General features: G+C 40.4%; 2 protein-coding genes across 5 annotated transcripts; one reads left to right on the forward strand and one right to left on the reverse strand.

The window, feature by feature from the left end:
- Window positions 1–6,615: 6,615 nt before the first annotated feature.
- LOC139756241 (zinc finger protein 706-like) lies at window positions 6,616–18,711 on the reverse strand. The gene is made up of 3 exons (XM_071675416.1): window positions 18,529–18,711; window positions 14,613–14,755; window positions 6,616–8,320 (listed from the first exon to the last, which is right to left on the reverse strand). Exons 2-3 carry the CDS (start codon window positions 14,751–14,753, stop codon window positions 8,231–8,233), a joined length of 231 nt encoding a protein of 76 aa, XP_071531517.1. The 5' UTR covers window positions 14,754–14,755; window positions 18,529–18,711; the 3' UTR covers window positions 6,616–8,230.
- Window positions 18,712–26,981: 8,270 nt separating this feature from the next.
- LOC139756242 (TIP41-like protein) lies at window positions 26,982–89,834 on the forward strand. 4 transcript variants are annotated; one of them, XM_071675422.1, is made up of 7 exons: window positions 26,986–27,097; window positions 31,411–31,562; window positions 47,369–47,536; window positions 50,923–51,102; window positions 67,541–67,763; window positions 74,457–74,645; window positions 81,894–89,834. In XM_071675422.1, the coding sequence occupies exons 3-6, from the start codon at window positions 47,370–47,372 to the stop codon at window positions 74,637–74,639; spliced, it is 753 nt and encodes a 250-aa protein (XP_071531523.1). In that variant the 5' UTR covers window positions 26,986–27,097; window positions 31,411–31,562; window position 47,369; the 3' UTR covers window positions 74,640–74,645; window positions 81,894–89,834. The 4 variants fall into 4 exon arrangements, with proteins under 4 accessions (XP_071531522.1, XP_071531518.1, XP_071531523.1 ...); XM_071675418.1 differs by having other exon boundaries at window positions 26,996–27,097; window positions 74,457–74,615; XM_071675421.1 differs by lacking the exon at window positions 31,411–31,562 and having other exon boundaries at window positions 26,982–27,097.
- Window positions 89,835–137,895: the final 48,061 nt, after the last annotated feature.

Raw genomic sequence — 137,895 nt, forward strand, 5'->3', positions numbered from 1 at the left:
GGTTATGTTTGAAGGAATAGCGGTTCCAACAGTGTTATATGGTTGCGAGGCATGGGCTATAGATAGAATTGTGCAGAGGAGGGTGGATGTGCTGGAAATGAGATGTTTAAGGACAAAATGTGGTGTGAGGTGGTTTGATCGAGTAAGTAATGTAAGGGTAAGTGAGATGTGTGGTAATAAAAAGTGTGGTTAAGAGAGCATAAGAGGGTGTTTTGAAATGGTTTGGTCACATGGAGAGGATGAGTGAGGAAAGATTGACAGAGGATATATATGTCAGAGGTGGAGAGAACGAGAAGTGGGAGACCAAATTGGAGGTGGAAAGATGAAGTGAAAAAGATTTTGAGTGATCGGGGCCCGTGAGAAGTTTTGTGGGGCCTGGAAGTGGAAAGGGAGCTGTGGTTTTGATGCATTATACATGACAGCTAGAGACTGAGTGTGAACAAATGTGGCCTTTACTGTCTTTTCCTAGCGCTACCTTGCACACATACGGGGGGAGGGGGCTGTCATTTCATGTGTGGCGGGGTGGTGACAGGAATGAATAAGGGCAGACAGTATGAATTATGTACACGTGTATATATGTATATGTCTGAGTGTGTAAATATGTGTATATGTTGAGATGTATAGGTATGTATATGAGCGTGTGTGGATTTGTATGTATATACATGTATATGTGGGTTGGTTGGGCCATTCTTTCATCTGTTTCTTTGCGCTATCTCGCTAATGCGGTCTCGGAGACAGCAACAAAGTATGATATATAATATATATAAATGTATACCAATGTTAATGCAAATGACCGGGATATGTATAAAAGAAAGAGGCAGGAGGTCAAGAGAAAGGTGCAAGACATGAAAAAGAGGGCAAAAGAGAGTTTGGTGAGAGAGTATCATTAAATTTTAGGGAGAATAAAAAGATGTTTTAGGAGGAGGTAAATAAAGTGCGTAAGACAAGGGAACAGTGAAGGAGGCTAATGGGGAGGTGATAACAAGAAGTGGTGATGGGAGAAGGAGATGGAGTGAGTATTTTGAAGGTTTGTTGAATGTGTTTGATGACAGAGTGGCAGATATAGGGTTTTTTGGTCGAGGTGGTGTGCAAAGGGAGAGGGTTAGGGAAAATGATTTGGTAAACAGAGAAGAGTTAGTAAAAGCTTTGTGGAAGATGAAGCCAGCAAGGCAGTGGGTTTGGATGGTATTGCAGTGGAATTTATTAAAAAATGGGGTGACTGTGTTTTTGACTGGTTGGTAAGGTTATTTAATGTATGTAAGACTCATGGTGAGGTGCCTGAGGATTGGCGGAATGCTTGCAGAGTGCCATTGTACAAAGGCAAAGGGGATAAAGGTGAGTGCTAAAATTACAGAGATATAAGTTTGTTGAGTATTCCTGGGAAATTATATTTTATTTCTTTTTTTTATTTTGCTTTGTCGCTGTCTCCCGCATTAGTGAGGTAGCGCAAGGAAACAGACGAAAGAATGGCCCAACCAAACCACATACACATGTATATACATACACGTCCACACACGCAAATATACATACCTATACATCTCAACGTATACATATATATAAACACAGACATATACATATATACACATGTACACAATTCATACTGTCTGCCTCTAATCATTTTCATCGCCACCTCGCCACACATGAAATAACAACCCCCTCCCCCTCATGTGTGTGAGGCAGCACTAGGAAAAGACAACAAAGGCCCCATTCGTTCACACTCAGTCTCTAGCTGTCATGTAATAATGCACCGAAACCACAGCTCCCTTTCTACATGCAGGCCCCACACAACTTTCCATGGTTTACCTCAGACGCTTCACAGGCCCCGGTTCAATCCATTGACAACACGTCAACCCCAGTATACCGCATCGTTCCAATTCACTCTATTCCTTGCACGCCTTTCACCCTCCTGCATGTTCAGGCCCCGATCACTCAAAATCTTTTTCACTCCATCTTTCCACCTCCAATTTGGTCTCCCACTTCTCCTCGTTCCCTCCACCTCTGACACATATATCCTCTTGGTCAATCTTTCCTCACTCATTCTCTCCATGTGACCAAACCATTTCAAAACGTCCTCTTCTGCTCTCTCAACGACACGCTTTTTATTACCACGCATCTCTTACCCTATTATTATTTACTCGATCAAACCACCTCACACCACATATTGTCCTCAAACATCTCATTTCCAGCACATCCACCCTCCTCCGCACAACTCTGTCCATAGCCCACGCCTCGCAACCACACAACATTGTTGAACCACTATTCCTTCAAACATACCCACTTTTGCTTTCCAAGATAATGTTCTCGACTTCCAAACATTCTTCAAGGCTCCCAGAATTTTCGCTCCCTCCCCCACCCTATGATTCACTTCCGCTTCCATGGTTCCATCCGCTGCCAAATCCACTCCCAGATATCTAAAACACTTCACTTTCTCCAGTTTTTCTCCATTCAAACTTACCTTCCAATTGACTTGACCCTCAACCCTAATGTACCTAATAACCTTGCTCTTATTCACATTTACTCTTAGCTTTCTTCTTTCACACACTTTACCAAACTGTCACCAGCCCCTGCAGTTTCTCAAATGAATCAGCCACCAGTGCTGTATCATCAGCGAACAACAACTGAATCACTTCCCAAGCTCTCTCATCTACAACAGACTGCATACTTGCCCCTCTTTCCAAAACCCTTGCATTCACCTCCCTAACAACCCCATCCATAAACAAATTAAACAACCATGGAGACATCACACACCCGTGCCGCAATCCTACATTCACTGAGAACCAATCACTTCCCACCCGTACACATGCCTTACATCCTCGATAAAAACTTTTCACTGCTTCTAACAACTTGCCTCCCACACCATATATTCTTAATACCTTCCACAGAGCATCTCTATCAACTTTATCATATGCCTTCTCCAGATCCATAAATGCTACATACAAATCCATTTGATTTTCTAAGGATTTCTCACATACATTCTTCAAAACAAACACCTGATCCACACATCCTCTACCACTTCTAAAACCACACTGCTCTTCCCCAATCTGATGCTCTGTACATGCCTTCACCCTCTCAATCAATACCCTCCCATATAATTTACCAGGAATACTCAACAGACTTATACCTCTGTAATTTGAGCACTCACCTTTGTCCTCTTTGCCTTTGTGCAATGGCACTATGCAAGTATTCCGCCAATCCTCAGGCACCTCACCATGAATCATACATACATTAAATAACCTTACCAACCAGTCAACAATACAGTCACCCCCTTTTTTAATAAATTCCACTGCAATACCATCCAAACCCACTGCCCTGCTGGCTTTCATCTGCCGCAAAGCTTTTACTAACTCTTCTCTGTTTACCAAATCATTTTCCCTAACCCTCTCACTTTGCACACCACCTCGCCCAATATACCCTATATCTGCCACTCTATCATCAAACACATTCAACAAACCTTCAAAATACTCACTCCATCTCCTCACATCACCACTACTTGTTATCACCTTCCCTTTAGCTCCCTTCACTGAAGTTCCCATTTGTTCCCTTGTCTTACACACTTTATTTACCTCCTTCCAAAACATCTTTTTGTTCTCCCTAAAATTTAGTGTTACTCTCTCACCTCAACTCTCATTTGCCTTCTTTTTCACCTCTAGCACCTTTCTCTTGACCTCCTGCCTCTTTCTTCTATACATCTCCCACTCATTTGTGTTATTTCCCAGCAAAAATCGTCCAAATGCCTCTCTCTTCTCTCACTAATAATCTTACTTCTTCATCCCACTACTCACTACCCTTTCTAATCTGCCCACCTCCCATGCTTCTCATGCCACAAGCATCTTTTGCGCAAGCCATCACTGCTTCCCTAAATACATCCCATTCCTCCCCCACTCCCCTTACCTCCTTTGTTCTCACCTTTCTCCATTCTGTACTCAGTCTCTCCTGGTACTTCCTCACACAAGGCTCCTTCCCAAGCTCACTCTTTCTCACCACTCTCTTCACCCCAACATTCTCTCTTCTTTTCTGAAAACCTCTACAAATCTTCACCTTCGCCTCCACAAGATAATGATCAGACATCTCTCCAGTTGCACCTCTCAGCACATTAATATCCATAAGTCTCTCTTTCGCGCACCTATCAATTAATACGTAATCCAGTAACGCTCTCTGGTCATCTCTTCTTCTTACATACATATACTTTTGTATATCTCTCTTTTTTAAACCAGGTATTCCCAATCACCAGCCCTTTTTCAGCACATAAATCTACAAGCTCTTCATTTCCATTTACAACACTGAACACCCCATGTATACCAATTATTCCCTCAACTGCCACATTACTCACCTTTGCATTCAAATCACCCATCACTATAACCCGGTCTCATGCATTAAAACCACTTACACACTCATTCAGCTGCTCCCAAAACACTTGCCTCTCATGATCTTTCTTCTCATGCCCAGGTGCATATGCACCAATAATCACCCATCTCTCTCCATCCACTTTCAGTTTTACCCATATCAATCTAGAGTTTACTTTCTTACACTCTACCACATACTCCCACCACTCCTGTTTCAGGAGTAGTGCTATTCCTTCCCTTGCTCATCCTCTCACTAACCACTGACTTTACTCCCCAAGACATTCCCCAAACCACTCTTCCCCTTTACCGTTGAGCTTTGTTTAACTCAGAGCCAAAACATCCAGGTTCATTTCCTCAAACATACTGCCTATCTCTCCTTTTTTCTCAACTTGGTTACATTGGAAATTATGTGGGAGGGTATTGAATGAGAGGGTGAAGGCATGTACAGAGCATCAGATTGGAGAAGAGCAGTGTGGCTTCAGAAGTGGTAGAGGATGTGTGGATCAAGTGTTTGCTTTGAAGAATGTATGCGAGAAATACGTATAAAAACAGATGGATTTGTATGGAGCATTTATGGATCTGGAGAAGGCATATGATAGAGTTGATAGAGATGCTCTGTGGAAGGTATTAAGAATATATGGTTTGGGAAGCAATTTGTTGGCAGTGAAAAGTTTTTATCGAGGAGGTAAGGCATGTGTACGAGTAGGAAGAGAGGAAAGTGATTGGTTTTCAGTGAATGTCGGTTTGCAGCAGGGGTGTGTGATGTCTCCATGGTTGTTTAATTTGTTTATGGATGGGGTTGTTAGGGAGGTGAATGAAAGAGTTTTGGAAAGAGGGGTAAGTATGCAGTCTGTTGTGGATGAGAGCTTGGGAAGTGAGTCAGTTGTTCACTGATGATACAGCGCTGGTGGCTGATTCTTGTGAGAAACTGCAGAAGCTGGTGACTGAGTTTGGTAAAGTGTATGAAAGAAGAAAGCTAAGAGTAAATGTGAATAAGAGCAAGGTTATTAGGTACAGTAGGGTTGAGGGACAAGTCAGCTGGGAGGTAAGTTTGAATGGAGAAAAACTGGAGGAAGTGAAGTGTTTTAGATATCTGGGAGTGGATTTGGCAGCGGATGGAACCATGGAAGCTGAAGTGAGTTGTAGGGTGGGGGAGGGGGTGAAAGTTCTGGGAGTGTTGAAAAATGTGTGGAAGGCGAGAACATTATCTCAGAAAGCAAAAATGGGTATGTTTGAAGGAATAGTAGTTCCAACAATGTTATGTGGTTGCATGGCGTGGGCTATAGATAGAGTTGTGCACAGGAGGGTGGATGTGCTGGAAATGAGATGTTTGAGGACAATATGTGGTGAGGTGGTTTGACCGAGTAAGTAATGAAAGGGTAAGAGAGATGTATAGTAATAAAAAGAGTGTGGTTGAGAGAGCAGAAGAGGGTGTTTTGAAATGGTTTGGTCACATGGAGAGAATGAGTGAAGAAAGATTGACAAAGAGATATGTGTCAGAGGTGGAGGGAACAAGGAGAAGTGGGAGACCAAATTGGAGGTGGAAAGATGGAATGAAAAAGATTTTGAGTGATCGGGGCCTGAACATGCAGGAGGGTGAAAGGCGTGCAAGGAATAGTGTGAATTGGAATGATGTGGTATACCGGGGTCAACATGCTATCAGTGGATTGAACCAGGGCATGTGAAGTGTCTGGGGTAAGGCATGGAAAGTTTTGTGGGGCCTGGATGTGGAAAGGGAGTTGTGGTTTCGGTGCATCATTACATGACAGCTAGAGACCGAGTGTGAACGAATGTGGCCTTTATTGTCTTTTCCTAGTGCTAACTCGCGCACATGCGGGGGAAGGGGGTTGTCATTTCATGTGTGGCAGGGTGGCGATGGGAATGAATAAGGGCAGACTATGAATTATGTACATGTGTATATGTCTGTGTGTGTATATATATGTATATGTTGAGATGTATATGTGTGGATGTGTATGTATATACATGTGTATGTGGGTGGGTTGGGCCATTCTTTCGTCTGTTTCTTTGCACTACCTCGCAAACGCGTGAGGCAGCGACAAAGTATAATAAATAAATAAATATACCAATATTAATGATTCCTTAGATACCGTACAACAAAATACCACACACACAGTAGCCTTCTCCACGTTCCGAAGGGATTTCTAAAAACACAAAGTACTAAACCACAAAAACGCATATATTTTCAACAATTTTACCAACACTTCTTCAAAGCACACATGTACACAGCTTACAATAAAATAAAAAGCAGATGGGTAATGGTAAGACTTTTATTTCCCCATGGTTTACATGGTATGTATATAAAATATAATAAAACCTTGAGCTAATAATGTTTTTTACCTGGTGTATGGGTTGACACTTGGTAATGGCAATGATAGGAAGATCTCCACACAATAACTGGGATTCCCTCTAAACAAATATGTGTATGCACTTAAGCTTGAGAACCCAATGAGACAGAAGTCCAAGAAAAGAGGCTCTTCAAACTTGAAGTAACTTAAAGAAAAGAGCTACATTGAGAAATTTTGAGACTCACTATAAGCCTACTATGAATGAGGCAGTGTTGGACCCTCAGGCTAAGAGATCCAGGTTGAGGGAAACTTCTGGCAAAACATCATAATACCAGCAAATATATCTCACTTTACATGTGCATCTTTTTATTTGTAAGAAGTTAACCACATCAGGAGCATGTACACCAAAACACAAGGTCCTAAAGTGATATCCTCTTGCGAAGGCTTTCAGTGTGGTAGCAAGAGCTATCCCTCCCTCAACACTGGCTCAAAAGTGGAATGGCCAACATGAATAATCTAAATGCTCTACAAAAGCTATACAGAGTATGCTCTCCTGGTTGCTGGTACTCACAAGATTCACAGGAAAACAATACCTTGTCATGTTCCCAAAACAAGCCAGAGAAGAACTAATGTATAATTCAAGAGGTAATCCAATTTTGGCCCTAAACCTGTGCAAACAAATCTTGGTATGAAAGATTAGCCTTCAATCTAGTTTCCTATTGGGTGCAATGCAGTCAGTGGTACTATCCCTTCAAGGTCATGACTGACTTTGTTTTCTTTTTAATTAGAAAATTCACACAGCTGTGAGTCATACAAACAATAAGAAATACAGATTTTACTATATATCATCATACATGAACTGAATGAACCAAGAGAACACCTAACAAAGGATGTTTCAAATTTTTCCTGAAGAAGAGCATGAGCTACAAGATTAGTCTGAGGGGTAGGAAAGGAGAGGGGATGGAGCCGGGCTGGGCGAGGCACCACAGTGGGACAGCCAAGTGACCATGTGTAATAAATATTTGCATTTTGGTTTGTTTATCACAGACTATAATAAAATCTAAACTGCTCTCTAACTTCTTGCTACTTTCCACTTCAAAGTTCTTTAGTCTTCATCAAAATGTCAATTATTAATGTCAATAACTGTTGGTTCTATCCATGTATAATCACCTTACAATTTAATATTTCCCACTGAAATCTATGGCTGAAAACAAAAACAGCAGTTCAAATCATTTTTCCCTACAGATCTACAACTTAAAAATGAGGCAAAATCATAAAAACACACCCTGAGAAAACTTGTATATATCCAACAACACAATTAAATTAGTATACATTCGAATAAATTCCCTAAAAGATTTTGCAACCTTATTCAGAATCAACTTTGTATATCTAAATAGGCCGTCACATTATCCAATATGGGTAAGAATCAGTGGAAGCCTCCCCAAATAATAACTGTAGACCTTTGAATCCACAAAGAGCTGCAATTCCTTGATTCTATACAGGATGCAGCATCTGCCTAGGTACGCAGGTGCCCCACAGTCGCACACAGCTTCAGCCTCGGCTTATAGTGTTGTTGTAGCATCAGATGTTCTTTAGCTCATCAGGCAGCTGGGCATTTGGATGTTTGTTTTCATAATGCTGCTTGTAGGTTTTTGGGTCTGGCATCATTGACTGTAAAAAATAAGTGAAATGAAATGCTTCTATACCCAGAAATAATTATCAGATTATTTTATGATAAGGGATGACAATGGTCAGGAGATCTCTAAAAAAATCAAAGGAAAAATAAACGATAAACTAGAAATACCAACATTTACTAGCAACTGCAGTATGTATGCCCCCATAATACGACTCGCCATCATGCATAGCAAGGAGGAAATGGCACCAAATTCATATTAATTAAACCCTCAAAAAACCTAAAGTCCCTCCACTGAAGTAATGATCATGGATGAAGTTCTGTTATCAGTACATTCTAAACCTTACCTACAAGATAAATCTTTCCTATTGCTATGCTGCAACCTGTGATAGGGTCATGTTCTTCAGAGATCTTTTGCAGGTAAAAACTTAAGCAACTGAAACCAGTATTATATGAATAGAGATTCCATTCTTGACTGAAATTTTTTTTCATCTGCCTCTTGAATATGGAATACAAAAATCTTGTTTAGAACAAAAAAAAAAAAAAAATCCTTACCATTCATTTGAGACAAACCTTTACATTGCTGTATTTTGGAGATATGTACTGTATGTTGGACATGTCAAACTAAATCACAACTATCCAGTGTGTGTGGGAAATTAAAAAATTGAGGGTAAAGTAAGTTTGATAACGTCTCATCTTCATCTCCTGACAGCTCTTTCTAGTCTTTAGCCGAGGGCATCACAAATAACTTATGTGGCTCTACCTTTTCCTCAAAGGAACTGTCTTTGGTTCTCATTTCTCAGCGAACTCCTGGATGACTTTAACACTCCCTCAAACCCTAATGCTTCTCTTAATAATCCTATGCCCAATCCTGAAATCTTTTTTCAAACTGTTCAAAAAGTGCTTCTCTCTCTCTGGACACATGCAAAGCTTATGGATCTGATGGTATACATCCCTGTGTACTGAAACAGTGTGCCTCCAAACTTGTACATGAGCTTGTTAGTCTAATCTGTTTGTTAAAAAAAACAGATTTTTCCCTTCAAATCTGAAGTATGCAGCTAAAAAGGGTAACCACTCTAACCCCTCTTTGACATCTACTATTTCCAAACACTATGAGCCCCTCTTCAACTCTCATATCTTCAGGCATCTTGAGTCTCACATTCTTCTTTCTTGTCACCAGCCTGGCTTCCATAAGGCAAGATCCAGTGGTAATATCCTTTCTTATCTTACTAATATCTGGTCATCATCCCAAAAGATTCTGAGGAATCATATGTAGTTGCCCTTGATATATCCAAAGCTTTGGACAAGATGAAGCAACAAGGTCTGATCTCTCCGTTCCCCTCTTTTGGCTTCCCTTCCTCACTTTGATCCCTCATGTATAGCTTCCTCTCTGGTTGAGCTATCACTGTGACTGTTCAGAGATCACCATTTCCCCCTTTCTCCATCAACAACAGTGTCCCTAAGGGTTCTGTCCTGTCTCCTACACTTTTTTCTCCTTTTATCAATAACTTCCTTTTTCCCACAAATAATTATGAAATGCACTCATATGTTGATGACTCAACAGTGCATTCCTTCACATCCTTCAATTCTGCGCCTTCTTTCACAATACCTGTATCTTGTCCCAACACAACTTTCTCAATAAACTCAGACTTGGACAGGTTTCTTGGTGGGGTAAACTGGACCTGGTTATGTTTAATGCCTCCAACACCCTAATAACAATACAGATATAGATTAAAGTAATGATGAAAATGTTAATAAAAACTTACCATACATGGTGATGAGGGCTTTTCTTCAATGCTTTGGATGGCAATCTTTTCCAAAATAAGCCAGTTTCATCCACACAACAGTTGATATGTGTAAGGTCCTTCTTCAATAATTTTTACTACAAACACTTGAAATAACAGGTAAAACTAGAGATACCAGTGGCAAGAATGAGTGTTCGATTGTAATTGTTTTTTTACTGGCAGGAGGATTGAGATCCAAATTGCACATCGCCAGTTGGTGGGATAGGAATCAAATACTTTTTGCCATATAAAAATACGTGTTGTAAGTTCTTGAATACTTCAAAATATGCTGACATGTATTAAAAGATTCTTTCAGTCATCAGAAATCTTTCTTTTCTTCCTTTCATACTACTCTGATGTTGAGGGCTGTTTCCCACACTAGCAAGGTAGAGCAAGGAACAGACAAATAAATGACCTCATTTAATCATATTCACTCTAGCTGTCATTTATGATGTAATGAAACCCTATCCACAACCAAGCCTTACATACATTTCTGTGGCTTCCTTTGACTGCTTCATATGCTCTACTTCAGCATGTTGCCCCTGAATACCACATGCCACTATCTCTGTATGCCTCATACCTTTATGCATGTTCAGGATCCAAACTCTCAAAGCATCTTTAATGTCATACTTCCACTTCCTCCTTGGTTTTCCCCTTTTCCTTGTTCCCTCCACTTTTGATATTGTATCCTCTTAGTTATCCTATCTGTATGTCCAAACTATTTCAGCCTACACTCTTTAGCTTTCCCCTCTCTTACTCTATCATTTCTTATTCAATCAATACTCCTCAAACCACATATTGTCTTCAAACATTTAATTTTCAATACATCTACTCTCCTCTATCCAGGCCCCATGCTTCACATCCATATAACACCGTTACAACTACAGCAGTACTTATAAGAATGAAATGCGAGTACTTGGAAGATGTACAGGAGAAACTGGAAGGAGATCATAAGGAAGGTGCAGGGGCTGAGAACAAGGGCAAAAGAAAGTTGGGGTGATTGATTATTAATTAACATGCTTCCAGGTTAACCAGATAATGTTTTAAAAGGAGGTTAATAATAAGAGAAAAAAAGAGAAGAATATCTGCAAAAGGGTCAAATGGGGAAATGGTAGCAGTTAGTGATGAGGCAAAGAGGAGATGGAATGATGATTTTCAAGGACTCCTGAATGAGTTTGATGATCCACAGGTGTATGGAAGGTATGTGAATTGAGTGTCATGGCAAGTGGTTTGCTGAAAAGAGAAGAGGTGAAAGCCTTTCATAAGATGAAATGTGGCAAGGCAGCTTGAGTGGATGGTGTAGCATTCAAATTTCTTACGAAAGACGGTGAAAGTGTTATTGATAGGTTGGTCAAGATTTTAAATGTATGTGTCATGGTGAGGTGCCTGAAGACCGGCAGAAAGCATGTACGAGAAAAGTGGTATTGCATAAAGGCAAGGGGAACGAAGGTGAGTGTTCGAATTACTGAGTATAAGTTTGTTCAGTGTACCTAGTAAGATGTATCAAAGACTTGCAGCATGCAAAGAGCATCAGCCTGGGGAGAGACAATGTGGTTTAAGGAGTGTTGAGGACACAGGAGCAGGTTTTTGCTTTGAAGAATGTAGGTGGATAAGAAATACTGAAAGAATAGAAATACCAGCATGAGACATTTATGGATGTGGAGAAACTTATTACAGGGTTAATAAGAGGTGCTTTGTGGAAGGTGTTGCGAATATATGGTGTGGGAGGAAAGTCATAAGATGCAGCAAGGAGTTATTATCAAGAAAGTAAAGTGTGTATGTGAGTAGGCAGAGAGGAGGGCGAGTGGTTCCACGTACTGGTAGGTCTGCAGCAGGGGTGTTTCTGGGACACTGAAGAATGTGTGGAAAGTCAGGTCACTACCTAGTAAGGTAAAAACAGGTATGTTTGAAAGTATAGTGGTTCCAACAGTGGTGGAAATGAAATGTTTGAGGATACTATGCTGTATGTGGAAGGCTGATTAAGTAATGTTAGGCTAAAAGAGAAGTGAGGTAGTAAGAAAAGTATGGCTGAGAAAGTTGATAAGGCTGTGCTGAAATGGTAAGGACAATAGTAAAGTATGAGTGGGAAGAAGTTGACAAAAAGGACACATGCATCAGAAATGGAGGGGGCAACGAGAATGGCAAGAACAAATAGGAGATGGAACAATGACAAGAATAAGATTTTAAATGCTTGGGGCCTGAGCATATATGAAATAGAGTGAACTGGGTCAGTGTGGTATACAGCAGGGGACATGCCATCAATAAACTGAACCAGGGGAACCACAGAAAGGTCTATGGGGCCTGTTTGTGAATAGGGGGCTTTGGTTTTGGTGTATTTACAGACAACAGCTAAAAAATGGACGTAAGCAAATGAGGAATTTTCTTGGTATGTTCCTAGCATTGACTCACTAATATAGGAAACAGCATGCAAGTGTGAGAGGGAAGGGTGAGCAGCTCTCAGTGAAGGTGGGTCTGTGTCAAGGATGTGCGATGTCAAAGTGGTTGTTTAATATACTTTCGCATAGGTTAGTGAAGAAAATGAATATAAGAGTCACAGAGCTAGGGGTAGGTCTATGGGAGATGAATCAGTTGCAAATTCAAATTACATGGCTGATGTGTGAGATTTAAGAGAGAAACTGCAGAAGCTGATGAGAGATTCTGGGACTGTTTAAAAGGAGAAGGCTGAAAGTAAATACGGACAAAAGTAAGGTTATGAAGTGGAGCAGGGAATTATGATGGTCTGAGAGTAAACCTGGATGGGAAGGAATAAGGCCTGGGGGTGAGCTTGGCAGTGGATGGTAACATGTAGGACGAAGCAGGAGAGGGGAGCTACGTTCCTGAGTGAGGAATGTGTGGAAGGATTGGATTGGATTATAAAATTTAAGCTTATAAGCAAAGCACTGAAGCATCTAAGGTTATTCAGTGCTCTTAATATAGTTTAGAATATTCTAACTTAGAAATACATTTCAACTCAAACAAATGCCTAATTTCAGTTTTGATAGAACAACAAGGGAAGAACAAAAAGTATAGGAGAGAAAATAGCCTACATGTGTTTGTCTGAGAGCTCAAGCTTGACCTTTGCAGCATGGTTAAACCTACCAGGGAAAGGAAAATCCCCGCTGCCATAGCTCAAGCCATCACTGCTCCACACAAACCCCACCACCACGTTAAGGTCCATGTAGATTGGGGGGATGTGTGGAAGGAGAGGTCAGTGTCTGTTAAGATGAAGAAAAAAATATCTGAAGAAACAGTCTATCTATCTATCTATCTATATCCCTGATGCCTGTTCTCTCTGGGAACTCCCTTAAGAGGATGGCCACAGCCAAAGAGTCTCCATAACTGGTGAACTCTAGTACCACTTTTTAGCCTTCAGTGTCTCACCCTTAACAGGCCACTGGCAGAGGGTAACTCATGCAGTATTTTCAGAGGTTCCTACCTAATGTTCCTACCAACTATTATTACATAATGTGTCTAACTAATGTTCCAACTTACAACATCTAACCAAGGCTCCCAGCGAATGTTCTTACTAAAAACTTCAAAACGTTTTTACCCAACGCTCTTATCTAATGTTCCTACCTACAACTCCTATCTATTGCTCCTATCATTTTTCCAAAAGGTAGGGCTAGTGCATGGCACCTATGACTGAAAAATCTAGCATTAGAAAGAATGAGCTGAAAGAGTTCAGTGTAATCAAGTGTTTTGTGCGACAAGGAGAGATTATGTGTTTTTGGAAAAAATGCCAGAATGTCCATACGTGGGTAAGGCAGAAAGAAAAGACAGCTACCTGCGTCAAAGGAATGCAACTTGACAACCACTGAAGTGCTGGCAAACTATGCAGCCACCAATGACCCTCATGGTACCCAGGCAGGTAACACCAGCAATAAACATCCCTGGTTGGTGCCTGCCTACCAACTAATATTGAGTGTGTACTGAAAATATAGTCCCAACAATGCCATAAGGATGTCTCCAGAGCTCTACACCCATAAGAATGGACAAGTAAATAAAAAGCTTGAGCACATTATGTGTTGTAAGGGGATTGTGGTTGCTTGAGGAACAACAGTGAAAAAGAAAGGTGTGGTGCATGTGTAATATGAGAGATAAATGACCGGCACACAAAGAACAACACTGTAATGCAAGGACCTTCACACACAGAACAACATTGGAATGTGAGGACCTTCACACACTTATCCTACACACAGAACAACACTGTAATGTGAGGACCTTCACACACTTACCCTACACACAGAACAACACTGTAATGTGAGGACCTTCACACACTTACCCTACACACAGAACACTGGAATGTGAGAACCTTCACATACTTACCCTACACACAGAACACTGGAATGTGAGAACCTTCACATACTTACCCTACACACAGAACACTGGAATGTGAGAACCTTCACATACTTACCCTACACACAGAACACTGGAATGTGAGAACCTTGACACACTTACCCTACACACAGAACACTGGAATGTGAGAACCTTCACATACTTACCCTACACACAGAACACTGGAATGTGAGAACCTTCACACACTTACCCTACACACAGAACACTGGAATGTGAGGGCTTTCATGGCTGCCTTCCTCTGGTCGTTGGCATTATGTCCTGCCTTCTTCATCGATGCTTGCTTTGCTTTATTTTTTTCTTGTGACTGAAGTTTTTGCTGTCCACGAGCCATTGCTGTAATATTGGAAAGAGGTTTCTATTATAACAGATTTCTTTGAGATTCCTTTTCTGTGAGAAAGAATAATCTGTATCACCTCTTTAAACTATCATCTCAATCATCATTATTATCATCACTATTATCATATTCATTATTATAATCATCAATATTATTATCATTACTAGGCATGGGTTGTCCATTAAACACATATGGTGAACAGCATGGGTGTTATTGCTAAAAGGATTGGCTATACCTGGTTTAAAAGGGGGAATACAGAAGAATGTTGAGAGTGAATGTGAGTAAAAGCAGGGTTAATACATTTGGCTGTAAAAAGAGACAAAGTTTTTTGAGAATGAGGAAGTGGATTGTTTTAGATACCTGGGGGTGTAAATGACACTGAATGGAACCATGGGAGCTGCAGTTAGCCATAGGGAGGGTGAGGTGACAAAGGTCTTGGACAAAGTGAGAAATGTATGGTAAGAGAGGCCAGGATATTTAAGGCCAAAGATGGGCATGTTTAATGTTATAGTAACCCCATCACTGCTGTAAGAATGTGAAGCATGGGCCTTACACAAAACTGTAAAGACAGTGGATGTGTTGGAAAAGAAATGTTTGAAGGCAATATGTAGTGTGAGAAGGTTAACTTTAGAAGATATGACAGTATATGACAATGGAGTGGTAGTGAAAGGAATACTTTTAAAGGAGCTGAAGAGGGCATGGTGAAATGGTCAGAACATATGGAGAGGATGAAAGGAAAGGATGACTCAGACAGTATACAGATCAGGAGAGGATGAAAAGAAGGAAACCAAGGAGGTGGTGGAAAGATGGTGTGAAAGATGCTTTGAAGATTCTGGGGCTGCACATGCAGAAAGATGCAAGGCATGCGGGGGATAAAGTAAATTTGAGTGATGCAGTATACAGGGAACAACATGCCATCAATGAGGTGAACCATTACGTATGAAGCAATCAGGAAAACAATGGAAAGGTGTGTGGGGTCTGGTTGTGGATAGAAGGCTTTACTTTCAGTGCATTACACATGACAGATAAAGAGTGGATATAAGCAAATGACCAGCAGGGAAGGATCTTCAAGGAGCCATAGGTCTGGCATAGACCAGCAAGGTTAGGACCTTCAAGGACACCTTATGGAGTCTTTGGAGGTCTTCATCCGCTGGGACTAGGCTGATGGATTGGGTTGTTAGTCAATCAAGCAGTTGCAAGCCACAGCCCTCAGGCTCACACAGCCCAGCTGGTATACTTTGTAGGTACTTGCCCAATGCGCTCTTGAATTTCTCTACTATACATCCTATGCTGTTTCTGATGGCAGAGGATAAGGTGTTGAAGATTCTTGGGATACAAATGTTTAAGGTGTTCTCTCTTTTTGTGGATATCATACCTTTGCATTTCTGAGGTAGTATTTTACAAAGTCTTCCATGCCTGTCACACCAGAAGGATGCTATTCCTGAATGTAAGTTAGGCACCATAACTCTCCCATCTGCACTCCAAAAAATATAGCCACAGTAATTTCAAAAGTTCCCATTATCTAGTTCCTTACCACATTAATGTGGGATGTGAAAGATCTCTGGACACTTTCTATATCTGCAATTTCACCAGCTCTGTAGGGTGATGTTAGAACAGAACAATTTCACCAGCTCTGTAGGGTGCCTTTTATATCACTGGTTTTTCTTCCCTTATCTTGAAGGTCTGAAGGATCCAGCATGCATTCCTCCTGCATAAGGCAATTGTTGTTTTGTTGTTTAATGGAGGTTAAGTCGTTAAACATTATCAATTCAAGGTCTTTCACATTATTCATTTGATTTATAATACCATCTATATTTGTCCAGTATTCTGTGTTGTTTGTTATTTCTTCAATTTATCCATACTGGAAGAGTTTAAATTTCATCTCCATTGAAATATCCACTGTTCTCAGTTGCCCAGTTAATGACCTCATTCATGTCATTTTGTAACCTTTCAGCATCAACAACTAATGTGATTTTCACACTTATTCTTGTATCATCCGCAAAGGATGGTATGTATCTGTGGCTCATGCTTGCATTATTGTCAGATACAAGAATGAGGAACAAGAGGGGTGCAAGTACAGTTACTTGGGAAACTGAGCTCGTTTACTATGGAGGCACTGGAGATGGCATGGTTTACGTGTTGTGATGTTATGGAGGCACTGGAGATGGCATGGTTTACGTGTTGTGATGTTATGGAGGCACTGGAGATGGCATGGTTTACGTGTTGTGATGTTATGGAGGCACTGGAGATGGCATGGTTTACGTGTTGTGATGTTAGGGAGGCACTGGAGATGGCATGGTTTACGTGTTGTGATGTTATGGAGGCACTGGAGATGGCATGGTTTATGTGTTGTGATATATAAGTTACATATTTGTTTTTATCCCTGGGGATAGGGGAGAAAGAATACTTCCCACGTATTCCCTGCGTGTCGTAGAAGGCGACTAAAAGGGGAGGGAGCGGGTGGCTGGAAATCCTCCCCTCTCGTTTTTTTTTTTTTAATTTTCCAAAAGAAGGAACAGAGAAGGGGGCCAGGTGAGGATTTTCCCTCTAAGGCCCAGTCCTCTGTTCTTAACGCTACCTCGCAAATGCGGGAAATGGCGAATCGTATGAAAAAAAAAAAAAAAAAAAAAATTTGTACATCCATCTCCCAATTTCCCTGTTCTTCCCATCTTTTGCATTTCATGTGCTATAAAGCCATGGTCATACTCATCAAATGCTTTTGCAGCAAAAAAGTCTGTATAAGTCACATCAACATTTTCTTTGTTTTCTAGGGCTTCAATAATCTCACTGTAATGGTCAAGCAACTAAAACCAACATGTCCTGGGTTATGTAGCTTTTTCACTTGCATAGTTTCACTCAGCTTGCCTCTTATGACTTGATTTTAATACCGTGCAATGTCAACGCTATTGGTCGATAGCTTTTTCACATTGCTCTGCTTCCACCTTTGTAGAGCAGGATGATGTAGGTAAGTTTCTGACTCTGGCAAAAGATGCAGAATCTAGACATTTTCACCAAAGGATATTTAGTGGACATGCTAGAGGTATTCTGCATTTCTAGATGAAAACCGAGTTCCATGCGGCCAAGTGCATAAGGATGAGTGCATAGGCATGCTCGCAATGACCCTCGCAAAATCAGGCATGGCAAGACCATCAAGGAACCACAGGTCTGGTGTAGACCAGGTAGGGCAAGACCATCAAGGAACCACAGGTCTGGTGTAGACCAGGTAGGGCAAGACCATCAAGGAACCACAGGTCTGGTGTAGACCAGGTAGGTCAAGACCATCAAGGAACCATAGGTCTGGTGTAGAGCAGGTAGGGCAAGACCAACAAGGAACCATAGGTCTGGTGTAGAGCAGGTAGGGCAAGACCAACAAGGAACCACAGGTCTGGTGTAGACCAGGTAGGTCAAGACCATCAAGGAACCACAGGTCTGGTGTAGACCAGGTAGGGCAAGACCATCAAGGAACCACAGGTCTGGTGTAGACCAGGTAGGGCAAGACCATCAAGGAACCACAGGTCTGGTGTAGACCAGGTAGGGCAAGACCTTGGTAGTATTGCATCATTGTTCACTCCAGTTAACCATATGTCTAATATTAATGGACCTGCTTACCTGGAAATGCTATGACACAATGCTTGAGAGTCCAGAATGATGATGAGGCCAGGCCAAGCTTCGGGTTTTAGACAACACTTAATATAGGTAGCGTAGAATATTATAACCCAGTAAGAGAGAAACAATATACATATATATACGTTGATGACATATTTACACCTACCTGCAGTAAAGATGAAGGGAAACAAAAGAATAAATTCAGAGAAGCCCTCTCCACTTTATTATACCGCGATAATAACAGGAAATTTCTTGTAAAAGCCAATAATATGGCGTGGTTGATGATTAGATGAGAGGGAAGCACACGTTCCTGCTGCTGCTCCAGTTGTTTTCCTCGGGACTACTACACACACCACTACCCTCCACATTTACATTATCAATTAACTAATTACTTTCTTATATCAATACAAACTTCGATCTATTAAGTAAAATAAATGTGTATTGTTTATATTGGAGTAGCAAATCAAAAGCATTATTTTCTGCTGTCAGAGACTCAAGAGAAATAGACGTGATTTTCACATGAATTTGAATGATAGATTCATCCAATTAAAATTACAAATAAAAACATAAAGATGGATTAAAATTTCACTAAATATATAGGGTTATATTTACTCTTGACAATGTAGACTTAAACTGAAAATATATATCATGTTTGCACTACTATTCTAATGGTGGAGTTCAAAACTTTCTCCAGATGGATGATTTACTATGTACATTACATGAAGTAAGGTATGATAGTGTCATGCTGAAGCACAATGGTGTGATCCTGAAGCAGGTATGATAGTGTGATCCTGAAGCACAATGGTGTGATCCTGAAGCAGGCATGATAGTGTGATCCTGAAGCACAATGGTGTGATCCTGAAGCAGGTATGATAGTGTGATCCTGAAGCACAATGGTGTGATCCTGAAGCAGGCATGATAGTGTGATCCTGAAGCACAATGGTGTGATCCTGAAGCAGATATGATAGTGTGATCCTGAAGCACAGTGGTGTGATCCTGAAGCAGATATGATAGTGTGATCCTGAAGCACAATGGTGTGATCCTGAAGCAGGCATGATAGTGTGATCCTGAAGCACATGTGTGATCCTGAAGCAGGCTTGATAGTGTGATCCTGAAGCACAATGGTGTGATCCTGAGCAGGCATGATAGTGTGATCCTGAAGCACAATGGTGTGACCTGAAGCAGGCATGATAGTGTGATCCAGAAGCACAATGGTGTGATCCTGAAGCAGGTATGATAGTGTGATCCTGAAGCACAATGGTGTGATCCTGAGCAGGCATGATAGTGTGATCCTGAAGCACAATGGTGTGTCCTGAAGCAGGCATGATAGTGTGATCCTGAAGCACAATGGTGTGATCCTGAAGCAGGTATGATAGTGTGATCCTGAAGCAGGTATGATAGTGTGATCCTGAAGCACAATGGTGTGATCCTGAAGCAGGCATGATAGTGTGATCCTGAAGCACAATGGTGTGATCCTGAAGCAGGCATGATAGTGTGATCCTGAAGCAGGTATGATAGTGTGATCCTGAAGCAGCATGATGTGTGATCCTGAAGCACAATGGTGTGATCCTGAAGCAGGCATGATAGTGTGATCCTGAAGCACAATGGTGTGATCCTGAAGCAGGCATGATAGTGTGATCCTGAAGCACAATGGTGTGATCCTGAAGCAGGCATGATAGTGTGATCCTGAAGCACAATGGTGTGATCCTGAGCAGGCATGATAGTGTGATCCTGAAGCACAATGGTGTGATCCTGAAGCAGGTATGATAGTGTGATCCTGAAGCACAATGGTGTGATCCTGAAGCAGGCATGATAGTGTGATCCTGAAGCACAATGGTGTGATCCTGAAGCAGGTATGATAGTGTGATCCTGAAGCACAATGGTGTGATCCTGAAGCAGGCATGATAGTGTGATCCTGAAGCACAATGGTGTGATCCTGAAGCAGGTATGATAGTGTGATCCTGAAGCACAATGGTGTGATCCTGAAGCAGGTATGATAGTGTGATCCTGAAGCACAATGGTGTGATCCTGAAGCAGGTATGATAGTGTGATCCTGAAGCACAATGGTGTGATCCTGAAGCAGGCATGATAGTGTGATCCTGAAGCAGGTATGATAGTGTGATCCTGAAGCACAATGGTGTGATCCTGAAGCAGGCATGATAGTGTGATCCTGAAGCACAATGGTGTGATCCTGAAGCAGGTATGATAGTGTGATCCTGAAGCACAATGGTGTGATCCTGAAGCAGGTATGATAGTGTGATCCTGAAGCACAATGGTGTGATCCTGAAGCAGGCATGATAGTGTGATCCTGAAGCACAAAATGGTGTGAGTCCTGAAGCAGGTATGATAGTGTGATCCTGAAGCACAATGGTGTGATCCTGAAGCAGGCATGATAGTGTGATCCTGAAGCACAATGGTGTGATCCTGAAGCAGGTATGATAGTGTGATCCTGAAGCACAATGGTGTGATCCTGAAGCAGGCATGATAGTGTGATCCTGAAGCAGGCATGATAGTGTGATCCTGAAGCACAATGGTGTGATCCTGAAGCAGGTATGATAGTGTGATCCTGAAGCACAATGGTGTGATCCTGAAGCAGGTATGATAGTGTGATCCTGAAGCACAATGGTGTGATCCTGAAGCAGGTATGATAGTGTGATCCAGAAGCACAATGGTGTGATCCTGAAGCAGGTATGATAGTGTGATCCTGAAGCACAATGTGTGATCCTGAAGCAGGCATGATAGTGTGGATCCTGAAGCACAATGGTGTGATCCTGAAGCAAGGTATGATAGTGTGATCCTGAAGCACAATGGTGTGATCCTGAAGCAGGCATGATAGTGTGATCCTGAAGCACAATGGTGTGATCCTGAAGCACAATGGTGTGAGTCCTTGAAGCAGGCAGGAGTTGTGATCCTGAAGCACAATGGTGTGATCCTGAAGCAGGTATGATAGTGTGATCCTGAAGCACAATGGTGTGATCCTGAAGCAGGCATGATAGGTGTGATCCTGAAGCACATGTAGTGTAACCCTGAAGCACAATGGTGTGATCCTGAAGCAGGTATGATAGTGTGATCCTGAAGCACAATGGTGTGATCCTGAAGCAGGTATGATAGTGTGATCCTGAAGCACAATGGTGTGATCCTGAAGCAGGTATGATAGTGTGATCCTGAAGCACAATGGTGTGATCCTGAAGCAGGCATGATAGTGTGATCCTGAAGCACAATGGTGTGATCCTGAAGCAGGTATGATAGTGTGATCCTGAAGCACAATGGTGTGATCCTGAAGCAGGTATGATAGTGTGATCCTGAAGCACAATGGTGTGATCCTGAAGCAGGCATGATAGTGTGATCCTGAAGCACAATGGTGTGATCCTGAAGCAGGCATGATGGTGTGATCCTGAAGCAGGCATGATAGTGTGATCCTGAAGCACAATGGTGTGATCCTGAAGCAGGTATGATAGTGTGATCCTGAAGCACAATGGTGTGATCCTGAAGCAGGCATGATAGTGTGATCCTGAAGCACAATGGTGTGATCCTGAAGCAGGTATGATAGTGTGATCCTGAAGCACAATGGTGTGATCCTGAAGCAGGTATGATAGTGTGATCCTGAAGCACAATGGTGTGATCCTGAAGCAGGTATGATAGTGTCATCCTGAAGCACAATGGTGTGATCCTGAAGCAGGCATGATAGTGTGATCCTGAAGCACAATGGTGTGATCCTGAAGCAGGTATGATAGTGTGATCCTGAAGCACAATGGTGTGATCCTGAAGCAGGTATGATAGTGTGATCCTGAAGCACAATAGTGTGATCCTGAAGCACAATGGTGTGATCCTGAAGCAGGCATGATAGTGTGATCCTGAAGCACAATGGTGTGATCCTGAAGCAGGTATGATAGTGTGATCCTGAAGCACAATGGTGTGATCCTGAAGCAGGTATGATAGTGTGATCCTGAAGCACAATGGTGTGATCCTGAAGCACAATGGTGTGATCCTGAAGCAGGCATGATAGTGTGATACTGAAGCACAATGGTGTGATCCTGAAGCAGGCATGATAGTGTGATCCTGAAGCACAATGGTGTGATCCTGAAGCAGGCATGATAGTGTGATCCTGAAGCACAATGGTGTGATCCTGAAGCAGGCATGATAGTGTGATCCTGAAGCACAATGGTGTGATCCTGAAGCAGGTATGATAGTGTGATCCTGAAGCACAATGGTGTGATCCTGAAGCAGGCATGATAGTGTGATCCTGAAGCACAATGGTGTGATCCTGAAGCAGGCATGATAGTGTGATACTGAAGCACAATGGTGTGATCCTGAAGCAGGCATGATAGTGTGATACTGAAGCACAATGGTGTGATCCTGAAGCAGGCATGATAGTGTGATCCTGAAGCACAATGGTGTGATCCTGAAGCAGGCATGATAGTGTGATCCTGAAGCACAATGGTGTGATCCTGAAGCAGGTATGATAGTGTGATCCTGAAGCACAATGGTGTGATCCTGAAGCAGGTATGATAGTGTGATACTGAAGCACAATGGTGTGATCCTGAAGCAGGCATGATAGTGTGATACTGAAGCACAGTGGTAGAGGCAGAACAATGGTAAATGTAAGAACAGAACCCCATACAAGGATGGATCAAGCCCCTGTATAACCAGAACAATTGTTCAGAAGAGAAGTTTGGACATGTGAAGATGACAGCCAGTTTCTTAATGGCAGACGTAGATATTACTGTAATGTGGAGTTGTCAAGAAAGAATGAATGTTACAATAATGCCAAATATGTTAAGTGAGTCACCAAACTGTAGAGACGAGATTTGTGTGGAGACAGCTGAGTGGAAGTGTGGTGGTAGAGACATTAAAGGTGATGATAATGATTGGTTCTGGCCCCATTGTGTTCAATGAGGAAGCTGTGAGACAATATGGAGGCAGGACAACTGAAACAGTTGAATGAATACAGTTTAATCAACATATGAATGTATTACATGATTTATGGAGAAGAAATCCTTAAAAAAAGGAAAAAAAGTCTTGGAAATAGGAGAGCCCCTTGACGGACACCGATATCAATGGTAAAATGGGGTCGACTGCTCCATCAAGAAGCCAGAGAAGACGAGACATATGAAGGAAGGGAACGCACATGAGGCCCACCTACACTTGGCACCACAAACATGATTTCCGGGATGATGATGATGATGATGATGATGATGATGATGATGACCAAATATTAGTAAGATAGGAAAGAATATCACCATTGGGTCTGGCCTTACAGAAGCCCTTACCATACCATGATTGAGACATATTGCTTACCATACCATGACTGAGACATATTACTTGCCATACCATGATTGAGACATATTACTTACCATACCATGATTGAGACATATTACTTACCATACCATGACTGAGACATATTACTTGCCATACCATGATTGAGACATATTACTTGCCATACCATGATTGAGACATATTACTTACCATACCATGATTGAGACATATTACTTACCATACCATGACTGAGACATATTACTTGCCATACCATGATTGAGACATATTACTTACCATACCATGATTGAGACATATTACTTACCATACCATGACTGAGACATATTACTTACCATACCATGACTGAGACATATTACTTGCCATACCATGATTGAGACATATTACTTACCATACCATGATTGAGACATATTACTTACCATACCATGACTGAGACATATTACTTGCCATACCATGATTGAGACATATTACTTACCATACCATGATTGAGACATATTACTTACCATACCATAACTGAGACATATTACTTATCATACCATGACTGAGACATATTACTTGCCATACCATGATTGAGACATATTACTTACCATACCATGACTGAGACATATTACTTGCCATACCATGATTGAGACATATTACTTGCCATACCATGATTGAGACATATTACTTACCATACCATGACTGAGACATATTACTTACCATACCATGATTGAGACATATTACTTGCCATACCATGATTGAGACATATTACTTGCCATACCATGATTGAGACATATTACTTGCCATACCATGATTGAGACATATTACTTGCCATACCATGATTGAGACATATTACTTGCCATACCATGATTGAGACATATTACTTACCATACCATGACTGAGACATATTACTTACCATACCATGACTGAGACATATTACTTACCATACCATGATTGAGACATATTACTTGCCATACCATGATTGAGACATATTACTTACCATACCATGACTGAGACATATTACTTACCATACCATGACTGAGACATATTACTTACCATACCATGACTGAGACATATTACTTGCCATACCATGATTGAGACATATTACTTGCCATACCATGATTGAGACATATTACTTGCCATACCTTGATTGAGACATATTACTTACCAGACCATGATTGAGACATATTACTTACCATACCATGATTGAGACATATTACTTGCCATACCATGATTGAGACATATTACTTACCATACCATGATTGAGACATATTACTTGCCATACCATGATTGAGACATATTACTTGCCATACCATGATTGAGACATATTACTTGCCATACCTTGATTGAGACATATTACTTACCATACCATGATTGAGACATATTACTTGCCATACCATGATTGAGACATATTACTTACCATACCATGATTGAGACATATTACTTGCCATACCATGATTGAGACATATTACTTGCCATACCTTGATTGAGACATATTACTTACCATACCATGATTGAGACATATTACTTGCCATACCATGATTGAGACATATTACTTACCATACCATGATTGAGACATATTACTTGCCATACCATGATTGAGACATATTACTTGCCATACCTTGATTGAGACATATTACTTACCATACCATGATTGAGACATATTACTTGCCATACCATAACTGAGACATATTACTTACCATACCATGACTGAGACATATTACTTACCATACCATGATTGAGACATATTACTTACCATACCATGACTGAGACATATTACTTACCATACCATGATTGAGACATATTACTTGCCATACCATAACTGAGACATATTACTTGCCATACCATAACTGAGACATATTACTTACCATACCATGACTGAGACATATTACTTACCATACCATGATTGAGACATATTACTTGCCATACCATGATTGAGACATATTACTTGCCATACCATGATTGAGACATATTACTTGCCATACCTTGATTGAGACATATTACTTACCATACCATGACTGAGACATATTACTTACCATACCATGATTGAGACATATTACTTACCATACCATGATTGAGACATATTACTTGCCATACCATGACTGAGACATATTACTTGCCATACCTTGATTGAGACATATTACTTACCATACCATGATTGAGACATATTACTTGCCATACCATAACTGAGACATATTACTTACCATACCATGACTGAGACATATTACTTACCATACCATGATTGAGACATATTACTTACCATACCATGACTGAGACATATTACTTACCATACCATGATTGAGACATATTACTTGCCATACCATGATTGAGACATATTACTTGCCATACCATAACTGAGACATATTACTTACCATACCATGACTGAGACATATTACTTACCATACCATGATTGAGACATATTACTTGCCATACCATGATTGAGACATATTACTTGCCATACCATGATTGAGACATATTACTTGCCATACCTTGATTGAGACATATTACTTACCATACCATGACTGAGACATATTACTTACCATACCATGATTGAGACATATTACTTACCATACCATGATTGAGACATATTACTTGCCATACCATGACTGAGACATATTACTTGCCATACCTTGATTGAGACATATTACTTACCATACCATGATTGAGACATATTACTTGCCATACCATGATTGAGACATATTACTTACCATACCATGATTGAGACATATTACTTGCCATACCATGATTGAGACATATTACTTGCCATACCATGATTGAGACATATTACTTACCATACCATGATTGAGACATATTACTTGCCATACCATGATTGAGACATATTACTTGCCATACCATGATTGAGACATATTACTTACCATACCATGATTGAGACATATTACTTGCCATACTATGATTGAGACATATTACTTACCATACCATGATTGAGACATATTACTTACCATACCATGATTGAGACATATTACTTACCATACCATGATTGAGACATATTACTTACCATACCATGATTGAGACATATTACTTACCATACCATGATTGAGACATATTACTTGCCATACCATGATTGAGACATATTACTTGCCATACCTTGATTGAGACATATTACTTACCATACCATGATTGAGACATATTACTTACCATACCATGATTGAGACATATTACTTACCATACCATGATTGAGACAATAGGTACGCTTGGTCAACTTATAAATATGCTCCCTCTCATTTTACATTATTCTCATGCTACGTAAGTCCTTTGTATTTTGTTTCGTGTTTTTTGTTTATGATTATTATGATTTCATATTGTATAATATGATTGTAATGAATAATGTCAATATGATGATGATGATATATGTGGTGGCAGGGTTGAGCCATGTTGTTGTTGTTGTGATCATCGTCACCATGTTGTAATCTTGTCTTACTTTGGCCACATTATTACTGCCTTCTTTAACATCCAACAACCTACAGGTAGATATTGTCCTTACATAACAATATGTACTACTTCTGTTGTCCTTACATAGCAATATGTACTAGTTCTGTTGTCCTTACATAGCAATATGTACTAGTTCTGTTGTCCTTACATAGCAATATGTACTACTTCTGTTGTCCTTACATAGCAATATGTACCAGTTCTGTTGTCCTTATATAGCAATATGTACCAGTTCTGTTGTCCTTATATAGCAATATGTACCAGTTCTGTTGTCCTTATATAGCAATATGTACCAGTTCTGTTGTCCTTACATAGCAATATGTACTAGTTCTGTTGTCCTTACATAGCAATATGTACCAGTTCTGTTGTCCTTATATAGCAATATGTACCAGTTCTGTTGTCCTTACATAGCAATATGTACCAGTTCTGTTGTCCTTACATAGCAATATGTACCAGTTCTGTTGTCCTTATATAGCAATATGTACCAATTCTGTTGTCCTTACATAGCAATATGTACCAGTTCTGTTGTCCTTATATAGCAATATGTACCAGTTCTGTTGTCCTTACATAGCAATATGTACCAGTTCTGTTGTCCTTATATAGCAATATGTACCAGTTCTGTTGTCCTTACATAGCAATATGTACCAGTTCTGTTGTCCTTACATAGCAATATCTACCAGTTCTGTTGTCCTTACATAGCAATATGTACCAGTTCTGTTGTCCTTATATAGCAATATGTACCAGTTCTGTTGTCCTTACATAGCAATATGTACTAGTTCTGTTGTCATTACACAGCAATATGTACTAGATCTGTTGTCCTTACATAGCAATATGTACCAGTTCTGTTGTCCTTATATAGCAATATGTACCAGTTCTGTTGTCCTTATATAGCAATATGTACCAGTTCTGTTGTCCTTATATAGCAATATGTACCAGTTCTGTTGTCCTTATATAGCAATATGTACCAGTTCTGTTGTCCTTACATAGCAATATGTACTAGTTCTGTTGTCATTACACAGCAATATGTACTAGATCTGTTGTCCTTACATAGCAATATGTACCAGTTCTGGTGTCCTTACATAGCAATATGTACCAGTTCTGTTGTCCTTACATAGCAATATGTACCAGTTCTGTTGTCCTTATATAGCAATATGTACTAGTTCTGTTGTCCTTACATAGCTATATGTACCAGTTCTGTTGTCCTTACATAGCAATATGTACCAGTTCTGTTGTCCTTACATAGCAATATGTACCAGTTCTGTTGTCCTTATATAGCAATATGTACTAGTTCTGTTGTCCTTACATAGCTATATGTACCAGTTCTGTTGTCCTTACATAGCAATATGTACCAGTTCTGTTGTCCTTACATAGCAATATGTACCAGTTCTGTTGTCCTTACATAGCAATGTGTACTAGTTCTGTTGTCCTTACATAACAATATGTACTAGTTCTGTTGTCCTTACATAGCAATAAGTACTAGTTCTGTTGTCCTTACATAGCAATATGTACTAGTTCTGTTGTCCTTACATAGCAATATGTACTAGATCTGTTGTCCTTACATAGCAATATGTACTAGTTCCATTGTCCTTACATAGTAATATGTACCAGTTCTGTTGTCCTTACATAACAATATGTACTACTTCTGTTGTCCTTACATAGCAATATGTACTAGTTCTGTTGTCCTTACATAGCAATATGTACCAGTTCTGTTGTCCTTACATAGCAATATGTACTAGTTCTGTTGTCCTTGCATAGTAATATGTTCTAGATCTGTTGTCCTTACAGAGCAACATGTACTAGTTGTCCTAACATAGCAATATGTACCAGTTCTGTTGTCCTTACATAGCAATATGTACTAGTTCTGTTGTCCTTACATAGCAATATGTACTAGTTCTGTTGTCCTTACATAGCAATATGTACTAGATCTGTTGTTCTTACATAGCAATATGTGCTAGTTCTGTTGTCCTTACATAGCAATATGTACCAGTTCTGTTGTCCTTACATAGCAATATGTACTAGTTCTGTTGTCCTTACATAGCAATATGTACTAGTTCTGTTGTCCTTACATAGCAATATGTACTAGTTCTGTTGTCCTTACATAGCAATATGTACTAGATCTGTTGTCCTTACATAGCAATATGTACTAGATCTGTTGTCCTTACATAGCAATATGTTCTAGTTCTGTTGTTCTTACATAGCAATATGTACTAGTTGTGTTGTCCTTACATAGCAATATGTACTAATTGTGTTGTCCTTACATGGCAATATGTACCAGTTCTGTTGTCCTTACATAGCAATATGTACTAGTTCTGTTGTCCTTACATAGCAATATGTACTAGTTCTGTTGTCCTTACATAGCAATATGTACTAGTTCTGTTGTCCTTACATAGCAATATGTACTAGATCTGTTGTCCTTACATAGAATTGACTCATGATCCATAGTAGAAGGGATTTAGACTGGAGAAACTTATTTTATGAGTCATAAGATTGAGGATGTCTGTGATGATAAGGAAAATGTGGGGCAAAAGTAAGTGAAACTGCGTATCATCAAGAGAACCGAGGAAAACTTCATTTGATTTCCTCTAGAGTCTGATTTAACTTAATTTCTAGTGTTATAATGGACACTGTCTGCAGTGTTCTCTTCATCTCACTGGTTTCATATGGTTGGACAAAGTAAACATTTGTTTGTAGTAGAGCAGTGAGATATATTGAATACGTAGTATATTCATTTATTAAGTAAGAGGAGGATTTCGTTATTGGTTTGAGATATTGATTGTGTATATGTGTCATGGTGAGGTGTCTGGAGATTGGCATAATGCATGTATAATGCCATTTTATAAAGGCAAGGGGAACAAGGGTAAGTATTCAAACCATAGAGGTATAGATTTGTTGAGTGTACCTAGTAAGTAGTTTCGAGCTGAATGAAAGGCTTGTATAGTGCATCATACTGGGGTAGAACAGTGTGGTTTCAGTAGTGGTAGAAGATGTGTGGATCAGGTGTTTGTTTTGAAGAATATGTGTGATAAATACATAGAGAAATAGAGGAATTTGTAAGTGGTATTTGTGAATCTGGAGAAAGAGTTTGATAGGGTTCAGCTAGGACTCTGGAAATGGTAGCAGATATATGATGTGGGACGAAAGCTGTAGTAAGCAGTGATGTGCTTTTATCGAGAGAGTAAGGTGTTTTGTGTGACTAGGTAGAGAGGAGCATGAGTGGTTTCAGGTGAAGGTAGGTGTATGGCAGGGGTGTGATGTCACCATGGCTGTTTAATTTGCTAATGAATGAGATGGCGGGGAAGGTGAATGTGAGTGTTGTAGAGAGAGGTATGCAGTCTGTTGGAGGTGGGAAGCCTGTGAGATGATCTCTAACTGTTTGGTGGTGGCAGATTCAGTTGAGGAACTGCAGAAATTGGTGCCTTAGGTTGGCAGATTGTGTGAAAGGTTAAAATTGAGAGTAAATGTGAATTAAAGCAAAGTTATAAGATTTAGCATTGAAGAGTAACAGGTTATTCAGAGTGTGAGTCTCATTGGAGAAACTTAAGGAAATGGAATGATCAGGATACCTGGGAGTGGATGTGGGAGTGAATGGAACCTTGGAAGTGGAATTGAGCTGCAAGAAGGGTGAGGATGTAAAGGTCTTGGAAACACTGGGAATGTACGGAAAGAAAGGCCTCTTTGCTCAAGGGTAAAGATGGGTGTGTTGGATGATGTGATGCTCCTTCTGTGTTGTTTGGATGGGAGGCAGGGCCCTTAGACAAAAATGTAGGGAAGAGGTTGCATTTCTTGGAAATGAAATGTTTGAGAACAATGTGTGAAGAGGGGTGCTTGATTGAGAAATGATGGAGTAAGAAAGAGGTGTGCTAATAAGAGGAGTATGAATGAGAGAGCTCCAAAGGGTGTGTTGAAATGGTTAGACAGATAGAGGATAACCAAGAGATTGTACATGTCAGATGTGAAGGCAGCAAGGAGAAGATAGAAGGATGCAGTGAAAGATGTTTTGAAGGTACAGGGCTTAAACATACAGCAGGGTGTGAGGCCTGCAAGGGATAGAACGAAAAACTGATGTGATGTATAGGGGAGACTCTGCTGCTGTCAATGGGCTGAACTAGGATATATTTTGTGGTTGAGGGGAACCACAGAAAGCTCTTTGGATAGGAGGTTCTGATTTCATTACATTTTACTTGATTACTAGAAAGTACTTGTGAAGAAATGAGACCATTTCTTCATTCTTAGTGCTGCCTCACTAATGCAGGAAATAGGAAGCATTTATACAAAAATATTTCAAGTGGCACTATGGAGCTTTACACACTTCCAGATTTCTGGTAATATATCATAATCATTTATGTTGCAGATGGCAACTGAAGGTGTTTGGCCGTAGATGGGGCCTGGGCCTCACAAAATGCCACTGCCTCCCTGCAACTGAATACAAATGTCATGATATCATTCAGCTTTTTGCAAATGACAGCCTTGAATAAAGGAAATTTAGATTGAAAGGGATATTGGGTGAGATTTCACTGGTTTTGTTTATTTCTAGAGATGTCTCAATTTTACCTCACATTTTCCTTGATAATAACAGCCATTCCTACTATTACATTTAGTAAAGCAGGATGAATTTAATGTTCCATGTCACTCTTCCTATTTTTAAATCATCTCTGCTTTGAGTAACTTTAAAGAGTCCTTTAATATACATTTTTCCAAATAAAAAATATATTTCCATGTTACCCCTAAACTGAAAGTTAACTGACATTTACTAAGGCAGGATAAAAAAAAATCATCTCATACTCCCTCCTGGTGTTTATCTGTTATCTTCAAAATAGATGACCAATTTCCAAATGAAATTCTGGAAAATTCTACAGTTTATGAGGTGATTTGTTTAAAGTAAAGCACTGCTGACAATACTATGGTGAAATGGGAAAGCCTGGATAAGCTACAGTACCTTGACAGAATTGTAGTGCCCAAATGGGACTTTGTTTAAGAATCAGCTTGCTCGTGAGAAGTAGATTTGTGGATGCAGTTATGTTTCTGGGTAAGTAGAAAAAATCTTGGTTGCATATAATGAACTTTCAGGTGAGAATAAGAGAAACAAAATTATATTGCACACATGAATGTATACATTGCACCAGGTCTGTGGAATGATGAGATCCCACTAGTGATATATACACCCCCACCAGGTCTGTGGAATGATGAGATCCCACCAGGGACATATATACCCCCACCAGGTGTGTGGAATGATGAGATCCCACCAGTGGTATATATATATATATATATATATATATATATATATATATATATATATATCCCTGGGGATAGGGGAGAAAGAATACTTCCCACGTATTCCCTGCGTGTCGTAGAAGGCGACTAAAAGGGGAGGGAGCGGGTGGCTGGAAATCCTCCCCTTTCTTGTTTTTTTTTTTAATTTTCCAAAAGAAGCAACAGAGAAGGGGGTCAGGTGAGGATATTCCCTCTAAGGCCCAGTTCTCTGTTCTTAACGCTACCTCGCTAACGCGGGAAATGGCAAATAGTATGAAAAAAAAAAAAAATATATATATATATATATATATATATATATATATATATATATATATATATATATATATATATATATATATATGTATTTTTTTTTTGCTTTGTCGCTGTCTCCCGCGTTTGCGAGGTAGCGCAAGGAAACAGACGAAAGAAATGGCCCAACCCACCCCCATACACATGTATATACATGCGTCCACACACGCAAATATACACACCTACACAGCTTTCCATGGTTTACCCCAGACGCTTCACATGCCCTGATTCAATCCACTGACAGCACGTCAACCCCGGTATACCACATCGCTCCAATTCACTCTATTCCTTGCCCTCCTTTCACCCTCCTGCATGTTCAGGCCCCGATCACACAAAATCTTTTTCACTCCATCTTTCCACCTCCAATTTGGTCTCCCTCTTCTCCTCGTTCCCTCCACCTCCGACACATATATCCTCTTGGTCAATCTTTCCTCACTCATTCTCTCCATGTGCCCAAACCATTTCAAAACACCCTCTTCTGCTCTCTCAACCACGCTCTTTTTAAAAAAGAAAAAAAAAAAAAAAAGAGAAGGGAGGATTTCCAGCCTCCCGCTCCCTTCCCTTTTAGCCGCCTTTTACGACACGCAGGGAATACGTGGGAAGTGTTCTTTCTCCCCTATCCCCAGGGATATATATATATGGATTTGTATGTGGCATTCATGGATCTGGAGAAGGCATATGATAGAGTTGATAGAGATGCTCTGTGGAAGGTATTAAGAATATATGATGTGGGAGGCAAGTTGTTAGAAGCAGTAAAAAGTTTTTATCGAGGATGCAAGGCATGTGTACGTGTAGGAAGAGAGGAAAGTGATTGGTTCTCAGTGAATGTAGGTTTGCGGCAGGGGTGTGTGATGTCTCCATGGTTGTTTAATTTGTTTATGAATGGGGTTGTTAGGGAGGTAAATGCAAGAGTTTTGGAAAGAGGGGCAAGTATGAAGTCTGTTGGGGATGAGAGAGCTTGGGAAGTGAGTCAGTTGTTGTTCGCTGATGATACAGCGCTGGTGGCTGATTCATGTGAGAAACTGCAGAAGCTGGTGACTGAGTTTGGAAAAGTGTGTGGAAGAAGAAAGTTAAGAGTAAATGTGAATAAGAGCAAGGTTATTAGGTACAGTAGGGTTCAGGGTCAAGTCAATTGGGAGGTGAGTTTGAATGGAGAAAAACTGGAGGAAGTGAAGTGTTTTAGATATCTGGGAGTGGATCTGGCAGCGGATGGAACCATGGAAGCGGAAGTGGATCATAGGGTGTGGGAGGGGGCGAAAATCCTGGGGGCCTTGAAGAATGTGTGGAAGTCGAGAACATTATCTCGGAAAGCAAAAATGGGTATGTTTGAAGGAATAGTGGTTCCAACAATGTTGTATGGTTGCGAGGCGTGGGCTATGGATAGAGTTGTGCGCAGGAGGATGGATGTGCTGGAAATGAGATGTTTGAGGACAATGTGTGGTGTGAGGTGGTTTGATCGAGTGAGTAACATAAGGGTAAGAGAGATGTGTGGAAATAAAAAGAGCGTGGTTGAGAGAGCAGAAGAGGGTGTTTTGAAGTGGTTTGGGCACATGGAGAGGATGAGTGAGGAAAGATTGACCAAGAGGATATATGTGTCGGAGGTGGAGGGAACAAGAAGAGGGAGACCAAATTGGAGGTGGAAAGATGGAGTGAAAAAGATTTTGTGTGATTGGGGCCTGAGCATGCAGGAGGGTGAAAGGAGGGCAAGGAATAGAGTGAATTGGAGCGATGTGGTATACCGGGGTTGACGTGCTGTCAGTGGATTGAAGCAGGGCATGTGAAGCGTCTGGGGTAAACCATGGAAAGCTGTGTAGGTATGTATATTTGCGTGTGTGGACGTATGTATATACATGTGTATGGGGGTGGGTTGGGCCATTTCTTTCGTCTGTTTCCTTGCACTACCTTGCAAACGCGGGAGACAGCGACAAAGTATAATAAAAAAAAAAATAATAATATATATGTATATTCGTTTCTTTCTTTCATACTATTCGCCATTTCCCGCATTAGCGAGGTAGCGTTAAGAACAGAGGACTGGGCCTTTGAGGTAATATCCTCACCTGGCCCCCTTCTCTGTTCCTTCTTTGGAAAAAAAAAAAAAAAAAAAATGAGGCGAGGATTTCCAGCCCCCCCCCCGCTCCCTTCCCTTTTAGTAGCCTACTACGACATGCAGGGAATACGTGGGAAGTATTCTTATGTATATGTATATATGTATATATATTTATATATATATATATATATATATATATATATATATATATATATATATATATATATATTATTTTTTTATATACTTTGTCGCTGTCTCCCGCGTTTGCGAGGTAGCGCAAGGAAACAGACGAAAGAAATGGCCCAACCCCCCCCCCCATACACATGTACATACACACGTCCACACACGCAAATATACATACCTACACAGCTTTCCATGGTTTACCCCAGACGCTTCACATGCCTTGATTCAATCCACTGACAGCACGTCAACCCCTGTATACCACATCGCTCCAATTCACTCTATTCCTTGCCCTCCTTTCACCCTCCTGCATGTTCAGGCCCCGATCACACAAAATCTTTTTCACTCCATCTTTCCACCTCCAATTTGGTCTCCCTCTTCTCCTCGTTCCCTCCACCTCCGACACATATATCCTCTTGGTCAATCTTTCCTCACTCATTCTCTCCATGTGCCCAAACCATTTCAAAACACCCTCTTCTGCTCTCTCAACCACGCTCTTTTTATTTCCACACATCTCTCTTACCCTTACGTTACTTACTCGATCAAACCACCTCACACCACACATTGTCCTCAAACATCTCATTTCCAGCACATCCATCCTCCTGCGCACAACTCTATCCATAGCCCACGCCTCGCAACCATACAACATTGTTGGAACCACTATTCCTTCAAACATACCCATTTTTGCTTTCCGAGATAATGTTCTCGACTTCCACACATTTTTCAAGGCTCCCAAAATTTTCGCCCCCTCCCCCACCCTATGATCCACTTCCGCTTCCATGGTTCCATCCGCTGACAGATCCACTCCCAGATATCTAAAACACTTCACTTCCTCCAGTTTTTCTCCATTCAAACTCACCTCCCAATTGACTTGACCCTCAACCCTACTGTACCTAATAACCTTGCTCTTATTCACATTTACTCTTAACTTTCTTCTTCCACACACTTTACCAAACTCAGTCACCAGCTTCTGCAGTTTCTCACATGAATCAGCCACCAGCGCTGTATCATCAGCGAACAACAACTGACTCACTTCCCAAGCTCTCTCATCCCCAACAGACTTCATACTTGCCCCTCTTTCCAGGACTCTTGCATTTACCTCCCTAACAACCCCATCCATAAACAAATTAAACAACCATGGAGACATCACACACCCCTGCCGCAAACCTACATTCACTGAGAACCAATCACTTTCCTCTCTTCCTACACGTACACATGCCTTACATCCTCGATAAAAACTTTTCACTGCTTCTAACAACTTGCCTCCCACACCATATATTCTTAATACCTTCCACAGAGCATCTCTCTCTCTCTCTCTCTCTCTCTCTCTCTCTCTCTCTCTCTCTCTCTCTCTCTCTCTCTCTCTCTCTCTCTATATATATATATATATATATATATATTTTTTTTTGCTTTGTCGCTGTCTCCCGCGTTTGCGAGGTAGCGCAAGGAAACAGACGAAAGAAATGGCCCAACCCACCCCCATACACATGTATATACATATGTCCACACACGCAAATATACATACCTACACAGCTTTCCATGGTTTACCCCAGACGCTTCACATGCCCTGATTCAATCCACTGACAGCACGTCAACCCCGGCATACCACATCGCTCCAATTCACTCTATTCCTTGCCCTCCTTTCATCCTCCTGCATGTTCAGGCCCAGATCACACAAAATCTTTTTCACTCCATCTTTCCACCTCCAATTTGGTCTCCCACTTCTCCTCATTCCCTCCACCTCCGACACATATATCTTCTTGGTCAATCTTTCCTCACTCATTCTCTCCATGTGCCCAAACCATTTCAAAACACCCTCTTCTGCTCTCTCAACCACGCTCTTTTTATTTCCACACATCTCTCTTACCCTTACGTTACTTACTCGATCAAAACACTCACACCACACATTGTCCTCAAACATCTCATTTCCAGCACATCCATCCTCCTGCGCACAACTCTATCCATAGCCCACGCCTCGCAACCATACAACATTGTTGGAACCACTATTCCTTCAAACATACCCATTTTTGCTTTCTGAGATAATGTTCTCGACTTCCACACATTCTTCAAGGCTCCCAGGATTTTCGCCCCCTCCCCTACCCTATGATTCACTTCCGCTTCCATGGTTCCATCCGCTGCCAGATCCACTCCCAGATATCTAAAACACTTCACTTCCTCCAGTTTTTCTCCATTCAAACTTACCTCCCAATTGACTTGACCCTCAACCCTACTGTACCTAATAACCTTGCTCTTATTCACATTTACTCTTAACTTTCTTCTTTCACACACTTTACCAAACTCAGTCACCAGCTTCTGCAGTTTCTCACATGAGTCAGCCACCAGCGCTGTATCATCAGCAAACAACAACTGACTCACTTCCCAAGCTCTCTCATCCCCAACAGACTTCATACTTGCCCTTCTATCCAAAACTCTTGCATTCACCTCCCTAACAACCCCATCCATAAACAAATTAAACAACCATGGAGACATCACACACCCCTGCCGCAAACCTACATTCACTGAGAACCAATCACTTTCCTCTCTTCCTACACGTACACGTGCCTTACATCCTCGATAAAAACTTTTCACTGCTTCTAACAACTTGCCTCCCACACCATATATTCTTAATACCTTCCACAGAGCATCTCTATCAACTCTTATCATATGCCTTCTCCAGATCCATAAATGCTTCATACAAATCCATTTGCTTTTCTAAGTATTTCTCACATACATTCTTCAAAGCAAACACCTGATCCACACATCCTCTGCCACTTTTGAAACCACACTGCTCTTCCCCAATATATATATATATATATATATATGGGTATGTTTGAAGGAATAGTGGTTCCAACAATGTTGTATGGTTGCAAGGCGTGGGCTATGGATAGAGTTGTGCGCAGGAGGATGGATGTGCTGGAAATGAGATGTTTGAGGACAATGTGTGGTGTGAGGTGGTTTGATCGAGTAAGTAACGTAAGGGTAAGAGAGATGTGTGGAAATAAAAAGAGCGTGGTTGAGAGAGCAGAAGAGGGTGTTTTGAAATGGTTTGGGCACATGGAGAGAATGAGTGAGGAAAGATTGACCAAGAGGATATATGTGTCGGAGGTGGAGGGAACGAGGAGAAGAGGGAGACCAAATTGGAGGTGGAAAGATGGAGTGAAAAAGATTTTGTGTGATCGGGGCCTGAACATGCAGGAGGGTGAAAGGAGGGCAAGGAATAGAGTGAATTGGAGCGATGTGGTATACTGGGGTTGACGTGCTGTCAGTGGATTGAATTGGGGCATGTGAGGCGTCTGGGGTAAACCATGGAAAGCTGTGTAGGTATGTATATTTGCGTGTGTGGACGTATGTATATACATGTGTATGGGGGTGGGTTGGGCCATTTCTTTCGTCTGTTTCCTTGCGCTACCTCGCAAACGCGGGAGACAGCGGCAAAAAAAAAAAAAAAAAAATATATATATATATATATATATATATATATATATATATATATTTTTTTTTTTTTTTTTTTTTTTTTTTTTTTTTCCAAAAGAAGGAACAGAGAATTGGCCCAGGTGAGGGTAGTCCCTCAAAGGCCCAGTCATCTGTTCTTAACGCTACCTCGCTAATGCGGGAAATGGCGAATAGTTTGAAAGAAAAATATATATATATATATCTTTCTTTCATACTATTCGCCATTTCCCGCATTATCGAGGTAGCGTTAACAACAGAGGACTGGGCCTTAGAGGGAATATCCTCACCTGACCCCCTTCTCTGTTCCTTCTTTTGGAAAGTAAAAAAAAAAAAAAAAAAAAAAAAAAAAAAAAAAAAAAAACGAGAGGGGAAGATTTCCAGCCCCCCGCTCCCTCCCCTTTTAGTCGCCTTCTACGACACACAGGGAATACGTGGGAAGTATTCTTTCTCCCCTATCCCCAGGGATAATATATATATATATATATATATATATATATATATATATATATATATATATATATATATATATATCCCATTATCCCTGGGGATAGGGGAGAAAGAATACTTCCCACGTATTCCCTGCGTGTCGTAGAAGGCGACTAAAAGGGGAGGGAGCGGAGGGCTGGAAATCCTCCCCTCTCATTTTTTTTTTTTTTTTCAATTTTCCAAAAGAAGGAACAGAGAAGGGGGCCAGGTGAGGATATTCCCTCAAAGGCCCAGTTCTCTGTTCTTAACGCTACCTCGCTAACGCGGTAAATGGCGAATAGTTTGAAAGAAAAAAGAAATATATATCCCTGGGGATAGGGGAGAAAGAATACTTCCCACGTATTCCCTGCGTGTCGTAGAAGGCGACTAAAAGGGAAGGGAGCGGGGGGGCTGGAAATCCTCCCCTCTCGTTTTGAGTGCAATGAATTATTTCAAGGTGATAAGTATCAATAAGGTGTTCTTAATGCAACCTCGCTAATGCGGGAGATGGCGAATAGTATGAAAAATATATATATATATATATATATATATATATATATATATATATATATATATATATATATATATATATATATATTTTTTTTTTTCATACTATTCACCATTTCCAGCATTAGCAAAGTAGCGTTGAGAACAGAGGACTGGGCCTTAGAGGGAATATCCTCACCTGGCCCCCTTCTCTGTTTCTTCTTTTGGAAAATTGAAAAAAAAAAATGAGAGGGGAGGATTTCCAGTTCCCCGCTCCCTTCCCTTTTAGTTACCTTCTACAACACGCAGGAAATACGTGGGAAGTATTCTTTCTCCCCTATCCCCGGGGATAGTATATATATATATTTTATTTTTATATTTATTATACTTTGTCGCTGTCTCCCGCGTTTGCGAGGTAGCGCAAGGAAACAGACGAAAGAAATGGCCCAACCCCCCCCATACACATGTATATACATACGTCCACACACGCAAATATACATACCTACACAGCTTTCCATGGTTTACCCCAGACGCTTCACATGCCCTGATTCAATCCACTGACAGCACGTCAACCTCAGTATACCACATCGATCCAATTCACTCTATTCCTTGCCCTCCTTTCACCCTCCTGCATGTTCAGGCCCCGATCACACAAAATCTTTTTCACTCCATCTTTCCACCTCCAATTTGGTCTCCCACTTCTCCTCGTTCCCTCCACCTCTGACACATATATCCTCTTGGTCAATCTTTCCTCACTCATTCTCTCCATGTGCCCAAACCATTTCAAAACACCCTCTTCTGCTCTCTCAACCACGCTCTTTTTATTTCCACTCATCTCTCTTACCCTTACGTTACTTACTCGATCAAACCACCTCACACCACACATTGTCCTCAAACATCTCATTTCCAGCACATCCATCCTCGTGCACACAACTCTATCCATAGCCCCCGCCTTGCAACCATACAACATTGTTGGAACCACTATCCCGTCAAACATACCCATTTTTGCTTTCTGAGATAATGTTCTCGACCTCCACACATTCTTCAAGGCTCCCAGGATTTTCACCCCCTCCCCCACCCTATGATCCACTTCCGCTTCCATGTTCCATCCGCTGCCAAATCCACTCCCAGATATCTAAAACACTTTACTTCCTCCAGTTTATATATATATATATATTTTTTTTTTTTTTTCATACTATTCGCCAGGTAGCGTTAAGAACAGAGGACTGGGCCTTTGAGGGAATATCCTCACCTGGCCCTCTTCTCTGTTCCTTCTTTTGGAAAAAAAAAAAAAAAGAATACTTCCCACGTATTCCCTGCGTGTCGTAGAAGGCGACTAAAAGGGAAGGGAGCGGGGGGCTGGAAATCCTCCCCTCTCTTTTTTTTTTTTTTTTATATATATATATGTATATTTGCTGAATGCGTTTGCTGAATGTGTTTGATGATAGAGTGGCAGATATAGGGTGTTTTGGTCGAGGTGGTGTGCAAAGTGAGAGGGTTAGGGAAAATGATTTGGTAAACAGAGAAGAGATAGTGAAAGCTTTGCGGAAGATGAAAGCCGGCAAGGCAGCAGGTATGGATGGTATTGCAGTGTAATTTATTAAAAAAGGGGGTGACTGTATTGTTGACTGGTTGGTAAGGTTATTTAATGTATGTATGACTCATGGTGAGGTGCCTGAGGATTGGCGGAATGCGTGCATAGTGCCATTGTACAAAGGCAAAGGGGATAAGAGTGAGTGCTCAAATTACAGAGGTATAAGTTTGTTGAGTATTCCTGGTAAATTATATGGGAGGGTATTGATTGAGAGGGTGAAGGCATGTACAGAGCATCAGATTGGGGAAGAGCAGTGTGGTTTCAGAAGTGGTAGAGGATGTGTGGATCAGGTGTTTGCTTTGAAGAATGTATGTGAGAAATACTTAGAAAAGCAAATGGATTTGTATGTAGCATTTATGGATCTGGAGAAGGCATATGATAGAGTTGATAGAGATGCTCTGTGGAAGGTATTAAGAATATATGGTGTGGGAGGAAAGTTGTTAGAAGCAGTGAAAAGTTTTTATCGAGGATGTAAGGCATGTGTACGTGTAGGAAGAGAGGAAAGTGATTGGTTCTCAGTGAATGTAGGTTTGCGGCAGGGGTGTGTGATGTCTCCATGGTTGTTTAATTTGTTTATGGACGGGGTTGTTAGGGAGGTAAATGCAAGAGTTTTGGAAAGAGGGGCAAGTATGAAGTCTGTTGGGGATGAGAGAGCTTGGGAAGTGAGTCAGTTGTTGTTCGCTGATGATACAGCGCTGGTGGCTGACTCATGTGAGAAACTGCAGAAGCTGGTGACTGAGTTTGGAAAAGTGTGTGGAAGAAGAAAGTTAAGAGTAAATGTGAATAAGAGCAAGGTTATTAGGTACAGTAGGTTTGAGGGTCAAGTCAATTGGGAGGTGAGTTTGAATGGAGAAAAACTGGAGGAAGTGAAGTGTTTTAGATATCTAGGAGTAGATCTGGCAGCGGATGGAACCATGGAAGCGGAAGTGGATCATAGGGTGGGGGAGGGGGTGAAAATCCTGGGGGCCTTGAAGAATGTGTGGAAGTCGAGAACATTATCTCGGAAAGCAAAAATGGGTATGTTTGAAGGAATAGTGGTTCCAACAATGTTGTATGGTTGCGAGGCGTGGGCTATGGATAGAGTTGTGCGCAGGAGGATGGAGGTGCTGGAAATGAGATGTTTGAGGACAATGTGTGGTGTGAGGTGGTTTGATCGAGTGAGTAACGTAAGGGTAAGAGAGATGTGTGGAAATAAAAAGAGCGTGGTTGAGAGAGCAGAAGAGGGTGTTTTGAAGTGGTTTGGGCACATGGAGAGGATGAGTGAGGAAAGATTGACCAAGAGGATATATGTGTCGGAGGTGGAGGGAACAAGGAGAAGAGGGAGACCAAATTGGAGGTGGAAAGATGGAGTGAAAAAGATTTTGTGTGATCGGGGCCTGAGCATGCAGGAGGGTGAAAGGAGGGCAAGGAATAGAGTGAATTGGAGCGATGTGGTATACCGGGGTTGACGTGCTGTCAGTGGATTGAAGCAGGGCATGTGAAGCGTCTGGGGTAAACCATGGAAAGCTGTGTAGGTATGTATATTTGCGTGTGTGGACGTATGTATATACATGTGTATGGGGGTGGGTTGGGCCATTTCTTTCGTCTGTTTCCTTGCGCTATATATATATATATATATATATATATATATATATATATATATATATATATATATATATATATATATATTATCCCTGGGGATAGGGGATTAAGAATACTTCCCACGTATTCCCTGCGTGTCGTAGAAGGCGACTAAAAGGGGAGGGAGCGGGGGGCTGGAAATCCTCCCCTCTCGTTTTTTTTTTTTTTCCAAAAGAAGGAACAGAGAATTGGGCCAGGTGAGAGTATTCCCTCAAAGGCCCAGTCCTCTGTTCTTAACGCTACCTCGCTAATGCGGGAAATGGCGAATAGTTTGAAAGAAAAAAAAGATATATATATATATATATTTTCTTTCATAATATTCGCCATTTCCCGCGATAGCGAGGTAGTGTTAAGAACAGAGGACTGGGCCTTTGAGGGAATATTCTCACCTGACCCACTTCTCTGTTCCTTCTTTTGGAAAAAAAAAAGAAAAAGAAAAATGAGAGGGGAGGATTTCCAGCCCCCCGCTCCCTTCCCTTTTAGTCGCCTTCTACGACACGCAGGGAATACGTGGGAAGTATTCTTTCTCCCCTATCCCCAGGGATATATATATATATATATATATATATATATATATATATATATATATATATATATATATATATATATGTATATATATATATACCTGGGGATAGGCAAGAAAGAATACTTCTCACTTATTCCCTGCGTGTCGTAGAAGGCGACTAAAAGGGGAGGGAGTGGGGGGCTGGAAATCCTCCCAACTTATTTTTAATTTTCCAAAAGAAGGAACAGAGAAGGGGCCAAGTGAGGATAATATTCCCACAGGGGCTCAGTCTCTGTTCTTGGCGCTACCTCGCTAATGTGGGAAATGATGAATAGTATGAAAAAAATCTAGATTTTGACCTTGGGGTAAGCATTGTTTTATAGGATCTTTTGATTATTTTTATGATTGTCTTACTTACACATAACCCCAAATTTTTGACAGGGCTCTATTGGGAAATATGTGATGAGATAAGAAACTTTTTTATGGGTAAGGTACCATAATTTTAGTTACTTGTAAACCACAAAAGTTTCTTTTAAAAAGAGTCATCCATGTGAAAAATAGTTAAAGTTGAAGATTATATCTGTATGCCAATGTTTTCTTTTTACTAGTTTACTTTTTACTTCATATCTGAAGCTGAAGTTACTCCTTGCCTTTCCTATCATGTATTGATTTCAACCTAATGAAACTATTACCCATGTATAGGTCAACCTCTTAATTTTTTGCCTAAAAATTTGGTCTTAAAACTTGAACTGTACATGAGTATATACAATATATAAAAGACCAGAATTATGACAGATCCCCTTAAAAGTCCAGTAAGAAAACATTAACCTAAACCAATGTCATAGGGTCATTGTATAACACTGATGTTAGAGTCTTTCAGTTGAGCACTGTGGCACCTTATTGATACTTATCACCTTGAAATAATTCATTGCACTCATTAGGTTTCCAGTTTTTCTGGTTGGGTCACTAGACTGTCAAGAAAAACATTTGTCTGTACCTGAGTGCATTAGGGATGAGTGCAATGGCTGTACCAAGTCACTTGAGTGATTTGTAACACAGTTTTTGTGGGTTTGCAGATCACCACATCACTATCCTTCTCTTGTGTCTTTGACTTGCAGCTCACCACACCACTACCCTTCTGAAGTGCCTTGAGTTTACATCGCACCAAATTGCTTTCTTTTCATTGTGCTTTGCCACAGATATCCCCCCTGTAGTAAGGGAAAGTCCTTGATGAGACTGCTGAAGATGGCCTACTTGAGGTTCCCATCCATGTCTTCTGGGACACATTAGTAACCAAGCATCGTGAGCTCCTCCTTAGTTTAGACACTTGGTTGGGAACCATCTCCCTTTGAACAATATTGATTGCATGAAGCTGAGTTATGCCATCCACTGCAGAAACCACACTTGGTGTTACTATATCCACGCTGCTAAGCTCTGTGGTCTCACTGTAGACAATTCTCCTGATGAAGAGTTCCACCTTGCAAGGAAAACAGTCAGGAAAGTAGAGCTTCTCCTGTCACTCCTTTGCTTAAAGAGCTATAACTTGATTCTTCTTCCTTCCAAAGACAATATTTCTCCTATCCCAGGTAGAGGGTGCATTATACTGAACTGATTACAATATTTGTCTTTCCATTCAGTGAAGGACAAAGCTGTAGGTTCTTATGTTCCTGAGAGAATTTGGTGATCCAAACTCCGCAGTCACCTGGTTTCATGTGTCTGGGGAATTGTAACTTACACCAATCAGAATAGGGGTGTTTAGGTCCCCCGCATACATTATCACTACCTGGAGGGTTGCCAGTAATAGTATTGCCATTTGTAAGTTGCATGGTCCTGGACCTTTATCTTCACTTTCCATGACATATGCAACTCTTGTCCAGTTGAAGTACTATGCAGTTCAGTAGCAAGATCATCTGTCTCTGTAGACCTCTGTTATTTGGAGGCGGGATTTTTGTTGGTCATGGTAGGCATAGATGACATGCACTGCATCTAGGTCAGGGTGTCTGGGGGTTCCTTTGCCACAGCAACAGATTGATGCATCCATTTTGGGTATAGCCAGAGCAGCTAGGAGTACCCAATCACAATATGCTGTAAAACAACGCACCTTCTATAGCACACAAGTATAACATATACACAAATCACTGGCAACTCATAAAAAAAGAAACATTGTTATAATGTAAACTACTTCCTGGCACTCTGTAATCTGATAAGGAAAGAGATGCTTTGTTATCCACCTGTCAGGGCAGGAAGAGGTGCTGATACAGGTACACCACCAATTTTCCGGCAACTGATGGTTTGGCACCTCCTTTAGTCCAGGCAAGATTACGTGAGGGAACTTGAAATTACTGTGGCCACCAGACTAGTTTACTGGGCGGCCACGGATGGCTTTGTGTGTAGGACGCTCTTATTTACATTCTTAACACTGCACTTGTTGGTGGTGATACTGCAATTCTGTGAGATTCTTAGCTTATTTTGCTTAGATTTAACCCTAGCCATGTTTTCTAAGACATATGAGAGTGTCAGTCGTAGTGTCAAATGTAAACACCAGTCCATATCGATCCAAGATTATGTAGAACTGTTGAAAAGAATGGACCGTGGTGTTTTGATGTGTAAGCTTTGTGACTTCTACAGTATTGGTTCATCAACTGTTTATGATGTAAAGAAGCAAAGGGAGAAAATATTGTAATTCTATGTAGACAGCAATTCCAAGAAGCAAATGATGATTAGAAAACCTATGAAAGATGGTAAGAGTACTGAGCACGATCGAGTGATGATGGAATGGTTTCAACAGTGTCAGAGTAATGGAGTGGCTTTGTCAGGTAGCATGATAATGGACCAAGCTGAGTTGTTCCATAAAGAACTTAAATTACAACATGAGCGAGACTATAGTGAAGGATGGATTCAAAGATCCAAGAAGCATCATGGAATTTTCATGAATAAAGTGTGTGGAGAAAAGTGCTCTGCAAACCACGAAGGAGCTGCCGAGTATGTGGATGAATTTGCGAAACTCGTAGCTGATGAACACAGTCCTTAGAAGGTGTATAATGTATTTCATTTATTTAATTTACATTTGATATTTGTTTAATTTGAATTTCTAACTGTCCATGGTATACTTTAGACACATGGGAGATGTATGATTAGTGGGTTAGAGGTGTGTTGATTTATTATTATATGACCACGGTTGGTCCGGCAAAATGGTTAATTCGGCAAGGCTTTGGAACCAGGAGTACCAGAAAATCGGTCGTGTACCTGTACTGTTGACTGAAAATTAATCAATATTATGGCAAGGCAAGGATATCAATGAATGTCTCATGCTGCAATGACCATTCAGAATGGATACTATTGTTTGACCTGCGAGTAACATTTAATGGCACAATAACCACATTTTGAGGTATGGGGACTTGGGGAAATGGAATTTTCATTCAAAAGTACAGCACAGAATTTACCTGTAGTAAGGAACGATATAGAGGAGGGAGTGGTTGTTAATCCTCATGGTACATTAACCATTTGGATATGGAATTAGATGCCAGCTGCTTACCTGAGGAGTGTGAATTGTTTAGAAAATTGAGAGTAGTATTTTTATACCAGTTTATTATCAAAACAAACCATAAAGTTACCTTAATTACATGCTTTGCATAATAATTGCATTTGTGAAAAGGTTCTTTATTGTTAAAGCAACAGTATGAAATCTTGTACAAGTTAAATGAGGAGTCCTATGGTAGAGTGTCCAAGTTAACTGATGCAGAATAACATTTACTTGAAACTATTATTAATGTCATTGGTTTTTGAGTGGCACAAGAGAAATTATTTAGGGGAATATGCAAGTTGTGTGTTCCATCACATATTTGTAATGGAGGTGATTTTCTATTAAGTAAAGAAAGCTTTACTTAATTAGTATCCCTATCCCATATTAGCATGGGTGCAAAATTTGAAATGTTATTTTAGAAGGATAGGAAGAAAAAATGCATGCAACCAAACATGAAATCAAGCAGAAATTCATATAACTTTGAAATACAGTAATATATTACTCCATTACATTGCCAGGACAAACATGAGCTGGGATTTTAGTTAAATGAAGAGATGGGAATGATTGTATGCCAAGAAATATGATGTAATGGTGCTATTTGTGCTGGGGGAGGCATGTTGATAAGACTAGGGATGGTAAAGGATAGGTGTAACAGTGTAGGTTCAGTATAAATGATGATTTTTAAACATGAAGTAGTGTTGATAAAAGCATTGTGTAAGGTTCCATTATTCAGTTTGTGCCTTTGTTGTGACAGATTTTTATGTCATGAATTATTGTATGAAATAAGAATAACCCATGGTAACTATGGAGCACTGATTTACTCTGAGAATGTATTTATCCTAAACACATTAAAATTGCTCGCCCATCTCTGTTATAGAATGTCACGTGCAAGTGAGGCCAAGCTCCCTGCTCCAAAGTCTGAGGAGTTTGTATTTGGTGACTGGACCTTGAGGGTTGTGAAGAGTCACATCATGGGCTCTCAATGTGAGGCATCAACAGAGTGTACTGATGAAACAGAAGTGGAGAAGCTTTGTAATTTGTGTCGGTAAGTTAAGTTTAGATGAATAATTCCCTGTCTCTGAGCACACTTTCAGACATGTGAACATTACAGATAGTGCTACAAAATTAAGAACAGTAGTACCTTTACTCTTGATAAGTACTTCACCTTTGTTGAAGTCAGATTTTACCATTAAGGTATTCAGGTTTTTTATGTACCAAGTTACTTACAATGATGTAATGCTATGGATACTTTTGTTGAGGTGATACAGCTTGTGTCAGGGAACAGAAATAGGAGACATGAAAGTGATGGCTCTGAAAAAAGGGGCATGGAGAAAGTTTCTTAAGGGTGATAGTACCTTCTGCATTTTTGGCTTTCAACAATTTCTCCAAAGCACTCGGCCAGGGATGTTTTTGGTAGAAATGAATGCTGTGTGAAATGCAGTAAATGATAAATATGAGGGTTAGTTACTAAGTCCAAGTTTTGTATATTGTTCTGTTCTCCAGCCTGATCTTATATATTGTTCAGTTCTCCAGCCTGATCTTGTGTATTGTTCAGTTCTCCAGCCTGATCTTGTATATTGTTCAGTTCTCCAGCCTGATCTTGTATATTGTTCAGTTCTCCAGCCTGATCTTGTATATTGGTCTGTTCTCCAGCCTGATCTTATATATTGGTCTGTTCTTCTGCCTGATCTTGTGTATTGTTCAGTTCTCCAGCCTGATCTTGTATATTGTTCTGTTCTCCAGCCTGATCTTGTATATTGTCAGTTCTCCAGCCTGATCTTGTATATTGTTCAGTTCTCCAGCCTGATCTTGTATATTGTTCAGTTCTCCAGCCTGATCTTGTATATTAGTCTGTTCTCCAGCCTGATCTTGTATATTGTTCATTTCTCCAGCCTGATCTTGTATATTGTTCTGTTCTCCAGCCTGATCTTGTATATTGTTCTGTACTGCAGCCTGATCTTATATATCGGTCTGTTCTCCAGCCTGATCTTGTATATTGTTCAGTTCTCCAGCCTGATCTTGTATATTGTTCAGTTCTCCAGCCTGATCTTGTATATTAGTCTGTTCTCCAGCCTGATCTTGTATATTGTTCATTTCTCCAGCCTTATCTTGTATATTGTTCTGTTCTCCAGCCTGATCTTGTATATTGTTCTGTACTCCAGCCTGATCTTATATATCGGTCTGTTCTCCAGCCTGATCTTGTATATTGTTCAGTTCTCCAGCCTGATCTTGTATATTGTTCAGTTCTCCAGCCTGATCTTGTATATTGTTCAGTTCTCCAGCCTGATCTTGTATATTGTTCAGTTCTCCAGCCTGATCTTGTATATTGGTCTGTTCTCCAGCCTGGTCTTATATATTGGTCTGTTCTCCTGCCTGATCTTGTATATTGTTCAGTTCTCCAGCCTGATCTTGTATATTGTTCAGTTCTCCAGCCTGATCTTGTATATTGTTCAGTTCTCCAGCCTGATCTTGTATATTGTTCTGTTCTCCAGCCTGATCTTGTATATTGGTCTGTTCTCCTGCCTGATCTTGTATATTGTTCTGTTCTCCAGCCTGATCTTGTATATTGTTCAGTTCTCCAGCCTGATCTTGTATATTGTTCAGTTCTCCAGCCTGATCTTGTATATTGTTCTGTTCTCCAGCCTGATCTTGTATATTGTTCAGTTCTCCAGCCTGATCTTGTATATTGTTCAGTTCTCCAGCCTGATCTTGTATATTGTTCAGTTCTCCAGCCTGATCTTGTATATTGTTCAGTTCTCCAGCCTGATCTTGTATATTGTTCTGTACTCCAGCCTGATCTTGTATATTGTTCTGTTCTCCAGCCTGATCTTGTATATTGTTCTGTACTCCAGCCTGATCTTGTATATTGTTCTGTTCTCCAGCCTGATCTTGTATATTGTTCTGTACTCCAGCCTGTTCTTGTATATTGTTCTGTTCTCCAGCCTGATCTTGTATATTGTTCTGTACTCCAGCCTGATCTTGTATATTGTTCTGTTCTCCAGCCTGATCTTGTATATTGTTCTGTTCTCCAGCCTGATCTTGTATATTGTTCTGTACTCCAGCCTGATCTTGTATATTGTTCTTTTCTCCAGCCTGATCTTGTATATTGTTCAGTTCTCCAGCCTGATCTTGTATATTGTTCAGTTCTCCAGCCTGATCTTGTATATTGTTCTGTTCTCCAGCCTGATCTTGTATATTGTTTAGTTCTCCAGCCTGATCTTGTATATTGTTCAGTTCTCCAGCCTGATCTTGTATATTGTTCTGTTCTCCAGCCTGATCTTGTATATTGTTCTGTTCTCCAGCCTGATCTTGTATATTGTTCAGTTCTCCAGCCTGATCTTGTATATTGTTCTGTACTCCAGCCTGATCTTATATATTGGTCTGTTCTCCAGCCTGATCTTGTATATTGTTCTGTTCTCCAGCCTGATCTTGTATATTGTTCTGTTCTCCATCCTGATCTTGTATATTGTTCTGTTCTCCAGCCTTATCTTGTATATTGGTCTGTTCTCCTGCCTGATCTTGTATATTGTTCAGTTCTCCAGCCTGATCTTGTATATTGTTCAGTTCTCCAGCCTGATCTTGTATATTGCTCTTTTCTCCAGCCTGATCTTGTTTGCTGTTTTGTTCTCAGGTTGGGTTTCCTTGAGACAACCTTTGATATTCAAGTCTAACTGAAGGAATATCTGTGTGGTGGAGTTAGGGCAGCGCAGTGTTAATGGAGGGAAGCCAGGGTGACAGATAACTGAGTGATTATAGATTTTTTTTTTTTTTTTTTTACAATCTTTCATGGAGCTCTTCAGGAAACATTATAGTTATTATTTAGAAAACTTTTTCTTGCTTGCACTTAATGTGACTTGCATTATTAGGTATGTGTTTGCCTACCATGTCAACTTAGATGGCTTTTTAAGGCTAAGGACATGAATGAGAGAAGGTGAAGGGTTTAGCCCAGAAAAATATTTTTTCACAAGCTCAGAGTTTATTGTCTTTGATCATATGGGAGGGGTAAGGGAAAATAATTGGAAGTGGAGAGATATAAAACGACATGCTGTACACTAACAGGAAATGTGTTGTTAAAACTAAGGGTGTGTCGTGCATAAAAGGGCAGTCTGATAGTTATATGACTGGCAGAGTAACTGTGGCTGTCTTTTATCATACATACTGGAGAGGGAGAAACAGCTTGTTCTAACCATACAAGAATATTAACTGTTGTATACCTTATTTCAAACTTATGCATGTAGAGGAAATATTTTGAAGCTAAAATCATGTGGGTACTGGAGTATGGAAACTTTGTCTTTTGAAGACTAAAACACATGAAACTGTGATGTATGGATGAAGCAATAGTCACACAGTTGTATGATATTCACTTTTTTAAGCATAATATGCCATGCAGTTTTGCAATTATGTAATGTAAATATGCATATTACCTTGCAGATATGAGCGACTGTTGACATTACCATCTCTACCAGACATGGTGTTTGCCAACAACCTGCTACAAATAAAGCATAAGTCTGGTGGTAGCATATCATTCAGTGCCCTAAGTGCTCTCCAGTGCGTCAATGACCAAGAAGATACACTGCAGGTGGCGCATGCAGAAGTATGGAAGGAAGCAAGGTTAGAGTTTACTGGCTTGTTACACTGTACTGTCAGGATTTTTGGTTATTCCTCTTTGTGGTGGGAAAATGGTCACTTAATATGATTTTGAACAGTGCTCTCCTTCCTGCCTTGAAGACCCCACCGTAGATAAGCTTTTTCTGCACATAGATTATCACTAGAAATGTTTGTGCCCATAGAAAGATATTTGTTCTTGTAGAAAGATAGGAGTGGAAATAAAAGATCATGCTACACAGGTGCATGTGTAGACCAGAAAGCCTTTTGAAGATATACTATGTTTCAAAAGTATGAATTGATATTTTGTTACAAATATCCTTAGCAAGTATGTTAGGGGATAGTTAACAGATATACACTTCACAGTCTGCAGTAGGAATATGATTTGGATTTTGATATGATCTAACAGAGTAGAATGGTTCCCTGTATAAAAAGATTATTAGAAAAACATTCCATCAGCTTTTTCTCAATGTAATCATAAGGCTTTCTCTTCAGAAGGAGCAAGAATAAAAGAATGAGAAAATAAAGAATGCAGAAATAGAAATTATGAATTCCTGTAGAAAACGAAAATGATTGAAGAAAAAGTTGACAACATGGAAAGAAACAAAAAATAGAGAATGGACCATTTTGAGTAGATCAATACATGAGTGACCCCATGGGAATATTTACGATATTGAGTCAACATTATGAATTGATATTCAGCTGAAAATGTAATTGAGTGATTCAAGTGTTTAACTAGTAAGATGAATATGCACTCCTAGATATTGAAATATTGGAAGATATAATCAGAGCAATTGATCTGCTTAGAGAAGATTCAGATTCAGGACCAGATGGAATCCCAGTCATATTCCTTGGAAAGACCAAAACAGTGGTAGTGATACCAGTGGTATTATTATTGAGGCAAAGTCTGCATGAGAGGAAAATTATAGATTCATAAATTGGTGTATGTAACACTATTGCACAAAGGAGAATCCATGCTAATACCAAAACAACATAGACCAGTTAGCTTGACTCTGTATATGATAGATGTCTCTGAAAGAGTGATAAAAGAACATATGTTAACCCTTTTTGCTGCATAGTTGGAATAGATCCAAATAAGCATTTATACCTGCTGACTACAAAATTCAGATTTACCCCACAGCTACCAAAAAAAAAAAGTCTCCTCCTATTGTGACATTCAGATATATCCCCCTGTTCTTGAAACAGCCATTAGATCTGCATGTATGCTGCCATTTGTAGTCTATTCTACTGAGCACACATGCATATATTAATTATAATGTATTTTTCAAGAAACTTGTTAGTAGTATTTTAGAACATGTATAGTATTTTCAATGTGATTACCATGATATACTGTGATGAATTAGTTATATTCACATCCAGAATATTTTGCAAATTTTGGAATACTACTGTTTTTCATTAGAATATCACCAACTATGTAGAAACATAAAATCTATGTAAAGCCAGTCTCTATAACCTAATTGGTACTTATTTTATTTATTATATTTAATCACTGTTTCCCGCATCAGCAAGGTAGCACCAGGAAATTTTGTCATGATTTGTCTTAGTTTTGCCTATATTTGTGTCATTTACTTGAAAACATTTTTCTTCTAATTTTCTTAATTTTTCAATATCAATATGATTTTCAAGGAATAATGCTGTTGAATATAGAAAATACAGGTTCTGTATTCAGTGTACTAGAGGGCAAATTTATGTTTTCTATTTTTGTTAAATGATTAGCGCTTCTTGGGAATCAACCTGAAAATTAATTCAATGAAAGGGGTGAACCATCTAATCAAGTGAAAGTCAGCACGGACTTGTGCCAGGATAAAGTATGGAAATCCAGTTATTAGCTTATTGCAATGACATACATGAAAGCTAAGTGCAAAGGGAAAAGGATGGACACATTTTTCTTGAATATGAAGAAGTATTTGAAAAAGGAAACTGCAGAATTTTGCTGAAGAAAGTTGTGAGAAAAAAAATTAAGAATAAGATATGAACATAGGAACATAGATTAAAGAGTTTTTAACCAAATGGAAGTTGAATATCGTAGCAAATGGGCACCACGAGGAATGCTGTCAGTCACAGGACTCTTTATGATAATGATATCAAACGTCACTAGCAAAGTATAGGAGCTTTTCTGGCGACACCAGAATAAGTGTAATGATTGGATCAGAAATGATAGAAAGATGCAATAAGATGTAGACACAGTTTACAAATGGGCAGAAGTGAATGTGATGAAATTTGAAGTTACATTTAAGCAAATAATTAATGGAACAAGTAGAATACAGTAGTGGTACCGTATGCAAGCCCAACAGAGAAAATGATAGAAAGTGGAACAATTGTAAAAGATTTGGTTGTAATCTTGAATTAAATACTTAGTTTTAGAGAGTACACTGAAAAGATTACACCATCAAGTGATCAGTGGTGTGCTCTGAGAACTTTAATTATCATCGTTCTATTTATCTATGAATATCGTTGGTATCCATTCCGAGCGAAAACTCTGGTAAAGCACGTGGTTACAGAAAAGAGTCTCCATTTACCCTGTCCTTACATGCCTCCCTCGCACTTTTTTTTTCTTTTTTATGTTAGCTGAAACAGCATGAGCAGTTGAGGCCCTAATCAAGGCCATCCTGTTAACACTATGTATTGGATGTCATGGCAATTGAATTTATTAAGAAAAGGGATGACTGTGCTGTTGATTGGTTGGTAAGAATATTCATTATATGTATGGATCATGGTGAAATGCCTGACGATTGGCAGAATGCATGCATATTGCTATTGTACAAAGGCAAAGGGGATAAAGGTGAGTGTTCAAACTACAGAGGCATAAGTTTGTTGAGTATTCCTCGAAAAGTGTAAGGGAAGGTATTAATTGAGAAGGTGAAGGCATGTACAGAGCATTAGATTGGGGAAGAGCAGTGTGGTTTCAGAAGGGGTAGAGGATGTGTGGATCAGGTGTTTGCCTTGAAGAATGTGTGTGAGAAATACTTTGAAAAGCAGATGGATTTGTATGTGGCATTTATGAATCTGGAGAAGGCATATGATAGGGTTGATAGAGATGCTTTGTGGAAGGTCTTAAGAGTATATGTTGTGGGAGGTAAGGTGCTAGAAGCAGTGAGAAGTTTTTATCAAGGATATTAGGCATGTGTATGAGTAGGAAGAGAGGAGAGTGATTGGTTCCCAGTGAAGGTTGGTTTGTAGCAGGGGTGTGTGATGTCTCCATAGTGGCTTGATTTGTTTATGGATGGAGAGGTTAGGGAGGTAAAGGCTATAGTTTTGGAGAGAAGGGCAAATATGCAGTCTGTTAAGGATAAGAGAGCCTGTGAAGTGAGTCAGTTGTTGTTCGCCAATGATACAGCACTGGTGGCTGATTCGAGTGAGAAACTGCAGAAGTTAGTGACTGAGTTTGGAAAAGTGTGTGAAAGGAGAAAGTTGAGAGTTAATGCAAATAAGAGCAAGGTTATCAGCTTCAGCAGGGTTGATGGACAAGTTAGTTGGGATGTTTGTTTGAATGGAGAAAAACTGGAGGAAGTGAAGTGTTTTAGATGTCTGGGAGTGGACTAGCAGTGAATGGAACCATAGAAGTGGAAGTAAGTCAGGGTGGGAGAGGAAGCGAAGGTTCTTGGAGAAGTGAAAAACATGTGGAAAGAGAGAATGTTATCTTGGAGAGCAAAAATGGGTATGTTTAAAGGACATGGGCTATAGATAGGGTTGTATGGAGGGGGATGCATGTGTTGGAAATATGTTTGAGGACAACATTTGGTGTAGGGTGGTTTGATCAAGTAAGTAATGAAAGGGTAAGAGAGATGTGTGGTAATAAAACAAAGTGTAGTTGAGAGAGCAGAAGAGGATGTGTTGAAATGATTTGGACATAGGGAGAGAATGAGTGAGGAAAGACTGACAAAGAGGATATATGTGTGAAGGGTGGAGGGAAGAAGAGGGAGGAGAGCAAATTGGGGGTGGAAGGATGGACTGAAAAAGACTTTGAGAGATCGGGGCATGAACATATATATGTGAGGTGGTTTGATCGAGTAAGTAATGTAAGGGTAAGAGAGATGTGTGGAAATAAAAAGAGCGTGGTTGAGAGAGCAGAAGAGGGTGTTTTGAAATGGTTTGGGCACATGCAGAGAATGAGTGAGGAAAGATTGACCAAGAGGATATATGTGACGGAGGTGGAGGGAACGAGGAGAAGTGGGAGACCAAATTGGAGGTGGAAAGATGGAGTGAAAAAGATTTTGTGTGATCGGGGCCTGAACATGCAGGAGGGTGAAAGGAGGGCAAGGAATAGAGTGAATTGGATCGATGTGGTATACCGGGGTTGACGTGCTGTTAGTGGATTGAATCAGGGCATGTGAAGCGTCTGGGGTAAACCATGGAAAGCTGTGTAGGTATGTAGATTTGCGTGTGTGGACGTGTATCTATATACATGTGTATGGGGGTGGGTTGGGCCATTTCTTTCGTCTGTTTCCTTGCGCTACCTCGCAAACGCGGGAGACAGCGACAAAGCAAAAAAAAAAAAAAAAAAAAAAAAAAAAAATATATATATATATATTTTTTTTTTTTTTTTTTCATACTTTGTCGCTGTCTCCCGCGTTTACGAGGTAGCGCAAGGAAACAGACGAAAGAAATGGCCCAACCCCCCCCATACACATGTACATACGTCCACACACGCAAATATACATACCTACACAGCCTTCCATGGTTTACCCCAGACGCTTCACATGCCTTGATTCAATCCACTGACAGCACGTCAACCCCTGTATACCACATCGCTCCAATTCACTCTATTCCTTGCCTTCCTTTCACCCTCCTGCATGTTCAGGCCCCGATCACACAAAATCTTTTTCACTCCATCTTTCCACCTCCAATTTGGTCTCCCTCTTCTCCTCGTTCCCTCCACCTCCGACACATATATCCTCTTGGTCAATCTTTCCTCACTCATTCTCTCCATGTGCCCAAACCATTTCAAAACACCCTCTTCTGCTCTCTCAACCACGCTCTTTTTATTTCCACACATCTCTCTTACCCTTACGTTACTTACTCGATCAAACCACCTCACACCACACATTGTCCTCAAACATCTCATTTCCAGCACATCCATCCTCCTGCGCACATCTCTATCCATAGCCCACGCCTCGCAACCATACAACATTGTTGGAACCACTATTCCTTCAAACATACCCATTTTTGCTTTCCGAGATAATGTTCTCGACTTCCACACATTTTTCAAGGCTCCCAAAATTTTCGCCCCCTCCCCCACCCTATGATCCACTTCCGCTTCCATGGTTCCATCCGCTGACAGATCCACTCCCAGATATCTAAAACACTTCACTTCCTCCAGTTTTTCTCCATTCAAACTCACCTCCCAATTGACTTGACCCTCACCCCTACTGTACCTAATAACCTTGCTCTTATTCACATTTACTCTTAACTTTCTTCTTCCACACACTTTACCAAACTCAGTCACCAGCTTCTGCAGTTTCTCACGTGAATCAGCCACCAGCGCTGTATCATCAGCGAACAACAACTGACTCACTTCCCAAGCTCTCTCATCCCCAACAGACTTCATACTTGCCCCTCTTTCCAGGACTCTTGCATTTACCTCCCTAACAACCCCATCCATAAACAAATTAAACAACCATGGAGACATCACACACCCCTGCCGCAAACCTACATTCACTGAGAACCAATCACTTTCCTCTCTTCCTACACGTACACATGCCTTACATCCTCGATAAAAACTTTTCACTGCTTCTAACAACTTGCCTCCCACACCATATATTCTTAATACCTTCCACAGAGCATCTCTATCAACTCTATCATATGCCTTCTCCAGATCCATAAATGCTACATACAAATCCACTTGCTTTTCTAAGTATTTCTCACATACATTCTTCAAAGCAAACACCTGATCCACACATCCTCTACCACTTCTGAAACCGCACTGCTCTTCCCCAATATATATATATATATAATTTACCAGGAATACTCAACAAACTTATACCTCTGTAATTTGAGCACTCACTCTTATCCCCTTTGCCTTTGTACAATGGCACTATGCACGCATTCCGCCAATCCTCAGGCACCTCACCATGAGTCATACATACATTAAATAACCTTACCAACCAGTCAACAATACAGTCACCCCCTTTTTTAATAAATTCCACTGCAATACCATCCAAACCTGCTGCCTTGCCGGCTTTCATCTTCCGCAAAGCTTTCACTACCTCTTCTCTGTTTACCAAATCATTTTCCCTAACCCTCTCACTTTGCACACCACCTCGACCAAAACACCCTATATCTGCCACTCTATCATCAAACACATTCAACAAACCTTCAAAATACTCACTCCATCTCCTTCTCACATCACCACTACTTGTTATCACCTCCCCATTTGCGCCCTTCACTGAAGTTCCCATTTGCTCCCTTGTCTTGCGCACTTTATTTACCTCCTTCCAGAACATCTTTTTATTCTCCCTAAAATGTAATGATACTTTGTCGCTGTCTCCCGTGTTTGCGAGGTAGCGCAAGGAAACAGACGAAAGAAATGGCCCAACCTCCCCCCACACACATGTATATACATACGTCCACACACGCAAATATACATACCTACACAGCTTTCCATGGTTTACCCCAGACGCTTCACATGCCCCAATTCAATCCACTGACAGCACGTCAACCCCAGTATACCACATCGCTCCAATTCACTCTATTCCTTGCCCTCCTTTCACCCTCCTGCATGTTCAGGCCCCGATCACACAAAATCTTTTTCACTCCATCTTTCCACCTCCAATTTGGTCTCCCTCTTCTCCTCATTCCCTCCACCTCCGACACATATATCCTCTTGGTCAATCTTTCCTCACTCATTCTCTCCATGTACCCAAACCACTTCAAAACACCCTCCTCCGCTCTCTCAACCACGCTCTTTTTATTTCCACACATCTCTCTTACCCTTACGTTACTCACTCGATCAAACCACCTCACACCACACATTGTCCTCAAATATCTCATTTCCAGCACATCCATCCTCCTGCGCACAACTCTATCCATAGCCCACGCCTCGCAACCATACAACATTGTTGGAACCACTATTCCTTCAAACATACCCATTTTTGCTTTTCGAGATAATGTTCTCGACTTCCACACATTCTTCAAGGCCCCCAGAATTTTCGCCCACTCCCCCACCCTATGATCCACTTCCGCTTCCATGGTTCCATCCGCTGCCAGATCCACTCCCAGATATCTAAAACACTTCACTTCCTCCAGTTTTTCTCCTTTCAAACTCACCTCCCAATTGACTTGACCCTCAACCCTACTGTACCTAATAACCTTGCTCTTATTCACATTTACTCTTAACTTTCTTCTTCCACACACTTTACCAAACTCAGTCACCAGCTTCTGCAGTTTCTCACATGAATCAGCCACCAGCGCTGTATCATCAGCGAACAACAACTGACTCACTTCCCAAGCTCTCTCATCCCCAACAGACTTCATACTTGCCCCTCTTTCCAAAACTCATGCATTCACCTCCCTAACAACCCCATCCATAAACAAATTAAACAACCATGGAGACATCACACACCCCTGCCGCAAACCTACATTCACTGAGAACCAATCACTTTCCTCTCTTCCTACACGTACACGTGCCTTACATCCTCGATAAAAACTTTTCACTGCTTCTAACAACTTGCCTCCCACACCATATATTCTTAATACCTTCCACAGAGCATCTCTATCAACTCTATCATATGCCTTCTCCAGATCCATAAATGCTACATACAAATCCATTTGCTTCTCTAAGTATTTCTCACATACATTCTTCAAAGCAAACACCTGATCCACACATCCTCTACCACTTTCAGAAAAGAAGAGTGAATGTTGGGGTGAAGAGGGTGGTGAGAGTAAGTGAGCTTGGGAAGGAGACCTGTGTGAGGAAGTACCAGGAGAGACTGAGTACAGAATGGAAAAAGGTGAGAACAATGGAAGTAAGGGGAGTGGGGGAGGAATGGGATGTATTTAGGGAATCAGTGATGGATTGCGCAAAAGATGCTTGTGGCATGAGAAGAGTGGGAGGTGGGTTGATTAGAAAGGGTAGTGAGTGGTGGGATGAAGAAGTAAGAGTATTAGTGAAAGAGAAGAGAGAGGCATTTGGATGATTTTTGCAGGGAAAAAATGCAATTGAGTGGGAGATATATAAAAGAAAGAGACAGGAGGTCAGGAGAAAGGTGCAAGAGGTGAAAAAAAGGGCAAATGAGAGTTGGGGTGAGAGAGTATCATTAAATTTTAGGGAGAATAAAAAGATGTTCTGGAAGGAGGTAAATAAGGTGCGTAAGACAAGGGAGCAAATGGGAACTTCAGTGAAGGGCGCAAATGGGGAGGTGATAACAAGTAGTGGTGATGTGAGAAGGAGATGGAGTGAGTATTTTGAAGGTTTGTTGAATGTGTTTGATGATAGAGTGGCAGATATAGGGTGTTTTGGTCGAGGTGGTGTGCAAAGTGAGAGGGTTAGGGAAAATGATTTGGTAAACAGAGAAGAGGTAGTGAAAGCTTTGTGGAAGATGAAAGCCGGCAAGGCAGCAGGTTTGGATGGTATTGCAGTGGAATTTATTAAAAAAGGGGGTGACTGTATTGTTGACTGGTTGGTAAGGTTATTTAATGTATGTATGACTCATGGTGAGGTGCCTGAGGATTGGCGGAATGCGTGCATAGTGCCATTGTACAAAGGCAAAGGGGATAAGAGTGAGTGCTCAAATTACAGAGGTATATATATATATATATATATATATATATATATATATATATATATATATATGATTAGAAAGGGTAGTGAATGGTGGGATGAAGAAGTAAGATTATTAGTGAAAGAGAAGAGAGAAGCATTTGGACGATTTTTGCAGGGAAAAAATGAAATTGAGCGGGAGCTGTATAAAAGAGAGAGACAGGAGGTCAAGAGAAAGGTGCAAGAGGTGAAAAAGAGGGCAAATGAGAGTTGGGGTGAGAGAGTATCATTAAATTTTAGGGAGAATAAAAAGATGTTCTGGAAGGAGGTAAATAAAGTGCGTAAGACAAGGGAGCAAATGGGAACTTCAGTGAAGGGCGCTAATGGGAAGGTGATAACAAGTAGTGGTGATGTGAGAAGGAGATGGAGTGAGTATTTTGAAGGTTTGTTGAATGTGTTTGATGATAGAGTGGCAGATATAGGGTGTTTTGGTTGAGGTGGTGTGCAAAGTGAGAGGGTTAGGGAAAATGATTTGGTAAACAGAGAAGAGGTAGTGAAAGCTTTGCGGAAGATGAAAGCCGGCAAGGCAGCAGGTTTGGATGGTATTGCAGTGGAATCTATTGAAAAAGGAGGTGACTGTATTGTTGACTGGTTGGTAAGGTTATTTAATGTATGTATGACTCATGGTGAGGTGCCTGAGGATTGGCGGAATACTGCATAGTGCCATTGTACAAAGGCAAAGGGGATAAGAGTGAGTGCTCAAATTACAGAGGTATAAGTTTGTTGAGTATTCCTGGTAAATTATATGGGAGGGTATTGATTGAGAGGGTGAAGGCATGTACAGAGCATCAGATTGGGGAAGAGCATTGTGGTTTCAGAAGTGGTAGAGGATGTGTGGATCAGGTGTTTGAAGAATGTATGTGAGAAATACTTAGAAAAGCAAGTGGATTTGTATGTAGCATTTATGGATCTGGAGAAGGCATATGATAGAGTTGATAGAGATGCTCTGTGGAAGGTATTAAGAATATATGGTGTGGGAGGCAAGTTGTTAGAAGCAGTGAAAAGTTTTTATCGAGGATGTAAGGCATGTGTACGTGTAGGAAGAGAGGAAAGTGATTGGTTCTCAGTGAATGTAGGTTTGTGGCAGAGGTGTGTGATGTCTCCATGGTTGTTTAATTTGTTTATGGATGGGGTTGTTAGGGAGGTGAATGCAAGAGTTTTGGAAAGAGGGGCAAGTATGAAGTCTGTTGTGGATGAGAGAGCTTGGGAAGTGAGGCAGTTGTTGTTCGCTGGTGATACAGCGCTGGTGGCTGATTCATGTGAGAAACTGCAGAAGCTGGTGACTGAGTTTGGTAAAGTGTGTGAAAGAAGAAAGCTAAGAGTAAATGTGAATAAGAGCAAGGTTATTAGGTACAGTAGGGTTGAGGGTCAAGTCAATTGGGAGGTAAGTTTGAATGGAGAAAAACTGGAGGAAGTAAAGTGTTTTAGATATCTGGGAGTGGATCTGTCAGCGGATGGAACCATGGAAGCGGTAGTGAATCATAGGGTGGGGGAGGGGGCGAAAATCCTGGGAGCCTTGAAGAATGTGTGGAAGTCGAGAACATTATCTCGGAAAGCAAAAATGGGTATGTTTGAAGGAATAGTGGTTCCAACAGTGTTGTATGGTTGCGAGGCGTGGGCTATGGAGTTGTGCGCAGGAGGGTGGATGTGCTGGAAATGAGATGTTTGAGGACAATGTGTGGTGTGAGGTGGTTTGATCGTGTAAGTAATGTAAGGGTAAGAGAGATGTGTGGAAATAAAAAGAGCATGGTTAAGAGAGCAGAAGAGGGTGTTTTGAAATGGTTTGGGCACATGGAGAGAATGAGTGAGGAAAGATTGACCAAGAGGATATGTGTCGGAGGTGGAGGGAACGAGGAGAAGTGGGAGACCAAATTGGAGGTGGAAAGATGGAGTGAAAAAGATTTTGAGTGATCGGGGCTTGAACATGCAGGAGGGTGAAAGGTGGGCAAGGAATAGAGTGAATTGGATCGATGTGGTATACCGGGGTCGACGTGCTGTCAGTGGATTGAATCAGGGCATGTGAAGCATCTGGGGTAAACCATGGAAAGTTGTGTGGGGCCTGGATGTGGAAAGGGAGCTGTGGTTTCAGGCATTATTGCATGACAGCTAGAGACTGAGTGTGAACGAATGGGGCCTTTGTTGTCTTTTCCTAGCGCTACCTCACACACATGAGTGGGGAGGGGGATGTTATTCCATGTGGGGCGAGGTGGCGATGGGAATGAATAAAGGCGGCCAGTGTGAATTGTGTGCATGTGTATATATGTATGTGTCTGTGTGTTTATATATACTTGTACATTGAGATGTATGGGTATGCATATTTGCGTGTGTGGACGTGTATTTATATACATGTGTATGGGGGTGGGTTGGGCCATTTCTTTCATCTGTTTCCATGTGCTACCTCGCAAACGCAGGAGACAGCGACAAAGCAAAATAAATAAATAAATATGAATATATATATTATCCCTGGGGATAGGGGAGAAAGAATACTTCCCACGTATTCCCTGCGTGTCGTAGAAGGCGACTAAAAGGGGAGGGAGTGGGGGGCTGGAAATCTTCCCCTCTTGTTTTTTTTGTTTTTTAATTTTCCAAAAGAAGGAACAGAGAAGGGAGCCAGGTGAGGATATTCCCTCAGAGGCCTAGTCCTCTGTTCTTAACGCTACTTTGCTAATGCGGGAAATGGCGAATAGTTTGAAAGAAAGAAGAATATATATATATATATATATATATATATATATATATATATATATATCTTTTCTTTTAAACTATTCGCCATTTCCCGCGTTAGCGAGGTAGCGCTAAGAACAGAGGACTGGGCCTTTTTTGGAATATCCTCAACTGGCCCCCTCTGTTCCTTCTTTTGGGAAAAAAAAAAAAAAAAAAAAACGAGAGGGGAGGATTTCCAGCCCCCCGCTCCCTCCCCTTTTAGTCGCCTTCTACGACACGCAGGGAATACGTGGGAAGTATTCTTAATCCCCTATCCCCAGGGATAATATATATATATATATATATATATATATATATATATATATATATATATATATATATATATATATATATTTTGAAGGTTTGTAGAATGTGTTTGATGATAGGGTTGCAGATATAGGGTGTTTTGGTCGAGGTGGTGTTCAAAGTGAGAGGATTAGGGAGAATGATTTGGTAAACAAAGAAGAGGTAGTAAAAGCTTTGTGGAAGATGAAAGCTGGCAAGGCAGCGGGTTTGGATGGTATTGCATTGGAATATATTAAAAAATTGGGTGACTGTATTGTTGACTTGCTGGTAAGGTTATTTGATGTAGTATGTATGACTCATGGTGAGGTGCCAGAGGATTGGCGGAATGCTTGCATAGTGCCATTGTACAAAGGCAAAGGGGATAAAAGTGAGTGCTCAAATTACAGAGGTATAAGTTTGTTGAGTATTCCTGGGAAATTATATGGGAGGGTATTGATTAAGAGGGTGAAGGCATGTACAGAGCTTCAGACTGGGGAAGAGCAGTGTGGTTTCAGAAGTGGTAGAGGATGTGTGGATCAGGTGTTTGCTTTGAAGAATGTATGTGAGAAATAGAAAAGCAGATGGATTTGTATGTAGCATTTATGGATCTGGAGAAGGCATATGATAGAGTTGATAGAGATGTTTTGTGGAAGGTATGAAGAGTATATGGTGTGGAAGGTAAGTTGCTAGAAGCAGTGAAAAGGTTTTATCAAGGATGTAAGGCATGTGTATGAGTGGGAAGAGAGGAAATTGATTGGTTGTCAGTGAATGTCAGTTTGCAGCAGGGGTGCGTGGTGTCTCCATGGTTGTTTAATGTTTTTATGGATGTGGTTGTTAGGGAGGTGAATGCAAGAGTTTTAGAGAGAGGGGCAAGTATGCAGACTGTTGTGGATGAGAGGGCTTTCGAAGTGAGTCAGTTTTTGTTTGCTGATGATACAGCGCTGGTGGCTGATTCATGTGAGAAACTGCAGAAGTTGGTGACTGAGTTTGGTAAAGTGTGTGAAAGAAGAAAGCTGAGAGTAATTGTGAATAAGAGCAAGGTAATTAGGTTCAGTAGGGAGGTAAGTTTGAATTGAGAAAAACTAGAGGGAGTGAAGTGTTTTACATATCTGGGAGTGGTTTTGGAAGTGGATGGAACCATGGAAGCAAAAATGAGTCACAGGATGGGGGAGGGGGCAAAGGTTATGGGAGCATTGAAGAATGTGTGGAAAGGGAAAACGTTATCTCAGAGAGCAAAAATGGGCATGTTTCAAGGAATAGTGGTTCCAACAATGTTATATGGTTGTGAGGCATGGGCTATAGATAGGGTTGTGTGGAGGAGGGTGAATGTTTTGGAAATGAAATGTTTCAGGACAATGTGTGGTGTGAGGTAGTTTGATCGAGTAAGTAATGAAAGGGTAAGAGAGATGTGTGGTAATAAAAAGAGTGTGGTTGAGAGAGCAGAAGAGGGTGTTTTGAAATGATTTGCCATATGGAGAGAATGAGTGAAGAAAGATTGACAAAGAAGACATATGTGTCAGAGGTGGAGGGAATGAGAAGTAGGAGACCAAATTGGAGGTGGAAAGATGGAGTGAAAAAGATTTTTAGTGATTGGGGCCTGAACATACAGGAGGGTGAAAGGTGTGCAACAAATAGAGTGAATTGGAATGATGTTGTATACCAGGGTGGACATCATGTCAGTGGATTGAACCAGGGCATGTGAAGCATCTGGGGTAAACCATGGAAAGTTTTGTGGGGCCTGGATGTGGAAAGGGAGCTGTGGTCTCAGTGCATTACACTTGACAGTTAGAAATTGAGTGTGAACAGATGTGGCCTTTTTGTCTTTTCTTGGCGCTACCTCGCATGCTTGGGGTTGGATGTGTGTGTGTGTGTGTGTGTGTGTGTGTGTGTGTGTGTGTGTGCTGTTTTTCATGTGTGATGGAATGGCGATGGGAATGGATGAAGGCAGCAAGTATGAATATGTACATGTGTATATATGTATATGTCTGTATGTATATGGATGTATACATTGAAATGTATAGGTATGTGTATGTGCATGTGTGGGTGTTTATGTATATACACGTTTATTTGGGTGTGTTGGGCCATTCTTTATTCTGTTTCCTTGCGCTACCTCGCTAACTCGGGAGACAGCGAATAAGTATGATACAAAAATTTAAGAAATATATTATTCATTTTTTATATTCTTACTTGCTTCCCTTCATTCCATTCCTGGGAGCACCCCACACCACAGGAAACAGCATCACTACCCCCCTGCTTCAGCAAGGTAGCTTCAGGAAAACAGACAAAATGATAGCCACATTCGTTCATACTCAGTCTTTAGCCGTCATGTGTAATGCCCCGAAACCAGAGCTCCCTATCCATATCCAGGCCCCGCAGACCTTTCCATGGTTTATGTCAGATGTTTCACATGCCCTGGTTCATTCCATTGACAGGACATTGACCCTAGTATATCACGTTGTTCTAATTCACTCTATTCCTCAGTTGCCTCTCACCATCCTGTATGTTCGTGCCCTGATCATTCAAAATCTTTTTCACTCCATCCTTCCACCTCAAGTTTGGTCTCACGCTTCTCCTTCCCTCCACCTCTGACACATACATATCTTTTTTGTTGATTTTTCCTCACTCATTCTCTCCATATGTTCAAACCATTTCAATACACCCTCTTCTTCTCTCCCAACCACCTTATTATAACCACTCATCTCTTTTACCTTTCATTACTTACTTGATCAAACTACCTAAAACCACACATTGTCCTCAAACATTTCATTTTCAACACATCCACCCTCCTCCATATGACCCTATCTATAGCCCATGCCTCATAACCGTATGATACTGTTGGAACTACTTTTCCTTCAGACGTACACTTTTTTGCTCTCCGAGATAACTTCCTCTACTTCCATGCATTCTTCATCACTCCCAGAACCTTCACCCCCTCCCCCACTATGTGACTCACTTGCACTTTCATGGTTCTATTTGCTGCTAAGGCCACTCCCAGATATCTAAAACACTTCACTTCCCCCAATTTTTCTCTGTTTAAACTTACGTCCCAATTAACTTTTCCCTCAACGCTACTGAACTGAATAATGTAGCTCTTATTCACATTTACTTTCAACTTTCTCCTTTCATGCTTTTTTCCAGACTCAGTCTCCAACTTTTGCAGTTTCTCACCTGAATTGGCTACCAGCGTTGTATCATCAGTGAACAACAACTGACTCACTTCCCAAGCTCTCTCATCCCCAACAGACTGCATACTTGCTCCTATCTCTCCAAGACTCTTACATTTACCTCCCTAACCACCCTATTGATAAAGAAATTAAACAACCATGCGGACATCACACATCCCTGCTGCAGACCGACCTTCACTGGGGACCAGTCACTCTCATCTCTTCCTACTCATACACATACCTTACATCCTTGGTAAAATCTTTTCACTCCTTCTAGTAGCTAACCTCCCACATCATATACTCTTAAGACCTTCCACAAAGCATCTCTATCAACCCTATCATATGCCTTCTCCAGATCCATAAATGCTACACACAAACTGAAAGTGGAGGGTGAGATATGACTGATTATTGGTAATTATACATCTGGCCATGAGAGGAAAGATCATGAGAGGCAAGTATTTTGGAAGCAACTGAGTGATTGTCTTAGCGTTTTTGATGCACGAGACTGGGTATTAGTGATGGGTGCTTTAAAAACGAAAGTAAGTAATGTGGCAGTTGAAGGTGTAATAGGGGTACTTAGGGTATTCAGTGCTATGAATGGAAATGGTGAAGAGCTTGTGGAGTTGTGTGCTGAAAAAAAGAATGGTGATTAGGAATACCTGGGTTAAAAAGATGGATATACACAAGTATATGTATGTTAGTAGGGGAGATGATGATTGAGAATACCGGGTTTAAAAAGAGGGATATACACAATTATATGTGTGACTAGGAGAGATGGTCATTTGTTATTATTGAATTACATACCATTTAATAGGCATGAAAAAGAAAGACTTTTGGATGTAATTGTGCTGAGAGGGCAGCTTGTAGGATGTCTGATCACTAACTTGTGGAGGTGAGGGTGAAGATTTGTAACTGTTGTTGAAAAAGAGGAAACAGTGTCAAGAAGAAGAGAATGGTGAGAGTAAGTGAGCTTGGGAAGGGGTCTTGAGTGAAGAAATACCAGGAGAGATTGAGCATAGAATGGCAGAAGGTGAGAGTAAATGAGATGATAGGAGTGGTGAGGAATATGTTCAACAATCCTTGAGCACACTTGCGCCATCTCCTCCTTGCCTCAGCGCCTTTTACAATTTCCCTATTTACCCCTTTCACTGGTTTCCATTTGTTCTCTTGTTGTTCTCACACTGTAAACCTGCTTCCATAACATCTTATTATCATCCTAACTCTTCATTTACTCCAATCCCTGTACCTTATTGAGCAATATTATATTCATCATCACATTTGTTATTCCTCAACTAAAGGTTGCCTTGGACAATCATATTACTTGAGAATTTGTTTACTATATGAGCCTGTACTGCCTGCACCTACTATGACCTAACTTTGTATAACAACTTTGGTGAGGTAAGGAATTTCTTTTGCATGGTTCATCCCACTTTATACTTGGAGAGTGTACATTTTGTTGAGATAAATGTGATGAGGCATCTGCAATATTTTATGGTCATGAACCTTCTTTCAGAGCAGATTGTGAGTTTGCCCAGAAGGTAGTAAAACCCTATGACTGGACATACACCACAGACTTCCAAGGAATGTTAGCTGGAGGACTCAAGGCTGAGGCTACAACAGAGCGAATAGATCTTGACAAATTGCGAGTACGGGAAGAAATAAAATTTTATGAAGAGATATTTTTATATGAAGATGAGCTAGATGACAATGGAAGCACAAGATGTGTAGTGAAAGTGGTAAGTTTATGTTCTGTATTTATGCAGTTCTTCATACTAGAAATAATTTCAAATACTTTATGCTGACTTCACATTTGGAAAACTTATTAGTATTTTATTGTACATGATTTTATAGGTAGTAGGCTGTAAACAGACAGCCATCTAGGAAAGCACAGATGTCCTAACATAATCATATGAAATTGGTGCCTGGAACCATTTTCCACCTTCTTTGTTTTCAGGATTGTTGGTGTTATTTTCTGTCCCATTAAAAGTAAGCTACTAGGCTTATCTTAAAGTCTTCATTCTACATTCTGCATGTATTCTGTTTTGCTCCATATCCTCATATTCTTTCTCTTACTCTTTTCTTGTGGTGAATTAGTTAAAATCCATAATCATTCAGGATTTTAAAGGGATTGTAGGTTGTGTAAGTACTCCGTAATATATCTTGACTGCTTCACTTACCCTAGTTCATGCCATGAATGCCCATCAACCTTCCTTAAACCATATCCTACCCAGTACCCATCTCTCAACTTCTTGAATGTTAAGGTCTTAATACCCTAGATTCTTCTTTGCTTCCTCTTTTCATCACCTCCTGCCCTTTTCTTCACTGACTGGACAACAAAAGATATTATCCAAGATTAATCATGGGGCGGTCAATATTATAAACAGACAAGCTTAGAAAAGAAAATTGATAAGATTAAGAGAAATGATAATATTTATTTAGTATACTTAATCACTGTTTCCCATGTCAGCGAAGTAGCGCCAGGAAACAGACAATGAATCGCCCATCCACTCATATACACACACGCATATACATAGAAAAAAGGAGAGATAGGTAGTATGTTTGAGGAAAGGAACCAGGATGTTTTGCCTCTGAGTGAAATGAAGCTCAAGGGTAAAGGGGAAGAGTGGTTTGGGAATGTTTTGGGAGTAAAGTCAGGGGTTGGTGAGAGGACAAGAGCAAGGGAAGGAGTAGCACTACTGAAACAGGAGTGGTGGGAGTATGTGATAGAGTGTAAGTAAACTCTGGATTGATGTGGGTAAAACTGAAAGTGGATGGAGAGAGATGGGTGATTATTGGTGCCTATGCACCTGGTCATGAGAAGAAAGATCATGAGAGGCATGTGTTTTGGGAGCAGCTGAATGAGTGTGTTAGCTACTTTGATGCACGAGATCGGGTTATAGTGATGAATGACTTGAATGCAAAGGTGAATAATGTGGCAGTTGAGGGTGTAATTGGTGTACATTGGGTTTTCAGTGTTGTAAATGGAAATGGTGAAGAGCTTGTGGATTTGTGGGCTGAAAAAGGACTGGTGATTGGGAATACCTGGTTTGAAAAGAGAGATATATATATATATAAGTGTACAAATGTAAGTAGGAGAGATGGCCAGAGAGCATTATTAGACTACCTTTGATACATATATCCTCTTTGTCAGTCTTTCCTCAGTCATTCTCGTCTGCTTTCTCTCAACCTCACTCTTTTTATTTCCACACATCTCTCTTACCCTTTCATTACTTGACCAAACCACCTCACACCACATATTGTCCTCAAACATTTCATCTCCACTTCCATCCTCCTCCGTACAACCCTATCTATAGCCCATGCCTTGCAAACATATAACATTGTTGAAACTACTATTCTTTGAAACATACCTGTTTTTGCTCTCTGAGATAACATTCACTCCTTCCACACATCTTTCATTGCTCCCAGAACCTTTGCACCCTCCCCCATCATGTGTCTCACCTCCATTTCCATTGTTCCATTCGCTGCTAAGTCCACTCCCAGATATCTAAAACACTTCCCTTCCAATTTTTCTCCATTCAAACTTACATCCCAATTTACTTGTCCCTTAACCTTACTGAACCTGATGACCTTGCTTATTCGCATTTACTCTCAACTTTCTCTTTTCACACACTTTTCCAAACTCAGTCACCAACTTCTGCAGTTTACTCGAGTCAGCCACTAGAGCTATATCATTGGCGAACAACTCACTTCCTGGGCCCTCTCATCCCCAACCGACTGCATCCTCACCCCTTCAAAACTCTCGCGTTTACCTCCCTAACCCCCCATTCATAAAAAAATTGAACTACCAAGGCGACATCACACACCGCTGCTGCAGACCGACATTCACTGGGAACCAATCACTCTCCTTTCTTCTAAGTCATACACATGCCTTACATCCTTGGAAAACACTTTTCCTGCTACTAGTAACTTACCTCACACACCATATAATCATAAGACTTTCCACAAAGCATCTCTATCAACTCTACGATATGCCTTCTCCAGATCCGTAAATGCTACATACTAATCCATCTGTTTTTGTAAGTATTTCTTACGCACATCCTTCAAAGCAAACTCCTGATCCACACATCCTCTACCACTTTTGAAACCACACTGCTCTTCCCGAATCTGGTGCTCTGTACATGCCTTCACCCTCTCAATCAATACCCTCCCATATAATTTCCCAGGAATACCCAACAAACTTATGCCTCTGTAGTTTGAACACTCGCATTTATCCCCTTTGCTTTTGTACAATGGCACTATGCATGCATTCTGTCAATCCTCAGGCATTTCACCATGATCCATACATACATTGAATATCCTTACCAACCAATCAGCAACACAGTCACCCCCTTTTTTTTTTATAAATTCTGCTCCAATACCATCTAAAGCCCGCCGCCTTGCCGGGTATCATCTTCTGCCAAGCTTTCACAATCTCTTCTTTCTTAACCAAACCATTCTCTGTGACCCTTTCACTTTGCACTCCACCCCATCCAAAATGCCCTATATCTACCACTCTATCATAAAACACATTCAACAAACCTTTAAAATACTCACTCCATCTCCTTCTCACTTCATCACTACATGATATTACTTCCTCACTTGTCCCTTCACTGATGTTCCTATTTGTTCTCTTGTCTTATACACGTGATTTACCTTCTTCCAAAACATCTTTTTATCCTCCCTAGAGTTTAATGATACTCTCTCACCCCAACTCTCATTTGCCCTTCTTTTCAACCCTTGCATCTTTCTCTTGATCTCCTGCTGCTTTCTTTTATATATCTCCCAGTCATTGCCACTCCTTCCTTACAAGTAACGTCCAACAGCTTTATTTTTTCATCCCACCACTCACTACCCTGTCTAATCTGCCCACCTCCCACCTTACTCCTGCCACATGCATCTTTTGCGCAAGCCATCACTGTTTTCTGAAATGCATCCCAATCCTCACCCACTCCCCTCACATCATTTGCTCTTGCCTTTTGCCATTTTATTCTCAATCTCTCCTGGTACTTCCCCACACAAGTCTCCTTTCCAAACTCACTCACTCTTATCACTCTCTTCTCCCCAACATTTTCCCTTCTTTTTTGAAAACCCCTACTAATCCTCATCTTTGCCTCCACAAGATAGTGATCAGACATCCCTCCAGCTGCTCCTCTCAGCACATTAACATTTTTTTCTTATACTTGATTGCCGTTTCCCGTGTCAGTGAGGTAGCGCCAGGAAACAGATGAAGAATGGCCCATCCACTCATATACACATATTTATACATAAACGCCCATACACGCACATATACATTCATTTACACATGCAAAGTTGAAATCACACTTCAGTAGGAGTTCATACAATTTTATTTGATATGTAACTTTTCTATAGATGTGGCACCACATGTTTCGTGGAGACAATTCACCACATCAGGTGCCAGTACATAACAAAGTTATTTAGATCCCAACATCACACTGGACTCCCACTGTTCAACGCCGATCCTTATAAACCGAGCACTGTCTGCTTTGTCTGGCCATAACTGTTGTAAGGGAGAGTGAATAACGGGGTCATGTTGCGGGGGTTGACCTGGGTAGTGAGTGTGTCATGAGCAACTTTTTTTTATGTTTTCATGTTTTGTCAGATCTCTCATAATGATTTGGTTAATGCTAGGATGGGCTTTAAAATTGCCTGGGGGCAAATTAAAGTTCTTAGTATTAGCAATTAAGACAGATTCAATGATGTTGCATGTGGCATAAACAGCAGAGGAGTATAAAATAACAGATGGGATGGATAGGGAGGTAAATGCAAGAGTTTTGGAGAGAGGGGCGAGTACACAGTCTGTTGGGAGATGATAGAGTCTGGGAAGTGAGTCAGTTGTGGTTTGCTGATGATACAGCACTGGTGGCCAATTCCAGTGAGAAACTGCAGAAGTTGGTGACTAAGTTTGGAAGAGTGTGAGTGTGTGAAAGGAGAAAGTTGAGAGTAAATGTAAATAAAAGCAAGATTGCAAGGTTCAGCAGGGTTGAGGGACAAGTTAGTTGGGATGTAAGTTGGAATATTGAAAAATTGGAGGAAGTGAAGTGTTTTAGATATCTGGGAGTGGACTTGGCAGTGAATGGTACCATGGAAGCGGAAGTGAGTCATAGGGTGGGGTGAGGGAGGCAAAGAATGTGTGAAAAGAGAGAATGTTATCTCACACAGGAAAAATGTGTATGTTTGAAGGAATAGTAGTTCCAACAATTTAATGATGTGGTATACTGGGGTCACCATGCTGTCAATGGACTGAACCAGGGCATGTGGAATGTTTGGAGTAAACCATAGAAAGGTCTCTGGGGCACATGACAGCTGAAGTATGGATATGGGCAGATGTGGCCTTTTTTCATCTGTTTTTTGGTGCTACCTTGCTGACACATGGGATGGTGTTGTTATTTCCTGTAGGACAGTATGCTCAACAAACTTATGCCTATAAGTTTGAATACTCACCTTACCTTTATTCCCTTTGCCTCAGTACAATGACACTATGCATGCATCCCACCAATCCTTAGGCACTTCACTATGATCCATACATACATTGAATATACTTACCAACCAATCAACAACATAGTCAACCCTTTTCTTAATAAATCAACTGCAATACCATCCACTCCTTCCACCTTGCTGGATTTCATCTTCTGCAAGGCTTTCATCACCTCATTTCTCTTCACCATATCACTCTCCATGACTCTCACTTTGCACACCACCCCAACCAAAGTGCCCTACATCTGCCAATGTATCATCAAACATTCAACAATCCTTCAGAATGCTCACTCCATCACTTCCTTCTTGCCTCCTTCACCAATGTTCCCATTTGTTCTCTTGTCTTTTGCATGTTATTATCCTTCTTCCAAAACATCTTTTTTATTCTCCCTAAAGTTTAATGATACTCTTTCACCCTAACTCACATTTGCTCTCTTTTTCAACCCTTGCACCTTTTTTTTGATCTCCTGCCTCTTTCTCTTATACATCTCCCAGTCACTTGCACTTCTTCCTCATAAGTACCGTCCAACTGCCTCTCTTTCCTCTTTCACTAGCAACTTCATCCCACCGTTCTTTACCCATTCTAATTTGGCCACCTCCCACCTTTCTCATGCCACACACATCTCTTGCACATGCCATTACATACCTACCATTCCTCTCCCACTCCCCTCACTTCATTTGTTTTCATCTAATAATGCCCTTTGACTATCTCTTGTATACACTTATATATACTTGAGCTTATCTCTTTTTAAACCAGATATTCCCAGTCACCAGTCTTTTTCAGCACACAATCCCAAAAGCTCTTCCATTTCCATTCACAACACTGAATGCCCCATGCGCACCAAGTATATCCTCAACTGCCACATTACTCACCTTTGCATTCAATCACCCATCACTAATACCCGGTCTCATGCACCAAAACTGCTGACACGCTCACTCAGCTGCTTCCAGAACACTTGCTTCATGATCTTTCTTCTCACAACTGGGTGCATAAACACTTAAAGTTTTTCCCTCATCAATCTAGACTTTACATCCTAACACTACGTCACACACTTCCACAATTCCTGCTTCAGGAGTAGTGCTGCTCTGTCCTTTGCTCTTGTCTTTTCACTGTCAAGGTACTTAAAACTTGATTCATCTGATTTTACTCATGGTGATGGATACAAACTCGTAGGCAATCACTATACCTCGAGTGAAGCAAAGCACTCTATCTTCAATAGGATTTTATTAACATGTGGAACAATTTGCTAATTGGAGTGGTGGAAAGCAGATTTGTTAAATAGTTCACTTCAAGTCCACAAATTTGATCATTTGTATCTCCATAGTCAAAATGATAATTTGCAGGTTATTCTCTTGAATTTTCTGGATGCTCTCTTACTTCTACCACACTATTCTTTGAGTTTCTGATATCTTTCACCATCACAAACAGCCTTGAATGGACCATGTGTTCTGTTGCTGTTTGAATTCCTTTGTATTCCTTGGTATTCCTTTGAATTATTATATGAAAAGATGTTTCTCTATCAGTTAGAGCATGCCTATGTAACAATATCAAATGAAAGGATATTTCTCCATCGGTTAGAGGATAATTATGTAACATTATTACTTGAAAAGATATTTCTCCATCAGGTGGAGCATGAGTATGTAACATTGTTACATGATAAGATATTTCTTCATCAGGTAGAGTATGAGTCTGTAACATTATTCAGTAATTCTGCACAGCCTTCTGTTGTTCATATGTGGCTTAGATTAGTGTTTTATGAGTGGATTCCTTAGATTCTAATTAAGTAATTATGTCATATCATGGGAATCATAGTGCATTTACCACCTTACCTAAAGTCTATGCAAATAGTTTTCGTATTATAGTTGGATAGAGAATGAATTTTTACGTAGCAATGGTTGCTGTAGCTTACATCTCCTTTATCGGTATTTTACAGCGAGTGATGCCCAGTGGGTTCTTCGTTGTCTTCCGTCACTACTTGCGGGTCGATCAAGTGATAGTGAGAGTTAATGACACTAGACTCTATAGTCCTGTTGGTGCTTCACATATACTGAGAGAATCTTCAACAAGAGAGGCACCCATTCCCAAATTACAAGTGTGTTGTAGAGGATGTAGATAACTCACAGTTTGTATCATTAGGGTTCATTTGTTACTTTAGGTAATGTTACGCTGGATTAACTTATGTCATAATGTGCCTATCATAGGTAATCTTTGAATTATGTGTATTTTTTCTTTTAAGTAAACACTTCCCTTGCCACTTACAGGCCCAGTGTATGTGGTTTTATTTATGCATGAGTGATTTATGACATGTCAGAAAACATTGGGCGAGTTTCACTCATGCAGTAAGCATCAGGGTAGGTGGAGTTTGGTACTCAAACCTGGCCCATGATCAGGGTTAGGGAGTGACATCTTTGGCCCTGGTGCTACTGATTCTGGGCCATTTAACTTTTTCCTTCCTTTACCCCCTCTCTTCCACATTGCACAATACAAAATATTTTTTCTCATTGAGAAATGCCAGTTAGTTCTACTTTTCATGCTTTGACTGCTGTTTGAATTTTGCCTCACTTTTGCTATGCCACCAAGGTCTACAGAAATTATCTAAGCACTTGAAGTTAAGTAAGATTTTCCCCTATTTAACATGGTTGCAACTGAGGAAATAGTTGGTATGGTAAAGGTGTGTTCAAATGAGAAAAAAACCTTCTTAGTTAAGTTAGTAATTCAAGCTTATGAAATACAGTATGTTTATGTTGAAAATTTAAAGACACTTTCCCTGGCTCATTCTGTTGACATTACATTGACCCCTGTATACCAGATGAACTAAATTCACTGTCCTGTGCACACTTTACATCCTCCTCCATATTAAGGCCCCAGGCACTCACAGTCTTTTCCACTCCATCCTTCCATCTCCAGTTTAGCCTCCCACTTCTTGACCCCTCCACTTCTGACACATATGCTCTCTTTTTCAATCCCACCCCACTCATCTTCTCTCTATGTCTAAACTATTTTGATACATCCTCTTCACCTCTCATCCATACTCTGCTTTGTCACACCTTTTGTATACTTTATCACTGCTCACTTGATCGATCCTCCTCACACCACATTTATTCTCAGGCATTTCATTTTCAAAACATTCACCTTCAATACTTTCTCATCTACAATCTATGCCTAGTATCCATACAACAGTGTTTGGACTACTGTACCATCGAAGATGCCCAACTTTGCCTTCACTGACAATGACCTCTCTTTCCCCACACACTTCAGTGTGCCAAGGATCTTAACCCTCTCTCTCACCCTATGGATCATTTAAGATTTTATGGTTCTTTTTGTTGCCATATCCAATGCCTGGTATTTAAGATATCCCACTTCTTCAAGGTTCTCTTCATTCACACTTACACTTCAACTAACCTCTCCCTTTCCACTGGTAAACCTAATAACCTAATAATTATTCCCAATTTTCTCCTTTCACACATCATCCCAAACTCTGACTCCAGCTTCTACAGTTTCTCACTTGAATATCCTGCTAGCTTTGTCATCAGGAAACGAATGACACCTCCCAGGGTCCAACATCCCAATATACTGCATACCTGTTCCTCTTTCCAAGACTGTTCCATTCACCTCTCACAACACCACTTCCATAAAGAAACTAAACAGCCATGGTGACATCATGCACCCATGCCAAGACTTACCTTCTCTTGGAGCCATTTACCCTCGTCTCTTCTTACTGTTGCACACACCATACTCTCTTGATGGAAGCTCTCAACTACTTTTAGTACCTTTCTACCACATATATTTGTAATGCCCTCCGCAAAGTATCTCTATTAACCTTATCATATTCTGTCTTCAGATCCATAAATGCCATATACAAACCCTTGTGTTTCTGTAAGTATTTCTCTCACACATTCTTCAAAGGAAACACCTTATCCACACATCCTACATCACTCCTGAAGCCACATTGTTCTTTTTTGAAGCTCCGTACATACCAACACCCTTTCAGTTACCATTCTCCCATGCCTTTTCCCAGATACATTTAACAAACTTATACCTCAGTAACTTGAACATTCTTTTTTATTCTTCATGTATTTATGCAGTGGCCCTAAACCAGCATTGTGTCAGTCTTCTGGCATATCATCATGAGCTATACATACATTGAAAATCCTAACTAACCAATGAACAATACAATCACCCTCTTATTAAAAAAATTCTACAGCAAGCATCATTTTTTGTAAGGCTTTCACCACTTCTCTTTTGATCAAACCACTTGCCATGACTCTTTCTTTTCAAATGTCTCCATGTCTAAAACATCCCACATCTGCCACACCATCACTGAATACATTTAAGTGTCCTTCAAAATACCTATTCCATATCCTTTTCACATCATTTCTGCCTGTTACTGCTTCCCCATTTGCCTCCATCTCAATGTTTCCATTTGTTGTCTTGCTATTTAACTCCATAAACCTCCTTCAAAAACGTTTTTTTTTTATTCTTCCTGAAATTTGCTGGTACTGTCTCACATTAACTTGCATTTGCCCTCATTTTCATTCCCTGCACCTTCTTCTTGACCTACTGCACTTTCTTTTGTATATCTTCCAGTAGCTTGCTTTCCTTCCATTTAATTAATGCCCACACTTATGGTATCTCTTTAAACAAGCCTATTTTCTAGGTTCACTCAGTTTCACCACCTTCCCATCCATATCATTTTCTTTTTCACCCTATCGTACACTAAATAGTGATCAGAGATCCTGACACCTGCACAGCACATTCACATCCAGGAGTCTGTGCCTCTCACATCTATCAAGTAGTACATCAATCAGCAATGCCAGTTTTTCATTTTCCTACTTGCCCACCTATACTTTTTTTTATTATTATTCCTGTTTGCTATCTCATGGATTAGTGAGGTAGCACCAGGAACAGAATAAGAAAATACATCATTTGCTCACATTCATTCTGTAGTTGTCATGTGTTCTGCACCGTCACTATAATCCCAGTCCACAACCATGCCCCACAGACCTTTCTTGGGTAACCTCTAGCAACTTCATATGCCCTCATTTGGTTCACTGATAAGCATGTTGTCTATTGTATACCATGTTGCTCCAATTCACTCTATCCAAAGGACACCTTTCACCCTCCTGCATGCTCAGGCCTCAACTACTCAGAATCTTTTTCACTGCATCCCTCTCATACAGATTCCTGCATCTTATTTCTTGCTAGAAAATATTTGTATTGATGTCACACTGAACCCCATTCTCTTAACTTTGCCAACCCTCTCAGATAAAAGTTGATTAATCATTTGTCAGACTCACTTTGTAGTTTGACTTGGTCTCCTTGTAAAATGATGCAGTCCTCTTCACTTTTTACCTCCCTCATGATGTCAGCATCCTTTTCATTCATTACTTGATTTCCATTTCCTGCATTTACTGATAACTTTATAAAGAGACAAAGAATGGCCACATCCACTCCCATCCATTCTCTAACTGTCATATGTCATCCACCAATACCACAGCTCCCTATCCACAAGCAGGCCCCTCGGACCTCTCCATGGTTTACCCCGGATACTTCACATGTCTTGGTTTAGTTCACTGACAGCACATTGATCCCAGTATACCACATCATTCCATTTCACTCTAGCCTGTGCATGCCTTTCACCTTTCTGCATATATAGGCCCTGATTGCTCAAAATCCTTCCATCTCTGGTTTGATCTCCCCATTCTCCTTGATCCCTTCTCTTTTAATGCATAAATCCACAGTCAAACTTTTCTCACTCATTCTTTCCATGCATCCGAACCATTTCAGCACATCCTCTTCATATCTCTCAACCACACTTTTTATTACCTCAGAAATTTCTTACCCTTTCATTACTTACTTGATCAGACTGCCTCACACCACATATTGTCCTCAAACATTTCATTTCCAACACATCCATTCTCCTCCCATCCATATGATATTGTTAGGCTTATTATACCTGCAAACATACCCATTATTGCCCTCAAGATACTCCCATCCATATGATATTGTTAGGCTTATTATACCTTCAAACATACCCATTTTTGCCCTCCAAGATAACATTCTTTCGTTCCACAAAATCTTCAAGACCTGCAAAACCTTTGATCCCTCACTCACCCTATGTGTCACCTCTGCATCCATGGTTTCATTCATTGCCATATCCACTCCCAGGTATCTAAAACACTTGATTTCCTCCAATTTTTCTCCTTTCAAACTTATATTCTAAGTAACATATCCCCCAACCTTGCTGAACCTAATAACCTTGTTTTTATTCACATTTAGTCTTAACTTTCTCTTTTCAGTCACTCTTATGAACTCAGTCACCAACTTTTGCAGTTTCCCACTCATATCTGCCATCAGTGCTGTATCATCTGCAAATAACAGTTGACTCACTTCCTAGGTCCTGTTCTCCCTCACAGACTGTATACTCATATCTCTTTCCAAAACTCTTGCATTGGCCTCCTATACCACCCCATCTACAAACAAATTGAATAACCATGGTGACATCACACACCCTTGCAGCAGACCAACCTTCACTAGGAACCATTCACTTTCCTCTCTTCCTACTTGTACACATGCCTTACACCCTTGATAGAAACTTCTCACTGCCTTTTGCAGCTTTCCTCCCACACCTTCCACAAGGCATCTCTATTAACCTTATCATATGCTTTCTCATGATCCATAAATGCCTCATACAAATCCATCTGTTTTATTAAGTATTTTTTACACTCATTCTGTAAAGCAAACACCTGATCTACAGATCCTCTACCACTTCTGATACCACACTGTTCCACCCTAGTCATGCTCTGTACATTCCTTCACCCTCTTCATCAGTACCTTACCATACAACTTACCAGGTGTACTCATCAGACTTATACCTCTGTAGTTTGAACACTCAACAGTCAACTTTATGTCCCTTGCCTTCATACAGTGGCTTTCTACATACATTCCACCGGTAATCGGTCACCTCACCATGATCCATACACGCAACGAAAATCCTTACTGACCAGTCAACAACACAAGTATTCTATGTCTTAAATTCATATGCAGTACCATCCACTACAGCTGCCTTACTGCATTTCTTCTTCTATAAAGCTTTCTCCACCTCTTCTGTCTTCAAACCACTCTCCATGACTCTCTTACTTCACATACCACCCCAACCCAATCACCCTATATCTTTTACTGTATCATCAAACAATCAGCAGTTTTTGAAAATACTCACTCCATCTCTTCACTTCATCACTTCCCTTTTACACCCTTCATTGATGTTCCTGATTGTTCTGTTTTTTGCACATTGTTAACTTCCTTTCAAAGCATCTTATTATCTCTAAAGTTTACTGATACTTGCTCTTCCCAGCTCTCAGTTGCCCTCCTTTCAACCTCTGCCCTCCTTTCAACCTCTTCCTCCTTACCTCCTGCTGCTTTCTCTTGTACATCTCACATTCATTTGCCCTCCTTCCCTGTAAGTACCACCCAAATACCTCTTTCTTTTCTTACACCAGCAAAATTACTTCTTCCCACTATTCGCTACCCTTTCTATTTGCACACCACCCATTCTTCACCCACTCCCCTTGCTTCATATACTCTCACCTTTTGCCTTTCTGCTCTCAATCTCTCCTGGCGTTTCTTCTCAAGTATCTGTTCCAAGCTCACTTACTTTCCCCACTCTCTTCTCACTGACTTTGTTTCTTTAGAAAAACTACAAATTTTTACCCTCATCTCCACAAGATAGTGATCAGACATCCCACCAGCTGCCCCTTTCAGGACATTTACATTCAAAAGTCTCTCTTTTACATGCTTATCAGTTAATATGTATTCCAATACAGCCTGCTGACCATCTCCTCTACCTAGATAAGCATACTTGTGTATGTCCCTCATTGTACACCAGCTATTCTAAGTCACCAGTCCTTTTTCAGCACACAACTCCACACCATTTCCATTCTTAATAATGAATACTCCCATGTCCCCCAATTATATCCACAACGACCACATTACTCACCTTCGCCCCTAAATCACCCATCATTAATACCTGGTTTCACACATCATTCAGCTGCTCCCAAAACACTTGTATTTTTTTATTGATATTTCTTCCTTCTTCACCCTTCCCAATTAGTCTGGACTGTGGCCTTCCAGTTCAGAAATCATTAATGATTTATGTCTATCAATATCCTGTTTCACTAATGTTCTTAGCTTTGGTACCAATAATTTGCCTTCTAACTCCTGCATTGTTGCTTTGTTAAGCTCCATGTCTCTGGTTAGATAAAAAAAAATCACTATTTTTGCCAACATGCACTGCGTTTCAGTTACATTGCACTTGTGCTAAGCAGTGAAAGTGCTAACCTTGGTGGTAACGAATGTTGTAGGCACGTTAGAAACTCCCAGCAGATCTCATTGGAAGACATGTCAACATGATTCTGGTGCATACATAATGAAATATGTTGCAATGATATGTTGCCAACAAGGTCAAACATGTTGTTAGTAACTCCATAGTAACATCTGCATCACCTTTGCTGCAAGACCTATGATCAGTAAAACTCAAGTTATCTCTTGAAAGTTTCAGTCTGTGAATTTTGCACACATGATAAAATATTTTACTTAATAATGCTGAATTTTAATTTTGAAAATTTCTTTGTGTAGTTATTCTCACTGTAGATGTTTCAGCATGGAGTGCACTTCCTAGATGATTTGATCTCAGTGAACCAAGTACAGAAGACTAATGAGTGATGAATGGGATATGAATTGTCTTTGCTACCATTGTTTTTCTTCATTTCCTAAATTGTGCTCCTAACTACAAACTTTATAACTTTCTTGGACTACCTAACTTCCTGCCTTAAGGCCAAGATAATTTTGTACCCAGACTGAGGTCACATGCTTTAGAGATATAAGTGTACACTGAAGGAAATGGTTGAAATCCTCTCACATGGATGAAGGGGAAGAGTAAACCCTCACAGTTTCAATTCTTAATGATCTGGAAGAAATTATTATACCATGTTGCAGATTTTCTTGATCTTTTTCCTAGCATGAAGAACCGTCTGCTCCCTCTATTAGGATTGCTGGCTTTGCTATGTCTCATTAAACTAAGTTTCCTAGCTAAACTTTTCCTTTCATGCACCTTACAGCTGCCCATTTTTCATTCTCATATAGCTGTTCTTATGCTCTTCCTCTCTTTTTGTTGAAAATTTGTTTCACCAGGCACTTCTGTACATTATGAATGCCTTTGTTATGAAGAAAAATATTATTATATGAAAAGTTTTCCAAATAGTGCTTCCCATTTTAAAGTCAGACAGTGGACAAATGTCCATAACTTACTTTGGTTAGGTTCAGAAAGGTATTTTTTAGACTGAATACTAACTTTTTGCATCCATTTTTCCAGGTGGACTCCTCACTGTACAACAATCCTGATCTAGTATGGCAGTACTTACCACTGGTGAAGGAGAAAGTTGACAAGATAGTTGTAGAGTCATGAGAGATTATCCTGGGCACAAGCTTAAAATTTTCCACACAAGATGAAATTTCTTAGAAGGTTCATTTGCTCCCAATAGGCTTTCAGAAAGCATACATTGAAAGATTGATCAAGCTTATTTGATGGATCATTAACCCAGTCACTATGGCAGGATCAAGACCCAGTGTCTCATCACTTCAAATTAAAAAAAACAAAAAATCAGTATTGATGGTCAGCTTTAAAAATAGGATATCAGTATTGTAAAATTTACTCAGAAGCATTCATGAGTAGTTAAAGTTTAAAGATAATGGTGGTAGGTGCTGCTAGGTATATGACTCGTCCCTGTTTGTACTGTATTATATAAGAATTTCTCCAGTTTAGTTTATAATTTTTCTCATATTTTGTTGTCTACATTCATATGTTCATTTATTTTTATACTCATTTCAGGTATTGTGTAAGTTGGTTCCATGTAAGTTGGTTTCATTTTACTTATACTATAATCACACACATTACATGCACACTTCACTTCAGCAAACTCTGCATGTAGTATGCCTGAAGACTGGTGCTGAATTAGTTTCTTCTGCACAGACTGACTATCTGTCCACCTATTTTCAGCATCAGTATCCTGTAACTTTACCAAGTAATTGGTGTCCAATAATTCCATGTAATATTTGGGGTTCTCAGCTGCAGCCCAGGCAACACAGAATTGTTGTATATTTTTCTACATCATTTTAACAGTATTGAGCAAGGCAAAGGAAAAACACTAGATATGCATAAAGCAACATTTGCAGGCATGCCAGTCACTATGATGTACAGCCTGCTTGTTATACATAAACAGGGGAGCAACAGTGAATGGGTTAATATCATAATCATTGAGTTATAGCTTTTATATCCTGCTGTGTTATCATTGAGAAGTTGGAATTAGTTGTTTGTTGTTGTTCACTTTAATTAATGGGCTTTTCCCTTTCAGAAATTTTTAGTGGATATTTGCAATTCACATGTAGTTTGTGATTGTTCCTGAATCTGTGAACATATGACTGGTTGATTTTCAGCCATCTTAAATTAATATGAAATTTTATATCAATGTACAAACATCTTTACCAGGTTCATTTAGTTTGATGAACCCCATTTCTTGCTACAGTTTATTATGATATAGCTCACAATAAAGCTCATGTTCCTTTTGCTGCAGTGGCCATCAAAAGTCAAGGAATTCACGGAAAAATTTGCAGAATACTGAACCATTATCCCTATGTAGAACCTAAAGATCAAGCTGTAGGATGAACCATTATCCCTATGTAGAACCTAAAGATCAAGCTGTAGGATGAACCATTATCCCTATGAAGAACCTAAAGGTCAAGCTGTAGGATGAACCATTATCAGTATGAAGAACCTAAAGATCAAGCTGTAGGATGAACCATTATCAATATGAAGAACCTAAAGATCAAGCTGTAGGATGAACCATTATCCCTATGTAGAACCTAAAGATCAAGCTGTAGGATGAACCATTATCCCTATGAAGAACCTAAAGATCAAGCTGTAGGATGAACCATTATCAATATGAAGAACCTAAAGATCAAGCTGTAGGATGAACCATTATCAATATGAAGAACCTAAAGATCAAGCTGTAGGATGAACCATTATCAATATGAAGAACCTAAAGATCAAGCTGTAGGATGAACCATTATCCCTATGTAGAACCTAAAGATCAAGCTGTAGGATGAACCATTATCCCTATGTAGAACCTAAAGATCAAGCTGTAGGATGAACCATTATCCCTATGTAGAACCTAAAGATCAAGCTGTAGGATGAACCATTATCCCTATGAAGAACCTAAAGATCAAGCTGTAGGATGAACCATTATCAATATGAAGAACCTAAAGATCAAGCTGTAGGATGAACCATTATCAATATGAAGAACCTAAAGATCAAGCTGTAGGATGAACCATTATCAATATGAAGAACCTAAAGATCAAGCTGTAGGATGAACCATTATCCCTATGTAGAACCTAAAGATCAAGCTGTAGGATGAACCATTATCCCTATGAAGAACCTAAAGGTCAAGCTGTAGGATGAACCATTATCAATATGAAGAACCTAAAGATCAAGCTGTAGGATGAACCATTATCAATATGAAGAACCTAAAGATCAAGCTGTAGGATGAACCATTATCAATATGAAGAACCTAAAGATCAAGCTGTAGGATGAACCATTATCAATATGAAGAACCTAAAGATCAAGCTGTAGGATGAACCATTATCAATATGAAGAACCTAAAGATCAAGCTGTAGGATGAACCATTATCAATATGAAGAACCTAAAGATCAAGCTGTAGGATGAACCATTATCAATATGAAGAACCTAAAGATCAAGCTGTAGGATGAACCATTATCCCTATGAAGAACCTAAAGATCAAGCTGTAGGATGAACCATTATCAATATGAAGAACCTAAAGATCAAGCTGTAGGATGAACCATTATCCCTATGAAGAACTTAAAGATCAAGCTGTAGGATGAACCATTATCCCTATGAAGAACCAAAAGATCAAGCTGTAGGATGAACCATTATCCCTATGAAGAACCTAAAGATCAAGCTGTAGGATGAACCATTATCCCTATGAAGAACCTAAAGATCAAGCTGTAGGATGAACCATTATCCCTATGAAGAACCTAAAGATCAAGCTGTAGGATGAACCATTATCAATATGAAGAACCTAAAGATCAAGCTGTAGGATGAACCATTATCCCTATGAAGAACCTAAAGATCAAGCTGTAGGATGAACCATTATCAATATGAAGAACCTAAAGATCAAGCTGTAGGATGAACCATTATCCCTATGAAGAACCTAAAGATCAAGCTGTAGGATGAACCATTATCCCTATGAAGAACCTAAAGATCAAGCTGTAGGATGAACCATTATCAATATGAAGAACCTAAAGATCAAGCTGTAGGATGAACCATTATCCCTATGAAGAACCTAAAGATCAAGCTGTAGGATGAACCATTATCAATATGAAGAACCTAAAGATCAAGCTGTAGGATGAACCATTATCAATATGAAGAACCTAAAGATCAAGCTGTAGGATGAACCATTATCCCTATGAAGAACCTAAAGATCAAGCTGTAGGATGAACCATTATCAATATGAAGAACCTAAAGATCAAGCTGTAGGATGAACCATTATCCCTATGAAGAACCTAAAGATCAAGCTGTAGGATGAACCATTATCAATATGAAGAACCTAAAGATCAAGCTGTAGGATGAACCATTATCAATATGAAGAACCTAAAGATCAAGCTGTAGGATGAACCATTATCCCTATGAAGAACCTAAAGATCAAGCTGTAGGATGAACCATTATCAATATGAAGAACCTAAAGATCAAGCTGTAGGATGAACCATTATCCATATGAAGAACCTAAAGATCAAGCTGTAGGATGAACCATTATCAATATGAAGAACCTAAAGATCAAGCTGTAGGATGAACCATTATCCCTATGAAGAACTTAAAGATCAAGCTGTAGGATGAACCATTATCAATATGAAGAACCTAAAGATCAAGCTGTAGGATGAACCATTATCCCTATGAAGAACTTAAAGATCAAGCTGTAGGATGAACCATTATCAATATGAAGAACCTAAAGATCAAGCTGTAGGATGAACCATTATCCCTATGAAGAACCTAAAGATCAAGCTGTAGGATGAACCATTATCAATATGAAGAACCTAAAGATCAAGCTGTAGGATGAACCATTATCAATATGAAGAACCTAAAGATCAAGCTGTAGGATGAACCATTATCCCTATGAAGAACCTAAAGATCAAGCTGTAGGATGAACCATTATCAATATGAAGAACCTAAAGATCAAGCTGTAGGATGAACCATTATCAATATGAAGAACCTAAAGATCAAGCTGTAGGATGAACCATTATCCCTATGAAGAACCTAAAGATCAAGCTGTAGGATGAACCATTATCAATATGAAGAACCTAAAGATCAAGCTGTAGGATGAACCATTATCAATATGAAGAACCTAAAGATCAAGCTGTAGGATGAACCATTATCAATATGAAGAACCTAAAGATCAAGCTGTAGGATGAACCATTATCAATATGAAGAACCTAAAGATCAAGCTGTAGGATGAACCATTATCAATATGAAGAACCTAAAGATCAAGCTGTAGGATGAACCATTATCAATATGAAGAACCTAAAGATCAAGCTGTAGGATGAACCATTATCAATATGAAGAACCTAAAGATCAAGCTGTAGGATGAACCATTATCAATATGAAGAACTTAAAGATCAAGCTGTAGGATGAACCATTATCAATATGAAGAACCTAAAGATCAAGCTGTAGGATGAACCATTATCAATATGAAGAACCAAAAGATCAAGCTGTAGGATGAACCATTATCCCTATGAAGAACCTAAAGATCAAGCTGTAGGATGAACCATTATCCCTATGAAGAACCTAAAGATCAAGCTGTAGGATGAACCATTATCAATATGAAGAACCTAAAGATCAAGCTGTAGGATGAACCATTATCAATATGAAGAACCTAAAGATCAAGCTGTAGGATGAACCATTATCAATATGAAGAACCTAAAGATCAAGCTGTAGGATGAACCATTATCAATATGAAGAACCTAAAGATCAAGCTGTAGGATGAACCATTATCAATATGAAGAACCTAAAGATCAAGCTGTAGGATGAACCATTATCAATATGAAGAACCTAAAGATCAAGCTGTAGGATGAACCATTATCACTATGAAGAACTAAAGATCAAGCTGTAGGATGAACCATTATCAATATGAAGAACCTAAAGATCAAGCTGTAGGATGAACCATTATCAATATGAAGAACCTAAAGATCAAGCTGTAGGATGAACCATTATCACTATGAAGAACCTAAAGATCAAGCTGTAGGATGAACCATTATCAATATGAAGAACCTAAAGATCAAGCTGTAGGATGAACCATTATCCCTATGAAGAACCTAAAGATCAAGCTGTAGGATGAACCATTATCCATATGAAGAACCTAAAGATCAAGCTGTAGGATGAACCATTATCCCTATGAAGAACCTAAAGATCAAGCTGTAGGATGAACCATTATCAATATGAAGAACTTAAAGATCAAGCTGTAGGATGAACCATTATCAATATGAAGAACCTAAAGATCAAGCTGTAGGATGAACCATTATCAATATGAAGAACCTAAAGATCAAGCTGTAGGATGAACCATTATCAATATGAAGAACCTAAAGATCAAGCTGTAGGATGAACCATTATCAATATGAAGAACCTAAAGATCAAGCTGTAGGATGAACCATTATCCCTATGAAGAACCTAAAGATCAAGCTGTAGGATGAACCATTATCAATATGAAGAACTTAAAGATCAGGCTGTAGGATGAACCATTATCAATATGAAGAACCTAAAGATCAAGCTGTAGGATGAACCATTATCAATATGAAGAACCAAAAGATCAAGCTGTAGGATGAACCATTATCAATATGAAGAACCAAAAGATCAAGCTGTAGGATGAACCATTATCCCTATGAAGAACTTAAAGATCAAGCTGTAGGATGAACCATTATCAGTATGAAGAACCTAAAGTCAAGCTGTAGGATGAACCATTATCAATATGAAAAACCATAAGGCCAGGCTGCAGGGATGTATGCTGACATCTTTTATGCTTGGGTGCAGCTGTATCATAATTAATTAGCATTGTTTTCTAATGAAACTTGTGTGTTCTCAAGGCATATCTTTCTCATATTATAGAATCTATTTCCTGCTTTCAAATGAAGCTACGTTGCTTGAAAACATTCCCAAAATCCTGTAATCACAGACCTTCATCCCTTCATTGTAAAAACTGACTACATCTAGGATGCTGCTTAAAATGTGGCATGAAATTTGGTTGTCATGTAAGTGCAGAAATAGCCACTAATGTTTATATTAGGAAAATGCCTTAAAAGTGCAGAAATATCGACTGTTTCCATATGGAGTCTGTCACGTGAGTGCAGAAATGGTGACCAAGTTTCCCTTAAGGAGCATGTTAGGTAAGTGCAGAAAGAGCTACTCGTTTTCTTGCGTAGTATGTCATACAGTTGCAGAAATAGCCATGAGGTTTCCATATGGAGAATTGCATAGGTGCAGAAACAGCAACCTAGTTTTTTGAAGGAGTATATGGTTGAGAAAGCAGAAGACGGTGTATTGAAATGGTTTGGTCACATGGAGCAATGAGTGAGGAAAGATTGACAAAGAGGATACATATGTCAGAGATGGAGGGAATGAGGAGAAGTGGGAGACCAAATTGGAGATGGAAGGATGGAGTGAAAAAGATTTTGAGCAATCTGAGCCTGAATATACAGGAGGGTGAAAGGCATGCAAGGAATAGAGTGAATTGGAACGATGTGGTATACCGGGGTTGACGTGCTGTCAATGGATTAAACCAGGGCATGTGAAGCATCTGGGGTAAATCATGGAAAGTTTTGTGGGGCCTGGATGTGGAAAGGGAGCTGTGGTTTGGGTGCATTACACGTGACAGCTAGAGACTGAATGTGAACGAATGTGGCCTTTGTTGTCTTTTCCTAGCACTTCCTCGTGCGTATGCGCATGAGGGGAGGGGGGTGCCATTTCATGTGTGGCGGGGTGGTGACGGGAATGGATGAAGGCAGCAAGTATGAATATGTACATATGTATATATGTATATGTATGTTTATGTTGAAATGTATAGGTATGTATATGTACATCTGTGGGTGTTTATGTATATACATGTGTATGTGGGTGGGTTGGGCCATTTTTTTGTCTGTTTCCTTGTGCTGTCATGCTGACGCGGGAGGTGGTGACTAGGTATAATAATGTCATTTGTATGCAGAAATAGCTAAAGTTTCTGTATAGGGCATGCCACATAAGTGCAGAAATTGTTACATGGTTTCCTTGAGAAGTGTATATGTTAGTAAGAAGAGTGTTAAAGTTGTCATCAGATGAGCTACTATTTAAGAAATGTAAATCAAAAACAGGAAAAAGACAAAAAGTGGGAAGCAGCACTGTCTGTAGGCTGATATGGAGTTTCAGAATGCATTGCAACAGCTAATTTGGGTCAAGGTTTGCCCTTTGCCAATGGCTTGTCAAGAGTGAAGCACTGAAAGGCTTAGAAGTAGACTAGAGATCACCAGTTAAGACTCTTTGCTGTGGCCAACCCCTTGAGGGAGTTCCCGAAGGGAATGAGTATCAGAGGTACAAATAGATAGATAGATGATTAGGTGCAGCAGTGTGACATGATTAAAGGAAAAAAAGCCATCTGTATGCATTAAGAGGACAGATTTTTTTTAATATTAGATTACTGCTTAAAAGAAATAGATTCTCATGTAATAGAAGTACCACATTATGCAAATGAACTTGCATTTGGAGACTTTGATAGGGTTGGAAGTTCAAACATATCTTGTTTGTGGCCTAACCAAAATATGATACTGATTTGATGGAAAGTATTGTGTTAATTTTAAGTATATTTCTGTATATCAGTGGCCTTTAACTTCTCTGTTGACATATAGCTGATTTTTTTCTTTGTGTAAATAATGGTTTTTCAATAAAGTATTTGTCTGAGCTTTGCAACCCATCATTTTGTCCATCACCTACATTTGTGTTGGACCCTATGCTACTTTGTCATTATATTAAATAAGATAGATCGTAATACTCTTTGTAAAAATATCATAAAATCTAGATATTAAGAGTTTGTTTGTTAAAAATATTATTTAATGGAGGTGCTTCATTCTTTTATTTGAGAAAAATTTACACTCCATATCAATGTTCATGTATTTGTTTTTTATATGTTTGCATCACCAAGTTTCATAAAAGCCGTGGAAACAATTTCTCTGTTAATTTTCTTTAGATAAGAGGTAGTAAGGGCAAATGAGTGCCCTAATCAAGTCCATCTTATGTATCTATTTTTCAAGGAAAAGAGGGAAACAAAGGAGGAGATGGAAGGATGGAATGAAAGATGCTTTCAAGGCTCAAAGCCAGAACATATAGGAGGGTGCCAGGTGTGCAAAGATCGAAGCAAATGGGAGGGACAAGTGGTGTCACTGGGCTGAACCAGTGCATGTGAAATGATGAGGGGTAAACAGAGAAAAGTGCACGAGACCTAATTGTGGATAAGGTGCTCCGTTTTCAGTGCATTATACATGATAGCTAAAGTGGATGTGAGCAGATGAGATCATTCCTTCACCCATTCCTGGCACTACCTCACCTATGTAGGAAATAACTAAAATGATGAAGGAGGTAAATGCAAGAGGCTTAGAGAGAAGGGCAAGTATGTGGTCTGCAGGGGATGAGAGGACCTGGGAAGTAAGTCAGTTATTGTTTGTTGATGATACAGCTCTGGTGTTAGATTCGAGTGAGAAATTGCAGAAGTTGGTGACAGTTTGGAAGAGTGTGCAAAAGGAGGAGGTTAAGAATGAATGTGAATAAAAGCAAGGTTATTGGGATCAGCAGGATTGAGGGACAGGTTAGTTGGGGTTTGAGCCTGAACGGAGAAAAATTGGAGGAAATAAAGTGCTATAGATATCTAGGAGTGGACATGGCAGAGAATGGAACAGTGGAAGTGAGTATTGGGTGAGGGAGGGGGCAAAGGTTCTGGCAAGGCTGAAGAATGTGTGGAAATGTTTGACTGTGAAAGGCACACCACCACCCAAAGTATGGTGGGTTGTGCCTGTTGGTCTTTGCACTTGCCTCCTTATGGGAGGGCAAAAATGGGTATGTTTGAAAGAACGGCAGTTCCAACAATATTATATGGATGGAGGCATGGTTTGTTGAGAGGGCTGTGTGGAGGAGGATGGATATGTTGAAAATAGAATTTTTGAGGACAGTATGTGGCGTGAGGTGGTTTGATGAATGAAAGGGTAAGAGAGATTTGTGGTAATAAAAAGAGCAGAATGAGTGAGGAAAGGTTGACAAAGAGGATATATTTGTCAGAAGTGGAGGTAACATGGAGAATGGGGAGACCAAATTGGATATGGAAGGGTGGAGTGAAAAAGATTTTGAGCAATTTGGGTCTGAACATGCAGGAGGGTGAAAGGTGTGCACAGATTAAGAGTGAATTGGAATGATGTGGTTTACTGGGGTTGACGTATTGTCAGTGGTCTGAAACAGGGCATATGAAGTGTCTGGGGTAAACCATAGAAAGGTGTTTGGGGCCTAGTTCTGGATAAGGGACAGTGGTTTCAGTGCATTACACAACAGCCTCAGAATGGTAGAGGGGATGTGACCTTTCTTCTTTTCCTGGCACTACTTTGCTAATGTGGGAAAGTAATCGCCATTTCCTGTGTTGGTGAGGTAGCACCAGGAACAGACAAAGAAAGGCCACATCTGTTCACATCCATTTGTGAGCTGTCACATGTAATGCAACAGAACCACAGCTTCCTGTCCACAATCAGGCCTCACAAACATTTCTGTGGTTTACCTGGGACGCTTCATGTACCCCAGTTATGTCCACTGACAACATGTTAACCCCAGTATACCACACTGTTCCAGTTCACTCAGCTGAACTTAATAATCTCACTTTTATTCACATTAACTCTCAGCTTTCTCTTTTACACATTCTCTCCCAAACTTCAAAAACAAACCTTGATGTTTCGTATTTGAATCTGTCATCAACACCATCTCATCATGATGCAGTAATTGACCCCCTAATATCCCTGACATACTGTAGACTTGTGCCCTCTCCCCAAATCCCTCACAGACACCTCCCTCACCATCCCATTCATACCTAAATAAAACAGCCATGGTGATGTAACACACCCCTGCAGCAGACATACCTTTACCTCAAACCACTCACCTTCTTTTATTCGTATTTGTGCCGATGCCTTAGTCTCCTGTTAAAACCAACTCAGTGCTTTTTATAGCTTATATATTTTTAACAGCATCCACATAACTTTACTATCACCCCTATCATATGCTTACTCCACTTCCATAAATGCCACATACAGTTCCTATTTCTCTGAGTATATCTCACATATTTTTCAAAGCAAACACCTGATCCACACATCCTCTACCACTTCTGAAACCACAGTGTTCCTCCCCAGTCTAATGCTCTGTACATGCCTTTACCCTCTCAATCACCACTTTGTAATAAGTACATTTACTTTTGCCCCTTGCCTTTTGTACAGTGGCGTTATTTAGGCATCCTCCTAATCCTCAGGCACCTGGGGATAGGGGAGAAAGAATACTTCCCACGCATTCCTCACATGTCATAGAAGGCGACTAAAGGGGACGGGAGGGGGCTAGAAACCCTCCCTTCCTTGTATTTTAACTTTCTAAAAGGGGAAACAGAAGATTATGTACATGTGTATATATATGTATATGTCTGTGTGTGTGTATATATGTATACGTTGAGATGTATAGGTATGTATATTTGCGTGTGTGGACGTGTATGTATATACATGTGTATGTGGATGGGTTGGGCCATTCTTTCGTCTGTTTCCTTGCGCTACCTTGCTAACGCGGGAGACAGCGACAAAGCAAAATAAATGAAATATAAATAAATATCCCTGGGGATAGGGGAGAAAGAATACTTCCCACCTATTCCTCACTTGTCATAGAAGGCGACTAAAGGGGACGGGAGCGGGGGGCCAGAAACCCTCCCCTCCTTGTATTTTGACTTTCTAAAAGATTTCTAAAAGGGGAAACAGAAGAAGGAGTCACGCAGGGAGTGCTCATCCTCCTCGAAGGCTCAGACTGGGGTGTCTAAATGTGTGTGGATGTAACCAAGATGAGAAAAAAAGAGAGATAGGTAGTATGTTTGAGGAAAGGAACTAGATGTTTTGGCTCTGAGTGAAACGAAGCTCAAGGGTAAAGGGGAAGAGTGGTTTGGGAATGTCTTGGGAGTAAAGTCAGGGGTTAGTGAGAGGACAAGAGCAAGGGAAGGAGTAGCAGTACTCCTGAAACATGAGTTGTGGGAGTATGTGATAGAGTGTAAGAAAGTAAATTCTAGATTGATATGGGTAAAACTGAAAGTTGATGGAGAGAGATGGGTGATTATTGGTGCATATGCACCTGGGCATGAGAAGAAAGATCATGAGAGGCAAGTGTTTTGGGAGCAGCTGAATGAGTGTGTTAGTGGTTTTGATGCACAAGACAGGGTTATAGTGATGGGTGATTTGAATGCAAAGGTGAGTAATGTGGCAGTTGAGGGAATGATTGGTGTACATGGGGTGTTCAGTGTTGTAAATGGAAATGGTGAAGAGCTCGTAGATTTATGTGCTGAAAAAGGACTAGTGATTGGGAATACCTGGTTTAAAAAGCGAGATATACATAAGTATACGTATGTAAGTAGGAGAGATGGCCAGAGAGCGTTATTGGATTACATGTTAATTGATAGGCGCACGAAAGAGACTTTTGGATGTTAATGTGCTGAGAGGTGCAACTGGAGGGATGTCTGATCGTTATCTTGTGAAGGTGAAGATTTGTAGGGGTTTTCAGAAAAGAAGAGAGAATGTTGGGGTGAAGAGAGTGGTGAGAGTAAGTGAGCTTGGGAAGGAGACTTGTGTGAGGAAGTACCAGGAGAGACTGAGTACAGAATGGAAAAAGGTGAGAACAATGGAAGTAAGGGGAGTGGGGGAGGAATGGGATGTATTTAGGGAAGCAGTGATGGCTTGCGCAAAAGATGCTTGTGGTATGAGAAGCGTGGGAGGTGGGTTGATTAGATAGGATAGGGAAAGGTGGGATGAAGAAGTAAGATTATTAGTGAAAGAGAAGAGTGGGATGAAGAAGTAAGATTATTTGTGAAAGAGAAGAGAGAGGCATTTGGACGATTTTTGTAGGGAAAAAATGCAAATGAATGGGAGATGTATAAAAGAAAGAGGCAGGAGGTCAAGAGAAAGGTGCAAGAGGTGAAAAAGAGGGCAAATGAGAGTTGGGGCGAGAGAGTATCATTAAATTTTGGGGAGAATAAAAGGATGTTTTGGAAGGAGGTAAATAAAGTGTGTAAGACAAGGGAGCAAATGGGAACTTCAGTGAAGGGGGCTAATGGGGAGGTGATAACAAGTAGTGGTGATGTGAGAAGATGGAGTGAGTATTTTGAAGGTTTGTTGAATGTGTTTGATGATAGAGTGGCAGATATAGGGTGTTTTGGTTGAGGTGGTGTGCAAAGTGAGAGGGTTAGGGAAAATGATTTGGTAAACAGAGAAGAGGTAGTAAAAGCTTTACGGAAGGTGAAAGCCGGCAAGGCAGCAGGTTTGGATGGTATTGCAGTGGAATTCATTAAAAAGGGGGTGACTGTATTGTTGACTGGTTGGTGAGGTTATTTAATGTATGTATGATTCATGGTGAGGTGCTTGAGGATTGGCAGAATGCTTGCATAGTGCCATTGTACAAAGGCAAAGGGGATAAGAGTGAGTGCTCAAATTACAGAGGCATAAGTTTGTTGAGTATTACTGGTAAATTATATGGGAGGGTATTGACTGAGAGGGTGAAGGCATGTACAGAGCATCAGATTGGGGAAGAGCAGTGTGGTTTCAGAAGTGGTAGAGGATGTGTGGATCAGGTGTTTGCTTTGAAGAGTGTAAGTTAGAAATACTTCGAAAAGCAAATGGATTTGTATGTAGCATTTATGGATCTGGAGAAGGCATATGATAGAGTTAATAGAGATGCTCTGTGGAAGGTATTAAGAATATATGGTGTGGGAGGCAAGTTGTTAGAAGCAGTGAAAAGTTTTTATCGAGGATGTAAGGCATGTGTATGTGTAGGAAGAGAGGAAAGTGATTGGTTTTCAGTGAATGTATGTTTGCGGCAGGGGTGTGTGATGTCTCCATGGTTGTTTAATTTGTTTATGGATGGGGTTGTTAGGGAGGTGAATGCAAGAGTTTTGGAATGAGGGGCAAGTATGCAGTCTGTTGTGGATGAGAGAGCTTGGGAAGTGAGTCAGTTGTTGTTTGCCGATGATACAGTGCTGGTGGCTGATTCATGTGAGAAACTGCAGAAGCTGGTGACTGAGTTTGGCAAAGTGTGTGAAAGAAGAAAGTTAAGAGTAAATGTGAATAAGAGCGAGGTTATTACGTACAGTAGGGTTGAGGGTCAAGTCAATTGGGAGCTAAGTTTGAATGGAGAAAAACTGGAGGAAGTAAAGTGTTTTAGATATCTGGGATTGGATTTGGCAGCGGATGGAACCTTGGAAGCGGAAGTGAATCATAGGGCGGGGGAGGGGGCGAAAATTCTGGGAGCCTTGAAAAATGTTTGGAAGTCAAGAACATTATCTCAGAAAGCAAAAATGGGTATGTTTGAAGAAATAGTGGTTCCAACAATGTTGTATGGTTGCGAGGCGTGGGCTATGGGTAGATTTGTGCGCAGGAAGGTGGATGTGCTGGAAATGAGATGTTTGAGGACAATATGTGGTGTGAGGTGGTTTGATCGAGTAAGTAATGAAAGGGTAAGAGAGATGTGTGGAAATAAAAAGAGTGTGGTTGAGAGAGCAGAAGAGGGTATTTTGAAATGGTTTGGTCACATGGAGAGAATGAGTGAGGAAAGATTGACAAAGAGGATATATGTGTCAGAGGTGGAGGGAACGAGGAGAAGTGGGAAACCAAATTGGAGGTGGAAAGATGGAGTGAAAAAGATTTTCAGTGATCGGGGCTTGAACATGCAGGAGGGTGAAAGGCGTGCAAGGAATAGAGTGAATTGGAGCGATGTGGTATACCAGGGTCGACGTGCTGTCGATGGATTGAACCAGGGCATGTGAAGCGTCTGGGGTAAACCATGGAAAGTTGTGTGGGGCCTGGATGTGGAAAGGGAGCTGTGGTTTTGGTGCATTATTACATGACAGCTAGAGACTGAGTGTGAACGAATGGGGCCTTTGTTGTCTTTTCCTAGCGCTACCTCGCACACATGAGTGGGGAGGGGGTTGGTTATTCCATGTGTGGCAGGGTGGCGATGGGAATGAATAAAGGCAGACAGTATGAATTATGTACATGTGTATATATGTATATGTCTGTGTGTGTATATATGTGTACATTGAGATGTATAGGTATGTATATTTGCGTGTGTGGATGTGTATGTATATACATGTGTATGTGGGTGGGTTGGGCCATTCTTTTGTTTGTTTCCCTGCGCTACCTCGCTAACGTGGGAGACAGCGACAAAGCAAAATAAAAAATGAAAAAATAAATAAATAAATACTTTTGCCCCTTGCCTTTTGTACAGTGGCATTATTTAGGCATCCTCCTAATCCTCAGGCACCTTGACATGATCTGTACATACACTAAATATCCTGACTAACCAGCCAACAATACCCACCACTCCAGCCACTATGTGGATGCTATCGCAGTTGAACTTCTGTGGGCAATGAATTGCTTAGTGCCAAATTAGCCAAGAATATTTTCTTGTTTATATCAAACACTGTTCTACCAGCTCGTTTGAACACAGGTAAGTTGGATGGTATACTATGTGTTGTTCTGGTATAATTCAACTAATTTGAAGTTTGTTTGTCAACCTTTCTTTCACTACATTTGTAAGATATCTTACCAATATGCTCCCATCATGTTTCTTTTATTTTTTCTTCATGTTCTTAATGCTATACATTTTGAATCTTGCATCATCAAAGTATTTACTGGAAGGAGAATACAAACAAATGTATATACATAACATATTAACATTTTATTAACAAATAAGCACACCTGCAACATAAAGGTTAGTTAATATAATAGTTTTTGTACATTCAGTTTGTCTAATTTTGTTTCACCTGTACAAATTTTATTTGTAAATGTTTAAAATGAGATTGTACCGGTAATGAACAATATCAAATCTTTATTTACTAAGCTTTCTGGTATCACACATAAAAACTACGCTGCAAAAGAAGCTAGTTCTCATCCGTATATGTTAATACAGCCCACTAAAAGTCCACCAGTATGACTACGTCTTTATATGTACGTATAAATGAATGAAGAATATGTGACAGGTTGACAAAGGGTATATACATGTGTGTCAGAAGTGGAGGGAACAAAGAGGAGGGAGACCAAACTAGTGTTGGAAGGATAGAGTGAAAAATATTTTGATTGGTCAAACCTGAACATGCAGAAAGGTGAAAGGCTTGCATGGGACAGGGGGGCATTGGAGTAATGTGGTATACAGGGGACAACATTCTGTAGGGCCTGATTGTGGACAGGGTGGGGGGCTGTGGTTTCAGTGCATTACACATTGCTTCTTGAGAATGGATGTGAGCAATCATTTCTACATCAGCTCCTGATAGTACCTCACAAATGCAGGAAATAGTGATCAAGTATCTAAGAAAAGAAAATAACGACTAGGTTTTCCAGCATATGACAATATCCTGTTGTAGTTTATTCAACTAATCTTGGCTCTGAATTTCAGACTTGAGACTGTATTCTCTTTCATCTTCTGACAATGATACAACCTCGAGGTTGACTTTTCATTTGCAGTGTAACCATAAGCACGGAGTCCTAAAAAAAAAAAAAAGGATAGTTGAGGTAAGCAAATATCAGCACACTTATAGTTGGGGTAAGCAAATATCAGCACACTTATGGAAGGGTAAGAAAGTGTTTTGGAAGGATCCTAATGATATGAGAAAAATAAGAGAAATGGGAATTTTGGTGGAGGGAGCAAATGGGGAAGTGATAAGAGGCACAGGTGAGCTGAAGAGGATTTGAAGCGGGTACCTTGAAGGATTGTTGAATGTGTTTTATGATAGGGTGGTAGATGTAGGGTGTCTGGGTCAAGAAAGTACGTGAAGTGAGAATATAGTCATGGCAAATGGTTTGGTGAAGAGAGAAGTAGAGAAAGCCTTGTGTAAGATAAAATGTGGAAAGGCAGCTGAGTGATGCTACTGCAGAGAAAAAGGATGACTGTGTTGTTGATGAAGCTAATTAGGATTTTCAATGTATGTATGGATCATAGTGATGTGCCTGATGACTGACAAAATGTTTGTGTAGTGCCACTGTGTAGGTGCAAGGGGGATAAATGTGTCTTCAAATTATAAGTTTGTTTTGTCAAGTGTATCTGGTATGTTGTATGGGAGAATGGTGATTGAGTGGATGGAGGCATGTACAGAGCATCAGATTAGGTAGAAGCAGTGTGATATCAGAGTTGGTAGAGGATGTGTGGATCAGGTGTTTGACTTGAATAATTTGTCTGAGAAACACTGAGACACGGAAGGATTTTTGTGTGGCATTTATGGATCTAGAGAAAGCATATGATGGGGTTGATAAAGATGTTCTGTGGAAGGTGCTATAAATATATGGTGTGAGAGGAAAGCTACCAGCAGCAGAGAGAAGTTCATATCAAGAGTGTAAGGCACGTGTGAAAGTAGGTACAGAGGAGGCCGAGTAGGTTGATGGAGAATCTGCAGCATAGTGATGTCACCAAGGCTGTTTAACATGTTTAGGGATGGGATTGTGAAGCCTCCATACCTCTAACAGACTTCCTACCTACCCCCTATCCAAAATTCTTGGATTCCTTCCCCTCACTACCAAACCCATCCATAAACAGATTAAACAGCCAAGGTGAAATCACACCCCCCTGCTGCAGACCAGCCTTCACTTGCAACCACATTTCCTCCTCTCTACCTACTCCAACACATTTCTTACTATCTTAAAATCTCACTGCTAATAGTTTTCCTCCATATCATATATCTATAACAACTTGCAAAGAGCATTTCCATCAGCCCTATCATATGCTTTCTCAAGTCCATAAATGCCACATACAAACCTTTCTGTTTCTATTAGTATTTCTCTCTCACATACTTCAAAGCAAACACCTGAACCATCCTCTACCACTTATAAACCCTTAATGTTCTTACCCTGTCTGATGCTCTGTACATGCCTTCACTTATCAGGTACACTCACTCAACAAACTTATAACTCTGGAATTCAAACACTCACTTTTGTTCCACTTGCCAAAATAGAATGGAACTATACAGCCACCTCACTATCATCCATACATACATTGAAAATCCTTACTAACCAGTCAACAAAAGTCACTCCTCAAAAGATTCCATTGCAATACCCTCCACTCCAACTGCCTTGCCACACTTCATCTGACACAAGGCTTTAACCACCTCTACTCTCTTCATGAAACCACTTCTCATGACTCTCACTTCACATACCTCTCAACTCAAACACCCCATAATTGCCATCTGATCATCAAACACATTTAGCAGTCACTCAAAGTATTCACTCCATCTCCTCTTCACAGGATGTTCAGTCCCTGAGCCCTCAAAGTATTTTTCACTCCATCCTTCCACATTCTTGCTTTTCCCCTTTTTATTGTTCCCTCTCCACTTCTTACATGTATGCCCTCTTAATAACCTTTGCCTCACTCATCCACTCCATGTATCCAAACCATGTTTGCATACCCTCTTCAGTTCTGACATACATACTGCTCTTACCACCATACCTCTCTCTTACCATATCACAATGGCTGTCCTTAGACATTTCACGTCAACTACATACATCCTGTCTGTTTTTGTCCAAGGCCACGCCTCACATAACACTGACAACTACACTATCAAATATTCCCATCTTTACCCTTAAAGACAGTGACCTTTCTTTCCACACATTCTTTATAGTGCATCCAATACCTTTGCCCCAACTCGCTCCCTCTTGACTCACTTCAGCTCCCATTGTTCCATTTGCTGCCACCTCCACTTCCTGGTATCAAAAACACTTGCTGAAAATTCTCTCCAATAAAACTTGCACTCTAAATAACCTGTCTTTTTGCACTGCCACACCACCTAATAAAATAACCTTGCTTTTATTCATATTATCACTGAACTTTCACTTTTCACATTCTCCCAAACTCAGACACCAGCTTCTGCAGTTTCTTAATTGAATCTGTCATTAGTGCTGTATCATCGACAAACAGCTATTATGTGGTACTTAGCTGTAGATGGCAGGCTTTGGTTTAAGTATTTTACACAAGACAGATAGTTGATATGTGTAAATGAGGTTGTTGTTAATTTTTTCCTAACTTTACATCATTTAGGTGGGAGAAGCAATGAGGTATGTAATATTCATTTATACATTTTCCGTTTATGCATTCTATTAGGTTTAACAGTGAAACGAGAGAGATTATATGACACATGAGTTTGAGTGGAGAGAACTTTGGGAAGTAGACTGTTTTAGATACCTGGGAATGGATGGCACCATGAGAGTTGACATGAGCATAGGGTGGCTGAAGGGACAAAGGTCTTGGGTACACTGAGGAATGGGCAAAGATGGGCATGTTTGATGGTATAGTAGTCCCATCGGTGCTATTTGGATTGGAGGCATTGGCACTAGACTAAAATGTAAAGGAAAGGCAGAATGTGTTGGAAATGAATGTTTGAGGACAATATGTGGTGTAAGGAGGGTTGATTAAGTATAATGAAAGGGTAAGAGAGATGTGTGGTAGCAAGAGTATGTATAATAGAACTGAAGACAGTGTGCTAAAATGGTGTGGACATATGGACAGGGTTAGTGAGGAAAGGATGACTGAAAGTGTACACGTGTCAGAAGTGTAGAGAACAAGAAAAAGGGGGAAACCAAGATGGAGATGGAAGGATGGAGTGAAAGATGACATATGAAGGCTCAGGGCCTGAATACACAGGAGGGCATGAAGAATATATGGGATAGAGTGAATGGGAGTGATGTGGTGTAAAGGGGATGACATGCTGTCAGTGGGCTGACCCATGGCATAAAAAGTAGCCTAGGAGAACCATGGAAAGGTCTGTGGGGCCTCACTGTGGATAGGGGGCTCTGGTTTTAGTGCATTACAAATGAGAGCTGGTAATTCAATGCAAGTGAAAGAGTCCATTTCTTGATCTGTTTCAGGAAATGATAAATATGTATGGTCAAGAAAATTCTAGCATTACCAAATGGTACCATACCTGCTCATGGTTGCATCGTGAGTGAAAAGTACCCTTCATCGATTTTGCATCATTGAAGTAAAATTTTGTCAAGAAACTTCTCACTCCTAGTGAACCTATCCCTTCCCTGCCAATGACTGTATCACAGCACTTGAGCTCCAGGAATCCCTGAGATTGGGGTCCTGTTATGTATTAGTAGTACATTTTCCCTCGAGCAAGCATAATATACTGGACTTAGGTTTTATAGTAAAAGTCATAAGTGTCAGTTTTACTAAGGAGCCTGCTGTAAGTACATTTTCATTGAAAGGAAGGAGGTGCCTTGGCATATTAACATTTTCCCCAAAATTGTATCAGTAAATTTTACTAAAACCTTGAGAGACTAGAGGCGAGTAAAAACCATGACAAAACTAGGGAGTACAGACAGTGTAATGTGAAGATGAATGATCCTGTTGGTCTTTATAGTACACCAGCATCATTTACTGGGATCCAACAGTAAGGACCCATGTCTGAAATCAAACAGCATTTTACAAATGATAGCTAAAGAAAATGTTTACTTCAGTGAGACTTGTCTACAAGTTAGAAAAAAAAAAATCCAAATGGTAAGCAGTCATACAATGTAGTATCTGTCATGACCATACAAATTACAGCAGAAGGTATTTTTTATTTGATATGACATTTAGTCTCCTGTGCCTAGTAGACTATATCTACATAGCAGAGGTCAATTTGGTCAGTTTGATTTGACATTAAGTCTCCTGCTCCTACAGTACTATAACTACATAGGCCAATATAAATGTTGCATATAGTTTTCTTTAATCAGGTACACAGTATGACAAATTTTTAAAATAAAATACATTAAAGAACAGGAATCATCCAAAATTAGTCTTCAAATAATAAAAAATGCAACTTGGACACAGCTCTCTATATATACTGAACACTGGGTGATACTATTATCTGGTAACAAATTCAACAGCTAAATACACAACCTTTGACAACATTATGAAGGGCCTTAAAATTATTCCCAGCTGTTACAAAGATTATTTAAAACTAAATATCTTAGATTATCAAAACCTACTAAGAAAAATGCTTTTGGCACTACCGTTTTCAGAAGTTGTTAAATTATTATATAAACTAAGTACTCTCAACAGGTAAACATATTTCAAAATCTAATTTCTCTATACTCCAACGTGCTAAAATTATTAGATACTACAACAATGTTGTACCGGATCTTAACCCAAAAGAATATGCACTGATATTATTAAAGATAGTCTTGTTACTTAGAAAATTGTTTTCCAGAAACAAACTTCCTCTGAAATTATTCTGTAAATTTATAATTCAGAATACATTCTCCTAGATAAGTCTCAAACAAACATTGAGCAAAATTGGTACAAGATATACTTCTGTCTTTCATATTTTTAATAAATCCACCTTCTGGAGACATCTTCCCATATATCTCTGCATAAAATCAAGACAACTGAATGAAAAAAAAAATCTTTTTAAAGCTCTTTCATCATCATATGAACACCTTGCTTGAGGATGAAGACAAACATTTTAAACACATACAAGAGATGACAATGTATAGTACCTTGATAAAAATAATATAAGAAAGGTTTTGTACATGAACTAAAAGAATATATTATAACATGCATAAAATCAAGCATGATTAATCACTTGGAATGTTTTGCGATTATACATGCACTGTTTATAAAAAAAAATGCAAACCAGATATTGTTACCAAAGTCATCTTGCTACAGTAAGAACTTTTAATATCCACTGTATGACAACATCTATCCAACAATGAGTAGGTCAAACTATCCAAGCAATTAGCAAGGCACCTAGTTAAGAAAATATCAGAGTTGTGAGCACTTGAGGTGCACCTCATGACAACCATGCAGAACAGCATATGGAACCAAGGGCAATCATATTCAAATCAGGAAGGTGATTACATGGAAAATAACAAAAAAATAATAAAATACATACAATCAGAAAATATCCCTGGGGATAGGGGAGAAAGAATACTTCCCATCATCCCTTCCCATTTCTTAATTTTCCAAAAAAAGGAATGGAGAAGGGGCCAAGTGAGGATATTCCCTCTAAGGCTCAGTCCTCTGTTCTAATGCTACCTCCCAGGTGCAGGAAATGGTGAATATGTATGAAAAAAAATTACCTGAAAAATGTTTGCAAATTTTATGAATGCCAAAAGGAGCATGTCAAGTCACAAGCCAACTTGAAATTGAAAAATACCTTAAAAATTTAAAAAACTTTCCTAATTTTAACAAAGTGAAAGTAGGAGTAGCAAATCTGCAAAGTAGTGCACATTATCCCTCCTTTGAATTGTCAGAATTTCAATACCTTAAGTAACAATGATGGTAATCTGACCTTTCTCTGCAAGGTGGTCTTTGCCAGACGCTTTATGAAAGGAAAAACCCAAAGATGGCACATTGTGTCATAATCATACAAACAGCTTACAAGTTGACACTCAGGAACATGTTCATGAAAGATCAAATAAACAAACCATTTAAGACAAACCATTGTGAAATGTTGAACTTCTCTGGCAAGTTTTCCTAAAGTTCCCATATCTTTAAAGACATTATAAGTAAATGTTTCAGGATCATAATGGCATAGGTAAAGTGGATTATTAACTTATTTGTCATTAAACACCTACTTATATATTACCTGTACTGTGATTTTCAAGTAAACAAAATAAACTTTCAAGTCTTAACAATATCACTATTACCATGAGATTCTGGTGGGAGATTTAAATACAACTGATCTATACTGACATCTCTTCACATGATAAGGCAGTATGCTCCAGAATATGTTTATGCAAGCTTTGTCTGGGCCACGTGCACTTCAGTATTGCAGGCACTGCCAGCAAAAAGCTACTTTAAGCAATCCCCACAAACCTTAAGAGCTGCAAAGCAATAAGTAGAAAATTAACTTTTCAATCTTGTGTACACATCATTATTCACTCTTCAGGAGGGTAAGGATACTCTCTGATCAGCTATATTGGATGATCCTTCCTTTTTGTTTATCAGAGTCCATTATGGCTGAAAAAGTAATGCAATGCCTGATTCTAAAATGATTATCTTCATGAATTAGAAAGCACAGGCCAAGTTGGTCTTAATTCAACGAGTAGTTTAACTTCTTGAAATATAGCAATATTCATCAGTCATGTAACCATTCAAGACATTAAAAAATTGGCATGTAAAACATTAAATACAAAAATATGTAAATTGCATGAACAGCTGAACAAGAGACAAAAAAGGCCTGATGGAACATCTTATATAATATAAAACATGTTTTGACATTGGAAGTATCATGTTACCAGTACATACTTTTTATTTTATATAAGTTACATTGGTTGATATATTTTAAAAACCTTGGTAAAAAAAAAAATTGCCAAATCCAGAAACCATCCATAAATGGAGGAGCGGCTATGCCACTCATTTCACACCATTATTTTGAAAGTGATATGAGCAGCACAGACATATATCCAAAAATTATTCCTCTATCAGTGAAATACCAGTGTTTTAATAGTATATAACCAATTATGAACAAGATGGTCATTTATAATGGCTTTAACCGCTCACCTTACAATATAGAAATAATCACATAAATTTTTACAACAATGAATGACACTGGGAATATTTACTGATTGGGCTGAATACATAATTGTCAAGTAACATCTCAGCTTTACTGAAATCCAATGCACCACTGACCATGATACTGGTTAATCTGGCACTTTCCTCTTCATAAAAGAGATAGAAAAAGCTGAAGGAATTATTTTCTCTAATAGGCTACAAAACTGACTCAGTGGAGGTCTTGCTATTGCACAATGAAGAAATGATGCACATACATCACAAAACGTTTTTGGATGAGATGATAAACCTGCTCTTTATCACTACTGTCATGAGTTTAATCACAGCCCTGTCCTCCAATAAATCAGGTAAGACCAATCTTGCCACCTTTTGTGTAGCTAAGGATAAGGTAAACAACAGGAAATGTTCTTACCAGAGACCCATTACCTACAGGCTCTATCCAGAACTCTGGACAACAAGCACAGTTGGTGGGACTGTGGAGGCAGCATTGGCCCATGCTTCATTAAATGTGTTTGCTTCCATCATGTTTCTGGCACAGAAGTATGTGAGCTGGGCACCTCTAAGTAAGATGTCCGTGATAGTCTGTGTGAAGTCACCAAAACTAAGACAATTGCATTGTGAAATGTAATCAAAATTATCAATAAATGAATTCCAAGCTCCACTTCCTAGTAGATTAACCCTATTGCAAAATTATTCAAACAAAATTAAAGCTTTACAACACACACCACAATTATTCTTTCTAGCCAAAATCTATACTTTTACTAAACAGTCTTCACACTATTTTTATTACTTTTAAATAAATATAATATCTATTTGCAACACTCATATCCACTGATAAACATTTTTACAAGTATCTTCTCTATTTCTGTATGGCTGAGGGAATAAGAAGTAGCAATGACAGATGAAAAGACAATGATGGAGTTAATGACTAAAAAAAAAATACTGAAACTCCATTTTTCAATACAAGAATGTTCTTAACTATTCATGATGTGGGTACACAGATGAGATGGACAATTTTGATATATTTCATGTAAGAAGGAATGTAAAGGTTAGTGTTACTGATGTAAAGTATTTAAAAATGCTATGAGAGAGTAATATGTAGGCTGACCTTAAGCTGTATTTCACTGGTAGAGGAAAAAAAATGTCAAGGAAATAAGGCTAAGTGTAGAGGAGCTAAAATGAAATAATAAAACAACTTCAATGTCAAATGAGAAGTTATGAGATATCAGTGAAATGACAAGCCAAGAGATATCAATGAAATGACAAGCAAAGAGAAGTCAGTGAAATGAAAAAACATGCAACTGAGAGGGTGTGCGACTATTAATCACTTTACAATCCAGTTCTGCAGGACTAGCAGCATGGACATTTCAAATATTTTCAAAAAGATTTTTCAAATTTTGTCTTCTTTGATGAGAATTATATAAAAAGAAAACAAAGAGTTCTTTTCATTGCCATGGCAAACTAAAAACTATATAAAAAATTTATATCTATAAAATTGGTATAAAAAATAATCACTGCTAAGTTCAATTCAGGTATCTGGTTAAGGCAATTAGGAAGGAAAATAGGAAAACTGCAACTGTGAAGTTCTCTGACCCGAGGTGAAAAAGTAGAAACTACTGTAGAACATAGAAGTATGCATGAAGCAGTAGTTCCATATACTACACAAATGTAAATCTATTCTCCTAAGCCACAAGACAAATGCATATAAATGAAATTAAAATATGTACTCTATCATTTCTCAAAAATGGCATTCTAAATTCTTGAATAAGTTACAAACTATCCACTATATTGTCTCTCATCTGGCATTTGTAAGTCTAGCAGGTCCCAAGATCTGACCCATGTTTGGGGGCAGTTACTCAATCACACCCTAAGCACTTCAACTTGCATGTAATCACTTATCAGTACCTTTGTCTGCATAATTCTGTATATGTTGGAATAACAAACACAAAAGACTTTTTGGCAAGTACACTAAATAACTACAGATATAATGTTTTTCCATTTCTTCATAACTGCCTTTCCCATCTCAGTGAGGTGGCAACAGAAAGAGATGAACAAATATCTCAATTGCACACACACACACACACTCTCTACCCTTTCTAATCTCCCCACCTCCTACCTTTCTCATGCCACATGCATCTTTTGTGCAAGCCATCACTGCTTCCCAAAATACATCCCATTCCACACCCAATTCCCTCACGTCATTTGCTCTCACATTTTGCCATTCTACACTCAATATCTCCTGGTACTTCCCCACACAAGTCTCCTTTCCAAGCTCACTTTCTCTCAACACTCTCTTCTCCCCAACATTCTCTCTTCTTTTTTTAAAACCTCTACACATCCCTTCAGCTGCCCCTCTCAGCACATTAACATCCAAAAGTTTCTCTTTTACATAACTGTCAATTAAAATGTAACCCAATGATGCCCTTTGACCATCCCTCCTACTCACATACATATGTAGATCTCTCTTTTTAAACCAGGTATTCCCAATCACCAGTCTTTTTTTCAGCACACAAATCCACAAGCTCTTCACCATTTCCATTTACAACACTGAATACCCCATGTACACCAATTATACTCTCAACTGCCACATTACTCACCTTCACATTAAAATCACCCATCACTAAAACCTGGTCTCGTGCATCAAAACTGCTGACATACTCACTTAGCTGCTCCCTGAACACTTGCCTCTCATGATCTTTCTTCTCATGACCAGATGCATAGGTACCAGTAATAACCCATCTCTCTCTATCTACTTTCAGTTTTACCCACATTCATTTTCTTGCACTCTATCACATACTCCCACGACTTCTGCTTCAGGGGTATTGCTGCTTCTTCCTTGGCTCTTATCCTCTCACCAACCCATGACTTTACTCCTAAGACTTTCCCAAACTGCTCTTCCCCTTTACCATTGAGCTTCATTTCACTCATAGCCAGATCATTCAGGTTTCTTTCCTCAAACCTATCTCTCCTTTCTTCACATCTTGGTTACATCCATACACATTCAAACACCCCAATCCATGCCTTCGAGGAGGATGAGCTTAACTTCTGTTTCCCTTTTACAAAATTGAAATACAAGTAGGGGAGGGTTTCCAGCCCAGACTCCTGCCCCCTTCACTTGCCTTCTACAACATGCGGGGAATACATGAGAAGTATTCTTTCTCCCCTATCTCCAGTGATATTTTTCCCCTATAAATATTATCTATTTATTTCAATTTATCATACTTGATCGCCATTTCCTGCATCAGCGAGGTAGCACAAGGAAGGAAACAGACAAAGAAAGACCCATCCACTCATATATACCTACATGCCCATACTTATACATATCAACATATACACATATACATACATAGACATAGACTTCAGTGAAGGGCGTAAATGGGGAGGTGATAACAAGTAGTGGTGATGTGAGAAGGAGATGGAATGAGTATTTTGAAGGTTTGTTGAATGTGTCTGATGACAGAGTGGCAGATATAGGGTGTTTTGGTCGAGGTGGTGTGCAAAGTGCGAGGGTTAGGGAAAATGATTTGGTAAACAGAGAAGAGGTAGTAAAAGCTTTGCGGAAGATGAAAGCCGGCAAGGCAGCAGGTTTGGATGGTATTGCAGTGGAATTTATAAAAAAAAAGGGGGTGACTGTATTGTTGACTGGTTGGTAAGGTTATTTAATGTATGTATGACTCATGGTGAGGTGCCTGAGGATTGGCGGAATGCGTGCATAGTGCCATTGTACAAAGGCAAAGGGGATAAGAGTGAGTGCTCAAATTACAGAGGTATAAGTTTGTTGAGTATTCCTGGTAAATTATATGGGAGGGTATTGATTGAGAGGGTGAAGGCATGTACAGAGCATCAGATTGGGGAAGAGCAGTGTGGTTTCAGAAGTGGTAGAGGATGTGTGGATCAGGTGTTTGCTTTGAAGAATGTATGTGAGAAATACTTAGAAAAGCAAATGGATTTGTATGTAGCATTTATGGATCTGGAGAAGGCATATGATAGAGTTGATAGAGATGCTCTGTGGAAGGTATTAAGAATATATGGTGTGGGAGGAAAGTTGTTAGAAGCAGTGAAAAGTTTTTATCGAGGATGTAAGGCATGTGTACGTGTAGGAAGAGAGGAAAGTGATTGGTTCTCAGTGAATGTAGGTTTGCGGCAGGGGTGTGTGATGTCTCCATGGTTGTTTAATTTGTTTATGGATGGGGTTGTTAGGGAGGTAAATGCAAGAGTCTTGGAAAGAGGGGCAAGTATGAAGTCTGTTGGGGATGAGAGAGCTTGGGAAGTGAGTCAGTTGTTGTTCGCTGATGATACAGCGCTGGTGGCGGATTCATGTGAGAAACTGCAGAAGCTGGTGACGGAGTTTGGTAAAGTGTGTGGAAGAAGAAAGTTAAGAGTAAATGTGAATAAGAGCAAGGTTATTAGGTACAGTAGGGTTGAGGGTCAAGTCAATTGGGAGGTGAGTTTGAATGGAGAAAAACTGGAGGAAGTGAAGTGTTTTAGATATCTGGGAGTGGATCTGTCAGCGGATGGAACCATGGAAGCGGAAGTGGATCATAGGGTGGGGGAGGGGGCAAAAATTTTGGGAGCCTTGAAAAATGTGTGGAAGTCGAGAACATTATCCCGGAAAGCAAAAATGGGTATGTTTGAAGGAATAGTGGTTCCAACAATGTTGTATGGTTGCGAGGCGTGGGCTATGGAGAGAGTTGTGCGCAGGAGGATGGATGTGCTGGAAATGAGATGTTTGAGGACAATGTGTGGTGTGAGGTGGTTTGATCGAGTAAGTAACGTAAGGGTAAGAGAGATGTGTGGAAATAAAAAGAGCGTGGTTGAGAGAGCAGAAGAGGGTGTTTTGAAGTGGTTTGGGCACATGGAGAGAATGAGTGAGGAAAGATTGACCAAGAGGATATATGTGTCGGAGGTGGAGGGAACAAGGAGAAGAGGGAGACCAAATTGGAGGTGGAAAGATGGAGTGAAAAGGATTTTGTGTGATCGGGGCCTGAACATGCAGGAGGGTGAAAGGAGGGCAAGGAATAGAGTGAATTGGAGCGATGTGGTATACAGGGGTTGACGTGCTGTCAGTGGATTGAATCAAGGCATGTGAAGCGTCCGGGGTAAACCATGGAAAGCTGTGTAGGTATGTATATTTGCGTGTGTGGACGTATGTATGTACATGTGTATGGGGGGGGTTGGGCCATTTCTTTCGTCTGTTTCCTTGCGCTACCTCGCAAACGCGGGAGACAGCGACGAGGTATAAAAAAAAAAAAAAAAAAAAAAAAAAAAAAAAAAAAAAACATACATAGACACACATACACAGCCATATACATATATACCCATGTACATATTCATACTCACTTGCCTTCATCCATTCCTGGCACTACCCTACCCTATGGGAAACAGTATCATCACCCCGTGTCAGCAAGGTAGTGCCAGGAAAACAGACACAAAAGGCCACATTCATTCGCACTGTCTCTAGTTGTCATGTGTAATGCACTGAAACCACAGCTCCCTATCCACATCCAGGCCCCACAGACCTTTCCATGGTTCAACACATACATTTCACAAGCCCTGGTTCAGTCCATTGACAGTCTGTCGACCCCAGTATACTGCATTGTTCCAATTCACTCTATTCCTTGCATGCCTCTCACCCTCCTGCACTTTCAGGTCCTGATTGCTTAAAATCTTTTTCACTCCATCCTTCCATCTCCAATTTGGTCTCCTGCTTCTCCTTGTTCCCTCCACATCTGACACATATTTCCTCTTTGTTAACATTTCCTCTCATTCTCTCCATATGTCCAAACCATTTCAACACACTCTCTTCTGCTCTTTCAACCACACTTCTTTTTATTACCACACATCTCTCTTACCCTTTCATTACTTACTCGATCAAACAACCTCACACCACATATGCATTTCATTTCCATTCACACATTCTTCATCGCTCCTAGAACCTTTGCCCCCTCCAACACCCTTAGACTCTCTTCCACTTCCATAGCTCCATTCGCTGCCAAGCCCACTCCCAGATATCTTAAACACCACTTCCTCCAATTTTTCTCCATTTAAACTTACATCCCAAGCAACTGTCCCTCAACCCTACTGAACCTAATGACATTGCTCTTATTCACATTTACCCTCAACTTTCTCCTTTCACACACTTTTCCAAACTCAGTCACCACTTCTGCAGTTTCTCATGCGAATCAGCCACTAAAGCTGTATTATCAGCAAACCACAACTGACTCACTTCCCAGGCCGTCTCATCCCAAACAAATTGCACACTCGCCTCTCCAAAACTCTTGTATTTACCTCCCTAACCACCTAATCCATAAGCAAATTAAACAACCCACAAGTTCCAGTCAGAGGATTATCAGTACTGTCAACCTGCAAGTACTATTGGGTAAATCACTTGCACTGTTGAGCCACAAATAATTAGATCTCCTGAACAACTAGCACATGAATTTTTCAATATAGATATTCTCCTTGCTGAGGTTTCTTCATGAACAAATATTTGACAATGTGCAATACTTTTGTTGAATATTACCGATGTATTCATTTTCTGTGTGTGGAAGAATGTAAATATTTTCATAAGGAGCACATCAGCTGACCTTGGCGACACTTGTAAGAACTCGAGCGAGTAGGTTCCTTGTCCACATATATATTATTTGTAGTGATCATAAGTACATTATACCCGACTTGGTGGTGATCATATGTACACAGCTTCCCATCTGGTGGTTATCATGTGTACACAACATCCCACTTGGTGGTGATCATGTGTACACAACATCCCACTTGGTGGTAGTATGTAAACAACATCCCACCTGGCAGTGATAAAACATACACAGCATCGCACTTGGTGAACTATAACGACCTTAAGTATACTCTATGGAAAACTATTTCATTCTCTTTCATTTCCAGTTTATTTGCACCTTCCTCTTTACTTGGTATAACTTCCCTTAAGGGGACTTTTTGGGGCACTCCTTAAGCATAACATACTCTCATTTCATAATGGAAAGTAGCAAATGTTTTGTGTTAATAACCAAACCAACGTGTTGCATTTATCTCTAAATATTCTGAACACTGCAGTTGCATCAGTGTAAAGAATGGAAATGGTCAAGAGATTCCAATTTTAAACAAAATGAACACATCTGCCAATGCCAATTGAGGATACTGAAATGAAGCAACCACTACAATAATGTAAATACTTTTTCTCCATTTCCCACAAATTCCACCACAATGTAATGAGGTAAAATAGTTATTTGCATCATTCTAATAATTCAACACTATATTTTTCACATCACTATGTTTTCAATATCAATTTTACAGCTCAATCTCTGGGATGGATTAATTTCTAATTTTTATACTGTTCTCTGCCATGGGGATGGTAATGCATAGATTAATCAAGTAAAACTAAGTCAACAAAATTTATCTGGTTCATTATCCACAATTATCATGAGGTATTACCTACTATGTATATCATGTAAACATAACTACTGTACCAATCAAATGCTCTCTGACCACTCTTAATTTCTATTAATCTTTTCCACATTGTTTCTATGACATAAGAAAAAATGTAATGACATCTTCTTCTAGTAATCAAATGAAATAATCATCACTGCCGAGAAATAATATAAAAGATTAGACCACAGTCATGGCTGTCTTAGCAGTATACACCTGGCCAATATAAAGAGCTGGAGAGAAGAAGAAACATAAGATACGAACGTGAAAAAGCTCCAGTTCTTCAAAAAATGCAAGCCGACCATTCAAACACTGGTGTACGCAAATGAATGTATTCAAAGAATAAAAGTCAGTGAAAGGATTGATAATACTTCTACAGGTGACAAAAGACAAAATACAACAAATCCTTTGTTATCCAAAATGCTTAGGAATCAGCCTTTAGGATAAAAAATTTTCAATTATTCAAGATTTTTTTTCATAATTTAAATAATTTAGGAATTGAAATATTTTAAAATATTTCACCAATTTGTAAATATTTTCATAGAGGAAATAATATATGTAAGCAATTAAGCACTACTAAATGCCTGGATCTTCTTCTGCTGCTTGGTTATTTTGCAAATAGATGTCATGCTAACACTGAAGTCCTTCATGAGAGCCCACTTGAACTCACCCTTAGCCAGCTCTTGGACATCACCTTTTTGAGGCTTAAAATGTTCCTCTTGCACTATGGGCAAAATGTTGGCAGCTTCAAGGAGCAGTCAGACAATTCCTGACAAAGCTTGAAAGGTGCCATCGTCTACAATAGTAATCAAGGGGGCACAAAATGATAACTGTACAAGACAATCACACAACACTGCCAGAAATCATACAGATGGTAAAAATCACCAGCGCCACGAAACACCTGGTGGTTAGTTCAACAATCATGTGGAGTGATGCAATTGGAAATATTTTTTTAATCTTTTTAAATATTCTAATTTTTCTTTAGGTTATTAAGGGTTATCAAATGTATTTGAAAAACATTTGCTGTTTCCAAACTTCTGCTGTCTCAAATTACAGATAAATGAGTTTTACTATATATATTTCCTGAAATCTCCATTAATACGAAGCAGTACATACCAAGGAAAAATTATCATCCTAGTAAGGGTATAGAAAATCTACCATGAACCTCAATACTATAGTTTGTAACGATAGGAAAATAATCACTGTTGAATGTTACAATAATGTGGTATCTTAGGCCTCTAATAAACTGTACAGAAATAACAACAGGATGTATATGAAACACTATTATTTGAGAGTCTGCAACTGTAATCCTATTTTGAATAATTCAGCCATTAGGATCTACAACAAATATGAACCAGCACAAGCACAGTATGACTCCCAGCATGCTGAAAAAAAAAATCATACTTCATGATTTCTCTAAGTTTTGTAGACAACTAAACACAGTGGTAAAAAACTGATGGAGGACCCCATACATCAGGTACTGTAAACTTACTGCCAGCTGAGGAACACAGACAGTGAAGGGAATTAGCATGATGTACCACCAAGCACAGAAGCCAGCAACCCAGATGGCTGCCAAAATGAGCAGCACTAGCCAGATGATCTGCCATAGGATGCCTCCAGAGCCACTCCCACTTGACCTTCCCATACCTCTCCCACTACCCTCTCCTGTACCTTCACCAGCTCCCATCTTTTTTTAGGTAACCTGTAAAGAGACAATAAATTCAATAAATTCAAGACAATAAATCTTCAGATCTCAAAAAACACAATCCTAAACAAAATGAGAAATACCTGAAAAAATATCGGAAAGTTCAAAGCAGGTAAAGATACTTTAGGTCATCTGTTTTATGAAATGAGTCCAAGCTTTGAATCAGTCAAGGCATTATCAACGTTACTACCATGCCAAAGCTGCCTTTTTACACTCAATGTTACCTCAGGCAAGCAGTTTCCAGTAATACCAACATACTCATTTTTAGAGAGGGATCTTAAGATACCCAGAAACTATCTCCAGGAGCTCCTACAGTTCCAAATTTGTGCTGGCTTCAGCAGCAGGGAAAGGATGGATTCCTTTGGGGAGAGAAGTTCTTTGATGAGACCATACTCCTGATGAATGAACATCACGAAAGGCAAGTTTTCACCTATGGTTCAACCTTGTGTAGTAGTGTCAATATGCCAACCTATATAAAAACACCCACACACACACTCATATATATATATATATATATATATATATATATATATATATATATATATATATATATATATATATCTTTTTTTTCATACTATTCGCCATTTCCCGCGATATCGAGGTAGCGTTAAGAACAGAGGACTGGGCCTTTGAGGGAATATCCTCACCTGGCCCTCTTCTTTGTTCCTTCTTTTGGAAAATTAAAAAAAAAAAACGAGAGGGGAGGATTTCCAGCCCCCCGCTCCCTTCCCTTTTAGTCGCCTTCTACGACACGCAGGGAATACGTGGGAAGTATTCTTTCTCCCCTATCCACAGGGAATATATATATATATATATATATCTTTCCTCACTCATTCTCTCCATGTGCCCAAACCACTTCAAAACACCCTCTTCTGCTCTCTCAACCACGCTCTTTTTATTTCCACACATCTCTCTTACCCTTACGTTACTCACTCGATCAAACCACCTCACACCACACATTGTCCTCAAACATCTCATTTCCAGCACATCCATCCTCCTGCGCACAACTCTATCCATAGCCCACGCCTCGCAACCATACAACATTGTTGGAACCACTATTCCTTCAAACATACCCATTTTTGCTTTCCGAGATAATGTTCTCGACTTCCACACATTCTTCAAGGCCCCCAGAATTTTCGCCCCCTCCCCCACCCTATGATCCACTTCCGCTTCCATGGTTCCATCCGCTGCCAGATCCACTCCCAGATATCTAAAACACTTCACTTCCTCCAGTTTTTCTCCATTCAAACTCACCTCCCAATTGACTTGACCCTCAACCCTACTGTACCTAATAACCTTGCTCTTATTCACATTTACTCTTAACTTTCTTCTTCCACACACTTTACCAAACTCAGTCACCAGCTTCTGCAGTTTCTCACAAGAATCAGCCACCAGCGCTGTATCATCAGCGAACAACAACTGACTCACTTCCCAAGCTCTCTCATCCCCAACAGACTTCATACTTACCCCTCTTTCCAAAACTCTTGCATTTACCTCCCTAACAACCCCATCCATAAACAAATTAAACAACCATGGAGGCATCACACACCCCTGCCGCAAACCTACATTCACTGAGAACCAATCACTTTCCTCTCTTCCTACACGTACACATGCCTTACATCCTCGATAAAAACTTTTCACTGCTTCTAACAACTTTCCTCCCACACCATATATTCTTAATACCTTTCACAGAGCATCTCTATCAACTCTATCATATGCCTTCTCCAGATCCATAAATGCTACATACAAATCCATATATATATATATATATGCTTAATATATTCCCTGGGGATAGGGGAGAAAGAATACTTCCCACGTATTCCCTGCGTGTCGTAGAAGGCGACTAAAAGGGAAGGGAGCGGGGGGCTGGAAATCCTCCCCTCTCGTTTTTTTTTTTTAATTTTCCAAAAGAAGGAACAGAGAAGAGGTCCAGGTGAAGATATTCCCTCAAAGGCCCAGTCCTCTGTTCTTAATGCTACCTCGCTATCGCGGGAAATAACGAATAGTATGAAAAAAAATTTATATATATATATATATATATATATATATATATATATATATATATATATATTCTTTTTCTTTCAAACTATTCACCATTTCCCGCATTAGCGAGGAAGCGTAAAGAACAGAGGACTGGGCCTTTGAGGGAATACCCTCACCTGGCCCAATTCTCTGTTCCTTCTTTTGGAAAAAAAAAAAAAACGAGAGGGGAGGATTTCCAGCCCCCCGCTCCCTCCCCTTTTAGTCGCCTTCTACGACACGCAGGGAATACGTGGGAAGTATTCTTAATCCCCTATACCCAGGGATATATATATATATATATATATATATATATATATATATATATATTTTTTTTTTTTTTTCTTTTTTTTTTGCATTGTCGCTGTCTCCCGCATTTGCGAGGTAGCGCAAGGAAACAGACGAAAGAAATGACCCAACCCACCCCCATACACATGTATATATATACGTCCACACACGCAAATATACATACCTACACAGCTTTCCATGGTTTACCGCAGAGGCTTCACATGCCCTGATTCAATCCACTGACAGCACGTCAACCCCGGTATACCACATCGATCCAATTCACTCTATTCCTTGACCTCCTTTGACCCTCCTGCATGTTCAGACCCCGATCACACAAAATCTTTTTCACTCCATCTTTCCACCTCCAATTTGGTCTTCCACTTCTCCTCGTTCCCTCCACCTCCGACACATATATCCTCTTGGTCAATCTTTCCTCACTCATTCTCTCCATATGCCCAAACCATTTCAAAACACCCTCTTCTGCTCTCTCAACCACGCTCTTTTTATTTCCACACATCTCTCTTACCCTTACGTTACTTACTCGATCAAACCACCTCACACCACACACTGTCCTCAAACATCTCATTTCCAGCACATCCATCCTCCTGCGCACAACTCTATCCATAGCCCACGCCTCGCAACCATACAACATTGTTGGAACCACAATTCCTTCAAACATACCCATTTTTGCTTTCCGAGATAATGTTCTCAACTTCCACACATTCTTCAAGGCTCCCATGATTTTCGCCCCCTCCCCCACCCTATGATCCACTTCCGCTTCCATGGTTCCATCCGCTGCCAGATCCACTCCCAGATATCTAAAACACTTTACTTCCTCCAGTTTTTCTCCATTCAAACTTAGCTCCCAATTGACTTGACCCTCAACCCTACTGTACCTAATTACCTTGCTCTTATTCACATTTACTCTTAACTTTCTTCTTTCACACACTTTACCAAACTCAGTCACCAGCTTCTGCAGTTTCTCACATGAATGAGCCACCAGCGCTGTATCATCAGCGAACAACAACTGACTCACTTCCCAAGCTCTCTCATCCCCAACAGACTTCATACTTGCCCCTCTTTCCAAAACTCTTGCATTCATCTCCCTAACAACCCCATCCATAAACAAATTAAACAGCCATGGAGACATCACACACCCCTGCCGCAAACCTACATTTACTGAGAACCAATCACTTTCCTCTCTTCCTACACGTACACATGCCTTACATCCTCGATAAAAACTTTTCACTGCTTCTAACAACTTGCCTTCCACACCATATATTCTTAATACCTTCCACAGAGCAATCTATCAACTCTATCATATGCCTTCTCCAGATCCATAAATGCTACATACAAATCCATTTGCTTTTCTAAGTATTTCTCACATACATTCTTCAAAGCAAACACCTGATCCACACATCCTCTACCACTTCTGGATAAGAGTGAGTGCTCAAATTACAGAGGTATAAGTTTGTTGAGTATTCCTGGTAAATTATACGGGGGGGTATTGATTGAGAGGGTGAAGGCATGTACAGAGCATCAGATTGGGGAAAAGCAGGAATATATATATATATTTTCATACCATTCGCTATTTCCCGCAATAGCGAGGTAGCGTTAAGAACAGAGGACTGGGCCTTTGAGGGAATATCCTCACCTGGACCTCTCCTCTGTTCCTTCTTTTGGGGAAAAAAAAAAAAAAAAAAAAAAAAAAAAAAAGAGAGGGGAGGATTTCCAGCCCCCCGCTCCCTTCCCTTTTAGTCGCCTTCTACGACACGCAGGGAATACGTGGGAAGTATTCTTTCTCCCCTATCCCCAGGGAATATATATATATATATATATATATATATATATATATATATATATATATATATATATATATATATATATATATTTTTTTTTTTTTATACCTCGTCACTGTCTCCCGCGTTTGCGAGGTAGCGCAAGGAAACAGACGAAAGAAATGGCCCAACCCCCCCATACACATGTACATACACACGTCCACACACGCAAATATACATACCTACACAGCTTTCCATGGTTTACCCCGGACGCTTCACATGCCCTGATTCAATCCACTGACAGCATGTCAACCCCTGTATACCACATCGCTCCAATTCACTCTATTCCTTGCCCTCCTTTCACCCTCCTGCATGTTCAGGCCCCGATCACACAAAATCCTTTTCACTCCATCTTTCCACCTCCAATTCGGTCTCCCTCTTCTCCTCGTTCCCTCCACCTCCGACACATATATCCTCTTGGTCAATCTTTCCTCACTCATTCTCTCCATGTGCCCATACCATTTCAAAACACCCTCTTCTGCTCTCTCAACCATGCTCTTTTTATTTCCACACATCTCTCTTACCCTTACGTTACTTACTCGATCAAACCACCTCACACCACACATTGTCCTCAAACATCTCACTTCCAGCACATCCATCCTCCTGCGAACAACTCTATCCATAGCCCACGCCTCGCAACCATACAACATTGTTGGAACCACTATTCCTTCAAACATACCCATTTTTGCTTTCCGGGATAATGTTCTCGACTTCCACACATTTTTCAAGGCTCCCAAAATTTTCGCCCCCTCACCCACCCTATGATCCACTTCCGCTTCCATGGTTCCATCCGCTGACAGATCCACTCCCAGATATCTAAAACACTTCACTTCCTCCAGTTTTTCTCCATTCAAACTCACCTCCCAATTGACTTGACCCTCAACCCTACTGTACCTAATAACCTTGCTCTTATTCACATTTACTCTTAACTTTCTTCTTCCACACACTTTACCAAACTCCGTCACCAGCTTCTGCAGTTTCTCACATGAATCCGCCACCAGCGCTGTATCATCAGCGAACAACAACTGACTCACTTCCCAAGCTCTCTCATCCCCAACAGACTTCATACTTGCCCCTCTTTCCAAGACTCTTGCATTTACCTCCCTAACAACCCCATCCATAAACAAATTAAACAACCATGGAGACATCACACACCCCTGCCGCAAACCTACATTCACTGAGAACCAATCACTTTCCTCTCTTCCTACACGTACACATGCCTTACATCCTCGATAAAAACTTTTCACTGCTTCTAACAACTTGCCTCCCACACCATATATTCTTAATACCTTCCACAGAGCATGTCTATCAACTCTATCATATGCCTTCTCCAGATCCATAAATGCTACATACAAATCCATTTGCTTTTCTAAGTATTTCTCACATATATATATATATATATATATATATATATATCCAACGCGGGAAATGGCCAATAGTTTGAAAGAAAAGAAATATATATATATATATATATATATATATATATATATATATATATATATATATATATATATATATATGTATTATTTATTATTATTATTATTATTATTCTGCTTTGTCGCTGTCTCCCGCATTAGCGAGGTAGCGCAAGAAAACAGACGAAAGAAATGGCCCAACCCACCCCCATACACATGTATATACATACACGTCCACACACGCAAATATACATACCTATACATCTCAATGTACACATATATATACACACACAGACACATACATATATACCCACACACACAATTCACACTGTCTGCCTTTATTCATTCCCATCGCCACCTCGCCACACATGGAATACCATCCCCCTCCCCCCTCATGTGTGTGAGGTAGCGCTAGGAAAAGACAACAAAGGCCCCATTCATTCACACTCAGTCTCTAGCTGTCATGTAATAATGCATGGAAACCACAGCTCCCTTTCCACATCCAGGCCCTACAGACTTTCCATGGTTTACCCCAGACGCTTCACATGCCCTGGTTCAATCCATTGACAGCACGTCGACCCCGGTATACCACATCATTCCACTTCAATCTATTCCTTGCACGCCTTTCACCCTCCTGCATGTTCAGGCCCCGATCACTCAAAATCTTTTTCACTCCATGTTTCCACCTCCAATTTGGTCTCCCACTTCTCCTTGTTCCCTCCACCTCTGACACATATATCCTCTTGGTCAATCTTTCCTCACTCATTCTCTCCATAAGACCAAGCCATTTCAAACCACCCTCTTCTGCTCTCTCAACCACACTCTTTTTATTACCACACATCTCTCTTACCCTTACATTACTTACTCGATCAAACCACCTCACACCACATATTGTCCTCAAACATCTCATTTCCAGCACATCAACCCTCCTGCGCACAACTCTATCCATAGCCCACGCCTCGCAACCATACAACATTGTTGGAACCACTATTCCTTCAAACATACCCATTTTTGCTTTCCGAGATAATGTTCTTGACTTCCAAACATTCTTCAATGCTCCTATGAGTCCATGGGGAAAATGAAACATGATATATATTTCTTTCTTTCTTTCATACTATTCGCCATTTCCCGAGTTAGCGAGGTAGCGTTAAGAATAGAGGACTGGGCCTTTGAGGGTATATATATATATATATATATATATATATATATATATATATATATATATATATATATATATATATATACTTTTTTTTTTTCACGCCTCGCAACCATACAACATTGTTGGAACCACTATTCCTTCAAACATACCCATTTTTGCCTTCCGAGATAATGTTCTCGACTTCCACACATTCTTAAAGGCTCCCAGAATTTTCGCCCCTCCCCCACCCTATGATTCACTTCCGCTTCCATGGTTCCATCCGCTGCCAGATCCACTCCCAGATATCTAAAACACTTCACTTCCTCCAGCTTTTCTCCATTCAAACTTACCTCCCAATTGATTTGAACCTCAACCCTACTGTACCTAATAACCTTGCTCTTATTCTCATTTACTCTTAACTTTCTTCTTTCACACACTTTACCAAACTCAGTCACCAGCTTCTGCAGTTTCTTACATGAATCAGCCACCAGCGCTGTATCATCAGCGAACAACAACTGACTCACTTCCCAAGCTCTCTCATCCACAACAGACTGCATATTGCCCCTCTTTCCAAAACTCTTGCATTCACCTCCCTAACAACCCCATCCATAAACAAATTAAACAACCATGGAGACATCACACACCCCTGCCGCAAACCTACATTCACCGAGAACCAATCACTTTCCTCTCTTCCTACACGCACACATGCCTTATATTCTCGATAAAAACTTTTCACTGCTTCTAACAACTTGCCTCCCACACCATATATTCTTAATACCTTCCACAGAGCATCTCTATCAACTCTATCATATGCCTTCTCCACATCCATAAATGCTACATACAAATCCATTTGTTTTTCTAAGTATTTCTCGCATACATTCTTCAAAGCAAACACCTGATCCACACATCCTCTACCACTTCTGAAACCACACTGCTCTTCCCCAATCTGATGCTCTGTACATGCCTTCACCCTCTCAGTCAATACCCTCCCATATAATTTACCAGGAATACTCAACAAACTTATACCTCTGTAATTTGAGCACTCACTTTTATCCCCTTTGCCTTTGTACAATGGCACTATGCAAGCATTCCGCCAATCCTCAGGCACCTCACAATGAATCATACATACATTAAATAACCTTAAAAACCAGTCAACAATACAGTCACCCACTTTTTTTAATAAATTCCACTGCAATACCATCCAAACCTGCTGCTTTGCTGGCTTTCATCTTCCGTAAAGCTTTTACTACCTCTTCTCTATTTACAAAATCATTTTCCCTAACCCTCTCACTTTGCACACCACCTCGACCAAGACACCCCACATCTGCCACTCTATCATCAAACACATTCAACAAACCTTCAAAATACTCACTCCATCTCCTTCTCACATCACCACTACTTGTTATCACCTCCCCACTAGCGCCCCTCACCGAAGTTCCCATTTGCTCCCTTGTCTTACGCACTTTATTTACCTCCTTCCAAAACATCTTTTTATTCTCCCTGAAATTTAATGATACTCTCTCACCCCAACTCTCATTTGCCCTCTTTTTCACCTCTTGCACCTGTCTCTTGACCTCCTTCCTCTTTCTTTTATACCTCTCCCACTCATTTGCATTTTTTCCCTGCAAAAATTGTTCAAATGCCTCTCTCTTCTCTTTCACTAATAATCTTACTTCTTCATTCCACCACTCACTACCTTTTCTAATCAACCCACCTCCCACGCTTCTCATACCACAAGCATCTTTTGCGCAAGCCATCACTGCTTCCCTAAATACATCCCATTCCTCCCCCACTCCCCTTACTTCCATTGTTCTCACCTTTTTCCATTCTGTACTCAGTCTCTCCTGGTACTTCCTCACACAAGTCTCCTTCCCAAGCTCACTTACTCTCACCACTCTCTTCACCCCAACATTCTCTCTTCTTTTCTGAAAACCCCCACAAATCTTCACCTTCGCTTCCACAAGATAATGATCAGACATCCCTCCAGTTGCACCTCTCAGCCCATTAATATCCAAAAGTCTCTCTTTCGTGCGTCTATCAATTAACACGTAATCCAATAACGCTCTCTGGCCATCTCTCCTACTTACATACGTATACTTATGTATATCTCGCTTTTTAAACCAGGTATTCCCAATCACCAGTCCTTTTTCAGCACATAAATCTACAAGCTCTTCACCATTTCCATTTACAACACTAAACACTCCATGTATACCAATTATTCCCTCAACTGCCACATTACTCACCTTTGCATTCAAATCACCCATCACTATAACCCGGTCTTGTGCATCAAAACCACTAACACACTCATTTAGCTGCTCCCAAAACACTTGCCTCTCATGATCTTTCTTCTCATGCCCAGGTGCATATGCACCAATAATCACCCATCTCTCTCCATCAACTTTCAGTTTTACCCATATCAATCTAGAATTTACTTTCTTACACTCTATCACATACTCCCACAACTCCTGATTCAGGAGTAGTGCTACTCCTTCCCTTGCTCTTGTCCTCTCACTAACCCCTGACATTCCCAAACCACTCTTCCCCTTTACCCTCTAGCTTCGTTTCACTCAGAGCCAAAACATCCAGGTTCCTTTCCTCAAACATACTACCTATCTCTCCTTTTTTCTCATCTTGGTTACATCCACACACATTTAGACACCCCAATCTGAGCCTTCGAGGAGGATGAGCACTCCTCACGTGACTCCTTCTGTTTCCCCTTTTAGAAAGTTAAAATACAAGGAGGGGATGGTTTCTGGCCCCCCGCTCCCGTCCCCTTTAGTCGCCTTCTACGACACGTGAGGAATGCGTGGGAAGTATTCTTAATCCCCTATCCCCAGGGATATATATATATATATATATATATATATATATATATATATATATATATATATATATATATATATATCTTTTTTTTTGTTTTTTTATACCTCATCGCTGTCTCCCGCGGTTGCGAGGTAGCGCAAGGAAACAGACGAAAGAAATGGCCCAACCCCCCCATACACATGTACATACACACGTCCACACACGCAAATATACATACCTACACAGCTTTCCATGGTTTACCCCGGACGCTTCACATGCCTTGATTCAATCCACTGACAGCACGTCAACCCCTGTATACCACATCGCTCCAATTCACTCTATTCCTTGCCCTCCTTTCACCCTCCTGCATGTTCAGGCCCCGATCACACAAAATCCTTTTCACTCCATCTTTCCACCTCCAATTTGGTCTCCCTCTTCTCCTCGTTCCCTCCACCTCCGACACATATATCCTCTTGGTCAATCTTTCCTCACTCATTCTCTCCATGTGCCCAAACCATTTCAAAACACCCTCTTCTGCTCTCTCAACCACGCTCTTTTTATTTCCACACATCTCTCTTACCCTTACGTTACTTACTCGATCAAACCACCTCACACCACACATTGTCCTCAAACATCTCATTTCCAGCACCTCCATCCTCCTGCGCACAACTCTATCCATAGCCCACGCCTCGCAACCATACAACATTGTTGGAACCACTATTCCTTCAAACATACCCATTTTTGCTTTCCGAGATAATGTTCTCGACTTCCACACATTTTTCAAGGCTCCCAAAATTTTCGCCCCCTCCCCCACCCTATGATCCACTTCCGCTTCCATGGTTCCATCCGCTGACAGATCCACTCCCAGATATCTAAAACACTTCACTTCCTCCAGTTTTTCTCCATTCAAACTCACCTCCCAATTGACTTGACCCTCAACCCTACTGTACCTAATAACCTTGCTCTTATTCACATTTACTCTTAACTTTCTTCTTCCACACACTTTACCAAACTCCGTCACCAGCTTCTGCAGTTTCTCACATGAATCCGCCACCAGCGCTGTATCATCAGCGAACAACAACTGACTCACTTCCCAAGCTCTCTCATCCCCAACAGACTTCATACTTGCCCCTCTTTCCAAGACTCTTGCATTTACCTCCCTAACAACCCCATCCATAAACAAATTAAACAACCATGGAGACATCACACACCCCTGCCGCAAACCTACATTCACTGAAAACCAATCACTTTCCTCTCTTCCTACACGTACACATGCCTAACATCCTCGATAAAAACTTTTCACTGCTTCTAACAACTTGCCTCCCACACCATATATTCTTAATACCTTCCACAGAGCATCTCTATCAACTCTATCATATGCCTTCTCCAGATCCATAAATGCTACATACAAATCCATTTGCTTTTCTAAGTATTTCTCACATACATTCTTCAAAGCAAACACCTGATCCACACATCCTCTACCACTTCTGAAACCACACTGCTCTTCCCCAATCTGATGCTCTGTACCTGCCTTCACCCTCTCAATCAATACCCTCCCATATAATTTACCAGGAATACTCAACATACTTATACCTCTGTAATTTGAGCACTCACTCTTATCCCCTTTGCCTTTGTACAATGGCACTATGCACGCATTCCGCCAATCCTCAGGCACCTCACCATGAGTCATACATACATTAAATAACCTTACCAACCAGTCAACAATACAGTCACCCCCTTTTTTAATAAATTCCACTGCAATACCATCCAAACCTGCTGCCTTGCCGGCTTTCATCTTCCGCAAAGCTTTTACTACCTCTTCTCTGTTTACCAAATCATTTTCCCTAACCCTCTGACTTTGCACACCACCTCGACCCAAACACCCTATATCTGCCACTCTGTCATCAGACACATTCAACAAACCTTCAAAATATATCCGCTGCCAGATCCACTCCCAGATATCTAAAACACTTCACTTCCTCCAGTTTTTCTCCATTCAAACTCACCTCCCAATTGACTTGACCCTCAAACCCTACTGTACCTAATAACCTTGCTCTTATTCACATTTACTCTTAACTTTCTTCCTCCACACACTTTACCAAACTCAGTCACCAGCTTCTGCAGTTTCTCACATGAATCAGCCACCAGCGCTGTATCATCAGCGAACAACAACTGACTCACTTCCCAAGCTCTCTCATCCCCAACAGACTTCATACTTGCCCCTCTTTCCAAAACTCTTGCATTTACCTCCCTAACAACCCCATCTATAAACAAATTAAACAACCATGGAGACATCACACACCCCTGCCGCAAACCTACATTCACTGAAAACCAATCACTTTCCTCTCTTCCTACACGTACACATGCCTTACATCCTCGATAAAAACTTTTCACTGCTTCTAACAACTTGCCTCCCACACCATATATTCTTAATACCTTCCACAGAGCATCTCTATAAACTCTATCATATGCCTTCTCCAGATCCATAAATGCTACATACAAATCCATTTGCTTTTCTAAGTATTTCTCACATACATTCTTCAAAGCAAACACCTGATCCACACATCCTCTACCACTTCTGAAACCACACTGCTCTTCCCCAATCTGATGCTCTGTACATGCCTTCACCCTCTCAATCAATACCCTCCCATATAATTTACCAGGAATACTCAACAAACTTATACCTCTGTAATTTGAGCACTCACTCTTATCCCCTTTGCCTTTGTACAATGGCACTATGCACGCATTCCGCCAATCCTCAGGCACCTCACCATGAGTCATACATACATTAAATAACCTTACCAACCAGTCAACAATACAGTCACCCCCTTTTTTAATAAATTCCACTGCAATACCATCCAAACCTGCTGCCTTGCCGGCTTTCATCTTCCGCAAAGCTTTCACTACCTCTTCTCTGTTTACCAAATCATTTTCCCTAACCCTCTCACTTTGCACACCACCTCGACCAAAACACCCTATATCTGCCACTCTATCATCAAACACATTCAACAAACCTTCAAAATACTCACTCCATCTCCTTCTCACATCACCACTACTTGTTATCACCTCCATGGATGGAACCATGGAAGCGGAAGTGGATCATAGGGTGGGGGAGGGGGCGAAAATTCTGGGAGCCTTGAAGAATGTGTGGAAGTCGAGAACATTATCTCGGAAAGCAAAAATGGGTACGTTTGAAGGAATAGTGGTTCCAACAATGTTGTATGGTTGCGAGGCGTGGGCTATGGATAGAGTTGTGCGCAGGAGGATGGATGTGCTGGAAATGAGATGTTTGAGGACAATGTGTGGTGTGAGGTGGTTTGATCGAGTGAGTAACGTAAGGGTAAGAGAGATGTGTGGAAATAAAAAGAGCGTGGTTGAGAGAGCAGAAGAGGGTGTTTTGAAGTGGTTTGGGCACATGGAGAGGATGAGTGAGGAAAGATTGACCAAGAGGATATATGTGTCGGAGGTGGAGGGAACAAGGAGAAGAGGGAGACCAAATTGGAGGTGGAAAGATGGAGTGAAAAAGATTTTGTGTGATCGGGGCCTGAACATGCAGGAGGGTGAAAGGAGGGCAAGGAATAGAGTGAATTGGAGCGATGTGGTATACCGGGGTTGACGTGCTGTCAGTGGATTGAATCAAGGCATGTGAAGCGTCTGGGGTAAGCCATGGAAAGCTGTGTAGGTATGTATATTTGCGTGTGTGGACGTATGTATATACATGTGTATGGGGGGGGTTGGGCCATTTCTTTCGTCTGTTTCCTTGCGCTACCCCGCAAACGCGGGAGACAGCGACAAAGTATAAAAAAGAAAAAAAAAAAATATATATATATTCTTTTTTTCTTTCTTTCAAACTATTCGCCATTTCCCACATTAGCGAGGTAGCGTTAAGAACAGAGGACTGGGCCTTTGAGGGAATATCCTCACTTGGCCACCTTCTCTGTTCCCTCTTTTGGAAAATAAAAAAAAAAAAGAGAGGGTAGGATTTCCAGCCCCCCGCTCCCTCCCCTTTTAGTCGCCTTCTATGACATGCAGGGAATATGTGGGAAGTATTCTTTCTCCCCTATATATCCCTGGGGGTAGGGGAGAAAGAATACATCCATGCCTCACAGACCTTTCCATTAATTTTACAATATCTTAGCCCAGTAGGCCCTTTGGTTGCCCATTGTACCTATCTGATCATGATAAATTCACAAATTCTTGATGGTCTTATGTACTCTAGTATTTCTCCTTTTACCACAATGGTTTTCTAGAAGGCATACATAATCAGTATCGATTACCAGAAATTTAGGATTATGTAAAGCTTGTAAAGTTTTATTTACAAATGTTTACTGTACACATTATATATGATTTCATAACATTTTTTAGAGATCTGTCAAGTAGTGTAGAATATTTTGGCCCCATGGTACCCAAGTCCTTAATATACCACTAATTTCGAAGCTGATCAGACCTAATTGATGTACAACTCTACAACACTTATTTTATTTATGTGAATTTAATCTGGTAATTCTATGAACAAAATTCCAACATAAACTCATGAAAGGTTGGTTTCCAATGACAAAAAACAGTTCTGAATATAATTCCAGTGCTTATAAAGTTATTCCTCTTCTACATAAATGTTGTCATAACATTAAATTCAAAAACATCCTTACCATTTGAATAATTATTTAAATAAACTTACTTTGCTCATACTAGAAAATGGCTAATACATGTTTTACAAGAAAAACTTTCAAGGTCATTATCATGGACATTATTAATTTGACACATTTTTCTTATCTATTTTGAATTTAGGACTAATCCTGTGTTTTTCATGGCATCTTGTATGGGACCAAGGTTTAGGTGCACTTATGGACTGGATTATTACCTGCAAAATTCCTGCTAGAAGAATTTCCAGAAAATTTTTCATAGTTCCAACCCATTGTCCAAAGAAGAGGTTGAGATGTCTTGATTGTGACTTTTCCATGACATGTAGGATCATATGTGTTTGATGTGCTCACCAAGTGTCCAAATGCCAACACCTGGTTGTCTAAATTCCATTTCAAGCCAGTCGTGGAAACAGTGGATGGTTGTCCAAGCGGTATAAGGCCACACCATGACCACTTAGGGTCAAACACATCATCTGCTACCTGGATGGTGTGGTCTCCAATACTTAGTAGCCATTATGTGAGTTCCTTGTGGCAAAAGGCATCTGTACGAGTGTGTACAGACGGTGCCACAAATTATTACCACAAACTTATGAGATGTGAAGACAAAGCATCTGCAACTACTGATTGTGTTGAACCTTCCTCATCTGTGATTTCTCACACTGAAACCAGTGTGTCTGAGATGTCACTTTCTCCATCAAATCCTTTGCCTGATATTATAACAGGCGACTTTGACTCCGTCAAGCCGGAGCTTCTGAAACTTTATGGCAGTTTAGGTGTTAATATCGTATCAACACCTGACCAGGATGAAACAGACTTTACTAAATCCGTGAGAGTGTTGGAGAAACATGTTGAGGAAAAAAAACTGAAGATAAATCATGTGGTTATAATTGCTGGGATTCACAGCGAGCGCTTTGACCATGTCATAGCTAATATGGCCACACTGTATAAGGTAGGAACTCTTATCTCTGTACCTGTAGTAGTTCTGAGTCGAGGAAGTATATATATATATATATATATATATATATATATATATATATATTTTTTTTGCTTTGTCGCTGTCTCCCGCGTTTGCGAGGTAGCGCAAGGAAACAGACGAAAGAAATGGCCCAACCCACCCCCATACACATGTATATACATACGTCCACACACGCAAATATACATACCTACACAGCTTTCCATGGTTTACCCCAGACGCTTCACATGCCTTGATTCAATCCACTGACAGCACGTCAACCCTGGTATACCACATCGCTCCAATTCACTCTATTCCTTGCCCTCCTTTCACCCTCCTGCATGTTCAGGCCCCGATCACACAAAATCTTCTTCACTCCATCTTTCCACCTCCAATTTGGTCTCCCTCTTCTCCTCGTTCCCTCCACCTCCGACACATATATCCTCTTGGTCAATCTTTCCTCACTCATTCTCTCCATGTGACCAAACCATATCAAAACACCCTCTTCTGCTCTCTCAACCACGCTCTTTTTATTTCCACACATCTCTCTTACCCTTACGTTACTTACTCGATCAAACCACCTCACACCACACATTGTCCTCAAAAATCTCATTTCCAGCACATCCATCCTCCTGCGCACAACTCTATCCATAGTCCACGCCTCGCAACCATACAACATTGTTGGAACCACTATTCCTTCAAACATACCCATTTTTGCTTTCCGAGATAATGTTCTCGACTTCCACACATTCTTCAAGGCTCCCAGAATTTTCGCCCCCTCCCCCACCCTATGATCCACTTCCGCTTCCGTTTCCATCCACTGCCAGATCCACTCCCAGATATCTAAAACACTTCACTTCCTCCAGTTTTTCTCCATTCAAACTCACCTCCCAATTGACTTGACCCTCAACCCTACTGTACCTAATAACCTTGCTCTTATTCACATTTACTCTTAACTTTCTTCTTTCACACACTTTACCAAACTCAGTCACCAGCTTCTGCAGTTTCTCACATGAATCAGCCACCAGCGCTGTATCATCAGCGAACAACAACTGACTCACTTCCCAAGCTCTCTCATCCCCAACAGACTTCATCCTTGCCCCTCTTTCCAAAACTCTTGCATTCACCTCCCTAACAACCCCATCCATAAACAAATTAAACAACCATGGAGACATCACACACCCCTGCCGCAAACCTACATTCACTGAGAACCAATCACTTTCCTCTCTTCCTACATGTACACATGCCTTACATCCTCGATAAAAACTTTTCACTGCTTCTAACAACTTGCCTCCCACACCATATATTCTTAATACCTTCCACAGAGCATCTCTATCAACTCTATCATATGCCTTCTCCAGATCCATAAATGCTACATACAAATCCATTTGCTTTTCTAAGTATTTCTCACATACATTCTTCAAAGCAAACACCTGATCCACACATCCTCTACCACTTCTGAAACGGCACTGCTCTTCCCCAATCTGATGCTCTGTACATGCCTTCACCCTCTCAATCAATACCCTCCCATACAATTTGCCAGGAATACTCAACAAACTTATACCTCTGTAATTTGAGCACTCACTCTTATCCCCTTTGCCTTTGTACATATATATATATATATATATATATATATATATATATATATATATTTTTTTTTTTTTGCTTTGTCGCTGTCTCCCGCGTTTGCGAGGTAGCGCAAGGAAACAGACGAAAGAAATGGCCCAACCCACCCCCATACACATGCCTTGATTCAATCCACTGACAGCACGTCAACCCCGGTATACCACATCGCTCCAATTCACTCTATTCTTTGCCCTCCTTTCACCCTCCTGCATGTTCAGGCCCCGATCACACAAAATCTTTTTCACTCCATCTTTCCACCTCCAATTTGGTCTCCCACTTCTCCTTGTTCCCTCCACCTCTGACACATATATCCTCTTGGTCAATCTTTCCTCCTTCATTCTCTCCACGTGTCCAAACCATTTCAAAACACCCTCTTCTGCTCTCTCAACCACACTCTTTTTATTATCACACATCTCCCTCACCCTCACATTACTTACTCGATCAAACCACCTCACACCACATATTGTCCTCAAACATCTCATTTCCAGCACATCCACCCTCCTGTGCACAACTCTATCTATAGCCCACGCCTCGCAACCATATAACATTGTTGGAACCACTATTCCTTCAAACACACCAATTTTTTCTTTCTGAGATAATGTTCTTGACTTCTACACATTCTTCAATGCCCCCATAACCTTCGCCCCCTCCCCCACCCTATGATTCACTTCCGCTTCCATGGTTCCATCTGCTGCCAAATCCACTCCCAGGTATCTAAAACACTTTACTTCCTCCAGTTTTTCTCCATTCAAACTTACCTCCCAATTGACTTGACCCTCAACCCTACTGTACCTAATAACCTTGCTCTTATTTACATTTACTCTCAGCTTTCTTCTTTCACACACTTTACCAAACTCAGTCACCAGCTTCTGCAGTTTCTCACATGAATCAGCCACCAGTGCTGTATCATCAGTGAACAACTGACTCACTTCCCAAGCTCTCTCATCCACAACAGACTGCATACTTGCCCCTCTTTCCAAAACTCTTGCATTCACCTCCCTAACAACCCCATCCATAAACAAATTAAACAGCCATGGAGACATCACACACCCCAGCCACAAACCTACATTCACTGAGAACCAATCACTTTCCTCTCTTCCTACACATACACATGCCTTACATCCTTGATAAAAACTTTTCACTGCTTCTATCAACTTACCTCCCACACCATATATTCTTAATACCTTCCACAGAGCATCTCTATCAACTATATCATATGCCTTCTCCAGATCCATAAATGCTACATACAAATGCATTTGCTTTTCTAAGTATTTCTCACATACGTTCTTCAAAGCAAACACCTGATCCACACATCCTCTACCACTTCTGAAACCACACTGCTCTTCCCCAATCTGATGCTCTGTACATGCCTTCACTCTCTCAATCATTACCTTCCCATATAATTTCCCAAGAATACTCAACAAACTTATACCTCTAATTTGAGAACTCACTCTTATCCCCTTTGCCTTTGTACAATGGCAATATGCAAGCATTCCGCCAATCCTCAGGCACCTCACCATGAGTCATACATACATTAAATAACCATACCAACCAGTCAACAATAGTCACCCCCATTTTTAATAAATTCCACTGCAATACCATCCAAACCCACTTCCTTGCCAGCTTTCATCTTCTGCCAAGCTTTTACTATCTCTTCTCTGTTTATCATATTCTCCCTAACCCTCTCTCTTTGCACACCACCTCAACCAAAACACCCTATATCTGCCACTCTATCATCAAACACATTCAACAAACCTTCAAAATACTCACTCCATCTCCTTCTCATATCATCATTACTTGTTATCACCTCCCCATTAGCCCCCTTCACCGATGTTACCCTATGAGTCCACGGGGTAAATGAAACACAGTAAGTTCCTAAGTGCACTTTCGTGTAATAATCACATCATGAGGGGAGACACGAGAGAAATATAACGGATATACATTGAAGATCAAACCATATATACAAGATCAAACATATATACATATATATTTGTATTCCAACTTTCTAAAAGGGGAAACAGAAGGAGTTACGTGAGGAGTGCTCATCCTCCTCGAAGGCTCAGACCGGGGTGTTTAAATATGTGTGGATGTAACCAAGATGAGAAAAAAGGAGAGATAGGTAGCATGTTTGAGGAAAGGAACCTGGATGTTTTGGCTTTTGAGTGAAACAAAGCTCAAGGGTATAGGGGAAGAGTGGTTTGGGAATGTTTTGGAAGTAAAGTCAGGGATTGGTGAGAGGACAAGAGCAAGGGAAGGAGTAGCACTACTCCTGTAACAGAAGTGGTGGGAGTATGTGATAGAGTGTAAAAAAGTAAATTGATATGGGTAAAACTGAAAGTTAATGGAGATGGGTGATTATTGGTGCATATGCACCTGGGCATAAGAAAGATCATGAGAGGCAAGTGTTTTGGGAGCAGCTGAGTGAGTGTGTTAGTAGTTTTGATCCACAATACCATGTTACAGTGATGGATGATTTGAATGCAAAGATGAGTAATGTGGCAGTTGAGGGAATAATTGGTGTACATGGGGTATTCAGTGTTGTAAATGGAAATGGTGAAGAGCTTGTAGATTTATGTGCTGAAAAAGGATTGGTGATTGGGAATACCTGGTTTAAAAAGAGATATATACATAAGTATACATATGTAAGTAGGAGAGATGGCCAAAGAGCATTACTGGATTATGTGTTAATTGACAGGTGCACGAAAGAGAGGCTTTTGGATGTTAATGTGTTGAGAGGTGAAACTGGAGGGATGTCTGATCATTATCTTTTGGAGGCGAAGGTGAAGATTTGTTGAGGTTTTCAGAAAAGAAGAGAGAATGTTGGGGTAAAAAGAGTGGTGAGAGTAAGTGAGCTTGGGAAGGAGACTTGTGTGAGGAAGTACCAGGAGAGACTGAGTGCAGAATGGAAAAAGGTGAGAGCAAAGGATGTAAGGGGATTGGGGGAGGAATGGGATATATTCAGGGAAGCAGTGATGGCTTGCACAAATGATGCTTGTGGCATGAGAAGCGTGGGAGGTGGGCAGATTAGAAAGGGTAGTGAGTCGTGAGATGAAGATGTAAGATTATTAGTGAAAGAAAAGAGGGAGGAATTTGGATGAGTTTTGCAGGGAAAAAATGCAAATAACTGGGATATGCATATAAGAAAGAGGCAGGAGGTTAAGAGAAAGGTGCAAGAGGTGAAAAAGAGGGCAAATGAAAGTTGGGGTGAGAGAGTAACATTAAATTTTAGGGAGAATAAAAGGATGTTTTGGAAGGAGGTAAATAAAGTGCATAAGACAAGAGAACAAATGGGAACATTGGTGAAGGGGGCTAATGGGGAGGTGATAACAAGTAGTGGTGATGTGAGAAGGAGAAGGAGTGAGTATTTTGAAGGTTTGTTGAATGTGTTAGGTGATAGAGTGGCAGATATAGTGTGTTTTCGTCGAGGTGGTGTGCGAAGTGGTAGGGTTGGGGAGAATGATTTGGTAAACAGAGAAGAGGTAGTGAAAGCTTTGCAGAAGATGAAAGCTGGCAAAGCAGCGGGTTTGGATGGTATTGCAGTGGAATTTATTTAAAAAGGGGGTGACTGTATTGTTGACTGGTTGGTAAGGTTATCTAATGTATGTATGATTCATGGTGAGGTGCCTGTGGCTTGGCGGAATGCTTGCATAGTGCCATTGTACGAAGGCAAAGGGGATAAAAGTGAGTGCTCAAATTACAGAGGTATAAATTTGTTGAGTATTCCTGGGAAATTATATGGGAGGGTATTGATTGAGAGGGTGAAGGCATGTACAGAGCATCAGACTGGGGAAGAGCAGTGCCGTTTCAGAAGTGGTAGAGGATGTGTGGATCAGGTGTTTGCTTTGAAGAATGTATGTGAGAAATACTTAGAAAAGGAAATGGAATTTGTATGTCGCATTTATGGATCTGGAGAAGGCATATGATAGAGTTGATAGAGATGCTCTGTGGAAGGCATTAAGAATATATGGTGTGGGAGGCAAGTTGTTAAAAGCAGTGAAAAGAATTTATCGAGGATGTAAGGCAAGTGTACGAGTAGGAAGAGAGGAAAGTGATTGGTTCTCAGTGAATGTCGGTTTGCGGAAGGGGTGCGTGATGTCTCCATGGTTGTTAAATTTGTTTACGGATGGGGTTGTTAGGAAGGTGAATGGAAGAGTTTTGGAAAGAGGGGCAAGTATGCAGTCTGCTGTGGATGAGAGAGCTTGGGAAGTGAGTCAGTTGTTCACTGATGATACAGCGCTGGTGGCTGATTCGGGTGAGAAACTGCAGAAGCTGGTGACTGACTTTGGTAAAGTGTGTAAAAGAAGAAAGCTGAGAGTAAGTGTGAATAAGAGCAAGGTTATTAGGTACAGTAGGGTTGAGGGACAAGTCAATTGGGAGGTAAGTTTGAATGGAGAAAAACTGGAGGAAGTGAAGTGTTTTAGATATCTGGGAGAGGATTTGGCAGCAGATGGAACCATGGAATTTGAAGTGAGTCACAGAGTGGGGGAGGGGGCAAAAGTTCTGGGAGCATTGAAAAATGTGTGGAAGGCAAGAACATTATCTCGGAAGGCAAAAATGGGTATGCTTGAAGGAATAGTGGTTCCAAGTTTTGTGGGGCCTGGATGTGGAAAGGGAGCTGTGGTTTCGGTGCATTATACATGACAGCTAGAGACTGAGTGTGAACGAATGTGGCCTTTGTTGTCTTTTCCTAGCGCTACCAAGCGCGCATGCGGGGGGAAGAGGTTGTCATTTCATGTGTGGCGGGGTGGCGACAGGAATGAATAAAGGCAGCAAGTATGAATTACGTACCTGTGTATATATGTATATGCCGGCAAGGCAGCAGGTTTGGATGGCATTGCAGTGGAATTTATTAAAAAAGGGGGTGACTGTATTATTGGCTGGTTGGTAAGGTTATTTAATGTATGTATGACTCATGGTGAGGTGCCTGAGGATTGGCGGAATGCGCGCATAGTGCCATTGTACAACGGGAAAGGGGATAAGAGTGAGTGCTCAAATTACAGAGGTATAAGTTTGTTGAGTATTCCTGGTAAATTATATGGGATGGTATTGATTGAGAGGGTGAAGGCATGTACAGAGCATCAGATTGGGGAAGAGCAGTGTGGTTTCAGAAGTGGTAGAGGATGTGTGGATCAGGTGTTTGCTTTGAAGAATGTATGTGAGAAATACTTAGAAAAGCAAATGGATTTGTATGTAGCATTTATGGATCTGGAGAAGGCATATGATAGAGTTGATAGAGATGCTCTGTGGAAGGTATTAAGAATATATGGTGTGGGAGGCAAGTTGTTAGAAGCAGTGAAAAGTTTTTATCGAGGATGTAAGGCAAGTGTACGTGTAGGAAGAGAGGAAAGTGATTGGTTCTCAGTAAATGTAGGTTTGCGGCAGGGGTGTGTGATGTCTCCATGGTTGTTTAATTTGTTTATGGATGGGGTTGTCAGGGAGGTGAATGCAAGAGTTTTGGAAAGAGGGGCAAGTATGAAGTCTGTTGGGGATGAGAGAGCTTGGGAAGTGAGTCAGTTGTTGTTCGCTGATGATACAGCGCTGGTGGCCGATTCATGTGAGAAACCGCAGAAGCTTGTGACTGAGTTTGGTAAAGTGTGTGAAAGAAGAAAGTTAAGAGTAAATGTGAATAAGAGCAAGGTTATTAGGTACAGTAGGGTTGAGGGTCAAGTCAATTGGGAGGTAAGTTTGAATGGAGAAAAACTGGAGGAAGTAAAGTGTTTTAGATATCTGGGAGTGGATCTGGCAGCGGATGGAACCATGGAAGCGGAAGTGGATCATAGGGTGGGTGAGGGGGTGAAAATTCTGGGAGCCTTGAAGAATGTGTGGAAGTCGAGAACAGTATCTCGGAAAGCAAAAATGGGTATGTTTGAAGGAATAGTGGTTCCAACAATGTTATATGGTTGCGAGGCGTGGGCTATGGATAGAGTTGTGCGCAGGAGGATGGATGTGCTGGAAATGAGATGTTTGAGGACAATGTGTGGTGTGAGGTGGTTTGATCGAGTAAGTAACGTAAGGGTAAGAGAGATGTGTGGAAATGAAAAGAGCATGGTTGAGAGAGCAGAAGAGGGTGTTTTGAAATGGTTTGGGCACATGGAGAGAATGAGTGAGGAAAGGTTGACCAAGAGGATATATGTGTCGGAGGTGCAGGGAACGAGGAGAAGTGGGAGACAAAATTGGAGGTGGAAAGATGGCGTGAAAAAGATTTTGTGTGATCGGGGCCTGAACATGCAGGAGGGTGAAAGGAGGGCAAGGAATAGAGTGAATTGGATCGATGTGGTATACTGGGGTTGACGTGCTGTCAGTGGATTGAATCAGGGCATGTGAAGCGTCTGGGGTAAACCATGGAAAGCTGTGTAGGTATGTATATTTTGCGTGTGTGGACGTATGTATATACATGTGTATGGGGGTGGGTTGGGCCATTTCTTCATCTGTTTCCTTGCGCTACCTCGCAAACGCGGGAGACAGCGACAAAGCAAAAAAAAAAAAAAAGTATGTATTTACATGTATACATTGAAATGTATAGGTATGTATATGTGCGTGTGTGGATATATATATATATATATATATATATATATATATATATATATATATATATATATATATATATATATATATATATTTTTCTTTCTTTCATACTATTTGCCATTTCCCGCGATAGCGAGGTAGCGTTAAGAACAGAGGACTGGGTCTTCGAGGGAATATCCTCACCTGGCCCTCTTCTCTGTTCCTTCTTTTGGGAAAAAAAAAAAAAAAAAAAAAGAGAGGGGAGGATTTCCAGCCTCCCGCTCCCTTCCCTTTTAGTCGCCTTCTATGACACGCAGGGAATACGTGGGAAGTATTCTTTCTCCCCTATCCCCAGGGAATATATATATATATATATATATATATATATATATATATATATATATATATATATATATATTTCTGTCTACAACTACTGCACTGTCCAAAGTGCAAGTCACTCCTGAGCTATACTATCCACAAAGCAGGAGTTACCCCTACAGCCACACTGTCTAACATGCTGGGGTCACACCAGGGCCATACAGTTCAACATGCATGGGTCATGCCAGGACCATACTGTTCAACATGCAGGGGTCACACCAGGGCCATACAGTCCAACATGCATGGGTCATGCCAGGACCATACTGTTCAACATGCAGGGGCCACACCAGGGCCATACTGTTCAACATGCAGGGGTCATACCAGGGCTATACTGTCCAACATGCAGGGGTCACACCAGGGCCATGCTGTCCAACAAGCTGGGACCACACCAGGGCCATACAGTCCAACATGCATGGGTCACACTAGGGCCATACTGTTGTTCAACATGCAGGGGTCATACCAGGGCCATACTATTCAACATGCAGGAGTCATACCAGGGCCAAACCATCCAACACCGTACAGGGGTCACAAAAGGGTCATACCGTACAGGTTGTAATATGGCCATACCGTATAGGGGTTATGAGGGCCACACCATACAAGTTATACTAGGGCCACACCGTCCAGGTTATACTAGGGCCACACCGTACAGGGGTTACATCAGGGCCACACCGTACAAGTTATACTAGGGCCACATCGTAAAGGGGTTACATTAGGGCCACATTGTACAAATAATACT

This window comes from Panulirus ornatus, chromosome 21, assembly GCF_036320965.1.
Source record: "Panulirus ornatus isolate Po-2019 chromosome 21, ASM3632096v1, whole genome shotgun sequence".
Classification (NCBI taxonomy): domain Eukaryota; kingdom Metazoa; phylum Arthropoda; class Malacostraca; order Decapoda; family Palinuridae; genus Panulirus; species Panulirus ornatus.

Coding starts and splice junctions, on each gene's coding strand:
- LOC139756241 (XM_071675416.1), bottom strand. CDS start 14,753: ATGGCTCGTGGACAGCAAAAACTTCAGTCACAAGAAAAAAATAAAGCA. Junction 8,321..14,612: donor TCCAGTGTTCTGTGTGTAGG/GTAAGTGTGTGA, acceptor TATTTTTTACAG/TCAATGATGCCAGACCCAAA.
- LOC139756242 (XM_071675417.1), top strand. CDS start 47,370: ATGTCACGTGCAAGTGAGGCCAAGCTCCCTGCTCCAAAGTCTGAGGAG. Junction 47,537..50,922: donor AAGCTTTGTAATTTGTGTCG/GTAAGTTAAGTT, acceptor ATTACCTTGCAG/ATATGAGCGACTGTTGACAT. Junction 74,616..81,893: donor CACCCATTCCCAAATTACAA/GTGTGTTGTAGA, acceptor CCATTTTTCCAG/GTGGACTCCTCACTGTACAA.